This window comes from Rhopalosiphum padi, chromosome 1 (genome assembly GCF_020882245.1).
Source record: "Rhopalosiphum padi isolate XX-2018 chromosome 1, ASM2088224v1, whole genome shotgun sequence".
In the NCBI taxonomy this organism is placed as follows: Eukaryota; Metazoa; Arthropoda; class Insecta; order Hemiptera; family Aphididae; genus Rhopalosiphum; species Rhopalosiphum padi.
In genome coordinates this window covers 64637055-64781233 of record NC_083597.1, presented here as the reverse complement: position 1 = coordinate 64781233, position 144179 = coordinate 64637055, and the positions used below count along the sequence as shown (strand labels likewise).

Sequence of the window (144179 nt, the reverse complement as noted above, 5' to 3'; positions counted from 1 at the left end):
AATGTTTAGTTGAAATTTTGTGTGAAGTTATTTTATTTAAATATATATATATATTTATTATAATATCATACATAAATTGCCAGAATATCGATTGTACGATTGTATGGGCAATAAAAGCCCGAAACCATTTTAAGAAACGGAATGTGTAAAATTTCATAAATAACAGATGTACAGTTGATGTGCTTGTCAAGAATTGAAGTTTTCACTTTATGCAATCTAATTTCGGATATCTATGTGACACGGTCTAAGTAAAATAAGACCATAAAAAATAATAGATCATAATCAAAGACTGTGGTTAAGAGATTTAAATTAATATGAATAAAGTAAAAATTACCGGCAAAATGTCTGCTAAAACTTCGTATTCTATGTTCTAATAAAGTTAGTTGAAAAAAGGTAGGCGTGTGAGTACCACTTTGCTTTACATTAAACTTCGAGTGAGTCACTATTATAATCAGAATGTACAACTAAAATTAGTCATTTATATTAAATAATCGGTTTGTGTTCTAAGTTTTTAACGGTATGTTCTTATTTAATCAAAAGTATAATCAATAACTAATAAGTATCTTTTATTTATTTGTCTGTAATGTTTCTGTATTTTAAATTATTACAGTTAGTTTTTATTTGTTTATCATCCGAAATCTATAACGTTGTACGGTAATGTTAAATAATAAAATATCGTTGAATATATTATTATAATATACGTTGCTATGTATAATAATATGTATCTATTCTGTAGGTCACATAATAATAATATACCTATCGATTAATACAAATAGTTTTCACTTCGTGTATAATATTTATAAGTAGGCGAGTATCCAAGTGTCTTTAAACAATATTCTATTTTATACAATAAAATATAATATATATATCACCATATGATGGCATATCTATAGTTTTTATTTAAGGTACAGGAATTTAAAATATATTTTAAGTTAAGTCTAGACGTCTATACGATTCGCGACGTAATAATGATACTCTTGCACTAAGTATGTCAAATTTTATAAAGGATGTTAACGATATTTAAAATATCAAATTTCGTAATTTTACGAAATAACTATTGTACCACTATTATTTATTTTACGTATGAAAACAAAATTTTAATTTGCAAAATGCTGTTTGAGTTTTTTTTTTTTTAATAAATTTCTTTGCTGTAATTTGAAATTATTTTTACGCAGATTGTATGATTCTACTAGATCACTAGAACCTATTACTAAATGCAATAATCATAATTTGAATACAAATACAACGTACTGTGTTAACGTACTTATAATTTTCTTTTTTATTACTTTATAATTTTTTTAATTATTTAATCTCATGTCTGAATTGTTAATACATTTTATCTATATATATATATATACAGGAATACTATAGCTTAAGTCGTGAAAAAATATACTATGAACCATTTAAAAAGGATTTGCAGCCTAGCATATTGCATATATAATACTATTTAATAAATATATATTATTCATGCGAAAAAATATAATAACTAATAAGCATACGTATGTGTCGATAAATAGATGAAAATTTCCCTATAAGCATAATTCTTGTGGTGGGGACGAAAAGTTTTTGAATTCATTTCAACCAAATTACGTATATCTAATTTAATTATATTATATTAAAACTATATAAAAACTTTATTTTAGTTTTACGTTTTAATTCTCTACACAGTTCAGAAAATGCGAGTAATTTTATTATTATTAAAAACGTTATGTTGTGAAAAAAAGTTACCGGTAGCGAGTTATTAATTGTAAATATCATCGTAACCATCTGAAATGCTGACATTTTTCTACGTACTATATATTCTATTTTATAGAGGTACCTACTTTATAGTTAATAAAATCGATGTTTGACTTTAATTAAAACGCAACCGATTCCAAGAATTTGTATAAGGTAATAGACAAATAATAATAATTAACGTAGTATAACAACATAATATAATATGTTGTGAAGCGATGATACGATAAGTTCTTAAAACGGGTACGTGCGCTGAATTCTCACATAAGTGTTACGTATGAGACGCTAAGTAGAGCTGTTGAAATATATAAAAAATACAAAATAATATATAATTCACTTCGATCTGGAAATATGTTATCGCTTAATTTTTATGAAGAAAATATATTAATGGTTGCTCGTAATAATAGTCATAGTGTATTAGTGAATAATATTATACACATTGTAAGATTGCGCGTATAGCGTTCAACGGCTATTATACACGAAACAGAGTTTATAACAAGGAACCGCCAATAAGTTTTATTCTCCTTTGTAAACACCACATTTTTACTTCATATTTTTTCTTTAACGTTTACACCATTATATTACGAAATTATTCGAGTAACTTGTAGATGTGACAATATTGAATAAAAATGTTTGATAATGTATTGACAAAAATACGAGAATATTATATTTTATATTTATTAATATTTCTGGTTTTTATTTCATATAAAAAGTGGATCAAAATTAGATGATATTGAAACATTGTGACTAAGCATAGGTGATTTGTGAAATTACCAATTGAAATTTATTTTATGTTTTATTGTTTCTATAGACAACAATAATATTATACTTATAATAATTCCCACGGTGAATCACAGTGTTATATTGTTATAATAATATGTAAAGTGATTCACCAAGGACGCCCACCCACTTTTTAAATTGATAATGGAGTTATTTAAAAATCTAATTTTTGGATCTTTTAAATACACTTTAAAGATATGTTTTCGAATACTTGAGATTTGTTGTACCACTCAAGAATGGCCCTGCGATACAAACTTCTATTTTTTAAATTGATTTTTTTTTAAATTGTTGGGCAGGTATTTTTTTTTTTAATAATTATGTGTTTCTAAATCAAATGCTTTAGGTATATCAGAATTATTAAAAAATAATAGCTCTTGCCTATAGTCTGAGTCTTAACAATCAGGATATTATTTATATTTACAAAATAGGTTAGATGACAGATTCGGTGCCCGGCTCATTTGAAAATTTTAATAATTAATATTATTTATTAATTTATCAATATTTCAATGTTTATGATTAAAAAAAATAGTCCAAGTTTTATAATAAATATTAAATTTATTATTATAACTATTTGTTGGACTCTTGTAAAACTATTTTTAAAGACTGTGATATTTCTTATACATACTACTAACTCGGAAACCAATTGTTTGAATTTTCATTTAGATTTTAGATACATCAAAACTTAAAAAATGTATATATTATATCTACCAAACAGTTTATAGTTTGTATTGTCACAGGAACATTCTTATTTAGTACGAAATTCTCAAATATTTGAAAATAATATAGTCTTCAAGTATATTTTAAAATTCTAAAAATCAGATTTTAAATTACTATTATTAAAAAAAAAAAAAAAAAAATAAACGTCCTTGGTTAATAACTCTGTACATATATATCTCGAATATTTACACAACTTCAAAATTGAAATACGGTAAACATTAATTGATAATAAAGACGGTGCTGCGATTAAACTAATAATATAATATTAATAATAATAATAAATTAATGGCTACACGAGTAAATTATTTGATTGTACGCGAAATAATAATTTAAGCCACCTACTACGGTAGGTAGCGCGTGATTTACTAGTCTTGTCTGAGATAAGTTTATAAATTATAATAATATGTAATAATTACTTATTGATTGTAACATAATTAGCTTAAAATGTTTTTTATTTATATAAATCATTTTTCAGACTATTCTAAAAATATCCCGATTTTTTATTTTTTTTACTTTAACAATCACAGACATTTGTATAGTATAGTTTTAATAGGTGCTTACTAATGAGTTATATGTTTAATATATTTTTTTCATACATATAATATTATTCAAAACTACAAATATATTCTTAGTAGTATTAAATTATTGATGGGTATAATAAATAGCAGTATCTGTTATCAAAATTTAGATTAATAATCATAATATTGTTTAAAAAGCAAAATATCGCAATGGTAAATTACTATAAATTATAGTAAATATCGTTTATATTATAATATTCTGGCTGAAAAACAAATGCTGAAGTAGATAAACAAGTAGAAAAATTAGAATATTCTCATTTAACTAATATAACTTAAAAATAAAATAATAAGTTTATTTTAAATTTTTAAAACAAAATCATTTCACATATTTTTGTAAAAAAAAGTATTTTAATAATTTTGATATTGAAATTTAACGCATTTAATATAATATTAGTTGTACATTGCATATTACGTAATTTTCTCTGACAGTACATTTTTAAGAATTAATATATACAGATAATTTTTATAATTATGGTGGCACGTTGGAATACAAACTGACATCGAAACCAAATTGAATACGTATTTTAATTTATAATTTTGATTTATTTAATTACATTCATGCTAACGTATTACTTCACTACTGGATAATTAAATTGAAAACTTGGCAATCAAACACTAATTTTCAAATGATGTGCCATGAGTATTTTTCAGGAAATACTTGGAATGTCCTACGGTGTTTTAATTTTTAAGTATTGGAATTGAGAAAACTTGTTTTATATAAAATACATAAATCTACACAGCAAAAATTATTTAAACATTTATAAAACAATTGTTGGACCGTTTTATGGAACGAAATCATTTATAATTTACATTGTTGTGAAATATTTTTTTTTTTTTTATGTATAATAGAAATACCGTAAAAAGCCACCTCATGTTTACATTTAAAAGCAGTTTTTATTTTTTGTACTAAAAAAATGAACATAATATTATATTATTATAATAGATATATTTTAAAAAACTATCTCATATAAATCTATTGTGACAATATTATATGATATTGTCATAATAGATTTATATTGATGTATTTTTATTCATACACGATTTTTTTTAAAAACGGTCATGCTATTAAAAAACGTAAATATAACCTACATAGTTACAAAAAGTCGTATTTTACGAACATAATATAAATAATGAGACTGTGGTAAAATGGTAACAATCAGATTTATTATAAAAAAAACACTGAAATTATTAGAAAATACGTATTTTAAAGTTGATTAAATATAATAATATGAAAAAATATAAATATGAAATCTATAAACTGTTAACACGAATAAATGATTTGCTTGTGAATCCGATATGTATTATTTGATAAGTAAAAAATCTAAAATATTAAACTTTTAAATACATTTTGCTTATTATATGTTTTGGCAACAAAATACGAAACAAATAATAATATTATATTAACAACACTTTATGCCAGTTGCACTACTAACCGATATTTCTGCAACCATTGTCGAACTGGAAAATGATTCTGGACTGTCGTACCCCCTTTTCCATACATTTTTGACCACAGTGGGAGTGACTTTAGCTCACGGGCGTCGGCTTTTCATCCCCTATTGCCTTTTACATGATACTTAATGTGCATATATGGAAGGGTTAGTGTATATTATGTTGGTAGGTAAACATATTATCAATTATGTAAATTTTGTTTTATATTCATTTTAACGTTTGCACATTGCACATACTTTATTATTTTACTTATATGCATATTTTAATAGGTCTTGTTTCTTGATTATATTATATACTAGAATCTTAAGCAATTACAATCGATCATTAATCAATTAATAGTTTATACTTAAATATTTTATACTAATATTGTATGTTTTAATATTTGTGCTACATTTAATTTACGTTTCAGCCATCTCTATTATTCTACGCTATATTAATATTTTATTAACTTTATGTTGATTTTTAAACATGTCGAAAGTAGGTGCATGCTCAGAGTGACACACATTAATTTTGTGTACGGTTATAACTACATATTCACCACCTATTAAATTAAATAATAAAAAAAGAAAAAGGTACTATCTAAAGTGACTATCGCTCTACTGTACATTAGGTTTCGAATAGGAAATTATATATTATTGTATACGAAAAATGATACTGAGCAGAAGCGGTTCATCATCTTATATCAAAAAGTGATAATGTTGTTCATATAAAACAATTAGTTTTTAAATTTTCTATTAGTTATACTATATTTAGTTGATAATTTTTTTCTGGAAATATTGAATTTATTATATTATTAATATTTTATTTAATATAATATATATTTATATGATATTATATCAACTTATATAACTCAAAATGTAATAATATGTTTCTGTAAATATCGTAAAACAGCAAAAGTATGTTCATAGTATAAATGGATAATATCTCAAAATAAATAAATATTTCATTACGTATATATAGTAAAATTCATAATAATATAATATACGTAAATGTTTTAAGTTTCCACGAATATTTTTAAACTATAAAAAAAAATCATTAACACCATTATTTACGTTTACATAAGTATAATTTTATCCGAATTTGAGCTTAAAATATGTTATAAAAAATAATTGTCTTTATATGTTTTTTAGATTTTATATTTTCAGAAGGACACTGAAAATTGACAGAGGAAACTGCCGCTAAAACAAAAAATGAATTACACCCATTGGATTTCCTGGATATATAGATATTGACGCCAGCACCTTTCTCGAAACATGCGATGACGGATGTCATCAGCTACGTTTAAATCGATTCCTGTGCGCCTGCCGAATTTCCAACAACAGATATCACGGCCAACATTCGTGACTCTGGTGGTATATCTGCAAAAACGATGGCACCTGAGCCCACAACAGTGGACGACGAGGAGGAGATGTCTATTATTTTCGTGGGCACCGACACAACGAAGCCATATTTTTCCGTACACATATAACTATAATTCAAGTGCAGTAGAACAGACTTCGGTTCCTGTCAGTCCTTCGAAGTGATCTCCGGAAGGTCTTCAGGGCCATATGTTATGTTATGGTTATGAGACGCGGAGCTACCGAGATCGGGGTTAGAGGAGAAACCAAAGAGAAGTTTAGTTTGGCGGATGTTCGGATACTTACGAATAACAACGATACCGCGACAGCAGTGGCGCAGATTCGGGAGGAACGGATTTAGATAACAACGCGTAGCACAGTTCGCTGCGGCTGTTTGCAAGACATGCTTGCGCACGGCCGTACCGTTTTCGGGCGTATTGGTGTGCAGCATCGGTGGCTGGCAATTTGGACTCAACCGGAGGGACATTGAGTTGAAAACGATGAAACAGATTCGAATCACTGCACTGGTTCACCGAATTTTCACCTAGGCAATCCATCGGCCGAATCCAACGACCAGCCGTTGTACTCTATTGCCCGAATTTCCGTCAGCGTCCGTCGCCGCCAAGTGGTAGATGGCCAAATGGTAGCCATCCAAGTGCATGACATTGAGCTCAGAATTAAAAAAAAATGTTTTAATTAATTAGTTTTAATAGAGTAATAACTAATGACATTCTTAATAGTTATTTAATAATTCATCTTGTATACTGAAATAATACACCGATAAATCTATCACTTTTGGTTGTGGTGCCAACGAACGGACACCCTTACCAATTTGTGTGTGGTTCTGTCTATTCACTATTTTATATTATAATATTAAAAAGAAAACAATAAAATTACATTACACGGCGTTTTTGCATAGGCAATTTAGGTACATATTTGTCGAGGGTTTGTTTTTCGATATTAAATCAGCATAATAATACATATTATATTATGCTGTTTGTAAAACATAAAATACTTTTAAGTACGATATTAATAAGCAAATATAATTAAGGTTAAATTATTATGTATACATACATATAGGTACATATATATGTGTGTGTATATGCGTGTGTGTGCGTTCGCGTGCGTTCGTGCGTGTGTGTTTATAACGACTGAAAGTAGGTTTTGGCTACTGAGAATGAATTAATTAGCATTAGTTAGTATTTATTTTTTTTCTTATGTCAAACTTATAATTTAATTTAAAATGTATAGATGAATATTTATGTACAATTAGTTATAAATAATTGCTTTAATTTATGTGCCATGTTTAAAAACTTTAGATGTAACGATTTGAGAAGTTTATGTTTTTGTATGTAAAATAATATAAAAAAAGGGATTGTGTTCTTCACTTTTAATCATCGGCCACTACATTTATTATTTCAGTTTTATTTAAGACTAAAATTTAATTTTTATATGTACACAAAAAATGACTACTTATTCTTTTTTCGGTTGTTGAATTATTCATCTTAGTATTTTGCATATTTTTTTATTGTTAAAATTATATTGTAAATGTTCTATTTACATTATAGATTTATTATGATCGCTACAATGTATTATATTTATTATAAACAATATAAACACATATAAGTAGAAAAATATTTACCCTACATAATATTTAAAAGGTATTATAATTGTTTCGTAAAATATTTCATTAATCGTTTTAAATGTGACACATGAATTTCAACTATGAATAATTTATTCATAATTGGTTTTGCACTTGATTATACATTAAATATTAATAATTATTATTTATTTAAAGCAACAAATTTATAATACACAATTGACACATTTTAATATGATAACAATGGAATACAATATTTGGGCTAACTATAGTGAGACGGATTCATAATTAGGTTTAGAAAAAATAAGCTGCAGAAATCGACTTAGTTCAAAAATAATAATATTATACTGATGATATTATTATTAATAGATGACATTGATTAAAATCATTTATTTTATTCTTTACCGATTTTAACTATCTCATAAAAAACTAATAAGAAACTTGAAAAAATCGTTGATGAACTTTAATAAAACTATAGACAAAACAATAATATGCATTATGTTAATATTATACTGTAAAAGTGAAATTAGGATAATATTAAAATATACTATATTAGTATATCAAACAATATTTTTAATATTAATAGTTAAATGTTTTAATTTATGGGCACACGTAGAGCCACCGGCGACACCCACTGGATTTAATACTGTAGATATAGAATCATTAGAAACTCTGTTGCACGAGTTATATTATAATATAATATATCGTATAGTATAAATACACATTGATTCCAAATACTGATTCTTTGTATTCATTATTCGATTTCAGACATGAAATACATATATGCATTACGGTAACGCACACGTCGATTATAGCGATCGGAAATATCGATTTCCCCTGTACAGCTGCGGGTAGGATGTCCGTAGGTTTGTGTAATCTCGATCGTGTTTGAAGTACCCAAAACCACATAAAATTATAAACCGCTATTGACGATAATATCGATACGTGTAATTTTCATTTCCAAATCGTCCGAAAACAATAGACGCTGACGCGCAGTACAACATAATATAACAATAATGTGTGCCTACACCATACGATACTGTGAATATTTGTCGGACAAAGTGTATTATTTTATAATGTATAATTAACCGTCCGATGAAAACCATATGTTATTATGACGGCACGCCGTGTACAATGAAGTAAAATAGTAGGGAAAAACTTACACAGAGTGGTGGCGGTGCGTCGACGACGTCCGTTTGTCGGATCGAATTATGAATATTATGTAAAGTAGGTACAGTATTTTTATGTCTGCCTAAATAACGACCTCGATGCAAGATAATGCATCTATCTGCCATTATATTGTTTAAATAACAATGTCTGTTATTGTCTGCTTGTGCTTAGTGTTTGAAAAAAACAAAAAACGAAAGAAGAAAAAGCGTAATTTTGTAATTTTCTCGTACACTCGGCAATGATATGATACGAATATGTTTGTTCGCCACTCGTCGTATTTAATGTTATTATATTGTACATTATACATATAACTATTTTCTTTTTTTTTTATAGGAAATTCGCCAACTCGTAATCTTAACACAATACTGTTATCTATAAAGCCGTTTGCAAAGTCACGGGGCAAAGGTCCGATGCGCAAATCTCATAGCGAATACGCGTGTTCGCAGAGATTATTCGGTCGTTTGAGACTTTGTCTGGGGCGGAAAATCCACGATACAACCCGTACCGAGACAACGTGTCGCAGAACATCGCGGTATATGCGGTATAAACAAAAAGCTCCCCGCACGACGGCCGTGGCGTTGATGAAACTCAGCACGTACACGCATTGTATACCTATATATATGTATACATATCCTCTCGTCGGGTAAAGACAAATTAAGTCGAAAAGACGGAGTAACAAAAAAGGTCGAGCGCGCACACACACACACACACACACACACACGCATAGACTTGAAATTGCCACAGGGCACGTGGCTCCGGTCCAACGTCGCGGTCGACTACACGCGCGGGGTGAGTATTCGCTCTAATTAAACATGCCCTCGCCGGTCTTACGCGAACATATACCACCACCGCCGTCGACGACACGTACGTACGCGCTTATATATATATATAGAAATGTGTTACATACCGATATAATAATACGTATACGTGAGTTTATGTATATATATATATATACGTGCCGGTGTATAGGCACACCGAATATTATTATCATTGTGTTTTGTGGCCGTCGACGAACGGCGCACGCGCCAGACTCGCACTGGCGCTGATATGCGCTTTCGGGTTTACCCGCACACGAAAAACGCATAATATAATATGATATTTTGTCGCTTGTAATGCACAATACGCGCTAATGTACAATACAACAGCGGCCGTAGTGCATAACGGGTGATCGTAGCGAAAGGGGAATAAATCATAATCGTTACTGTGTATATATAATGTATATAACATTATTGTCGTCGTCGTCGCCTTCGTCACGCGATATCGGGCCCGGTCCCGCCGTCCGCGGAGGGGCGCGCGAGCGTTACCCGAAAACCGGTAGCACCCTCTGCACCCCATACCGCGTGTACCCCTCCGCGTATTACTATATTATATTATTTTAATACATTACATATTATTATTGTAATAGACCGGTGGTGTGTGCGGGCGCGCGCGCGCTCCAACTCTCGGTAAAGGTTTTGCTCGGGTCTTAACCACCCCTCGGGCCTTTTAGAGTACCAGGGCCGCAGACGGCTGCACGCGGTGCAACGGCATTGTATATAATAATAATAATAATATAAAATAAAATGATGGCTTATCAACCCACTACCCTTATCGCCGAGCCGAGCCCGGTGGCACGCACCCTTTGCACAAAAGCCCCGATGACGCCGCGCACACCTTTATCTCGCATTATGTGCAGGTATTATGCGCGCAACATTGTACGCGACGCACGTTTTTTTTTTGTCTACTCGTGTGTCGCATAAACTTTTTTCACCCTTTGGCCCGATATTCAAAGGCCCGTCAAACAAGCTGCAGCGGCGGTGGCGTGTACGGCGAGTGTATATATTATACCTGTTTTTTTTCCCCCGTACGTGTACGTCAATTGCGCGCAGCTGAAATTCAATTTATTATTATAATTTTTTTTCGCCCCATTCCCGTCCCTACCGGTGTTCAAGAGCGCCGCAAATGCCGTCGCGGATTTGTTCGTTCTCCGCAAAGTGTTTTCACCGCGCCAAACATATCGTCAACCCGCCGCATATACTCATAATTTCGCTCTCAGATAAGCCGCTCGCGTTGATTATATATAATTTATATAGATATTTATTTACGTAAAATGTTGTACGGAATAATATTGTATTATTATTACCCGTCAACCGACCACGCGGCGTGACGAAAATTTAAACCGCAAGCTGATGGATCCGCAACGTTAATAACGATAAGAGATATTTAAAGCCGATAAGGCTTCGCGGTTTGTGTTTTATTATAAATCCAATTATTATATGTGAGCTTTTTCGTTGGTATTTATATTATATTTCACTTGTCCCAACGTCGTGGCTGCCAGTTTTTCTTCGGCTAAAATTGGTTTGCTTATGAAAAACGTCGGGTTTAAAGCTGAATCGTTTCTAATTATTATACTCGAAATAAAATCAAACTTATGGCGGCTTAATCTGAAAGATTCCCCAAACTTGATTTCGTTTTCTTTCAAACGATCATTGATTAGTATCTCGTGGTAACCTTCTGAAACTCTGGTTTTATATTTATATAGATAATGTATATATTTTTCTTTTTTCCTCCGACGAATACCAGTGTAATAATACAATCTCGTCATCGTCCGCTTCTTCTAATAAACATGAATTCATTGATTTTGAATTATCCTTTGTGGGAAACTATACTCGCATGTCTACACTGTATAATATATATATATATATATATATAAAACATCAAAATAATTAAAAATAAACGCACAGTACATTATGCTTCAAACTATTGTTAGTACATGTACCATCACTAAATTTTGAAAATTAATGTTGATATAATTTCATTATGCTGCGTAGAATCCCCCATAATACGTAGACCTGCAGACAATGCGTACGCGCCATCTTTTACTCGGCATTTTGGTCCGGAATTGCGCAAGCGAAACCGTACCGGCTTAACGCAACCACCACCACGAAAAGCATCGCCTTAAGTATAACTTTAAACGTACAGCAGTTCGAGTATTGTAAGTGTTTCATTTTCGCACATTCCTTCGATTACTACAGTTATAATAACAATACTATTATTATTAATATAATGTACATCAAATAAGTTTACAGACGTTTCACGCCGTATGATTATATGCATATAATATATCATATTATACAGCCGTTTCTCGATTGTAATAATAGATTTTTTATGAAAATGATATTCACTTGAAGAAATCGTAATAATAGGTATATATATTATTTCGTTCCAACGCGTTTGCCTATGTAGCGTAAAATTCAACAAAGATTGTTACTACACTGTACGTTTGAGAAATGTTAGTGTAGTTTTGAAACGTCTGCAGAAAACACCGAAACGGCATTAACGTTAAGCCCCAAAAAATAATAAGCTATTACAAAAGTTCCTGTATTGACGGATTATGTTTTGTTTTCTTATTATTTGTCCTAGAGACGTGATTAATATTCAAAGTATAAACCTTACCGACGGCCTTAGTCTTTATAATATATCAAATTTTATTTTATTAGGAGTCTAAACGAAAACGAAAAATGTAATTTCAAATGCCTTGTTGTTTTACTCAACTATTTAGTTCGATGATTTAGAAAGTTGTGTTCGAAACGTTTTGTCGTTTTGATTTATTATTGTTTAGTATGAAAACTACATAGAATTGAAGAAGTGTATTGATTTCACGAGGTTTTTGTTATTATTTTTAATTACATCATTCATATTTTTCTTTAGATCAAACGAGTCATTTTATGTTTTATACTAAAAACGTAATGCAAATATTTACAACAATTAACGTCATATTTTATAATGTAAGTCTAAAGTGTCTCAACATTCCTCGAGCGCAGTAACTTTTGTGAAAGTTTGCCGAAAGTTTATTGTATAAAATTAACGCACAGCCGTCGAGTTGTTACAATGTTCGCTCGTAATCGTTTTTTGAGACATCACGTCGCGGTAAAATTAAAATTAATACTAGACCATTATCCTGCTGCGTCGAGACATGTTATAAAGTTAGGTATAGCATCACTCGGTCTGTACTTAATCAGTTCCGTACTATTATTATTATTATTATTATTACGGTTGTTTGCACACCGTCGAAATATTTATTTGCTACAAAATCAATTACTATTTTTTTTTCTTTGACGTACCTTTAAAATAGCAAACTCCGCAGTAATATTATATTACTCTAATGATAGAAAAAAAAACGGTAAGATAAACAAAATATTTCGATATAATTAATATTTTAATTAAACGGATCACGAGCGTAAAAATTCAAATCGGGCTTTCCAGCTGCAGTGCCGTCTGAATATTATTATAATATAATTAAACAGATGTTTAACAGTCAAAACGTATATTATAACGTACGCGGTATTTTAAATACACCACATTATTATTATTACGCAGCTATATTATTGTCACACCCGATGACTTTAAATTTACCCGTTTTCGGAAATCGATTCGTACTGTAAATTGTAGAAAAGTTTTTTTCTTTAACCAAATAAATATTGAGTAAAATCGAGCATCGACTATCCGACGTAGTATATATTATATTATGTGTATACTCCTCGAATTCGGCAAAACGTATTTCGTTTAATGGATTCACTGGGTATATATATATATATATACAATATAATACCGCAGTTTGCAGTTTACAAGACATTATTATACGAAATAAAGTCTCAAAACCCATTTGTTGATAGTTTGTTGGATTTTTAAGTGTACTGTCTACAGAACATCTCTTGCGCGAAATCATTTGATGATACATTTTTTCGGTTTGAGTAGAAAAATATTAAGGTCATTTAAAGATTTAAAATATATGTACAGAGTTATTTACCAAATGTGATCACTGATCATCTAATCTCCTTTTTTACTGGATGATATAAAAAAAAGGTATTTATCAAATTCAAAATTTTAATGACTAATTTATCAGATTTTAAAACGTTTATATTAAGGATAATAGTACTTATAATGGTCTTACAAAAATATAAAATATCGAATCTTGTATTTATTATAAATTATAGATATTAATAAATTAATATTCATTATACTATTATAGATACTAAAATATTCGAATAACTATACTTCTATATCTTTCAAATTCATTATCATGAATCTATTATCCTTACTAACTACTATTTACGTAAAGTTGAATAACTCAAATACCACTAACTAGTTTAAATTTAAATTTTGATATGTTAAATTTAAAAAAAAAGTTTATTCAACATTTGTTGTATACAAAGGAAGATCTTATTTGGAGAATATAAATCTGTATCTCCGCTGGACATTCCTTCAGTATCATAAAATAATCTCCAAAATTTGAAAATATTGTATATTTAAAAACTCCAAAAATTAGATTTTTAATAGCTGTATCGTTGTATGCTTGGTGAATCATCCTGTAAAGTGTATTTTTTTTACTAATAAAGTAATAAATGCTTCCAATCAAATTGTACGAACTCGTAAAATATGATTTCTGTAATGCACGTACACTTAATATATATTTTTGACAATACTTGAACGTGAATTAACGTCAATTTTGCGTTTTTTTAAATTATTATAATTTAATGTATACTCACTGTACACAAAATTACATATGAATTTCTAACACTTATTAGTTACGAGTATTACTAAATGCTTATTATTATATTGAATTTCAGCATTATGTGTGACCGAAGGTATTTCCTGCCAGCGTGGGCAATGCAAAAGCATTATTCATTACCAGAACGCTCTACGTACACTCCAATCAGTTTCCGCTATCGCTCTATAATTCAATAACAATATTATTTTAGTCGAAGAAATTTGTGTTGATAACAAAGCTATTCGTACAAAATATTATTTACCCTGGAAACTTGTATACAATATAAACGGGCTGTATCACGAAGTTTATAAGTGGCTATATAATAATGTTTATACAATAAATTACGGTATCGGAACATTTCTTGCCATTGAGTTCTGTTGTTTATTATATAGCGCGGGATGGTATTATGTAGGTACCTCCTACAACGAACAATTTGTCGTTTTCGTAAGATCGTAGAAATAGATTTCATAGAAAGTCGATGTTTGTTGCCTTATGCGAGAACGCGCTATAACGATTTTCTGCGGGATTTATTGCGTATATACCTATTGTACCTATAATGCATTAACACAATACATTATGCGCGTATAATAGTTTCCTCTGAAATAAATTAGTTGATAATAATAATTAGAATTAAAAAAAAAACAAACAATACGCGTTATTCAAATTAGAACCCATAAAATGTATTCACGTTTTTCTTGCGGCTACCATTATAACACGGTATAATTATTAGACGCGGGTATTATAAAACGTAGATATATATAAATAGAAACAAATATATTTATGTTATTAAAAAAAAAAAAAAATGATTATTGCTTCTGTTTACAATAAAAGCTGCACTTTGTCGTATAAAATACAAATAGCTAAACGTGTTAAACTTACGTGTTGTTTTTGTCAATGGTATATAAAATAATGCATAGACTTCAATATATATATATATATACAGTATACACTCTTATAAATGCATTAAGTCTAATAGAATTCTTACAGCGAACAATAATAATAATAACTGTTAAAATACGCACTGCGCCGCTGTACCTATATACAACCGATATTAAAAATATTTGAGTTTTAAAGTATTATATTGAGGTATAAGCATTAAGCACAGTATGCATAATATTATATATAAATATATTATATTTTATATCTGTTTGTGTGTGTGCGTATAGTAATTATATACAAAAATGTGTTTTCAAAAAATGTATTTTAATTTATTTGGATATTACTTCGTGTTTGTTTGTTTATAATTCAGGTTGAAAACGAAAAGAATATTTTTTACCAGAGTAGGTACTGTAAAGAAAAAAATACCTCGATTAAATATTTATATTAAGAACTTTTAGCGAGATTAAAATAAAAAAAAATAAAAATGTTTTAAAAAGTATTACTGGCGGGCTGTATAAGTTTATTTAACAGAATTATTCGACCCGTGCCGATTATTTATATCTAAAATTGGTTGTATCGTTGTGCGTAATGAAAAATGTATCGTTATGTACATAGGTTTAGTATAAGTGCTTCGTAAAAATCCTCTAAATTTATACTCACGAGAACATTGAAGACCTATTCAGTATTTATTTTATACATATTATTATATATAATATATTAAATAGGTAGGTACCCATAAACAATTATATATACATGCTTCAACGACTATAAACGTATCTCGAAAATTAAATACATCAACATGATGCTTACTAATAGGCATTCTATTATAGGTTCAGGCCGTTCACGGTGATATTAATATTTTTGATTCGAAATAAAATATTTTTGCAGCTGCTGAACCAACGTTACCGTACGATAATGATATTAATAATTTGTTCGGTCTTGAACGGCGTATTATATTGCATTGTGTTCCTCAACGCTGATTAATTATAATATTATTTATTATCATCGTTTGCGATATCCGTCGTCTCCCGGCCATTTCGTGAATTCGTCCCCTCGTCGAATTTCACAGTCGTCCGTATGGATACAATTTTCGAAGTTTTTTTTTCCCCCGATCATTATTTTACGCAATTTGTACAAAAATATTATACAGTATATATACAGGCGCCGTTAAACACGAGGGTTGAAAAGAGGTCGTCGTAGTTTAAAAAAATAAAAACCGAATTAACGCACGCCAACCTGCAAGTGCTTAATATTATATAGTTTATTATAAACGACGTGGCGGTCAAGAATATTACAATATTTAATTTATAATAACGAACCGAAATGGCCCCAGACATCATTGTCCGAGTAGTATATATATAACATACTGTAATACTGTATAAGCACAGTCTAATTGTTCACGATATAATAATAATATATAATACTAAACAATACAGTCGAACACGCGTATATGTGTGTCGTATTATATTATAATAATATCATATTGTAATAATATTATGTGTTTGTATGTGCGTATACGTAAGCCCTGCGATGTTTGTTAATATGTAACGGTTATAAGAATATCCGGTAATTAAGTCTGACATTATCGTTATTGTTCGGATGTGGTATTGTTGCCGACAGAACGAGCTCTCGGCCACTTAACCCGATCGCTGCGGGCAGCCGCCACCGCCGCCGCCGCCACTGGTCGGCCCCGACGCCACTGACGCTGCCACTGCCACCGCCGGTGTTGGCAGTACCTATAGTGAATGGACGGTAAATTTTCAGCCGCAGAGACAAAATAATATTATGTAAACGCACCACCTGGCCTCCAGTACAGCTGCTGCTGTCGCTATTGCTGTTGCTGCTGCTGCTGCTGCTGCCGTCGCCGATGGTTTTTTATAATATGTGCCGATGAAAGGGGAGAAACGAGTGTAATGTATGTGTGTATGTGTGTGTGCATGATTGTGGAATAGAAAAAAAATTACACATTATAACAATGGTCATCGATAGTGGCGGAATAGTGGGGGGTAAAAAACGTTTGTTTTACGACATTTTTAACGGTTTCGGATTGACCTTCGGGCGAGTGGCCCTCCCGCCGCCGAAATAAAAAAAAAATACAATATTCCGTGTCAAACTGTAACTCTAGAGTAACACTAATAACACAATGATATAATAATATTTATAAATATATACTATTTCATATAAGCGTGTGTAAAATCTCACTTAGATTGTGTGTGATGATTTATTATAATTATACTGATGATGTGTAGGGAACGGATAGTATTATAATAATTACTTACATGTTTTTATCTAATTTTTAATATTATAATATTTGTAATTCTGAGTAAATCTATGATAAATTAACTTTTTCACTATAACGTTGATCTTATTTTTATTAATATGTAAGTACCTCAAATGTATGTGGTTATATCAAAATTAGTGTCGTTTTTAGATACCTATTAAATTGGTTAGAAAACCCAAAGTTTAAAATTCAACTAATAGGTTCCCGAATACTTAAATCGATTTCTGAATGAAACATTTTGAAGTGTTGAAATAATTAAAGTTGCAACTGTTGTGAAAAATCAGTATTATTATAGGTCAACATAATAAAAATGTGGATAGTAGAAAGATAATATTATGTACTAGATATTTGGGTAACCGGTTACATTATTGATGGTAAATTTAGTTTTGAGCAATTTTTAAATTGTGGGCATTTACAATCATAAAACCAGCTAAATTGTTCAATGATGTTATATATTTATATTATGGGTCGAGAATATAATAAATGAAAATTATTTTTTATTTTTTTCTTAATTTAATGAATAACAGAAATTTACGTACGTACCATCATTTTTTTTATTACAATAAAATTTGTTCTCTATTTAAGATTATTGAGTTATTTTATTATATTTATATTGAAATTTGCAGGAGTAGGTAACGGCCAAAAATATCAAACATGATTATTATCGTGTAATTTTATTGTTTTTTTACGGTGGCGGTGTTACTTTCAAATTCTTTACAGAATAATAATAAATTATTTATTATTATTATTATTATTATTATTTATCATTTCGTAAATTATTTTATGTTCTAGCAAAAATCTAGTATTTTAATGTATTTTTAGTAACTTTGGGTTATCAATGATTTTAGATGTTCTATATATGAATGTAATATAAATAATAATATCATTATATGGATAGACGGATAGTGTAAATACTAGCCAATTATTCGTCGGTAATTGATGGAAATATAATGCATAGCACACTTCATTCAAACTGACAAAAACGTGATTAGGATATTGATTAGGTATGCTGCAAGTTAAGAAATTTATTATTATTTGAAAAAACAGAGATAAAACTTTAAAAAAGAACTAATTAATAACAGTGCACATGGTTACAATTTTACAATTATTATAAAATGCAAATATTTCAAATATATGTATAATTTCAGTATAGAAACCTAATCCCACGGTGCTAACAAATAATAACAATATCATTACCTTTTTGGTACCTAATTAAAAGTTCTATAATTAATAAAAAAAAAAATTAATTCACTACTACATTAACTATTATTGATTTAACGAAACGAAATTATTGAAAAACTATACATTTTAAGTAGGTAAAAAAATTGAATCAAATAAATTGCATCATAGGTAATAGTATATATTTAAAAAATGTTTTTTTATAATCATAAAAATAATACATTTAAAAAATGTTCTTTGGTATAAATGTATATATATATATATATTCATACTTATTATTTTCCATAAGTTGTATTCTTTTTTTTTTATCAAAGCTACACAATTTGTTTTTATTATTTAAATAAACTGTGTTTAAATATATCTAAGCTTTGAAAATTGTTTTCTACGATCGTTCTTAATTTGAATTGTGGCAGAATATATTATGTTTACGAGGGATTGATAAGAAAAATATAATTTGTAAACTTGGCGTTTTGCGGAATTATATTTTAAAAGCGATGATTTATCATTGCCTTTAAATTCAAACTTACACTACATCCCCCTAAATATATATGTATATAATACTAGTAATAATACCTACGTGCCGAGAATATTTATAATATTTTATTTTATCACTTTTACGTTTCAGTAAAATTATGTAGTATACGTACCTATAAATTATTATTCTTACTTTTTTATTTTTTTATCTCATCAATATGATGTACACTTTTACAGAATTAAAACCTTTCAAAATAATTGAATGTTTAATTAGTGTATAGTACGCATACAAAACCATAAATGCATTTAGTTTCTTAGAATATACTACAAATATTGTGCACGGCGCGGCATGCTCACATATGGCTTAAATTAAAATATAATAATATTTCTTCTGATTTGAATTGAATTAATTTTTTTTTTTTTTTTTATGTGATTATAATTTATAATATTTCAATATAATTGAAAAAATAAAATAAAACTAATATTATACAATGACGTCTAATAAACACGTATACCTACGTTATATTTATATATGTATTATACTAGACATTATGGTACACATATGGCGTCATAACATACTTGTTGAGTTAATATGTTTGTATCATATTTATATACTACACCACATGGAAAAACAAAATTAGAATATTAAGACAGTGAGAGATTATCCCCCTCGTGCGCTATATATGTACTCACGTATAGTTAGGAGTTAGGACATAAGTGGGTAATACAATTTATATATATATAACTATAATATACATGTGTATGTATTTTTTAATGTGAATTTAAACAAATTAGATGCAAGCGAGTTGGGTGCGCTACTGGGGCGTGTAGTGTCTTTAAATTTAAAAGCGATAATAAATCATCATCGCTTTCGAAACCATTGTATCTAGCAGATAAAAATATCTAACCTATCCGAAATTGATGAAGATTTTTTAGTAATTTACATAATTATTTGAAAAAATGGCTGCTCCGGCATATAGTAATTTTCTTGGTAATAATAGCTGGGAAATTCGTAAAACAACCGGTTTAAAATACCATCCGTGTTCAATTCCCATTCCGCAAAGGTGCTGTACTCGGAAATAAATAAGTTTTTTGAATACCATAGAAAGAGAACATATTATAAGCTATGATTGTGTGGTATACGTATATTATGTATTATATTCAAAAAACTTGACATTATTAAATATTATATCTTAAACGCTTTTAAATTAATTTGTTGTTTCGATATTTTATTGAAAAACAACGTGATAGACCTTAATATAATTTATAGGTATACAATGTATACCATGTATATTGTATACTATACATAAAAGTGGATGAGTTAATTTCCGAGACTTATTTTATGTATTAATTGATTTTTAAGTTCATTTGGGTGATTTTAGAATTGAATTCCAGTAAACTATAAAAATATAATAAACGTATATTCAAACGTTTAAAAAAAAAACATTGTTGCAGTAGTCGAATTGTAATGTAATTGGTATGAAATAAGAAACATTAATGTTATTAAAATTTACTAGATCGAGAAGGAAAATATCCACATATCTTATAGTTTTCTTATTTATATTACATCTATTCGGTTTTTTTATTATTATTTTCTTTTTTTTACGAAATAGCGAAACTTTTGTGAATCCCGAAATACGCGAGGGTTAAACAATAAGAAAAAGGCAAAAGAAATAAAAAAGATGTAAAGCAAAACTTTTTAAATAAAAACCGTATTGTATATACAAACAAAATGTAAATATACCAAAATTCAAGTCTGATAAAATAGTCCCGAGAGTCTTCTCAAAGAACACATTTCTTGCATACATACGTATTTTTGTTGACCTTATATAATATAACAAGAACGATACACTTATTCGATTTCATTAAATGTTGTTAACTTAACCTACATGTGTTTTTATTTATTTGATCAATAAATTATTCTGAAAAGAAATACTTGAAAATAAAATTACTCTAAAACTTTAAGTATAATGATAACGACGTAATATAAAATATAACAAATGATAAGTACAATGCTACTTATAAATACTACAAAGGTATAGGTTTGTGATGGTTTGATTTCGTTTTACAATAATATGTTATTTTATATGAAATATAAAAACTATAACTAAATAATAGACGAAGATATATTTTTATAAAAATACACATAAATTATAATCTTTTTAATTTTTTTGTTTTATTATGAAAACTGAATCAGAGGTCATTATAGTTTACACAGAAAAAAATCAACCATAAAAAAGAAATGTTTGTTGCGTAATTGTTTTTAAACAGATAGTTAGTAATTAAAATAAACACAACCCCTTAATTTAAAAAAATTGTTTCTCGGCAGTAGTGTAAGAAATGAATACAACTAAGATAAAGAAAAAGAATTTCTTTTTGTTCTGATAATAATAACAATAACAGTTAATTGTATTATAATTTATTGTAATTTACGAGTACATAATTATACGTATTATAATTTACAATATTATGTAGGTACTTTGTTAACATGCAATACAATAAATAAAGCAAAAAAATATTTTTATAAAAATTAAGTTAATCAAAAAATAGTTAATCAGCTATTAAAAAATTATTCATACAAAAACTCCGAATTGAATTTAAAAAGTACAAAATATTTAAATCCAGTAACTAGGTCATTATAAAGTTCGTACTATTATGTATTATAAATGTAATTTAGTGGGTGTATTTATGCAAATTCCTAAATTTTAATAATAATTGACCTCATTCTATTATTCTTTAAAATTAAATTCACCAAACGTTTATTTTAATTAGAAACTATTACATATTATTATAATATGTTGTTCTAGATCAGTTTTTTAGAAAATCATCGACTTCAATATTTAGTAGATTCTAACACTTCTATTATTTCTAACGGTAACGCCACTATAATATATTGCAAACATATATTTTTATTTTGTGTAAGAAAACATATATTTAATAAATATTATAATGAATGGGATTATACGATAAAAATCAATGTTTTTGAATTATTTTTATAACTTTTGCTTTAATTTGATTTATTATATAACAATATAGAATTTTTAATTATACATACTCATATTTTATAGGCGGACGCGTAGATCTTAATTTTCTTATATCATTTGAAAATCGTTAGATCATTTTCTGGAGTTCGTACCTAGCTATAGTTGGACTAAAACGAACTTCCATATTACGTGCCGTCAATTATAATAACGGAATACAAAAAAGTGAGAAAGTAAGTGACCGATCTGCTGTATAATTGAAGTCGAGTGTAATACTTAGTTATCGTGGAAGCACTAAATGGTTAATGTGTTAAATTTAAATTTAACGATAAGTCATTGAATTTACGATGCAAAACAATTCGGATCTAACTTTCAGTTGAAGCTTAGAATACTTTTTTGTACTATAAAAAGTGCCTTAAGATATAAATAAAAATGTAATGTTAAGTGCGAATTTTTTAGATTTTAAGTGTAATAATAATAATTTATTAATTTTACAATGATTTTTGATTTTTTTTAAATTTTTAGGCACTTTTTTGTACTAAAAAAAGTGTTCTGATCATCAATTGAAAGTTAGACTGTCTTCACTCAGAATTGTTTTTATCGTAAGTACAATGATGTGTACAATTAAATTTAACACATCAACCATTACAGTGCCTCCACTTTGTCTAGGTATTATACACTCGACTCCTACTATACAGCGAAGCGGTTACTAACTTCCCCACTTTTTTTGTATTCTATTATACTTGAAATCTAAGCGTATAAATTTAATTTATTATTAAATACAATGTTGAATGTAGAGATAATATAATATACCTAGTGAAATCTGAATAAATGTTCATTCTTTCTTTGTATAAAAGTCCTTCATAATAAACGCAAAAAACATAAAAAGTATACGATTAATAAGAAACAGAATAATAAAGCAAATTATTAAACTAAAGCTTGCACATAAATAACAACATCATTATTATAATACTAGTTCGTTAAAATCCTTCTGTTTTAAATGGTTAATATTTTTTTTTTTTTATAAATTTTATTTTATTTCGTGTAATTAACTATTATACAATGGTAGATACCTAGCTATAAATTATATGAACAATTTATATTTTACACAAAATTTTTTTATAAGCATAGTTATGACATATAGTCTGTATAGAAAATCAGGTTAATTGGATATTACCATATATGTATTGTAGACTAATGGATAAAATATCATGGACATTTTTGATCTAACTTTTTAATAGGATTTTGTTCCTAAATGTCATTTACAGTTGTTTAGTTTAGTTGGCAACGGAAAAATACCAGAAAAGTGCAGCTTATGAGTAAAACCTTAAACCATATTATTATAAACCTAATGCATTAGTCTGTTTTAGACGCGATATGTAGTTTATTATTTTTAAATTTATTTATTTTCCACCAATCACTGTTATCTGTATTAATAATAATCGTAATATAATGTCATATTATTAAATACGTAGATGAATTATAATATTAAAAACGTATTGACACACATTACACTAATACGATATTGCAGTCTAATAATTAATATATTGTGTATTATAATAGTGTTATTATGTATTTAAGGATACGTTTGAAATAATCAAGTCTAATGACTAGCAAATCGATGATTCTGGTCATTATTTGTCCGTTTATGTTATAACAGCAATTTACGAGCTGCACATTATCCTACATGGCGTTGACCGTCATAAATTCATCAGTATCCATGGATTTACCCCGTTTTTTAGCTCATATAAGATACACAATTTTTTTATTACAGTAATTTTGGTGGTTTTGAACAAATAGAAAAAAGCATGCCTATTGAATTTTAAAAATTATTTTATTTTCCCTAATCAATGGAAACCATCATGTATATAAACAAAAATACCTTATTTATTCGTAAAATAAAAACTCCCTGTGTGAGTGAGTCCACTCGAATTTCGGGAAATCCTTTATTCTTGGTGTATTCCCACATGGCGTTACAATAAAGGTACTTCGAAGGTTTCAAGTCTAGCTATCTTAGTTTTACCTAATGAATTAGTCAGTCAAGACATTGTCTTATATAAATAAGATGATTGCTACCTATATATTATGTAATTAATAATTAATAATTTAGCATTATTAATATTATTATGTACACTGAGATAATGACGTGATAGTATTTAATTGTTAAAACGTCTGCATGTATAATGATAATAGTATCCTATTTTTATGTTTCACCCGCTATGAATTAATATAACGAATCTATTAATCGATTTCAATACGATAGTCGATAATGATAACATTAGTTCGTTTAAATAATAACATAATAACAGACAACAATATAATACTTATACCTATCTATTTAAAATCAAAACGCTATAGCATATGGAAATAAGAATACGACGACAGTGGCGCTCTGTACTGCAGAAATTACTTATCGGGAAAGCGGATGAGATGCTTTTATTATAAAATCTTTTAACTATATTACTTTTGGTCTGAAGTACATAAAAACGTGTCACTGGTAAATGCATTTCGAGTAAATGCCAAATGGTATTAAAGTTAACAATACAATTATTTTGTCCTTCGCTGAACACTTTGAACCGTGCCGGGAAAACACTGATAAGATGTTATTTTCTTCGATACCTTTTGAACAAATAAATACGTATTGTACCTATCTACAAAAGTAAAAAAAAAAAAAAGCTTAATACAATAACGTTCATTGTTTGTACACTATTTCCACCGGCGAATCATATTACTATAGATTTGTGAGATGTGCAAATTCATAAACGCTTATTCGATAGTAAATTATTGTTTACGGTACGAAACATATTAGGTATTAGGTATATATAACATTACGCTGTTGCAAATGTTTGATACACTTGGTGTTCGATAGAAAAATGAAATTTATCGCTCTAACCAAACAGGTTTGCATGTTTTTAAGATTTTTTTTTCGTGCTGTACTAAAACAATTGTTTTTAATTGTGAGATGAAAAAAAATATAAAATTGTCGACGATAATGGCGTACCGCCTGTTTGTAAACGAATATGTATTTTTTTCATTTACGTTCGTAGATACGAAATATTAATCCTTCGAAATAAAAAACTGATTTTATAGGCACCTCTGTACCGAGGTTTTGTGTCGGGATTTTTATTTCACAGGACGATAATAATTTAACGCCGAAATCTGTCCGGATAACGTTCACCCGACACTTGTGCCAGCTCGATATTTTTAAATGCGCTCCGCAGTGTCTGACATCTGCTGTGCAATAATATGGCTCCAGGTGGAGGAAGTCTTTAAACCAGTGGGAATGAATATAAAAATTTCTCCTTTTCGCTGTGTTCGCTGCAAGGAAATGGGCGGGGACAGCTGGTGGCTGCAATTTTCGATACTTTTACCGCACAGTTCGATAAATAATTCCGGAATTTTATTGCCTAATAAATTCGAAGGCTTATTTAGTAATGGCACACTGTGTACACGGGGAGGAGGACGAGAGAAATGAAAAACAGTCGCCGGAGAAAAGGTATGTACGCGCGGGCTTTTGTGATGCCCCGCGCGACTGTATAATAGTCGTCGGTTGCCAGCCCCGCGCCGCGCGTTCTATATAATAATGGATATAATAACACGTACGGATGGAATTAAACAAAAAATAATAATAATAATAAAGAAGAAAAAAAGAGACACTCGTAAAATTTAACGTTAAGTGATAAATATTGTGATTTTTGTAATACCGGTGACGTTTATTGGGCTACGACAAAACCCGACATCCCATGGTCTCCAAACATTGTCGTTACGTGGCCGCGCGACGCGCTGGAGGTCAGCGGCACATGTTTCACCGTCGTCATCCCTCCGATGACGATTATGACGACGACGACGACGACGACGACGATGATGGGCCGGGTTGATGGTTTTCCGATGTTTTATGTGACAGCGGTCTTTATTCTCGACGCACAATCGAACTGGCGATAAATATTTTGGCTTTTGAACTCGACCTTATATAACGGACTTGTTGCAGACGAGTATAATATCAATACACGGCCATATAAACCATCATAACCATAATAATACTCGTGTACATATTATTATACGTACGCCCGAATTTTAACTACCTGCCTATATTTATTTATTTTATTTCACTGTTTTCCTTCTTTTTTTTTTTTTTACGACTCGTCCGGAATCACAAAAGAGTCATATTATTATTGTACGACGTCTAAACGTATATCCGCGCGCAGAGTATGTGTGTATATATATATACGACTTACAGCGTAATAATAATATACAATACACGCCTATTATACCCATATACCTATATTATAATACACACATAATAAACAATATATCTAACAGAGGTCATCTGGTTTCGAACGTACCTATACCTATACGTTTCGGACGCGCAATCTCGTCTGCTCGACCGCGTTATACGTATACCGAAAATATTATTGCCGACCGTGCCTGTCCGTGCACGACGAGGGATTGGGTGCCGCCCGCAGCCTGGAAATTGATACCGACGCGAAATCCGAAACATCCGCGAATACCATAACCCTTATTAAAAGTGTGCGCGGTACATACTAATGTATGATAATATTGTACGCTATAACAATAAACAGTGCTGTGGTTCGCGGCGATATATAAGGGAGTGTTCATAATTTCACTGTCGAGAAACTACAACAAATAAAGGTCATGTTTCCATAACTCCGTAAGGGTGTAAATTATTACATTATATTAATATATTGTTTAAAATTGATCGATGTGAGAACGATCAATCATATTTTACTTCTATTCGGCCGATAATATGATGCGCGTCTGTGGTGCGCTGCAGTTTAAATAAAAGGACGCGTATAATACGGTACACGCCCGTATGTATGTATACATATACCTGTCTATAAAATTGTTTTATGTGCGTTGATTTATTTCGATGGTGAGTGTGAGAAAGGAGAGAAAAGTCGTCTAATACGTTTAATTTATTTCTTCACGTCAAAACATGCTTATTGACAGTGTCGTGTATTGAGGAATCCGCGTGGCCGCGTAGGTATACCTCATACGTACTTGCACGTGCGTCGAAATAAAATAATAATTGATGGCACAATACTAAATAAGCTATAAATAGACGATATCACACTCGTTTAATAATAAAGCGTACCGACAATTTTATTTATCGCGTTCAAATTATTGCAAAATAATGAGATAATTATCGTGATATATAATCCCACTAAATCGTGATTAGTTTTGTTTTTAATTGGGCAAGACAATATTAATTTATCGTGGAAGATTTCTCGCGAGTGCGCGTCCGGTTACAAATGCCGTGATAGTCGTTCATTATCACTCTGTATTTTTTTTCGTTGTTCCACATCGTTATGTCCTTTCATTGGGTTAAAAAAATCACCTTGTCGTTAACTAATAATTATTTTCAGAAAACATGGTGAGGATACAATGTAATAGGTAGAAGAAAAATAAATAATAAATATTTTAAACAGCGTTCAATAAAAAAATTCATTTCAATGAACGGAATGCGTTTTTAAATTATAATAATAAGAAACTTTATTTTATTATTTCAATTTTCTATTGATAATATTTAATATAATATTATAAGAACTCGTTGTGTAAAATTGAAAGGACTAACTTCATTTGAGTTTACTCCATTGTCAATGTGTTCTATATATATTCCACTTATTTATATACCTACGTAATCGGTTATTGTATTATCAATTATTAAAAGGCGTATAAAAAATCAAATTCTAAAGATGCCATTTGAATATAATTGTATTTATTATATTATACAAATAAATAAATTTAAATATTTTTCATAAAGTAAAACAGCATGACCAACTAAATGTATATAATAGCAATAACTATAAAAAAAAGATCATTAATCGATAAATGGGGTATATAATTTAAGGTTTTTTGATATAAATTATTAAGTGGAAAAATGTCAGACAATTTATATTTTAGCGGCATGGTGGCTAACCTTATTGTTTTACCGTTCGCCAAAAATAAAATCTAAACATTTTAACAATCAAAAATGACAAGGCCTCGTAGATTAGTTATGATTATTATACATGAATATATATTTTTATTTGAAAAAGGAAAACTATGGACAACTTTATTTAGTAGCATTGGACTCTGATATTTGATTTAACTTTAAATAATACTCAAACATTTATGATTTATGAAGAAGTTTTTTACAACTTCCAAATATAGAGTTTTTAAAATCGGTGTTTTATCATATCGCCATAAAGTCTTGATATTTCAAATAAAAATAAAAATAAATGATCAAAATTTGAATATCTCACGAGGTGAAAAGTTTTCCTTTGAGGTTAAGTTTTGGTACTAAAAACGTATCGGCTTCGACACTCTTAAGATAAGCCACAACAACTACTATAATCAGCTGAAATGTTAATTTTCTGAAGTACCTAAACCATAATTGATTTGTTGTATTATAATATCAATTTGTGATATGCGATGCATAGTAGTGAAAGCATCTTGAAAAAAAACACAATCTAGGGACAAAATCGGTATAGTTGGACTCAAACCTCAATAGTTTTCGGGTTAAGTGCTCCAAGGCTACTGGGTATATTATTCGATAGACGTTAGCTTTAGTTAAACTTTGCACTCAACTTAATTAAAGACACACACGAATAATAATGGCATTGCAGATATAATCGTATTATATCGTAAGATATTTGCAAATGATTTCTACTTTACAGATAACTATAATACATACAAGAATAATAAATTAATAAATGAACAAAATATCATTAAACTTTTTAATACCTACTGTTAACGTTTTCTAAAAAAAAAAAAAAATAAAGTCAATTTTATTATTTATTACAAGATGCATTGTTTACAAAAATAAAATCGAGGAATTTAACGGATTGTGTACAGCAGTTTTTAATAATAAAACTACCATGTACATTGTTCTATTAAAAATATGAAGAAATTACTTTACTACGTTAGAATAATAGAAACATTTTTCTTTATAAAAACATTATTTCCACATAAAAAAATAACATGAAATTTCAAAATGCTCGTTAAAATAATGGATGCATAAAATATGAAAGAGCACTGGAAGGAATAAAGGATACAGAAATAGAAATAGAAATATAATATTGTATAATATAATTTCTATAAATGTTCAACACAAAAGAGAAAAAAGGTTCGAATAAGTAAGATATAAAAACAAACATTGTACCTACAGAATTTTCCGAAACGGTACCCTAATAAAATTACTATAATAATATTATGTATACATGTTGCGTTACTTTACAAAGTCTACCTTACAATTCATTACGTTATGTTTAGTTTCAATAATCAATCTCAATTAGTCCTTACCGATAAATAACGGTTATGATTTATGATAACAGTTTGAATTTACAATACATACACAGTATAATAATATGTACAGTCTACAGAACACATTTTATATTATATACCTAAAGGTATACTAAAGATAGTTATTACAATCATTATTTCAAACGAAAGTTTCTAGACGACTTCAGTCAGTCATCGCGTCATAATATAATAATAGCAGTCCAAAAGATATCTTAACAATAATATATTTTATATTTGTATGATGAGTACCTGTTTTGTATGTAATATAATTATTATATATTTATATTATTTAAGAGCATTTCGTCTCCGTCTTACTAACAAATACCATACCAAAATATTTGTTCAGCAGTTCCAATTTTGTGCGTTAAGCTCTATTAATATTAAAATTAAATGGTTTATTATTAAACTTAAAAGTAAGAAAAGTATCGTTCTGCCGTCGGATTACTACGATATTTTAATATTTTAATATTGTAAAATTGTAAAATATTAATATTTAAAAATACTCATAATTCACTTAAAAATTAAAGCACAGTCGTAAAAAAACAACGCGAGAACACTGATATTATTCTACCTTTAAGCTTGATACATTTTACTCTAATATTTAAGAAGCTTAACACACGAAATTGGAACTGCTGACCGTATATTTTGGTATGGTACGCGTTAGTAAGACGGAGACAACACATGCGTGTAAGACGTCCTCTAAGTAGGCATAGGCATATAAGTATAAATGTACAATAGTGATAAAGTATTTTATTCACAAAATTAGTCATGTATAAAAATGTCTAATGGTATACGATAGTAAATTTGTAATGAATTATTATAAAAAATATATTTTATTATATAATACGTATGATGTATCTGTCCTTTTTGTGTATATGAGCGCGATGGCCAAATTCTGTCATCGGTGGCGCTGCACCAATATTATGATTTACGATGGTATTACTTAATGTGTAAGGCAGAACCCAATATATTCCAGCGGCTTGATTGATTGAACGTGCCTTAATTTTGACTTGACTTACAGCCGTTTGTATTTGTTACGTATCATGATATTTTACAAGCAGGCGCAAACGCAGGAAAAAATTTCGAGGAGTGTTTTTGAAAAAATGTACATAAATATCATATTATTCATTTGTAGGTCAGATAATTTATTTTTTGTTCCTGATATTTCGGAGGAGGTTTAAACACCCAACCTCCCTCCTTCGTTCACGCCTGTTTACAAGGCAAATTAGTTTTAAAAAACGCCCCATACATGTCGTAAAAGTTGTGGTTTAGCGAAGACGTAAGGCGACCGGTGTGTTGCATAAGACGTAATAAATACGATTTGAAAACTACAATAACGCATATATCATAGAAATTTAGAATCCGTTTTATGAATAGTATGGAGAATAATAAACAGTAATGCACTATTATAATATAGGTAGTACATAGTATAAGTAATACGAAAATATTAAACATAAGTACGATATAGTAATAGTATATTATATATATATATACATATACATATACATATTATATACACCGTCAGTTAAATCAAATTTAGCGAGATATTTTAATAACGACCCTTATTGATACTAATACATGTAATTAAAATATGGTATCGTTTAACCGGAATGTCCTTTTGCCTCGTAACACATCCTGTCAGCGCGGAATGCTCTCAAAATTTTAATCAATATTATTGTTTGCGGTCTATGACCTACACAATTTCATACCTTTATTAAACAACTATACGTCGATAAATTGGCATTCGGTGGCAGATAAACGCATATTTTATGAACTTATATATACCAATATAACCTATATATTGCTGTGTTGAAATAACATCGAGTCTATTGTATAATAAGGACGCGTATTCCACAGGGCGTACTGCTGAAATATACCACCCGTTTTACCTACTATATATTTGTAATTTCTAATCTAAATTTAAAACGTATTTGATCGGAAAAAAATTGAATTTCGGTTCGGAGAATATACAATAATTAATAATATATAGGCACCTGTATTATATAGTAATTTTTGAAGAAATAATAAATCACACAATTATGTCAAACAGCTTATTTAGTCGCTTCCGACGACCAGCGCGGTGGAATTCAAAATCAACCACCTTCCTCGGAAAATGTCTTCCCTCCCACGCCTGCAGTCGTCGCTCCAACGCTGCGACCTGCCATCGACGCAAACACGGCGCGCACGGTGTCTGTGTGCGCGGGCCGCGGCCGGTTATTTTTCGATCCTTTATTTTATTTATTATTTCCTCCTTCTTATTCAATCTTTCCATAAAAAGTCAGCCCGTTTGCCCGTAAGTATATTACATTATATTCCCCTACTATCCATTAAGAACGGTTTTAATAATTGAATAATAAAAACCGTCTGGTATCCCTGGTAACCGACCGCGGGGTCGCAGGGTCGTATTACGGATAATGTTATGTTGTTTTATACGAAATCCGTTAGTCGCGTCGCATACGCTCCACACAGTCATATACTATACTTTTACCTATATATATATAATAATAATAACTTACTGTCCGCATACAGCAGAGACGTCTGTCAAAACGAAATACACACACGCACACATCACATACACGGGACACCGACGCGCGAGCATCGCGAATATGAAATGCAAAGTTAATTGGATATTAGTTATGTAAACTCTTGTGTGCACCACCGCTACAGCGTATGTATTCATCTCTCTTTTGCTCTACGCGCACGCCCTCCGTTCGCGTTGGTACATAACGAAACACAATAATATTATACCGTGATAATAATCGCATTGACAACGGCGTGATAGCTAAAATAATATTCGGCGTAAATATTATACTGTAATACATCGAATAGGTCGATGACTGTCACAAGAACACGTCATACAAAGAGACACGGTAAATGTATTGAAAAAATCACATCTCAATCTCAATCTCAATAAAAAAAAAATCATGATGAATATATTCGATGGTTTAAAACGGCGCGTGCTCGAGGTGGTTTGAAACGATTGCAGCGTTTGCGATATGTTTGATTTTTGGGACTGTATTTATATTTAAATCGCATTTTTAATTGCGATGAAAATTATATTGTTTGAAAAATATTTCAACAATAGAAGAAACTAATTTAATTCCACCATCAAATATATAATTACTAATTTGAAGATCTATTTTATTACCAAACATATTACATTACAACAATATCATATTTAAAAAAAAAACTATTATATTTATTGTATTAAATCCTACTTTTTTTTTTTTTTTTATGTCGCATAATTCCAATAATAATAAATAATATAAAGTTTAGAGATTTTCATTCAGTTATATCTTATAATATAATATTATAGTTATACACAACGAGGTTCAAACAATCGTTGAATTTTTTTTAAATTCATTAAATAAAAACTGAAACATTTTTATTTAAATCATCATATTTCTAGCAATAGTAAATCAATCTCCACAGAGGAAATAAATCAATGTTCGATTTGATGTATCCACCGAGTAATTACCTTTCCGAGAGATTCTGTTTTTTTCTACTCTTGTTTGGTGCCTCACACATCGTAGATATTTGTAGGTATTTTTTTTTAACCCTGTGTGGACTTGTTTATAGGTAAAATACTGGTTTTTTATCAATTCAAAAAAACGTTAAGGATTACGTTGAAAATATAAACGACACAATATATCAATTCATTGTACATTTTGTTTTTATGTAACTACACTTATAGCTGTTGTATATTATTATCATATCAAAAAAACATACGTAAACTTGTTAAAATTTCTTTCAAATTTTATCCCAAGTTTGCAATAGTAAAAATATTCTAGGTCATGTTTATCCTGTGGAGAGGGCGTAAATAAATTTGAATAATATGTGTAACTATACATATACCTATACCTACTTCATGCTCAAACCTAATCATTTTATCTATATAATAAAATAAATAATAAACTTTCGTCGATTGACAAGATTTATTTTAAATTTTTTGAGGATGATTTTTTTTTATTTTCTAAATTATAATATAAAGGTTGTATAAGTATTGAAAATCATTAAATTTTGGGTGTGAAATTGCGTAACAAAATGTTATTCGTGGCCTGTGGCGTGTAGCGGTATACATTCGTATACATTTCTAAGGAATCAAACCGTTTCCATAAATATAAAAAACGTATACGTTTGTGCATATATAATACGCTGAGTGTTCTCACTAACAATAATTTTTTTATAATTAATATTTTTTTATTTACTGGTGTTAAGAAACCTAATTTTTTTAACGACTGATTATTATAAATACATATTTTCTGACTCACTAAAATATTCGAAATATATTAAAACCGAAGATTGTTTTTAAGGTTATATATTGCTGTAATTGGTATACATATAACTAACTTAATTCATTTACATGCATGATAATACGCATGTCTAAACATCATTTTGTATGTGTATTATATATTTGATCATTTTGTCGCGACTCCATAATATCGAATTTAATTTTGCGGGAGCGTAGCTTTTCGGACAGCACCGGAAACAATCTGTAATTGAAAATTTATTTTCAATTTGTTGTGAGTAATATTATTTCCGAATGCATATTAAAATCAAAATAATGCGTGAACAAGCACTACTTAGATGCCGAAAATCCTCAATATTGTGAAGTGCTGAGGGCGGAATAAACTTTGAAATTAAAATTGTTAAAATTACGATTAGTACAAAATGTATCAAATAATTACAGAAGACGTTTGTTCCAAAATACTATTATTGAAAAGTAATGAAAAAAAAAATTAATTTAAATCAAATAATAGTACAAATAAGATTTTTGTCACAAGCGTTTAAAATTTCAAATGAAAAAATTGAAAATTGAATAATCTTGCTTTTTGTAACAACATTTATTAATAATCATTTTTATGTTTAATTTTGAATTTCTAAAAGACGACTTTCTATCTAGCTATATCTAAAATAAATTAACTGGCAATTTGTATTTTATGATTTTTTACATAATATTTATAAAACGACGTACGTCACTGGCTCACTGCAGAGAATTCAATATACTTTGAAAAAATATTAAATTGTAATTTCTATTTATGAGTGGTTTAAAGTTACAAAAAAGCATGTTTACAGCAAACACTAAACCAATACTATGTCTATACCAATGTGTACGTTATAATATGCATATATCTATAATATAGCTTTTCAATTAATACTTCACGATAGTTTATCGTTGCATTTGAACGTAAAATAATAATAATTACATAAAACTTTAAGCGCATGATCTGAAGAAAATATGGAATATTAAAACGATTGATCCACGATCAATAGCAGGAATATCTGCCGCAGTGACAAGAATATTTTTATAATTGTGTCCATAGAAAATATTTTCCATCCTCGAGTATACTTTTTTCTAATTTTCGGACATTGTTTAGAAATAAAAATTACAAAAGTATAGACGTGTATATATATACAAAGCGACTGTAGCAAGTGGTCGCTTATATAGGTTTCTAAATCGTTCGAAATGTAAATGAAATCTCGTGAATAAAAACAAACAGAGCTGTATGGTTTATTTTGGTAACCGATAATCTGTCACTGCAAACGTTCACGAATAATTGCCACACGTGAATAAAAAAAATATAAACGACTTAAAATGTGATGAAAAATCGTAATAAATATAAAATATTTATTGACAATTGATTGGTTTACATCGATATGTACTTTGTGCAGGCGAAAATCATATTTGAAATGGTACCGTTGCTAAATAACAATATAAACCGTATAGCGTAACAGAATATATAATAGTGTGTGTGTATTATACGTGCTATATGTAACTAAAGAACAAACAGCGCGACACATTTCCATAACAATTTGCGAATTGTATTTCCATTTGTAAAAATGTATTACAAAATATAATTTAATAACAATAATATGCAAATCTGCAGAACTTCATGAGTTCATATAACGATAGAGCATAATATTCGAAAAGTTGGCCAACTATATGGCTGTATATATATATTTATATGTATAATATACGCGTTCCAGTGAAAGTACAAAGCACAACCACTGGTTTACAAACGTGCATTTTTTTCTTCAGTATAAAAATTTACTATTAAGAAATATTTTTAAATTTGACCTGATTTCAGTACAACACAATACCATTTAAATAAGAAATTCGCTTTCATGACGCACCATTTTCATAAGCATTTATTAAAATATACATAATATTTACATTACGGTATAGGTGAGCTATATTTTTCCACACCACGCAATTTATTTATTAAACGTATATAGTACACGAATATAATTTTATTAAAAATTAAACCTTATCATATAATACTATGATTTAAACTCAATTATTTTCCTAACTACAATGTTATAATGGCCTTATAAACATGACATTGTTTTTAACACATGATTTTATTTTTTTTAGATATTACGTCGTATAATAGCAACAAATAAAACATAATACTATTAGCTCATAGACATATAGATTAAGACAGAAATTGGCAGTATCGAAAATACGCAATGTACCTACCTTATTTCATTGTATTATATACAAGTATGTATTTTATAATCTATTGTACAAAAATACTCTACTGAAATGTATTGAGTATTTAAGTGTTTTAAACTTATAGAGTAGAAAACATATAGAGGGATTATAATATAAGTCATTAAAACTATATTAACTTTTATATTTATTATTAATTAGACACGATACAATAAAAAAAATACTCAAGACATACGTTTTTGTTTTTTATAACAATGTTTTTTCATAATATTTAAAATTATTAATTTTTTAATCACTTTTTAATGTATCGAGTAACAATAATATTATATTTTGTAGGTACAATTTTAAGATCGATTATTTAATACTGCAATACTTATTGTTAATTAATCTCGCTCATTCGCAGATAAGAATAGTACAATCAAATTAAGAAAGATAGTAAATATGATTTTAAGCAAAGTTAAATTGTTTATTAAAATGTTGAAATTTTCTTTATTTTTTATTACTTAGAAAATGTATAATTCATGTATTGAATATCATTTTTATAAAAGGTATACATAAATAATAATATATGGTTAATCAATCATATTAAAATGATCTATAATATCGAATGAATAAATTCAATATTGTATGTGACTATTTTTTTCTAGCGTACAAATTATAAATATAATGTTAGAATTGTATATTATGTATACGGGTGAACATATTACAATAAGGGTCAATTAAAATATCAAATAAAGTTACTACTATTAATAACAACCAATATTATTTATTTAAAAATGATTCTGTGTCCATAATGTAGTATGTAATTATATTATGAGAGATTAAACTTCATAAAATGTATGCATCTGAACTTTTAATAATTCAATAATTTCTTTAGATGAAGATAATATATTTTAAATTGCTACTTAAATCAGTTTTCTATCTGCAGAGCTATGTTTTCATTTCCGCAACATAATTAGTTTTTGGCTTGTTTGGTATTTTTTTTTTTTTATACCTAATAACAGTTTGTTTCAGAAATCTTAAACTTAAATTTATTCCATTCCTGACGGCGAGTTAAATATGTTATAAAATTCCATAGGTACTTACTATTTGGTAGTTTATTTTTAAAAACATTTTCAACTCGCAGACTATACAACAATACAGCTTAAGAGCATTGAGTAAATATCACACAATAGATGTTTTACAATTTGTAAGGGTTTTTTTAAAAAATATTTAATACGAATTAAATATTAAAAGGGTGCGATTATACACAGGTATATAAAAAAATACTAAGTTTAAACAATAATAAACTAAATAATTTAGAATAACCATTAAGTTTATGTAGTAGGTACAAGAAATCAACTGCAGATATTTCAGAACAAATTTAATTTGCGTTACTTATTATCCATAGCTTCAGCGATAATATTTCTTTAACGTTCTCTACAACTTGAATATAATAATTCATAAATGCTTCAATTATCGCATATGGCTATATGTATATATACCTAATAATAATATTGTTAAAAATTAAAAAAATATATTATGTACTCGTAAAAATAACAATGGTTTTATACAAGAACGTATAAATAAAAAATAACTCGCAGTTTATTTTATTGATATTTATTATTTTGATAATAATTTCTTTAAAAACATATATTATGTACTGAATATTTATGATTTATAATAGATACATAACAATATGTTGAGCATTAAATAATATGTTTTAAAGTGTATCAATAACACGACTGTAACAGTCGGCAAAATTATAAATGACTAAAAATCGAATATATTGTGTTTAACATAATTAATAACATACATGACATGATAGATACGCAACAATATGTACAACGTTTAAAAGAAATACAAACTTATGAAAAATGTAAATTCCATAAATGTGTTTATTTTTTATTCGACATAATATTATGTAATAATATATTTCATTATTATTAATTAGCAATCGCCTAGCTATTATACAATTTATACTTTAAAGCCAATATCACATAATATAATATGTTTACCATACAAACGAAACGTCTATTTATCATATTGTATTACTTATCGCGGTAATGGAGTTATTGAAATATACTATTTATTATATACCTTATAAAGAATCATAGAGGGCCTTGCGACTTTGTGTTACGAAAATATTCGATACTATATTAGTACTTACTCCCTAGGTATATACACAAGACCATAAGAACCTAATGCAATTCCCATTACGATATCAAACAATTTGAATGACCCTGAGCCAAACAGTTTAAGTATAATAATAACGTATTATAGATAATACATTATGCTACCTATGTATTCGCATATTTAATAACGTTTCGATGGTTCAATCGAATTGTGTAGGAACGCCTTTTCCTATGCATAAAAACCTACGTTGTACTTATAAACTCGTTAGACGGTCTTTTTGTTCGTAAACTTTTGACAAAAAAAAAACTTATAAAAAATATGTTTAAAAATACATTTTTAAATTAAACATGTAAAATTTAATGTTTGACACTTGTATTAGTAAGAATCGTTGTAAAACTATTAGTCATCTCTGTATTATGGACATTTAATAAAGTATTATAAAACCAGCTGCAGTTCTGCTTACTTTGCAGTTTGCACTAGTCAATTGTCACGAATACATATGGATGAAGTTGAGATACTATATTATTATATAACATTGTACATATATTCTGATGACCTATATATTATAAAAATAACCCACGTTATGTCATAAGCTTTTTTTAACAATTTGATTTTTAAGAAAATATAACAGTTATAAAAATGCTGTGCCAGCTTTCATAAAAAATGTATTTATTATTTATTTATTTATTCATTTCATTTATTGGTTCACTAAATTTAATGAACCGATCATGGGCCACAAAATATTATTTAAGGGATCATTATATTAGCTCGCTATTGAATGTTTAATGATTGTTTGTGCAACCCAGCAACTGTGTGTTAGAAAATCAAACAGTACAGCAACAAAGAAGTTTTTGGCAAAAAAAAGACAAAACGTATTTAACCTATATTATCTATACTGTATGATTATCCTAACAGCGAACACTTCAAAAGTAATAAAGCTTTTGTGCATTTATTTTAACATAATATTAAGCTTTTAATTTTTTGAATCACAAAATATAATTTCATATTTCGAAGCAGAATATTTTTCGAGGCATTTTAATACTTAAAATAGAGTTTTTAACGAGTTTTTTATTATTAGAATTATAAGTATTAATAAAGTTCAAAGTGGTGTGAAACTACACTGTTCACCTAAGCATTAAATTATTTTATCTAATTAGCTACTTGTTTAAATTAAGATTCTTATTATGTATTGAATTCTCACAATAATAGGTGTTTTGCTTTGAAAATATTAAATTGAAAATGGAAATTTCCTTTAAAAAATAAAAAAATAATGCATAACGAAAAAATATAAACTTTTTAAAGTTATTTAATAATGATTTTGAATCATATGTTAAAAAAAAAAATCAAAAGACATACTTTATTAATTTTTGTAATGAGCGTTTACTGTTTATGAATCGCACTGTATACACAGTTATCGTTAAGATTTGTAACAGGTCATCGCGGTGTGAAGTAAGTACGGATTATTTACAACATAATGTTATAACTTATAACACGCGTATTCCAGACAGAGACGACCGATTTCACTGTCGCGCCCTCTCGATGAAAAGCTAAAACTATTATTATATCATCGTGCGCCAATATATGTTCCATATTTTAATACCAATAGCGCTAGAAATAATAATGTGCACTGTGACACGGCAAAGTTATTCGCTTTGTATACACTTTGACCTTTAATAGTCTCCATGTGTGCGAAAATTATTAAAATAAATTGAGTGGAATCTTGGCATTTGTCCAGTATTTAAAGTTGATGAATCATCGTGATACACAATATGAGAAAGTATATGAACGCAATACAAGCAAGTTCGAAATAAACTATTACAGTTAAAGTCATTTGCACGTAACCGATATCAAATAACTTATTAAATATTGCTATTACCCGTTGGTTATTATTATTATTGCTTCTTTTGTATTAAAAAGCGATCGCGTTTAAAGCATTAGAACGACTTTAAACGACTCAATAACGACTTTAAACTTATATTCATAGTAATTATTGTTATGATTATTATCGTTTAAGGATTAATATTTTATATTGATTTTGTTTTTTATTATACTTTGCAATGATAAAATTTAACGGGAATCGAGATAACAAGACTACAGACATTCGATATGTTTGTTTGCCAAATAATAATTAAAATAATATGATTACTAATTTGAACCAAATATCTCGTTATATTTAACGAGTAAGATACAACAGTTATTAAATTATTGATATGTACTCGTATTACGTATATTATTATATTATATACGTCTATATGTATAAACTGCCGGTAACTGGAAGCAAAAGAAAATATTTAATGTTATTATTTCGTTATACACACAACACTATCGGATATCCACTCTTTGGTCAAATCAAATCGAAACCAAAATGTATTTAATCTTCACTTGTTTGGTGGTTATTATTTGTATTTGTACAATAATATATCGAATTTCACATCAATATTAGCGTATCATATAAGTTCAATATTATAGATACGTGCCATTAAAAATTGACGAACTATGGAACTTCAAGATTACATCTGTTTCGAAACAACAATTGAACAACCCAGTGATATGCATAAAGATATTCACACAATTTTATTTCATTAAATTTTGTATAGTTGTGCTGTAACGCGAACAGATTTGATTGCGTTATTAATTTGAAATTCTATAACAACAATGCTGTAGAAAACTAACACATAAATTCACTCAATATCATCGCGTTGGTCAGACATAAAAGTAACGACCCCGTTATACAGGGTCATTGAGATTTCGTGTTACGCATTTTTGGCGGAGAATTCATTAAACTGTTGCACAATCGCTATAATTTGTACAACATGACATTTGAATGACCCTGTATATTATGTGAATGTTTAAGGAAAAAAAATGTATTATGCATTCTAAAATTGAAATTTTTTTTCTGTTTTAAGCAATTTAACGTTTCTATTGATATTTGTACGTTTGTTTAAACAGTATGCGAAACTATGGTGCAACTAAAACTTTAGTTTTTGGAGGGGTATAGACGTAATAATTATATAGGTCACACTACCCTTTCGCTAATTATTAAACAGCATATAAAAACGGAGACTAAAATATTAAATACTTCTTACAGCGTTTATTATTGTAAGAACGATATTTTAAATTCTTGCCAACGGAATATTTTTAATTCTATGAAAAAATGTTGAGCTATATTCTTTATTGGCTAATTTTTTACACGTGTTATTGATGAAAAGAACGTTTGAAAGTAGGTATAGTGAAACTAAAAGGAATAGTCCATAACTTATAAATTATAATGGATCTTTTTCAAATTCATATTTAACAACCAATAAATTACTTTTTCTCATTTCAATCAATGCTTTCGATGCGTTATCAAAATTGGTTTTTTAAACATATTAAACAATGGAATTTTATATTTTAACAGCAATATTGAAAAAAAGTCCCACAAATCAACTTATAAATTATAAATTATATATCATAGGTTCTGTTGAATCTAACCCAAACGTAGGTACATCCATTTTGCGGGTATACGTGTAAAATGACTAAATATTAATAATTTCGACTATGTGCAGTGCAAACATACTCCTCATGAATTGTTTAAATAAATATTACCTAATAGGTAGTATCGGTTAATATTAGCAGAATTTTTATTTCGTTAATGGTTTTTTTTTTATTATTCTATGAACATTATTTATTTATTTATTTCATAATATGTCTCTATTTGTACCATCAACTATGGACTATGAGTCATATTACTCGTATCGTGTACTTACAGCGTTCGTTAATACGTAAAATTGTATTATTATATTATATAGGTACAAAGAAAAAAATGGTGTAGGGAACAAAGTTATTCATAAGCAGCTTAAGCTTAGGTATAAATGTACCTACATAAAATCTCAGCGCCCCTATAACTCGTATCAGATTTCTATCTATACATGGTTCGGCCACTCTAACCCCTCTTTTTACCTTCCTAAACTGCGCCCATAATTATATTGTTAAAATTCAGAATATAAATATTACGATATCGGTCTGATCGCAAACAGCTGTTACAGTGTTACCCTATTAAATATTATAATATCATTATGGAAAACATCATAGCTATTAGTCAATTAATCATTGTTTGTTTCGATATGGGAACAAAAGAAATTGGTAATGTCGGTAATTTTTTTCAGAATAATTAATGAAACAAAATAGTAATAACGTTGAACACCATTTGGCAGATCAAGTTATATAACAAAACGAATGTGCAGACACGGAACAATTGTTGTTGTGAAGTCCCGTTTTCTAAAACGAGCTTATGTGACATTGTGTAATAAATTAATTGATTTGCGAGTAGTCGTTGTGGGTATATATTTACATTTTCTAAATACTACGATGAGTCGATTATGATTGTCCTTGGTATTATAATAATAATATTACAGTTTTCATACACATATCGTATAGTTATGTTAAAATTATTTTTATATTCTGGCATCAATCGGGCCGCGGATCATGATCCGTCGACAGAGTTCTAGACAAATACATTTAAAGAGTGAGCAAAGAAAAGAAAGTGTCCATTTATATAAAATGCGTATAATTTTTCGGCCGATGTTCAAAAATAACCACCGTCGCACTAAAGGTTAGTAATGTTGAATTTGTTTAGAGAGGAATATTGTATGTATATAATTTTATGTGCAAATTATATAATATACATATATATGTATATATTTACACACATTTGAACATATAGCTTTTTGGGTCATTAAAATGTAAAGGTAGACTTAGGATAATATATAGTTCTAAAAAAGTAAAAAATATGGATCTAAAAAATGATTGAATAAATTTAATACAAGATACTTAGATCTAATATTTTTAAAAATAAAATAAATAAAATTTCCAAAAGTCATCGGATTATTAATAATTCTTGAGAAACAAAGGCAATAAAATTCGTCTGATAAAAAACAAAATTTATATCACCACAAGACACTCTAAGTATTCATACTTGAAAATGTGGTCTTTATGTATACTTAGAAATTCAAAAAACCAGAATTAAATAAATATTTGTTATTAAAAGAAAAAATGGGGGTGAACAATGAACATATGCTTATGGTTCGAATGTCGAATGACCATGTATATATACACGACATATCGTACACGTGAGTGAACGCGCCGAATATTTATATTGTATTTTGACCTAACCGGCCAATCTTATTATATATTATTATAAATGATTAATACATAGGTATATTCATATATATATATATATGCATGAGAACCAGACTCGCGCATCCGGTCGCGACACGATAAATATCGCGATCCTCCCCCCTACCCTAACCAGATTTCTTTTTCTTCCCTTATTACAGCAGGACGAGAGGGGGTTATTGCTGGCGTTAAGAATTGGTTGTGTTTTTTTCCTCTTCTTTCCCTTGACTCGCTGCGATTTCGAACACACCTCTATTATATAATATATAATATATTATACGCGTATAACGCACACGGTATGTATAGGTACTAAATGCTAATATAGTGGTAGGTACCTAAACTGCTGCAGTGTGCAGGAATGCACCGTGTACACGGGGATGGAAAAAAAAAGGCGAGAGGAAAAAAAACGTAAATTTTCGAGCAGCTGATCCGTCGTTGACTTAATAGTTGTACCTTTTTATTTTTTTTCATAAGGTAAAATTTTGGTTTGTTTTCCACTTCATAAAATACTGTTTTTACGACCCTCTTCTCCGCGTTACACTCAATTTCACCCATTATTCCGACGAAAACATATTATATACTCGCACGCTGCTGTGTTATCGCGTCGTGTATACATATACTATGTTATTAATATTATATAGGTAGGTACGATCAACGCACGACAACGTTATCTCGCCGTGCGATGTGTATCATATTCATATATAATACCATCACATACAGAGCGCCCGATAATATCCATTGGATTCCTCCTGTATGCAATATATAAGTATACAGCGCGTAGTATAGCCTGCACAGCTGCTCCGGCCGAAAAAAAGCGCGTCGACGTTTATATGATTTTATAAATATATAGGCTGTTTTATATACATATATTATAGCTATAGCCCGGTTATCATATTATACAAAAATTGTTACACCATCCAAATGTGTACATATTATAATATATTATGTGCGAACGCACTCCTATCACATAGTTATATTATATTTGCAATGCGCTCATACAAATGTATATACATATTATATTAATATATTATGATACCGGAAGACGAACCCCTTTTTTTCTAGGTACCGCCGAATCGCACTGGCTCGACATGAAACGCGATAACTTATTATAATTACATACGCGTATAAGTATAAAGTATAAATAATATACAGAGTGATTCACCGAGCACGCTCATCCCTAATTTATTTTCACTTGTAAATTCATACTAATTCTAAATCTTTGAATTTTTAAGTATACTTCAAGACCATATTTTCAAATTCTTGAGAAATTTAGTACTACTTAAGAAGTATCTTGTGGAGATACAAACTTCCAATTTTCAAATGAACACCCCTCCTCCGTATTTTTACTGTAAATAATAATTGTTAAAATATTTTTTACAAAGAGAATAATTTTTTTTTTTTTTAATTTTGATATGTCTAATGCAAAATTCAAACGAGTCATTTTTCAGTTATCAAAATGATATAAAAGTCCCTAGAAATGGTTTTACAAAAATATAAAATAGATGTTATTTCGGATCTAATATTTATAACGTCCCAAGTACACAAAGTTAAATAACTTAAAAACTACTCGCTCAAATTTTGATAAGTAAACATTTTCAACAAAATTATTCACTAAATAATTTACTGCTGAAAAGGAGGTTATAACATTTTGAAAAACAGAAGTTTGTATTTACACAAGAAACACCTCTTGTACTAAACAAGAAATCTCAATAGTTTGAAAACATGGATTTTAAATATATATTTAAAAATTCTAAAAATCAGTTTACGAATAGTTGAGTTATTGGAAAAGAAAGAGGAGGTGAGCATAGTCGGTGAACCATGCTGTATATATCATACTTATATAATAATATTTAATATTAGCGTGGTGGTGGTGCGGTGCGCGATTTAATTACATCGTCTCGGAAGAATAACCCGCTGAATCGTATAACGATAATGCCGCGTGTGCGCGTAAAAGGCTATATGTAAAAGTCGGAAGTGGATTGCACAAAAGATATGAGCTACGGTAGTGGGAAGAGAGAATAACGGAAGTGGTTTTCCCGAAAGGGGCGCGCAGACGTAACTTATGCGCAATCGAAACCACAGTTCTATATAATTTTATATATATATATTACATATTATATTATATACGTAGTGTATACATTTCAGGTATAAAGCATATGTATATATAAATATATCGCCGTCGTGCACTCTCTGCCGTCAACTTTCTTGACTCTCTGCCGTCACGAAAGGCGTCCGTCAAAAGTCACTTAATTCCGACACCACGACGAGGGTAGTGGTGACGGCGTTAGTGGTGGGTTTTCATATTATATATATATATATTCTAACTAATTTAACACGAAACGGCTTGCGCGGCCTTTGAATTCATCGCGCGTTTATGTATAATAGTGCCGTACGCGTCTTCTCCTCCCAAGGTTTTGCATTCAACGGTTGATTTCCATAAATATATTGCAACTCACAGACTCATACAGTCACACGTATTCTTCTTGCCAATAATAATAGTTGGTATATAAATATATAATTTACATTAAAGGTGTACGATCGTTTCCGCGACGACGATCGCAACACATCCAAGGGCCCGTCGAGTTGATGTGTATAGCACCGATCGTCGTCATCGACATCATCGTCATGATATAATATAATATATATGATTATGATAATATTATAATATTATGTACGTTCAAACCAAATAATTACTGAAGTTTATCGAGAATCGGTTGATATATATTATTTTCTATTATATATATAATATATATATATTGTATATTATAATATATGTATATGTATATGTATTAATATTTTGCGGTCGCGATGTGGAGTAGGTACGTAATATATTACATTGAAATTTTGAATATTGTGGTACACATATAATATATTATGTATAAATCGTATTATTAATAGGCACTATATATACACCATTAGTGATTACACGCTATAGGTTTGCAGACGACCGAGTTACTCGTATTACTATGGCATAATATATTATAATATATTATACGACAAAAAAATTATACAAAAAATAACTAATAGGTAACTTATAGTAAAATCCAATTATTTTAATGACATTTCTGCGAAACTAGGAAATTTTAAATCCAACCATCAAACGCTACAATTTTTTTTTATATTTTTCAGATTACTTTTGATATTAATAACAATAATAACATTCCAACAGCCAACGAGTAACGGTACAATAATAATTAAACTAAGAGTTATAGAGCATATTTTTTTTTCTATTGAAAATCGTATAAATTATTATTTAAAATATCGTTATACTATAGTGAAATCTTATACAACAAATATCAGAATATTTGTTGGGAACAAACTACGATATTTCTATAAACATAATCCTCTGAAAAGCGGGCAAAATTTCGGCGATCAAGCAGAAGGTTGTGACACCAAGAAGTTTTACACTACATAAACACATATACTAAATTCATTTAAAGTGTGTTAATGTATTAACTATATGGTTATTTTTAATTATTTATCGAATTAAAAATCAAAACAACTAGGTACTTGCTATAATAAAATTATTTGAAGGTTTTATAACAATAGAATAATGTTTAAAAATTCAATATTTCAGCGTCGTTTCGATTAAAATTTACGCATTACTGCATATAATGAAGTTTTTCATTCTAAATTCACGAATCACTGGTGTCGATAAAACTTTAATAATACTCCAATTCCCTTGTTGGTACTGCCGATAATGTTATATTAAAAATTAACATAAATCGATATTATTTTTGTACATACATAGGTATACGCACTATACTGAAACTTAAAAGAGTATGTACATTTTCAAACTTCGTTAAATTCATCGTCCGTCATTACTATAATTATAGACTAGTACTTAACCTAACCTAACCTGCTAACTATTAATACGTTTACTGTCATATGTTCACCGGTGACCAAATTTGACATACAATTAAATGAAACTAATTCACCACGGCTTGTAGAAAACAATATTTAAAATTTATCATGTCGTAGACAAAAATAATTTGATCAAAAAAATAACTAATTAAATCTTTTAACTTTATGTGACCATACACACTTGGATTACCGGCGGGCATGTGGCAGACAGTTTGTTAAAGTATAATATACAAGACGTATCATTCGTATCAAATAGTATATTGTGTTAATATTAATGATTAAAATAAATACAAAATCCAAGAGAATTGTATTATCAAATGTCAAAAATCCATCATCTATGGGCTTTACACAGCATCCACTTTTGTAAATAACATTGGCGATCGGATGTCATATTATGTAATTTTATACAATAGACCATTATCAAGATAGTCAAAGTTCATAAATCACATTTTGTAGATAAAACAAGTAAATAATGAATTTCAATTACATCAGATAAGTAAACCTATACTCAAAAATATTATATACCTATACAATGCGCAGTAAGTATATCGTATACACTTATACATGTACTATAATAAAAAATTACTATACACACATTTTGTTATTATTCATATAACGGATAGTTTTAACATTTTTATCTATTTTTATTATAATTATTATTACCCTTTGTTTATACCCCATTATACTGTGATAGTATAACCTCTTAGCTATATAAGCATCAACAATCAAAAGTATCTCAACTTCAGAGTTATTTTTACTATTAAATTATATTATATAATAAGAATAAATTAAAAAATATTTTTAATAACGAAAAATAATGAATATTATGGCAACGTAGAATTTAAATTCTTGTGAAATTGTGTACCTATGTATATAAATGGTTATTAAAATCTACACGATTCAGTAACTTTTGCTGAATCACTCGTTCGCTTCGGCGATAATAATAATATGATTGTAGGTGCGAATGTAATCGCATTGTCCTAATCGAATGCTTCCCTCGAATAATTTTAAATGTTGATAAAGTTTAGGTACGGTTACGTATTACGGTAATACGTTAGATGAATTCAAGTCGTACATCGTTATAATTCTGTATACCTACGTTTTCGTAGTTTTCAAGGATTTCTTATCTTGCAGACAAAAGCTAATCTTCGGCAGATAATTTACTTTTAAATTATTTTCTTTTGTATAAAAAGTCTCAGAAACGTTGTTTGTTAAGCAAGTTCTATTCTTATATAGTTATATGACTATAAATAAGTTAAAAAAAATCTTCTTAACAAAATTTAAAAAAAAAAAAAACTAAAGTAGGTACCTAGTTATATTAATTTAACGAACTTATTCGGAATATAACAATATCCGAAACAATATCATTATTTATTAATATAAAAATAAGACTAACGTATGTGCACTAACAACAATATAGAGATACTACTATAAAGAAAAAACACTTTTGTATTTCATATAAGTTGTTTTCAGACAGTTTTTACTACTAAATCGTTATTAAGTGTCATACTCGTATTATTAGTGTCAGATGTTTTTATTTTATTTATATCAAACAAACATCGGGGAAGTCGAATTTTCGAGTGTATCTCGTCATTAAGTAGGAAATTGTAACGGATGTGTTAAATTTTAATTTAATGATAAATCATTGCATACGAAAAATGATTTTTAGTGGTGATGATGGTGTGTCAAACCCCATTTCTAAGGATATTCCATTATATATTTAACAATAAGATAATATAAAATATTCAATTAAAAATTAGAATTAAAATGTCCCTATAATAATTAATAAATAAAAAAAGTCAAAATGCATTTTATCTCATGTTTTAAACAAAGTAAAAAATTTTTAAATTATTTTATATCTACTTTTTTCATATAATAGCCACATCTTAATATAATATACAAATCTAATTTCAAATGAGTACCTAGTTAATTAGTTTTAACTTTTAAGTTTGTAAGTTAAGGGAGTGTAGGAATGGATCGTCATTTTACGGGCTGCACCTGTGCCACTCTAAACCACCCGTCTAAACTTTAAGTACATAGGTATTTATAAGTTATAAGTTATAACTAATTAACTTCTCGTTCAAAATTAGATTTTAAATATTGAATTTATCAGAAAGATAGTTACTTTGAAGTGTGGAATCATATATGTATCATGTGATTCAAAAAAGTTAAAAACATTGAAAGATTAAAAAATTATATTTATATCAGAAATATTGATTTTAAAATACGCTGAAAACAATTTTCAATGTTAAGACTATTAAGAGAAGATTTTTGCCTTCTCATTAAACAATCACCTTGTATATACGCGTAATAAGTGCTTATATAACACATAGCGTAGACTTGTCCTCTTTAACAGTTCTTATCGAACGGTAATATTATTATATTATAACATTTATAACAATTATAATTTTGACTACGAATGTAATAATGATAATGTGAAATATTGTTTGTAATTACACAATGATTAAATAGTCGTCTGGACTTGAAGTGTTTTTTTTAGCGATAACCACTGCATTTAATGGATAGACGGTACGTTCATAGTCAATCGATCATAATGTTATAATTCCGTATCACGTTGATTTGATTAAAAAAATTTAAATTATACATTAGTTGAATATACCACTGGCACTGGTATTACGCATATTATGATAAATGTATACGTAATATTATTTTAATGTCGATTTCTCTTATTTATTTTGTAGACACTAGACAAAAATAAATTCCGAGTTGCTTATAAAACGCAGTAGAATTTGTAATAAAATAATAAATAAGTGAAATTATTATTTTTTTATTACTTAAACAATATACACAATATTATATAATTTAACACGTGTATTATATTTATAAGTAAAAAATGTTCGTATTAAAAATATACGAACCAGTTTTTTTCTTTCTAGATTTATTTTCAAATAGTTGAAAAACGACAGTACACATCTTTAAAAGAAATAGAGTAAAATAAAATCTCGTTACACATTTTGATGTTAAGTGACAGAATAATATTGTGTATGCATTATCGTCGTTGTTCTTGCTGCAGTTAATAATATTGTTATTGCTAGTTAATTTCGACAAACTTCACAGCACGACAGGGAAGTAGTGAACAGCACAAGCATCAAAACCGTCAGCAAGGTGAAACGCACTGACCTCTTTGGTCGCATATGGTTTACATTTGCAAGACTACGCAACATGACACGAGGATGTCGGCTGTCTAATGATCGAACGTCGTATATATATAAACGCAAGCATAATAGATCGGGACGTTTCATAATAATAATGATAATAATATATAGCAGTAAAACACACGTGGGATGGTTTTCGACAGAAATACACCGAAATAAATGTGCGGAGACAGATGTTCAAGAGTATCAAGGTCACGAAACGTTTTTTCTCGAATTTGAACACTATTATTTACAGATACCAATGAATATTATGCGAGTGCTACTTATTATATTACCTATATCGTACCTGTATACAGTGCACAGCATATTAAACATTACATATATTTATTTCGTTCGGGTATATCAATAAGACATTGGGATTGTGTTTAATAATATAGCCAGCTGTATAGCGTCAAATGGAACGTGCATATTACATACAAATAATGAAAATGTAGAATAAAGGGTGACCATTGTCGACTGGTGAGCAGAAAGCAATTTATCTCCGAAACAATTAATTTCAAGCACATCTCCGATGTACCTATCCTTTTACTCCGCGATGTCCTGGATAGTTCTATCCATGTATATATAATCTATTGTATCACTATTATAAATCTCAAATTTTGAACGAATATAAGACAAAATAATTTTTTTGAAAACGATAAATGTAAATTGGTTTTACAATGTAGATTTATGTCCAAAACTTCAAAGTATACATATACACGCAGAGAAACGTTTTAAAATTCTTGATTTTTTTTTTTTGTTCTCGTACAACTTTAAGAGTATTCTATGATGATACAATTTTTTTTTTTTAATCGACAATACCCTTACTTCATTGGATAATTAAAAAAATATATAAAATTAATTAGTTTAAAGTTCAAACAAGTAATTCATAAATTATTAAAATGTTTATACTAATAAGGATAAGCTTCTTTAAAAACGATTTTACAAAGTTATAAAGTAGACGTAATATTAAATCTAATTTTTATTATACTTTGAAAATTCTTATAAATCAATAGACAGATTGATCACTAAAACCACTAATAATGAATAAATGTGTAAATATTAAATGTATTATTAAATTAAAAAGAGGGCTGATGCTGCTTAGTAAATTCCCCGTATATTGTGATACAGTGTTTTTTGAGTCTCGAAAATGTCGTCTTTCAATGTTATCTACCACACGTGTAGAGTGTAATTAAATAACTACTACAGAAAAGCGCCTAAGAAAAACCATGATTTTCACGTCAAATCTATTATTATGATGTAATAATACATAATTTTGTATCGTTTCGAGACTCCAAAATTCTAGTGTTCAAGGAACTCGACGTCTAAGATTTATGGTGTATAATATATTATCACAAATTTATGATACGCATATTATATTATACTACTACGACATTTAGTGATAGACTGCAGTCTGTACCTGCTGTCAGTAAAATATTGAATAAAATCAAAGATTAAAGTTCCCAAAGCCTACTCATAGGAAAAAATAACACGGCTACGCGTGTATTGTATTTTGCATATAAAATGTCTACTGTGCATAATATACTCTTATTATAGTATCATGATAAGCCACAAAACTGTTTTGAAATCAAATAACGAAAGCTACTAACTGCGTGTTTTACGTTCAGATAATGAAAATTTGGAACATTTTCTATTGTTTGTAATAATATACAATATGTAAGCGAAAACCGGTAAAACAATAAAGATCAGTTTTGCAGGTATTTAACAGCATGCGGTATTATCGCCGTTGCTCTCGCTGAACACGATTCGCATTTCCATCATCGTTTTATATCATAAATATTACTAATAATATATATATATGTATACATATACATCGTACTTTTCCGGCTTTTGTTACTGTATAACATAACATAAAATAAATATTTTACGTATCATGATGTAAGAGCGAGCCTATAAATCGCATCGGTACTTACACGCCGAACAAGCCGCAAAATACGCGTAGAAACACCGATTTTACATTAAATCACCATGCGATTTACGCTTTTATATTGGTATACACAGCCGCAGTCGTTCGTTCTTAATAGATCGTGTTACGTACCGCGATAGAATAATAAATCGCTAATGCCTATTATTACTATTATTATAATTATAATTATTATTATTGTTATTGTGATGTGAATACAAGAAAGATTTTCGACTCGATTCGTTTTTTTTTTTATTTTTTTTTCCTGCAGATTTTCATTGACTTGGCTAATGCCAATAGATGATATATCATATACCATATACGGTGTGCAAATCGATTTCAATTTTGAAATTTTGAAAAATTTGAATGGATAACTTTTACCAATTTAATATGTTGGAACCCAAATCGTAGCCCAGAAGTCTTACTGCGGCTGTCCGCTATATGGATTGAAATCACATGTAAAATATAAAAGTATACGTTATAAATTATAACAATATTAACAGTCGATTTATTTCAAACATTTAATGATATATAAACTCGACCCGACCACGATTTCATACATAATTCATTATTCGTCAACTTTGCCACATAATATACGTATTATTATTAGATTACAAAAAAACGCTAAACGGTCAAAATCTTTTCGTAGTTTAGCTCTTATCGTAGTTGCAGCTGTTGTAGTGTATAATAGTCGGAGAGGATTACAATAATGGCGTGTATCTATATATATATTACCAGCTGATTTATTTAACCTAAGACACTCATTAATCATTACTTTAAAAACTATTAACGCTTTTTAAAATATGGTTTTTAAATAGCTTTAAGTCGTTAAAAAATAATATTTTTTAACTATTTTTAAAAGTAATTATTTTTAAATGTTTTGCTATTTTTATAATATTTATTATTTTTAATATTTTTACTTTTTACGAGTTATAAGTACCAATTTAAAGTTTTGATGAATTGAGTGAGGTGGTACAGGATCATCATCCCACAAAATGTTGACTTACTCCTCGCAACTAGGTCAAATTTTAGATATTTATACAAATTATAAACTACTTGTAGAAAATTTGATTTTGATTTCGTGATACTCCGAATAATATTTTGTTTCAAAATATGAAATTAAAGATGTATTAGTCATTTCAAAATATAAAACTTATTATAATTAAAATTATAACGATAAAAAATAGTAAAAAAAATTTAATTTTCTCCAAAAATGATGTTTTTAATGTCTTAAAATGATGTTTTTAATTTTGTTTGTAATTTTTTTTTTTATTCTGTTATATTATATAGTGATTCCGACACATAACTAGAAATTGTCCGATATTTTACATCTACAGAAGAAGTAATAGACATGCATATTGCATACATTACATATATTATAGGTACGTCTAGTTCTGCCGTAACGCATCACACAAAATTCGATTATGATATATTTTATTGATCTATTTCACTTATATTACTTCTCAGCGCCAATCGTGTTGTTCCATTACAGCTGCCGGATGAACGAAAAAAAATGTTTGAACAGTATAAGCCATTATTATTTTCGTTAAATAAAACGGAAAACAAACAAAAGCGTACAGTTTGCGAGAGCCCAGAGGTTGGGCCTCAGCTACGATTTAATACGGCGTTTCGAGACTCTCTATTTGAAAATGAAAATATAATATTGTATTAAAAAGCCAGAAATAATAACTTTCTAAAAGTCTATAAAAAATCACGTGTGTAGGTATGTAATTGTTATCAATTTTTTATCATATAACACTGTCGTTTTTATATATTGTACGTTTTTCCTCGGAAATCACTTCTTCGTAAGCTTGTGAACGGCACTCTAAAAGTTTTGACCTGCTCTTTCGTCGGTTGACGATTATTATTATAGTTGACAGTTTATATATAGGTACGTATATATAATAATATATATATATACACTGCGAAGAGATAAAAAATGCAAATTCCCATTAGTTTTCAAGACAAACTTTAACAATACAATGAAATGTTTAACGAAAACCTTTTAAACGTTCAGATACAACACTTCTTGATCTTTGGTATACACCAATACATTGTCGTATTGGACGATATGAGAGTTATTGTGATAAAAGTTTTCTGATATTTACGTACAAACCTCTCTCTAAATAAATAAATATATATATATGTATTATATATGTGTATGTATTTATTATTTGTTCAGAAAACGTATACTAAGCACACATAATAGAACATTATATATACGTGAATATTTGTTACCGAAGTATGTTATACTAGAGTGTCTTCCACTAATAGCAAGTCCACTATATTCATCCCTATTTCATCGAAGCACGTCCACTAGGCATAGACTGAATGTGATATAATGTTACATTATATGCCAGCGTGGCGGTACTTATATATATATATTATATTGTATTTACTCATGAGTTGTCGCCATGAAAACATTTTCACTCTCTCTCTTTCTCGACAACAGTATAGTGTGCGAAATATATACACATTTACGTTGAAAATATAGAATTTTACCAATAAATGCTAAAAAAAATGTATACGATCAATAGACCGTAATGGTTTTATCAATTACGTTAGACCTTTTATACTAGGAATAAAGGTATTTTAATTCCGTCGGTACAGCTAGTCTAAAACAAAACTATCGATTTCCGCCATCTAACCGAACAAAAAAATTGAAGTTTGATTTAACTTACATAGCTATATTATAAATTATATTATACCGTATAGATGTTTAGTTTTATTTGAAATATCCGATTAAAATTATTGTTTTATAGAATTTTGTTTCTGATAAATTGACTTTTTATCGCTAATTGATGATAATATAACCTAACGAGTGGTTCTTTACATTAGAATAAAGAACCACTTGTAAGACAACTAATATTTGTCATACACTGATTATATTAGTAGTTATAATATGTATATCATGTGTTTTGTAGGTACAGTTATATAATTGAGTTATTATATCTAAAAATATCAGTTATGTAATTAATTCAAATGTAAATATTATGCTTATTACAATGCAAATTTAATTTTATCTAGCCATCTAATTTTAATTGGTATTGCTCAAATTCATACTAATTGTGTACATTTGTAATAATGATGTTTCATCAAAATACTGATACATTATTACAGAATTTTGGCTGCAAATACGCTATTGATGTTTTAAGTACAAAAATATTGTTTTGTTTTCGAAAAAATAATATATTTAACCTGTCAGTCAGTACAATCAATTGATCATCAAATACGTTTTTAGTTTTCAATTATTCTAATAAATAATATTAGGTAGGTAGATATTTAGTTTGAGTATTTTAATTAAATGCTGGTAGAATTAATGAACAAGAACAGTTTTGCCTTTACAGAGTTGCCTGTAGAAGAAAAATCAAAAAGACAAGTGCAATTTGACTGTATTCAGACTTAAAACATAAATAGTGCAACAAACTGGTGCACTAATGCTAAGATAAAAATTTCGTTTTAGGCTTACTGGTCCATGGTCGAATGATACACAGGCTGCACGGAGGAGTATTTTCGTCGGACCTTTTGACGCGCGGGGGATGAACCGGTCGTCGTATATACACGATAAGCTATAACCGCTGCAGGTAGCTAGGGAAAAATGCACACGCACCCACACCCACTCCTCTAGGTTAAGTAAGGCTGGAACACATATATATATATATACATGTATTATTATCGAAACGTTCGGCGTTTATATGTACACACGACGACCGTCTGCGTGGCCGCGAGACAACCGAAAATAGAACCCCTAAAGACGGCGACGCGTATTTTTGAACCCGAAACACATACGTTTAATATTATTTACGGCCTCCAAAGACGAAACGGTTCGAGACGAATGACTGCAGCTACACACACACACACACAAATGTATACACACATTGTGTACGGTCGGGAACTCCTAATAATCGTATATAACAAAATATGGGCGTCCCGAAGACGCACGCTGAACCGCACATACCGCACATACCAGACGTCTATAATAACGTACAACTGGTTTTTGAGGGGTCGTCGTCGTCACTCGTTGCCGCAGCATTATAACAACCCAATAGACGCACATCGATTGTACACACACACTCATAACACCTGTATATATACATCCACACGTTAAACGCGGTTTATACCTAATTGTATTTTATGCCCGAGATAGGCCTGGACCGCGATCCTCGATTACACTCACGCGTTTATAGACGAATCACACACGGCTCGCACATATTTCTGTTTTTAAAAACATGGCATATACTGCGGGTACAGGGCAGAGTGTTATGCATATTATCAGACGACAATAACGAGCCTCTAGCAGAGTACTTATATTTTGAATTGGTAAGTCATAAAATCGAAACGGATACTATTAAACGACCAATGTTGTCGCATACGACGCATACGTATAATTAACACTGCTGAAACCATCGTTTTCTCAACCGACAATGACTTTACTACGTTTCTATATCATATGCTGCCTATGATACGCCTGCTGTTGCAACACTCCCAATTTCATAATATTTCTCTTGTCATCGTGAAGAAGAACGTCACTCCAAGAGCTCTTTGTGCGTATAAAGCATAATATTATAGTTTTATTTTCTTACAAATAATATTTTTAATTATAGGTAGGTACACCTGTAACAAAATATTGATCATTGTTTTTTATAGTTTAAGAATGTAATTTTACCCAAATTTAAACTTCAAATGTATATGAAAAAAACATGATAACATATTATTTTTTATATTTTTTTTGGTTTCAGTATGAACTATTGGTACTTATGAGGAACTTTGCATTTTTCAACCATAAAAGAATTTGCAAATTGATATGATTTTGATAAATTTCATCAACATTTGAACATCAAATGCATATAAAAATAAATTGTATTTTATATATCTTAATATATACTTATAAGAACAACATTATTTTATTAAATTATTAAGTTTTTTGTCACAGAAATATTTTTTTAATCAAAAACGGTTATACCCCACTCCAAAATTGTGTTACTCTCGGAAAAGTGAAATGTTTAAGAAAATATTATTATTATTTGAATCAGACAAATACGCTTGCCATTAAAGACTCTTTCCAAATATTATTATACATTATAGATTTTATACGTATTAGCTATATAGTTGCAAGTACCTCACAAATAACCCGAAATAAGTCTCTCTCAAATATTTCATCGCTGCATTGTAGTATAATAATATAATATAATTGTTTTTAAACCATCGCCACCACCGTATTTTAACCTCACCTCCCCGTTAAGTCCTTTGCACGCTCCACGAGCATCTCTCCTGGTAATTATTATTCCAACCCACGGGCCACGTCGGGGTGCGACACTCACGCCGTGCGATAAAATATGACTTTGCCGTATCGTTCCGGCTGCTAAAGTATACGCACGAATTTAATATACGTAATATGTACAGCGTATAATATGTTGCTGACGCTCGTAACGATGATAATTGCAGCTTTTATGCAGTCATAAAGTCTACAAAAAAGGCCCAAGTCGTCGGTGATTATTTTTTTCCCCATTATTTCCACTCGTCAGAAACGGTCCACGGGCTACCGTTCTTCCGGCCTTTACTGTTTTGAAATTAAGTGTGGGTTTTTTCATTATGTAAAAATTAAATAATTTAAAAGTTAGTTCTGTCATTAAATTTTGTTCTGTTTTCTTAAAAACGCATTTTTTTTTCTTATTTTCGATCAGAAAGAAATTAATGATTCAATAATAGTTTCAGTTACACGTTAAAATTAAAATTTGCGTTAAATTAAACGTATATGACAACGAAATGTATTCTAATACGTATTACACCATCATACGACTATCCATAGCCATATATAATATATTTTATCGTAGACGTAGAACAGACACCATTGTAAAAGTTGTTTACAAGTTGTGACTATTTAAAGCATAGGTAGTTGATTAAAACTTTTTTAATTCATCGATTGGAATTTTTTTTCTTTTATCTATTTTATCGAGTTTTTACGCTGTAGTTTATATTAACACCCTTATACGATTATTTGGATTGTATTTATATCACCGTTATAAGAAAACCATTTGCGAAAAACAAAACTTAACTCAAGTCCGGTCTCGTACGGTCGAGATATTGATAAAACGGCTGCGCGTACGTATACTATAATAGCTGGTATTACACTATTCACATTTCCTCACACTAGTTTTGCCGTTTTTTCTCGGAAAGTTCTAAAAAAAATCACCCCTCTTCAATACACATGGGTTTAGGCACCACATGTTCCCGATTTCCAATCTATAAAGAGGTGCAATCATGAAACTACTCCGAGCTTTTTATAACCACGCCATAAAAAGCGTATTCCAAAGAAAAAACCACATAACCGTAAAACCGGCAACACATTCCATGCCGTTCGGAATAAAATAGGTAAAACATATTATATAGATATATACGTACTTATGAAAGGGCGAAGGTTGATTTGAAATATAATATTATGTATAATATATGAGTTCTTAGCCGATTTGAGATATAAAACAAAAAAATCGTGTCCTGGCCGGTAGGTATACCTACACGCGATGTGACTCGTATGAAATCATTGACACGACAAAGCATATCATAATATAATATGCACATGTTATACAACCTGTATTAAGCAATAATAGGTAACCGTGTTCTACCTTGTTTTAAATTTAAAACATCGTAATAATGAAAATTAAATCTAAACGAGCTACATTATGTATACCGACCATCGTCACAGTTTCAGGCGTTTCAGCTGTTAAAAACCTCCAAGCTTTTCCTACAAAAAATGTAATGCGTATATTATTATATTATATTATGTGTGGTATTAAAAAAAAATACGTGTGCAATATTGTGCATGTAAATTATACGTTCATAAATTTGGCCTCCAACAATAATTTTTAACTCACGGGCAACGGGGATATTTACAAATTTAGAATTACCTACTTTTAACCTGCGTTGTACAATTTTATTTTACGCAAATATTTTGAAAATTTAATCTCTATCTGTACTAAGTTAATGGAAATTCTAAATTTATATGGTCAATTTCAGAAGTGAAATAAATACTTACACAATAAAATAGAAATAAACTAAAACAAATGTGTATATTGCACTACATTACGTTTTATAAGGTATATCAGAAGAGATCGTCAATCTTATAAATTTGCTACTATCATAATTTACACTACAATAATCAAAATCAAATGTATGAACAGTAAAAATAATAATCACTACAACATTCAACAAGTAATTAATTTTAGCCTTAAATCGGAAAAGCAAATCCGTACCATTTCAATTAGTTATAGTTTTAACTTAAATTGCAAAAATAAAATTGGTCAAAAAACGATAATGGAGGAGTTATAATTTACACATATCAAGTAAAATTCACGGAATTTACAAACGCATAAAAAATGATTTAGGTATTCGTATTTTAAGTATGAATTTTCGGTGTACACGATACATCATAGTAATTTACGTGTATCTAATATTATTTGTTGGATTATATTCATGCTATTATGAACGCGAAAATAATTTTAGCATTTAGTATTTAGCTGCAATAATTGTGATGTCTGTTGATTTTTTATTTGAAAATTTATATCTATTATACGACAAAAATATAATATATTATAAACTTTAATAACGATTTATGTTTTTCGTTGGAGTTCGCTGCATCACGTTGTATTGAATAGCAATGTAAATAGTTATAGAAATATATTATATATATGTATAATGAGATTCATATTTTATTTAGACGGTCGAATATTCGTTGTTTTTGATTTATTGCAAGCGATGTAACATAAAATATTGTTTTAAAAGATATTATATTATAATATATACAATATACATAAACAGTGTTTTTGTTTATAGTGTAGGTAGGTGTGCAATTTCTCAGAAGTGGAAAACGGTGGGATATCTATTACCTATATATTGTATAATATATTATAGAAAATATAGGTAAACAACGATTTCATATTATGTAACACAATATTATATTTTGTTTTCTCGTTTTATTATGCGCTTCCCTTGTTATATATGCCAGTAAATTATTAATAAAACATTATATTATTATTATTATTATTTAATCATTGAATATTTATAGCAAACAGAAGTAAGGTAAAATTGCGTTTATTTTTGTCGAATTTCATTCGGGGGCAGTTAAAGGTAATATTCGAATTGCACTCGTTCAGATAATTCCATAAAATGAATAATAGGCGAATATCAGACGACAGTCGAAAAAATAATTTATCATTTGAATATCTAAAGTTGATTATATAAAATATTATAATGATTGCAAATATTGCTATAATTTAAAAATGATAATATAAAAATATGTTCATTTTATTCGAAATTATTAAATAATGTAATATAAAAACAAGTTATTAACTTTATCTAGCCTTGCAATTGACTTATTATCGGCAAGTCGTATGGTAAAATCGATAACGGCTTAATCACTACATTATAGTGATGTCACCCGACGGATTTCAGTGACCTCGGAAAGGCGTTACAATGTGTACGAATATTGTCCACAGTAGCGTTCTCGCAGCCTCGGACACACTTACAGCATAATAATAAGGACGATCACTTTCCCGCATGACGTAGATAGGAGTTTGTAGTATTAGCGGAAACCCCAATGGATTTCCATATTAATATTATTGTTTACGGTACCATTTTCTACTGCGATGACGAAGCCACTGCCTCGCGTCCCGGTGATAATACTAAGGTATTATTATATGGTTGTGATTTCCCAGCAGGTTTCCGTCGAGATCGCACACTTCCTACACGATGTGTATTTAATGCCATTAGCGTCGATACTTGAGTACCATTAATAACAATCACTCGTCTAGACGAATAATTTATGTTTCTACTAAATATAGTTATAAAATAAATATTATTGTCTTATTAGCTGTACATAGTTATAGATTTACTCAATACTCGTGATAAAATAGGTTTTACATTAATATAAAAAATATAATATAATTGTGAGGATAACAGAACATAGCTAGTAACATAGAAATAAATAAAAGGGTAGACTGTCCAGGAAAAAAAGCAACCAATAATGAGCAAATAGAAATAAGCGTTAAACCCTGTACTTGTGACGACATTCTAAGATGTATTAAAATACTGCGATTTGAGAAAAATGGTCACTCAAATTGAGAAGAAAGGAAACCAAACTCAGCGAAATAAAACGTACAACAGAACGTTGGAAAAACACAGCTAATCTTAATAGAAAAGAAGAAGTATTATTAACACGTCTGAGGATAGGACATACACGCTTCACACATGTCTATCTAATGAACAAAAAAGAACAAAACAAATGCGTAACATTTGAAGTCCATCGAACTATTAAGCATATTATTCTTGTCGAATGGTGATAAACAGAAGCTGCTAGAAACAAATACTACAATCAATAGTCCGAACGAATCAACCATTAAACTGATTAAACAGACACTAAACTTCATCAAAGCAACATAAATTGGAAATTTATTGCAAACAACCAATACACATAAAATAATTTTTTGCAATAACTAATTTTATGTAAAATAAAAATTATATTAATGTTAATAATGTCAGTCAATGGCCAACGCTGTCAATTCTTATTTCTATAATAAATAATAAAAAAAGAACTATACACTAAAGAATGATTTTAGATAGGTACATTTTCTAAATTTTTTTTTCGAACTAAAATCTGTGTCTTACAATTAAATCTAAACTATGTGTTTTGGTAGGGGAATACAACGGCCATCAAAAAAATGTAATAATTATATATCGCATTTAATGACATTGGTAAATTATTTATCGATTACTTTTAGTCTGTATTACAGCTTGGTTATCTTTTATCCTTACCTAGATTGTTAATAGGTACTAACATTTTGGTTGTTGTATAAAGCTCACTCGAATGAAAAAACGAATACCATTCAATGAACTGAATTTCAGGGACCATGAGCCGAAAGTCAATAAATCGCGAAAGTCTGACACGAGACGAAGCAACTGCCAAGTGTTATACGATATTAATTAATAGGGAATATAACTGTGTGTAAAATATAAACGTTAAACAGTTTATAAGCCCAGTGTCGAGAGTATGGCTTATATTAAAGTAAATAGTTGTAGTAAAAAAAAATATACCTACCTGCAGTAGTTAATATGGTTTCGTGATCGAAAATGTTGATCACATCTGCGTAGAGACTTTAATTATTAAGTAAGTATCAAGACTATTTATTTTAATAGTTTTTAGTAATTTATAAGAATAGCGGCTTATTTGAACTAATTTTAAAAACTTAATAAAATAGAGTGATTTTTAAATTAATAATTAGTAAAAAAAACAATATTATATTATTTTTGGACATTAGGCCCTACCGAATAAGGGTAAACATTATGTAAGCTACCAAATAATTAACCTATTACTATTAGTTATTAAACGCGTACTATTACGTTCCAAACGTTTTTTATTTTTATTTTTGTTTGGTAGCTCAATTATATTTATTTTTTAGTGATTGCATTCTATAACGCTGGCTGCTTCAACATAAATTTTACAGCTTATAACTTATACATACTAAATAGTTTATTATTGTATAATATTATGTATATCAATGCAAATTTGAAACGGTAAGTCATTATTACTTGTTTTTTCTTACATCGTTCTTAGTTGGAATACACAATAATAATTTCGTAATGTAATTAAATTACATTAATTAATAACATTTGTGTAGTAATTGAAAACTTTATAAGATGTATAGGTAAACCTCAAAACATATAATATTTTCTGAAGGTATTTCAACTTAATTATGGAATCATAAATTTAATTAAAGCAACTACAGCACTTTCATAACAATTTCATTTGTTACCAAAGTTAAGTCTAAGAACAATTATCTCGATCACAAAAGTCCCTGACGACTTGTGTTCTCTTTCTTTACCTGTATAGGTACTTTATTTGCGTCGAATTCTATCAAAACTCAGCCGGTGTGGTATTTCAGTGAAAACAAAACTTTGGAAATAACTTACTTTCATCAAACAATATGTTCATTTTTGAGTAAATATAATAATATTACCAAGATAATTAACTAAATAACTATAAATTATTATACCTTGTATAAAAGTATATACTTATGTAGGATTAAACGTATTCAATGAAACGAAAAAAAATAACGACCAATTTAACTAATTTAACACATTGATTATTATGGTTATATTGCAATGCGCAAGATTAATTTGTTAGTTTGAATTATTTTTAATAAATGCTAATTCATTCTGATGTGTTAATCCCCAGAGACAAAGTAATATTTAAAAATATCGTGCGTATTTAAAACATAGACATTAAATTGTAAATATTAAGTGTGTATAATAAAATAGTAGGTACACGGCAATAATAGTGGTCTCCAATTGGCGACAGTGCATTTTATCTAACTATATAATATAGTCCTACAAGCAATATCGCAAAATGATTCATCAACAATGCTCACTCCATCTTCTTCTCTAATAATAAGGTTATTCAAAATACGATTTTTAAAATTTTTAAATATACTTTTAGACCATATTTTCAACTTCTTGAATTTTCATAATTTCTGTAGAAATATAAGCTTCTATTTTTTCAAATGACAACCCTAATTTTAAACAGAGAATTTATAAGTAAATCATTTTTCTAAAAATATTGACATATCAAAATCAATATTACAATATTTGAACAGACGTTTTTGAGATATTTAACTTTGTGTGCTAAGCATAATAGCTAGACTTATGCTAATAGGTTCAGAAGATATAGAGATTAAGAGGCTATAGAATTTACTAACGTCTATAATTTGAAAAATGTCTCAAGTGACAAGTATAATAAATTCAAAATCCAATATTACATTTATTTTGTATTTATCTATAACAACTTTTAAAGACTTTTATCATTAACATAAACATTTTAATAACTAAAAAACTACTAGTTTGAATTTTAAATAATTTTTAAAAAAATTATCAACTCAAATAATTTAAAATAAAAAAATTGGGGGATCACATTTTAGAAACAGGAGTTTGCTATAAGAGTAAAGTAGTACAAGAAATGCTCATTAATTCGAAAACATAATCTTTATAATCTTTGTATTTAAAAATCAGAATTTGAATAAATTCGCTATCGAATGGATAATCGGAGATGAGAAATTTCGATGAATCACCCTATAGATAAACGCGTCGACTATATTTACTTAGTGCTAACGTATATTTTTACTATACATATAGCATATTATATAGTATATTGTATAGAAAATATAAATATATTGTCTCGATGTCAAAAATAGAAGGGTATAATCGCATTGTTTTCGGGGTTCATGCGCTGAGTGCACTGACTCAAAGGATGACGTGAAAGTTGGCGATAATAACCTACACGTAAATACCATATATATATATATAAATATACTAAGATACTAGATATAATGAGAGAGAATGAATATAGGACGAAAGAGGTCCACGAGGAGCAAACGTTAGTCAAAAAGTGTACCCTCTCTCCCACTATCACTCAGCGCTCTAACTGTCTCTCTATTATCTTCATCTCGAAACTATAAACCTTTACGACACGGCTCTTGTACACACGTTAGTACCTATATATATATATACAATAATACAATATATATAATACACATTGCCCACGCATCTTCAGTTGGGCAACGATGCGATTATTTCTGCGAGACTTAACGATGCAGTCGTCGTGGTCGAGACTTCGAATCGGGCTGAGCAAGTGATTGCACACGAAAAACTATAATATATCATATAAAAATATAAAAGGAATTATCTTAAATGTTTTGTATTTTTACACATTTTTTCGTAATCCGTAAAATTAAATTTTTTTTTAAAAACGTATTTTTCGATTTTTATTGTTATTATTTTTTTTTTTTACCTATATTGAAACGAGATTACATCACAACAGCTGCGTAATGCGGCCGTAGTTGACCGTTATGAGCCCGTCGAGGCAAATAACAATTTGTTTCAGTGTCCTCCCGTACATGGGTGTAAATATCAGACGGTTGGTAGAACCTGGAAATTTATGATAATATTTAAAACGAGGCATAACAAATAAGTATTAAACGGTATTATTAAGTACCACCTACATAATATAAATTGGATTAAATGTGGTGCCTAATATTGCTGACTGACCATGTACAACGACACATTTCATATTAAATATTATAGGTAATTAATAATTATGATAATTTAAATGATTATCCGCGGTATAACAAATTATATTGAATGGAAATGTCTACATCCTCTTATCCTACCATTACGAAATTAAATAAAAAATCGCACTACGACCCCATATATTATAATATTGAATTTTACACCCGATTTGTATTATTGTTTCAATAATAATATGATATTTTATAACATAACCATATCGATTATAATCTAATTTTATAATTAGCGTTTATACATGCTATGTATATATAATATATTATTATTTTAATATTATGTATTAAGGATTTATGCACCTACGTTAAATCAGGTTGTTATATTTTTATGTTTATGGATTTAAAAACTATTTAGACGCGCGTACCACACACACACACATATAGTGTATCAGCTAAATATAATTAGAATAATAGTATAGGTAGTATAGTATACGTCGTGCGTCTGTTCATCGCACCCGAATAAGTCCATTATTGTACGGGTTACAGTGTGATGACTGATAATAATATTATGCGAACGGACGTTTATCAGTCAGCTGACTCTATCAACCGCCGTTTTACCTATATGAATTGTACGCGGTGACCAGTATATTATAATGATATGATACACTGCAAACACACACGCACGCATAATGTATAATTTATAACATGTCATAATATAACGACGACTACCAGGAGCCGCCCAGAACATGATAACGCTTTCGTTGTAAATACGTATCGTTTGTGGTATTTTGTGGTACAATTTTATGCCGCACACGAACAGTTTGAAATAAAAATATTCATCATAATATTCTCTGTGCAGGTACTCTATGGTATAATGTAATATTATATTATAATGTAATATGATTGTACACTTTATTTGCAGGCATTTGGTCACGACGAGAACAGGAGCGCAGTTATTGTTTTCTTCCGAGTGGACTCGGTTCCGAGCTCTGACGAAGGAGACACTATAATAGAATGTCATACATCATCATTTATATCACAGCAGGTACGCGCCCTTTGTGTTTCCGATCTAAAATGTCTACGTCCGTTTTGCGATAATATCCCGTTTAGATCGCTAGTTTGTACTGGCATGGAATAATTGCGCCTGAAACAAAGTTTTTGATTAAGGTCAATAATATATCAATTGCACTCTTTATATTTTAAGGCCAGCTTACCACTTGCACTTGTATTCAAATTCGCTTACTTTCAGATACATGAAAATATTGTCGTTCGATATAATTCTATCAACATCATCAACATAAACAATATGTATACTAAATACTAAAATGCTTGAATATTAAATACGTATTTATTGATCAATTGATTACAAGTTAAAGTGACTGGTAATAATATATTTTATAATAATATCGGAAATGTTATGAAACGTTATTATTATTACGCACATTTGATCACGCAAGTAAAGTAACTTGTTAAATGTGAAGAAAAAAAATATTTATTTAATTATATCATATTATGTATTAATGCTAGCAACAAACATCGTTTAGTGTATTAATTTATTAAATAATTATAAATTTATGACTAATTAATAAGTTTTCCTGAAGTATTGTAAAATAAAAACTACCATTTGTGCTTGTCGTTGCAAAGCATATAAACCCATTCGGATCAATGTATCATTGATTTAAACAGAATTTTCAACAGGCTTAGGAGTTAGGTCTAACAAATGGTGTTGACATGGTTTAAAATGCTATATACGTTTTAAAAACTATTTCCTATTTTCGAATACTGCGTGTTCCAGAGGAAGTGCATTTCTTTGGATTTTTCTGTAAACATTTTGTTCTGTCATAATTATATTATCATATAAATGCGTGTCTTAGCTACTATTCATACCTATACCTAGATACGATTACAATACAGAGCTATATCGACAGATGCTCGAATAATGTTAACAGCTGTGTTTAACTGAACAGCCCGTTTCTAGGCGCTTATAATTTGGTCCAAACGAGTAATTATATGTTTTCAATCTGACGATATAATTTATCGATTGTCCCAAACGTGTTGTAGCTTTCTCCAATACTGTGCAGACCTCGAGTAGAAACCATCTCGGTATATTTATCGGCGAACAGTGTTTTCGCAAAACACTGGTGTTTATTATCTACTATATTATTTGCGTATAAAAACATATTGTTAATACAGTAGCGTGAGTGTTTTGAATTTTAATACTGAACGTCATCAATGGAGGACGTACAATTATTATGTGATATTGTGCCGTGTGATGTGCCTATTTACACTACTGTAAACGCCGTGATAATGTTAATTGCGACGGTTTTCGTTTTTTAACGCAGATTGCATGAAGCACAGAAACAATTTTGATCAAAATTAGACTAGTAGATTTTAAGATTACCCTTCACAAAAAAAACGTATCATATAGCTTTATACAATACAAAATGTAATATTATGACTTTTTTTTATTTTTAATTGAACAATATTACTATAAAAAATTAGTGACGAATGATGACTGTCGATGAATCAGATGTCATTCTTATAGAAAGTATTTCGAATATGTATTTCAATCTGTATTTAAAAATATTTCCCAGTTAGTATTTAAATGCAAACATAAATATTAAATACTACAAAAATTATTTTATGTTATAGTTATATAAAAATAAAAAGTAAGTATAAAATTAATTAATAAAAAAAAAATCTAATAAAATATCGAGTACATATTTTAGTAGGGACTCAAAAAAAAAAGTATAATAAATACTTGTTTCCGAAAGTATTTGAAATGCAAAAAAGGTGTTTAAATAGGTACCTACTTAACGAGTTATATCAAACGGTTAAACGAACATTAACCATTATGTATTATGTTGAAATTAAGCCCTATATTATACTGTGAAATACTTTCGTAACAAGATACGGTTTTCCGGAAAAAATAAATTATTTATATTTTTTATAAGGGTAGACGAGTGATACAAATTGTTTGTATTTTTCATTACAGTGATGCGTCTTAGAGTTGGCCCCCAGTGCACAGATGTTAAGGGTATACGAATGGCTTGATTCGGCTCCGTGAGTGCGCGTAGCATATATAGGAACGACACTTTTATCCGGAACGACAGACAGAAAGAGAGAAATAAAAACAAAAAGAAACTCCGGTCCGCATGTTATAAGATCGTGGAGTCTGCTTTCCGTGATATAATAATATATGGTTTACGCTCACACTGCGCGTCTCATTTTGACGCGTGCAATTTGTCCGACCGAATTGTTTTCGCTACTTTTCCGAGACTTCCGGAGGGGAAGTCGACAAGGATGGGTGGTACGGTTTAGACCCGCAGTGGTATTTCATTGCGTAAGTACGATGCGATCGTTAAGGTGAGATTTTGGGTCGTTATTATCGCGCGGAGACTCGTGGAGAAAACGACAAACGCTATGAATGTCAGACCGATAGTGGTCTATTAATAACGATTACGAAATGTATAGGTACAATATGTTTCCATGTATACATTATAGTATTATACATATTTCACCTATATTGGCAATATTAATCATTTGTGATGATAGATTTGTATACATTTCACACGACGTGTAAGCAATGATTATTATATTGTTATTATGACGTTTTTAGAACAGTCGAGGGCTCTTGTACGATTTTCGCAACCACTAAAATAAAGACGTTACTCGTATCTATTAAAAATTAGAAAAAATGGTTAAACATGGTTATAACTTGTACCTATATTGTGTTAAATTAATTGAACCCGTTTATAAATTGTAAAATCCTATTTTTTTTTTAAACAATATTTATTGGAACATTACGTCATATGGATACATAATAATAAATAACAACAATAATATAAGCAATAAAAACCTTTTGGTAATTTTTAATTATAATTATTTTTGTTTGCTTGCTTAATGGCCAAACAGTTGTCATAATAATATTTTACTGATTTAAAATAATAAAAAACCGTTTTTTAAGGAATTCAATATAGATAGTTTTATAAGTGCGTGCGGGTCAGGCAAATGTGTGCGTGGCAACAGATCATTATAGGAAGTGTGTGAAAGAAATATCGGAGTGCTCCTCCCGCACGCCACACGTCGTGCTTCTTCAAGTCGCCAGTGCGGCGTCTAGAGCGCGAATGGTAAAATAATGTATAATAAATAATAATATACTTACGTATTTGTATGTAGTTACAAAATTTTATATTTTGACTCAATAATGCAATACTGCAACTTTTGAAAACCAATTAAAATTCTTTAATATGTTTATTCTATATAGATATATCTACTCGAGTTCGAGCAGACCACATTTCAATATTTTTAATTTCAATTCCGATAACACACCGGCAAAGTCACTGCTATAATTGCACGAATTTATATATATTTATAACATAATTCGATACTAATCATTTTTAACTTACAACTCATTTAAAAAAAAAAGAAGATAATGTCAGCAGTTTCTGCAGCGAAACGTCGGCTAAATTAATTCCTATCATCATAATAATATAATATAATGTTCGTCGATGACGCTTGATATAGATTATAGAGAGCACACGCGTACATCATCATTGTCGCAGTAAATTATCACAGAGACAAAGTTGTTGTGACTATGATAATATAATTATTGAAGAATCAGCGGTGTTATATATTGTGTATTTTCAATAAGACGTAGTTTTTTTATTTTTTTTTATTTTTTGCGTCGACTAGTACAAATAAATAAAACTTTATAATTACACCCAAATAGCATCTAGTATCTACTAGATCTAATAAAATCTTTTCAAAGTGATACATTTTATATTGATAACTGGTAAGTATCGACAATTTTGTCATCGTCAGAATATTGTCGAACGTATTTTCTTGGGTGATTACTGATTGTACTGCTACTGCATTACTATCGAAACGCACTTAAACGTTAAAATGAAATACCATCATACCTATACGTTATGTATAATATCATATAGTTAGCGATCGGTCGTTTGGAACGAGAAAAATCAACCAAATGTGTGCTTGGAAAGGAACGATCGTGTAGGTATAAAAATACGACGACGTTTTAAACCGTAAAAAAGGAACGATTTTCGTGGTAATACAATATATATGTATATTTCGAATACTCCTTCGCGGGGTCGGGGCCCGTATTATGTGTGTGCTTCGTCGTTTTTTAATAGATTTACACGTAAACAAAAAAAAAAAAAACGGAAAAGATCGAGACGATAAAAAAATATTTAAAAAAAAAAACAAAAATGTAAAACTATTATTGAACACATGTGGATTTAAAAGAAAAAAAAATTATGTTGCCTGTCTGGCTGGTGTGTATAGAAGACCAACTCGTCAACGACCGTATTATACAAGCTATTATGCTCATCAACGTACACGTGTCTGGAAATCAGTGTATAATGACGTACTATATACGCGTTGACGAGCGTTTTGGTCGGAATTCGAATGAATAAGAGAACTAACGGACGAGACTTGTCTCCGCGCCCACGACTTTTATTGTATCGTTATTATATATCTATTATTATATCATTCAAATATTTCCGCGTCTACCACGTAAAAAATCTTCTTTCTCGCGTACGCCTTATAGTCTTTTTCGCTCTCAACATATTATATTATAATATGATATACATAAATATATTATATTATTGCTATTATTAATAAGAACACGAAACTGCGACAAGCATAATATAGGTATAATGTAGGTATAGTAATAATAATGATTTTGATGATATTGTTGTATTATTTTGTGACGTAGTTACATTACGCGATTTGGTTGATTTGTATTTGTATGTTACGACGAGACGAATTTTATACGTATTACAATGATAATATACAAAATAATTCACAAAGCATGACCAACCCCTTTTTTTCTTCAACATCACATTAATTTAATTTAAAATTTGTTTTTTTTTAATTTTTGAATATTTTAAATTTTTGTGATTTTTTATACTAGATAAGAATTATTATTCCGTGTATATGATACACATTTTTGATAACTCGTTTTTTATACAGTTAGATATTTAACGGATAATTTTTCGAAAATGTTAACGTATCAAAATTTAAGTGAATAGTTTTTAACTTTATTAATTTTGTGTATTACGGCTAATATTATTTTATCTATATTCTATAATTTATAAAAATGGTCCAAGTTAAATAAATATAGATCCAATATTACAATATCTGTTCTATATATTTTTTTTTTATCCTTAATAACTTGTATTTTTCGTAAACATTTATAACTGAAAAACTACTCGCTAAAATTTTAAAGAAGTTACATAAACATTTTTAAAAAAAAATCTCTAATTTACAGTAAAAAAGTAGGGAGAGGTGTTCTCATTCGAAAAATCAAAAATTTGTATCCATGTGCATATGCTCGGTGGAACACTCTTGTACATTCCAGTTAGGGCACGTATCTAACGCGAAAATGATACTAACTATAGGTAATATAATATCATTGCGGCCGATGCCGTAAAATTGGGTTGCTCGGTGGACGAGCGACGGTTATATACATATACGCGCGGCACAATACACACTGTAACTACGCGTTTAGTATAATAAAAATAATGATATTGTATAGTGGGTCGTTCGGGACTAAAATAATATAATATATAAAAGGGTTGAATAATGGGCCACCCACGAGGAGGCTGTACGAAATATATATATATATCTGTGTGTTATATGACTATATAAGATATATAGGTACCTACCGACAGTGCTGCACAATGATTGTGCTCGACCGGAGGGAGAAATTAGTTAACCAACAGTCGCCGCCGCCACCACCGCCTAGGGTAAACACACTCGGAAAACGAGAGAGGAACGAGCATCGATTATATATATATATATATATACTGTATATAAGTATACTCGTTATATGCACGTCAGTGTGTGTGTTGTGTGTGTGTGGGTGCCCGTCGAGTATATATATAGTGATAATAATATTAAAGTAATATATTATTATTATACACGCGGCCGACCACGGCGGCGACTATACGAAATATTATATACAAAACATGCATTCGGGTTCGTCACGTGTGTCTTTGTTACGCGACCTGGCACGATTCGAGAAGAGAAAAAAAATTCTGTGGTGTCGTCGTAAACCGTCGTGTTAGTAATATCTAATAATATTGTGGTATACTATCGTATTTAATGCATTCTACACCTTACGGTATAATATTTTTTAATAGTATATATAGATAAATATAAATAGGAAATACGAATCGTGATAGAGAAAAATGCCCAAAATTTTAGATAAGGACTTGATTTCTCCATAATATTAATTTTAAAAACGTGGGCCATAACTTCCCCTCTACACACACATACACACACACGCGCGCGCGCGCAACTATAGTTTTATCGATGTACGAATTCAGATAATTATATTGTTATTTACATAGATTACATATGATTTACATCCAATATCTATTTGATAAATACACAATACGTCAATACAGCACGAATATTGTGGTATATTATAGGTACATTACAGTCATATTTTATTCTCTTGCAACATTTTCAGATTATTTTGATGAAAATGTATATGTAGCTAAATCAAAATTCGAACGAGTTATTTCTGAGTTATTAACACATACATCATTTATTATACTATAGGGATAATAGTCCTCGGAAATGATTTTAGATAAATATAAAATAATAAAATGTATATACATTTATATTGAACTAGGTATTGATCATAATACACACGGATGATATTTACTAATTATAAAATTGTAATAAATTAATATTAATTATTAATGATTGCAATAGTTTTAAATTATCATAGACACTAATCAATATTATTATTAATATTAAATAAAGTTGATTTTAATTTAAAAAAAAATTGTTATTACCACAGTTTATCCCTTAACATTTAAGGTTTAAATGGTATGTAAACCTACTAATTTCAAAATAGTTTAAAGTGAGAATATTTAAAAATTCCAACACTCTGAATATGAAACGAATTCACTATTAAAAAAAAAATAGTTTTAAATATGCTCGGTGAATCATCTTGTACACGCATATATATATATATTATATATATTGTAAACAAAGGGAAATTACATTACATCTGCAGACACGAATAGACGTTTTCACTTCCAGCGCGTATAATATTATATTATAATATGACTTTCTGTAGGCTTTACAGCAGTCATCAGTTTCATTAAAAAAAATTAAAAAATAAAAAATAATAAAAAAATTAATAGTATGATAATATTGTAATGATGATAATTATTATAATTTGGTTCAATAAAACTTTGCACAAAGAAAATGGCAATCGTTGTGTGGAAAATGTTTCGCGCCTCTTCTACATTAATTAAAAATTTAAAACCAGTAATTAAGAGCTATTATTATGGTGCTTCAACGTAGCGAGGGACTGATGCGTGACTGATATTTGCCCAACTGAAAAGTAAAAACTACATTATTTTAATTATACCCTTACTTTCGATTTTTTTTATTGTCCGGAATTTTGTGGGTAATCGTCTAATAATTATAATGACTAATGAACTGTACTGGAGTTTTGACGTTCATGTTTATGTTATTGGTTGGATTGCACAATTACACAACAACTATTACCATCAAAATTATGTGTGGTACAATAATATTATTGAATAGAGACGCAGATAGAAATTTAATTTCATGTTTATGACCTAATCATCCTCACCACTAGGATATTAACAAAAATAAAATTTTGATATCATTCAAAACCATTTTACCTATGTTATAATCTAATATAAATATGAGAAGTTATATATACAATTATGTTAAGCCTTTTTTTTCGGTTTTATATATTTAAGTACACAAAGTTATAGCACCAATCTCCCGTGTTAAATTATGGTAATGAATAAAACAACTATTTGTTCTGATCGTTACATTAAAAACGAAACTTCCATATAGACGTGTGTAGGTATTATACAGGCGATACAGTTTCCGACAGTATAATACATTTTTGCATAGAACGTAGACGATTTGTTCACCTCTTTTATTCAGATTCAAGCGCGCTGAACGTTTCATCCGCAAGAAGTTCATTCTAAAGTTTTGATTAATATTGTTAAGTTTTTGAGTTTTCAAATCCTACACACTTCCGGTTAAGTACTTACGTAGAATATAACGGTATAATCTTAATATATATATAGCTTATATAAAATATATAATATGTAATATGATGTTATATGCATGTTTTTAAGTATATATTTAATAAAAAAAAAAAACTTTATAATATTATACAGTTTTATATATGAAACGGTTAGTAAGTTTTTGGACCATACAACTCTGTGTAATATCATATATATCATCACATTTTATATAATATTATATTAATATCATATACCTTTATTATTACAGCTAAAGTTAGAATTTTGTGACGTTTTAATTTTAATTTTTTGAGTATAAAAACAAAACGTAATAGTCATAATATAGTATATAGGTCCGTATATTTTGTTTTCGAATAACTTGCGATGTTCGAAAACGCGTTCTACTGGCCGGCAGGTGTTGTTATTCGCTATACGCGTAAACGAAGGCAAGCAGCTTAAAATAAGCTGGTGTGTGTATTATTATAACCAATAAATATATTTTAATATTATTATTTTAAGTATACGTTTGTAACGACGAACCATACGACGGACGTACACAGCATATAATAAGTATATATATACACACACGATGTATATTGTATATATGTGTGTGTGTGTGTGTGTGTGTGATATAGGTACATATTGTTTATGTAGATATGTAAACGTACTTAATTTAGTAACTGTGTATAGAAAAATATAATGGTTACACGTGGATACATTATATAGGTACACGCGATTATAATTTGCTCTGGAGAACCAGTACCAAGGTAACTCGATGACACACCCGGTGGCTGTGGCGTAGTTTATCGACACGTCTATATAATAATATAGTATATTCATGCGAACCACACATGCGGTGTATCAAATACTCGTTCCATCCGGTAGGCCTGGTCTCCTCTTCCGGTCTTGCGCGACAGAAAACATTATACAAATACATATATTATTTTACCATTTATACTGTATACAATATTATATAACAATAACATATAATAATAATATCACAACAATAATATACGTATGCGTACGATAAAGTGTTACCTATGGACTCGTGATGGTGTCGTATATCCACATGGTATGGATACCGGTAGTACTTGGCGTTTTTTAATTTCGAATTTGGCAATTGACGCTAAAACTTTATACGAACGAAAAATATAAATTGTATTATGTACCTATACCTACATGTGTTTATGTCGCACATACAATCATTACAATATGCAGTATTTAGTATAATAATAAAATATATATTGTAATGTATATTCACGATAGTATGTGAAAATGAATTGTTGAATGATGATACCTAAAATATTATGTTTACAAGGCGGGTCATCGGTCCTGCACTGTGTTATACAGCGTTAGTTAGCTATATGTATAGAATACCCTGCAAGTATAAAAAAATTAGGTCTACACTGCAAATATGTTAAACGACAAAAAAATAAAAGGGGGTGAACTATAGGGCGGACAGATATTTTGCTGAGTTCAGATACAATGGGGTAAACGGATAATATGTTAAGAGCTGAACAAAAAAGATTTTCGTGATTTGAAAAATGTATTCACATAATATAATATTATTATATATTAGAGTATTAAGTATTCTGATATTAAATCACCCCTTGACCAAACCCTATTAAACGCCATCGTAAGAGAGCCTCTGCGGCAAAATAAATAATAATACGCACACTGTATACACAAGGGTTTGTGTTCGTTGCATTTTTTAATAATTATTATTTTCATCTGATCCGAATCCACGAACGACATTGATGCTCTGCAGACTATTATAAACTGCGGCATGTAGTGTTTATCGGCGTAAAATTCCGAGTGCAAAAAAAAGTAATTATGTAAAATGCATAGGTACTGTATATTATTATGAATAATAACACGCTATACGCATATAGCCGCATGTGACAGGTATAGTATGATATCATTGCAGTAGTGTTGTTTTTGTGGGGTCATATTTGTATTTACGTAATAGTACGGCGGCGTAGATATTCGAGTAGGCATTTCCTTTTTATTTAAAATTGATTTTATTATTATTATTCCCACAGTCGATAGAGTCACAGTAACGAGCGCGTATAATATATAGGTATGATATACATGCTAAAATCGATATTTCCCATAAAATTCTATGTATATATATATATATAATTACATAATATATAGTATAATAATGTATATACTATTCTCTTTATAAGCGTTTCATTATTAATATTTTTCCACGCAATACATATACCATGTATCGTGCAACGATATTATGAAATAAACGGCGAAAAGCCGTAAGTTTACTTCTCTATATATGAGTATAAAGCAATAATATGATTATCGATAGAAAGTATTTTACTTCTCTTCGTCCTACGTGTTCGCGTAATACACATTTATGCACAGTTATTATTATATTATATTATTAAACTACTATTATTGCTATACTATTATTTCATGGGTATTATTATCATACCGTTTTATTTTCGTATAGATTTCGCGTTTAATGAAGTCCACACGTGTGGGTTAATGTGTACTTTAATATTGTTCATACATATTTATATACTATATTGGCTGTATATTATCCGACTTCGCTCGGAATAAATTTATTAAAACATAACACGCGGTGCTATATCGGTATATCTCGACGGATTTAATGTACTTTTAAATTCATTGGCAAATCAGCATCGGTGTACATCATCGCTTAGTGAACCGATTCAACCGAAGCGGGCCATTCGCCCGTGGCCAATTGGATAAAACACTTGGCATATTTTCGGCAAGGTTCGAACTACATTCAAAACTTTTCTGATATCTCTAAGAACAATTTCTAAAACTTTCGTGAAAATTGTTCAAGCGTAGTCTATATAAGCTACAAACAGACGGATATTGTTGAATGTTTGAATAACAAACAATTAAATATCATTTTCTTTTGTTTTAAAAAAAATCCCATATCAACAAGTGGCGGGTCGGCTAGTCCATAACATTTTTTCTTTTAAATTTTATTTCTGTAACCAACGGCAACCCTATATAAACAAAAAAAAATGTACGATTTTCGTTAGCCTAAATGAAATCAATTTATGAGCCATATTATATACATATAGTAACCTATAGGGGTTGGGTTCTAATATATTATACTTTGTTATTATATGATATATTTTTTCTTTGTTTATTCTTTTTTCTTGTCTTTCTATTAGTTTTATTTATGTATTGTTATCGCTATATCTGTAATAGCTTCCATGTATCTATAAGTATGTAATATGTTGTTAAAGGGCTTATGCCCGTTGATTAATATAAATAAATAAATATATATAATCGTGGCCCCGATTTTAGAATCAAATAGTGATGCAATCGACGTGAAATGTTAACAAAATACGCGAAAGCGTATAGTGCACAACGATACCGTTAAAATCGCGTAGCGCAGTGTTCCCCTAAGTGGGAGATAGAACTATCAAGGGGAGGAATGATATTACAATCTCGATTGGGGGTCATTGTATTATAAAAGTGGGCGGTGGCTGTTTCTATGTGAATTTTTCAATCTGAATTTTCCTTAAGTAGTTTCATTTATAGGAATATCATTATATGACTTATTGTACGTTTTACGTAGTTATATTATATTTTTATAATAATTATGCAGATAAGGTACTATCCACGCACATAATCATATTGAATGTGAATTTTGGAGAGACATCACGTACATTCATCTCATTAGGATAATATCAATTTTATTTATAATTTATAAACTAATATTACATATAATATAGGTACATTAACTTATTCGAAATTGCACACTTAAAATCTGTGTATTTTTTTAGGGCAAATTTTTAAGAGCCACTACAACTAAAATAACGTTGTCATGCAGACCAAAAAAGGCCATTTAAAAAAATTAATCATGAAGGTGGTGTAAGATTTTTGAATATCAAAAGGAGTGTCAAGTACAATTTTTGGTAAATACTGGTGTGACTTAGACATCTCTAAACTAACTATATAATAACTATTCCAATCGTAACTTTAATAAATAAAACTAAAATAACATTTTCACGTTTCTGTGATCTCCGTATATTATATCGTACATTACAATGGCAACATGTCTATGTCTACATATATATTATGTAAAATATGTCACCTTCTGTTCAAATACAAAATTCTGCGTAGATAATAATGGATTATATATTCTGATGACATTATTTAACTATATGATCTGAAGCAAATGTTATTTAGGTAAAATAATATTATAATGCGTTTTGTCGCGTCATAGATGCGTCAAAATAAAAACAAAGATAATAATACCTGCAATAACCTATTATTTTAAGTGCTGCACACACGAATTTTATATCTATATGATATTAAATTGGAACGTAGCATTATTTATTGTATTATTATATATTTATTTGCGTAGTATAAATTCAATTAACAAAATACGTTCACTGCACGTTGTAAGTATCAGACGTATCAGTGTGAATATCGTATGCTTACAAAGTTACAATAGTTGTAAAATATTATTTCAAAAATCGAGATTAATGTGTGCTTTTCGTGATCGTTTTTAATAAAAGTAATGGTGTGTTATAACATTATCACAAACCGTGACGAACGTCTCGTTGAACACGTTTTAATAAAATGTTGACGAATATTATACACCGTGTAATTTCGAAGGTACCGACTGCGCCACACAGAAGATAACGTCGTTATATTCATCACTCGTATGCCAACTTGCGAATGAGATATTATTATGGCCACGCGTATATAATATTTTAGAGCCCCGATGGTATTATATTAAAATAACAACAACGCGAAAGCTTAATCGAATATTTAGTCGGAATTAGAAATCAATGACTATAAGTAGCGGAAATGTATAATATAATTAATGCATATTGTACGCAATAATATGGCTGTCGAAGGTATCAAAACATAATATGGTTTTCAATTATCAATATTGCGAGTATTAATATGATTGTATATGAGACCAAAATATAGCCATTAGTACTCGCATATTGTATACAGAGTGATTTATTAAGCATCCAGGCCTATTCTTTTTTTTTCAATAACGCAGTTATTCAAATTCTAGTTCTTAGAAATTTTAAACGTCTACCAAATTGTGAACTAAAACTAAAAATAATAAAAACACAAAGGTTATATTTTCTAATTCTTAAGAGAGTTAAGATATTTTGTATTATTTATAAGGACTGTCATGTGGAAATACAAACTTCTATTTTTTAAACGAAAACAATCTTTTTTACTCAGTACATCAACATTTAAAAAATAGAAATATAATATTATATCCACTAAAAAATTAACAGTATAAGGGAGGTTTTCATTTTAAAAACAGAAGTTTATATTGTTACAAGACACTTCTTATCCAATACAAACAATTTTGAAAATTTTGAAAATATGGTATTTAAATATATATTTAACCAATAATAAAAATTTGAATAAATGTATTATTAAATGAAAAAATGGGAGTGACCATGCTTGGTAAATAACATTGTTATTATGTATACACTATACATATATATTACGATCAGTATATTATTCAAATCTAAATTATTGATAATATTATTATCGTGTGAGAAAATAGTAACTTGTACTTGGTCGGGATTCGTTTACCTAATTTATCAAATAGGTACGTCGAGTTATGCGTTGCGTGTTTTCGACCACCTATAATATAATATTATAAACGCTTATATTATATTATTATTATATCGTACTGAATACTGATGATGCCTTCTAAATGGTTTACTGTGAGAATTACGTATTTAATTTTCTTAATGTAAAACGAAAACGGAATAAATCGTATCTCGCGCTACTCTTGTAACTGAATATTGGTATCTATACATAATACTACCTATATTATTATAGAACATCTCAACACTTTAATAATATAATTTGTATGAACCTTATATTACATATATTATGCGGCTTGATGGATGCCAACTTTCCTCTTTTATTTTAATTAATATTATTATATCAGGTATGATATTTTACTCGAATAGAATCTTTTCATTAAAATATTATAATTACAGCAACAGCACATCATATCGATTATCCATTCAACCTTTACTTATTCAATATAAAAACTGGTCAGTTTCGATTCCCATGTACAACGCACATTCGTCTACAGGCGTTCGAAAGTATATACCTATAATGCAAAATAATGTTAGAATACAATACGGACGATCGATATAATATAATATTATATCGTATTGTATATTTGTTTGCAGATTTTTGAAAGGTCATAAAGCATGTTGTTATAATAGTTGCTATATTGGTTTATGGTTATACGCCGACTGCAGTTGATTAGCGTGAAATTCCGATCGTATCTTTTGACCACGACGATATTCGTGAATAAAAACACACGAAGAAAAAAAACAACTCAGGCCGAGTAAAAAAATAACATTTCCGATATCGTATACAAATGATCGTAAGTACGTATATAAGTATATGCTGCGACGAATATTAATTTATTCACCTGCTTATAATATCGTTAAACGTATCGTATACGATATAAATACATAATATACATATGTATATATATATATATTATAAATAATTTAATACACACCGCATACAAGGTGACATTTTTTTCCGTAGAATACTACGCACTCTTCAGATAATGTCAATAATTTAATAATAATACGCTTAGCCGACACATCCCTATTATGGTCACTGCTATTATACTAAGGCACTATAATATCGTTGTTTAAACATAATATTCGTTTTAAATACCGTATCAATGATAAACTATATTTGTGTTATGGTAACCAACTTAAATATTGAAATAGTTCTGCTTGAAAATACGCAATAAAAAATAATGGGCGTGGCTTATATAATTATATTTACATATTATAGGCAAAACGATCATATCTGTAGTTAAAAAAAAACACTAAATACCTCCCTCACGTATACTGCTGTTGTATAGTTTTGTCGTGAAATTTAATATATACTTACAATAATATGCAATTCATCTGCCATTAAAATGTTCATCTTCATCGGTTTTGATAATAATAACGTGATGTTTGATTATGATGGTACTTCGATGGATAATGGATAACGATAAACACGAAATCGTAGACTATAGCCGTGAGATGCCGTCGCTGTATTTATTTCGTTTTTCCCAAAATGCAAACCTATATAATAAACATTCTATGGTATTGAAATTTAAAAGACCACATTATAAAAGTCTTTTGAATTTTAAATTTTCTGAAAATACGGTTTTCGGCGGAATAATAGTATAGGTGAATATTTAAAAAAATATATATTATAATAAAAAATAAACTGATACATTACAATATGTGTATAATAATATGATTAGATGTGTATTCGTCCAACTAAAAACGTGTATTTGCATAGCTTAATCAATAGAAATTCAAATTTTATGTAGCTATAAAATGACTACCTATATAATATAACCCTAAAAACTTTTAAACCGCATTGGCTTCGCATCTCATTAATATTATTGTTAAATTCGAAATATTACCACTACCTAATAAATATATATATAGTATACTATTATTATTTAGAATATTGGATATGACGATACTAAACTAAAATACCAATATCTACATATTTTTTCACCTTATAAAAACAGTTATGATATGTTAATGTTTTGACAGAAATCCAATATTACAATAAACCGTTTTGGTGTTGGATCGATTCGAAACTCATCGGATTATCGATTGGTTTGCATTATGGTGCAATAATCTAATATATTTATTTTAATTAAAAATTCATCGATCATTTATGTACAATTATATAATACTATCATATAGCATTTTATGTTCGATTCATCTCGAGTTACTTTCCTGAGGTTTGTCACGCCACAATTATTATTAGTGATCAAAACAAAATGTAATAAATGATAATATTATAATATAATGTCGAGTGATATTCGTCATTTAATACGGTGCCTGTTCGTACGACGCAGTTTTTTGTTGTACAAGTATAATACAGTAGAAATACGAGAAAAATCGCATTTTTTAATTTTCGCTTTCAAAATGTTATAGTGTAGCCTGTTATGGTATAATATGGACTATTAAAAGTCAAAACGTATAATATTATATAGCTGAACTGAAACCTGTTGTCGTCCGAGTGGTTTCGAAAGGAAAACAAATTATTATAATGTTACGGATTTTTATTTGTTAATTACACATCCTACGTACGTACGTAGTACGTATTTTTGCTGGCGACGTGATTACACGTTTTACCTTGGGATAGGTCGGGGCAAGACGCCGGGAGTACCCGAGAGGCCGAGACGTTTACGAGCGCGGGTTCTTTGGAAACGCACGATCCGGAACAAAAAAAAACTTTGTTCACATAAAAACACGGAGCCTGAGGTGTTTTAATAATGTTTGTGGGTGTCTTAAACTTTTGTTCCGCCGTGCGATTGTGTATAATTATATTTCCGACGAGTCAGATTTCATTTACTCACCATAAAAACAAAATGTTCAATAATCGTTATAAGTTGAATTTCAGTCTTACAGAAAAAAATATTTTTACTTAGTATGTAACTTAACAAGGTTTTGATTTGAGAAGACTTGACGTTGTTTACATTTTTATAAAAACCGTAAAAAGCGCGACAATAAGTTTTTTTTACAGATTTAAATAGGTTTAAGCATAAGTATATCTCACGCTTTTAGTTGTTTGATTTTATTTAGTATAATATTTTACGCATATAGTTTAGCACTATTTTCAGACATAAAATTTTATGACAGAATGATATTATTTACTCGCACGATTTATTATATGTAATGTTATTAAATATTAGCTAATAGCCACGCAATTATATAATTATACCAAAATCGTAAGTTAACACTGGTGATTATTTACTCGACGGAGTTTAGGTAAATGGATCTATACATTTTATTGTTTAATTTATATTTTATGATTTGAAAATAGTATGCATTAAATAGTTTATTTTTATTATACATTTTGATCGAGAATCAGAAATAATTGCATTAAACGTGTAACATATAATATGTAGATACATAATGTATGTTTATTATAGAGTAAATATTACATAACCACTTCAGACATACATAAATACTTAAGATAAATACTAATAACACATTATAATTCTATAAGATGAATTCATTTTATGCAGTGACAATTAACGGTATTCGAGTATATTAAATATTAATACCTGTATAATATAATTTTATACCTTGAAAGTAATAGAATTAATAAGTATGAATTATTTAATAATAATATTCATAAATAGTTAGTTGTTCCCACTATTTTACAATTTGAAATTATTTTTGATTAAAATTAATGATTAATATGAAAATATATTTTAAAAATATTATTAATTTTCTTTTGGCAAAGTTTGAAACATTTTAAAAAGTAGTTTCCTTACTTTTTTAATGCGAAAGAATAAGAAAGAATAAGAAACAAAAGTTTTGTCAAAAGTTAAATTAAAAATTGTCTTAACAATTATATCTATTTGTTCAGCACCGATTACACAGGACTAAAAAGATAAAAAATGTTATATTAATATTTTTCATCAATCATAATAAAATATAATAGTATGCACATATCGCATAAATTATTTTATATGTACGTAAATCATGTAATATGATACGAGTATAATATGATTAACTATGATTATTGATTATGAATTTTTAAATAATATTAAGTTATTCTAAAATATAAAAATGTACATTCTGATTTTCAGGAAAAAATCAATTTTTAAAAGTTATGTGATATTACAATCGTAAGTGTAAGGTTTCTTGCCTAATCGTTTAACTTTTTTTATCTGATTGCTAGCACGTGTTGTAATAGAGTTTAACTTGTATTTGATCAATAACATATTTTAAGTACAAGAAAACATTTCATTGTTAATCACATTACTCACATTTAATTTAATATTAACTTAAACGATTCATGGATTTAATTAAACGAACTAAAATGAAAATATTGAAAATAATATTACAATACAACATAATGTTCATAAAAATTACGAATGAGGGTAAATTCTCAACTGTAGAGTGGAAATACATACTTTGATAAAAGTACAATACGTTATGTATCTACTGACTACAGTTACACATACCATATTATTTTTGTGAAACAATTAAGTTATATTATGTTATTTCAATTATTTATTGCTACAATTTAATGCGATATATATATTATGTGGTCACAAGTTACTACCATTGTAAGATGTATTTTTTGTATTTTTAAACGCTCATATTATTTTAAGAGCGAATTTTTGTTTTTCGATAATTGAGATTTTTAACTATGTAATATTAGTAATACATAATATTACCAAATATATTATACATTTATATATTAATATTATTATGTATTATCATTAATTATGTATTTATAAAAACAAATGCTTTAACTTTGCTAAAGAAAATTGTCAAAATATTGTTGATAGTTGTATTAGATTTAGGTGAAAATATCTGTGGACGTTTTGAATGCTAGATTCGCTAAAATCGATATACAACTGTTGTTTTAAATAAAATAATATATTGCAATGACATAATTTAACGGACTTGATTATATGGATCTCTATTTAGTTGACATAAATTCACCTGTCGGCAACTTCTCGCTCAACGTCGTCTCCAATATAATATATAACTATAACCTATACACAATAATTTTACGTCGAAGTTTCAAACAAGTTTTCGTATTAAACGCATTTGTAGATCGTAAATTGTATGATCGATTGCCTTTACCCGTCGTACTTTGCAGATGATATATCTGTGCTGATACTCACTTGCGTTCTTAATAATACATTTTACAGTATGAAAAAGTAAATAAGTTTTGACTTTTCGAATAACAGACAACAGTCGACGTAAAGTATTATATTATGGTACGTTTAGAGCGGAAGCTTGGGAACAACGCAGTTATTTTATTATAGTACACGTTATGCTTTCGAGTTTATTCAACGAGATAACGTTTCTGAAACTCAAAATGGATGTTTATTCTTTCAGGAATTCTATTTGTTGCGCCTTTGTTTCTGAAAAACGAAAAGAAATTAGTACACGCTTGTTACAAGAATGTCAAACTTATTATTAGTATCATTAATAAATATCATAATATAATATTGTTCGTTGAATTCGCAAATAATTTTAAACAGCTTTTTTTTGTATCAAAATATGTTCGGCGTACAAGAAACAAGCGGTAAGATGAACAATATTGTAATATATAATATCTAATTATTATGTCGAAGGTATGACGTAACGCTTTCTCGGATGATGTAAAAATGCAATTACATTCAATTTTCAATTGTTAATGATATTGGGTGGGTATTGAAGCCGTTAAAAATATCGCAGTTGGCACCTTTTACGTAATGCGCGCGTTCAATATTATTCGCTATTTATTAAAATATTGCAATTATTATATACTACAAGTACGCGCAACGGAATTGTAGAAAACTTTTGGTGCGATACATTTATTGTACGACTTAGCACGTTTTTAGTTAGAGACGATATCGGTTGCATAAGCATGTTGACGGCGGCGGCAGGGTGGGTAGCAGTGAGATCTATGATCTGCGGCCTATTATATTTTACTAATTCACATGACTAAATTCTGAAAATTATCTTTGAGTATTAGTTTAATATCTATATACTTTTATATAATCAATTATAAAATATTTTTGTTACCTATAACTTATATTAAAACATACACAATATGATGAACATTCAACACCTCATTGATAAGAACCAATCGACCATCTTGTAGTTTTATATATTATAATATATGAATCATTGTTATAAGCTTAACTAAACTAAAGTTAAGTTTCATTAAAATTAATATTTAAAGCATAATAAGACAAGACTGATTATAGTGCTCAGATGAGAATATTCACAAACATATGCAACTTATAATATCGATATTAACGATGACGTTATCGAAACTTTTAAAATTATAATAGGTACAATGCAATCAACGATTTACATTGTAAACTACAACTTCTATTTTTTACATTGTCTACCATTTGTTGTAGATAAATTTCGAATGTATTAATTTAAAATTAATAAATTATAACATTCAATTTAAAAACATTATTAATCAGAGTGTTTTAGTCGAGTTAAATTATTTACTTATCACAAGATTATACATGTACCTTACTATTGTGTAACTTTGTCAGTTTCTAAATCTATAACAAGTTCGGACCATGATTTTTATGAAAAAGAAAAATTTTTTTAGATTAATATATTAATAATAATTATTATTATCAAGAGAATAGGAGAATTTATACAATTATAAATTTACATTTTGTCTCCCTAACTAGTAACTTTGAAGGTCTATAATCTATATAACATGTCTATATGATCGATTGTGTTTGGCACACACCGACAATTACTGTTTTTAATCGTCTATAAAAACATACATTATTTTCGTATAGTCGTTTCGATTAAAAACTATTCATTATTGAGGATTGTATTTAAAAAAATATCGCCAATGGAGTTTGACTTTTTTCATTGCCCTGTGAATGATGCGTGTCCAAGGACATGTAATAATATTATGTTGAAATATATCATATATATTATTATAATATTATACTATTTGTGTTGTATATAATGAAGTCATTTCATTCGCATTCACGTGATTATATCTGGTAATATATTTATCGGTATCATATTTTTACTATTTTTTATTTAAAGTTCGCTAAAAATTTAAATTTTAAAGTTATCATTTTTTAGAAATCTGAAAATCAAGATTATATACTTAAATTTAAAATTTTAGACTTTATTGGTCTTACAATCATGTTTGTTATGTGTTTTATAGTATTTTTATGTTATATATTATGAGGATTTTAAGTCTCTTATTTTGTCTTATAATTTGCAATTTTCACTTTTATTTTTATTAAATCCAAAAATTTGGTCCAGTTGCCGAGTGGGTCCACATATTATTATAGGTCGACCCTTTAGCCATTGTTCGTAATACAACATATCTGCAAATAAATATGAGACGAAAATGATCCATCAGTAAGACGAGTAAAACGCATGATTTAAGATAAACGGGTTACAAATCGACACGTTGAATAAAATAAAGCCGTAAAATTCGAACCAAAATTTTTCAATTTTAAACAGCTGATTATTAGTGTAAGAATGGTAGTTAATGTTCTTGCGGTGGAAAATAAAATAATTATTGTCATCTAATTGTCATAATTTAATTAATTGCTCACCACAATTCTGAAAAATCGCCCACTGATATGCTAAAATTAATAAATTCACATAATATGCTATTACTATAGTTGCTTCTTTAAATTACCCAAAATATTATGCATTTATAAAATTTCATTTTTTGTTTTAGATTAAAATTTACAACGATATTATTATTATAAAGAATAAAGAGAAATATTTTTAAGCATAATTTTATTTTTAATATGCTATTATAGCTTAAAATTCCTTATTTGTATTACGCGTACCTATGCGTTTCAAAATGTCTATTCCATGTTTTAATTTCTTTATTATTATTTACTCAACAATTAAATTAAAAATATGAAAAAAGGATTTTTCTAAATTTTTAAAGTTAGATGTTTTGTCCTTGAATCGTGGGTAATGTACCCTTGAATGAGACTACGTGTGCGTTCTACAGACGACGGACCCACCGTCGCGACAGCTCCGACCTTCGAACGAATTTTGGCAATGCATATTATATATGTATCCGCGGGCGGCTATACATTTAGAAATAGGTCCCACCTACGACAGAGATCCGACTACCGATGTGTGTGTGTGTATGCTATATACTATATATGTATATATATAGTGTTCCGGATCCGTCTGCGTACACTAAAACGCGGTGTGCTCAGACTTAGGGGTCTGGGAAAAAAATCTAATTAGTGGTTTCTCTCTTCCCTCTCACGTCTCTCGCTCACCACATCCCCGAGTCCCGTCGCGACGGCGGCGGCAGACATATGGCGTGTTCGAAAGGGAACCGCCGCCGCCGGTCGTTTCGATTTCTACCGTTAATGGATTTCTCCTTTGAAGTGCTTGCCGATCGATATTATATACACGTAGTTATGTGTATAGTATATATAAGCGTTCACAGAAAACAATATAAAATATATATTATATATATATATATATATATTAAGTGCGTTTCGCGCTCGTGTACATTTATAATATAAATTATCGGACGTGTGCGTTATCTAAACACGTGTCCCTCCGTCGCCGTGTGACGTTCGGAGGGCTTTTAATTCGACTGCAGCTAACTGCTGCTGTGCGCCTGCGACCTTTTGTGTTTCGAGAAATAATCGCCTACACACATTATATATATATATATATAATAGACGAGGACGGATATAATATTATACAATATATAACGTAAACGCGCGTATAAGCCCTCGCCCGACCGGAACAACGGTGCGAGCACGCACACTCGCGCATTCATATATAGGTACGCCTGAAACAACGGCTAGGCGAAGTCGTCGGGCGGGCGCGCGCGTCAACACCGGAACCAGTTTTATTGGTGCGTATTTCGGGTTTTTTTTATCATTATTTATTATTATTATACCACCGTGTTTCGGTGTAGGGTGGGGTGGGGGGAGTCGATGGCGAAGTTTTACACACAAGTTTTCGGGGCGGCGGGGGGTGGGCCGACAGCTGCAAACGCGGTAATCGGAACTCGGGCACGCGACAGCAGCTGGTTATCAGCTGTCCGTCCCGCGTGTATATTATATTATTATTATACGTGCGCGCCCGGCATCTGCCGCTCGGAAGAGTCCTATACGCGCCGACTGTACACAATATTATTATACGTATTATGCGTTCCCCGGCACCGCGAGGCTTTCCGGTTTTCGGCAAAGGTCCTCATCTCGCCGCACATCCACCGTTATCGGGTCTCTGCGCGCCCACTGGGTCACCGACACGCATGCGGCAATAATTTAACATTATTATATGTACTCGACGATGAAGGAATATGACGTACACGGTTTTATTTTTTTAGACATTTTTTACCGACCGTTTTGGTCCGCTCGTCGATTCCGCTGTCGTATATATTATAATATTATGTAAACGCGTACGCGCGCGTTGTATTCGATCACACGTGTAAAAAGATCGGCGAGTCCCCCATTTTTTTTTTCCATACATAAATACATTTCGGATGACAGAAACCCTCTCGCTTTATCGCGCGCAGATGCGCGTGCGTTTGCGCCCCTCGTCTGCGAAACACAATGTATATATACAAAATTATACACGAAAGCTGCACACGACGGCCGCGGCCGTGCACGTACAGTCGCCAGCGATTCGTGCATGTGTATGTGTGCAGCTCGCGCGAATAATACATGCCGAATAGAGAGAGTGACTAGCGGAGAGAAAAATATTATGTCCGTACTTAAACGTATATTCTACAATCACGTATACTCGTGTTTATATATATATATAATATAATATATATACAATATACATATTATACATTATAATATGTATATACAATATACATATTATACATTATAACATTAATGGCGATTTGCTGTCGTTTAAAATGTGTTCGCCTGAAAATATATTAATATGCGACACAATACTATATAATACGTATTATCGTCTACGAAATATACCTAATGATAATAATATATAAATACTACCGTGAAACGCAACAATTTTTATATTTCATTATTTTCCCGCATAGTAAAAATTTAAAAATGAGAATTTTTAATATGATAAAAAACAACCTTGTTTATCGGGTTTATCCATACATTGACATTGCATTGAGAAAAGTATTATGTACCCAACAACAAATATTGTTCAAATGAACGGTCTTCCTCTATATATTCGAGAGAGTAATAAGAGCTATTCGAGATCAACAATGAATGAAGAGATTAAATTAATTGACTGTTCTAAGTATAGAAACGGATATCATAAATAAATTGAATTACAAATAAGATGTCGAGAATAATATTACAAACATTGTATTGTATTAATTTTTGTAATTTTTTGTTTAGCATATAATTTATGCTTATTAATATTATATGATCTGTGAGATTAACAAATTATACATCCGAAATATAAATAAATCATTGAAACACTATACATTTATTAAAATTATTCGATTAAAGTAGCTTAATTTTTTTAATTTTTTGGTGGGAGGGGAGGACAAGCGAAGGTGTACAAATATGGTCGATTCGGGACACAATAACATATGCAAATACGGCGCTGATAATATGCGTACACATAGTACGTGTAGTGAAGCGCCGATGGACCACCTAGACATGATACATTTAATATCTTCTTCGTGTACTGGTATTTTCATATTATTATACAAGGCATAATGTAACATACTTTTATATTATGTTATTATATAATATACATTCAAAATTTCAAATTTTCAACGGATATCGAATTTTATTCGATATTTAATATATTGTGCCTTAAAGTCGTATATCGTGCATATTATTTATATACACTTTAGTACTATACTACATAATAATATATAGATAAAATACGATTTTGCTGCACGAGTGAAGCATCCGTATCGCAACAAAAATCACGATTTCAATCCGTTTGAAGTCAGATACAACGTTTTTTTAACCACCGTTATATGACATTTAATATACGATTTTTATTACATCACATAATACATGTTAAGGTTTTCGCAGAACGTACGTATTATAATATCATGTACCCGATACCAGCTACTCTGTAATACCTACGTTTGTTTTTATTATATTTAATGCAGTCAAGTCTGCCTTTTTTTTTTTATTCGACTATAATATTATAATACAGTGAACCTCTGTACATAAATAATATGATAAGTGTACACACGGTTGCTTTGAACAAAAAATTATTATTTTTAATTTGTCGAGCTTTTTATACATAATCATATTCTTAGTCATGTTTCAAACTCTATTCATGTTTACCCGACCATACTGAGCGCAGAATACAATAATTATATCGCATTCACCATTCACAACGCGTATGATAGGTGTATACACATATTATGATATGTACCTATTATAAATTCTGAGCTTTGACGAATAAAGGGTCAGGTATGCTTTTATTTAAATACATTATAACCACAATTATATATTTTTTAATTACTTGACTTTAATACTCGTGTGCGCATTACGCAAAGTTTGTGTATTTAAAATACAATAATTACAATACTTGACTTGACCGTCTGTAATTATACACTTAGCTATGATGCAAGTTCTTTGAATTTATTAAATAATTTATTTCAACGAGTAAACTATAATATAAAATAATATGATTTGTGGAGATCCAAATGATTTGATGGAATCCAAATTTTACGAACATTTGAACAAAGTTATCGAAACGAAAAAGACTAACAGTACTTTTATTAGTAAATCTAAATATTATGAAATAATTAATTTATATAAATCAACTGAAGCTAGAGAAGAAAACCAATTCAAAATTAATGAAAAAATAGTTCCAAAGAAACAATTGGTTTAACTACCAATCCTTTTTTCACTGTATTTCATTTTCTCTCACATGATTCGCAAAAATTTAAATATGACATTATTGTTTCTCTAGTTATATTTTTAAATTTTATATTTATTTCATATTCCATACGATTTCTACCACCGTGCCCAATTGATAAATGTATTTCATGTAAAATTTTAAATAACTCTTCATTATAAGCATATAATTTTACACAATTACCTTCTGCAGTTACTGGCATAATTAATTTTTCGTCTCCTAGTACTGTCATTACGTCATATTTTTTCATTCATTTTGAATTGGTTTTCTTCTCTAGCTTCAGTTGTTTTAAATAATTAATTATTTCATAATAATTAGATTTACTAATAAAAGTACTGTTAGTCTTTTTCGTTTCGATAACTTTGTTCAAATGTTCGTAAAATTTGAATTCCATTTTTAAAACATGTACAAAGTAACGAAGTATATAGTTTCGTTTATAAAAATAAAATGATGATACATACTTATTAATTTGTTTTGTTATTCCATCAAAATATTTGTAATATTATGGTACAAGAATAAAATTAATAATCATTGTTTATAATAAAAAAATAAATAATATTAGTTGGTTAAAAACAAATTCGTGATTTACATTGCCCGGTATTCCACAATATTGCCCGTAAAATATATATTATATATTATATAAATTATATAAAGGTTACTTACGATGACCTGATAAAAATGGTAAATTAACTAAACTCTTGATAAAGATGTTAAGTCATTATTTAATATTTATAGGTGCCAATAATACGTATCCGTTTTAATTATTTTACTCAATCTGGCTACTCAACAATTTACATTTTTACGAATAAAAGTATGTATTAATTGTGCTTAAGTATTATTATTTATTAATATTACTAATCTCATTGTTAACACCAATTATATCCTATGACATATTTAGCCTACCAATATCTTATATTAGACTTTTCTCAAATAACTATATGATATAATTTTGTGTTTAAGTTTAATGACCGTTAAAAAAAAAGCTAAAAAAATCGAAAATTTCAATTTTCTATGTTCGCTTTTGAATAATAACAAAATAAAGAAATCAATTTATTAAAAACTGGTATAAGGTAAATATTTTCGTTTTTCCCAATAATTAAGAAAATTGTTTGGAATTTTTAATTTTGTTCCTTCAAAATACTAACTTTTATGTTTAAAAAAAATGAATCTTACATTTTTACAAACTCAAAAGAGTTGACGACAGACACAGAAATAATAAAAATACATAATTGTACCTATAATCAATACATTTGATACATTTATATATATTGCACTAATTTAATAAATTAAATATTATATTATAAAAATAAATATAATTTTTAAAAATTATCGATGCATTTTCTGGATGATTTTTGGATAACGCAAAGTAGCTCTTATTAACAAAAAAAAAAGTATATATAACTATATAGCTTGTGATGGAAACGAATAGTTCCCATTTATATACCTTCCAAACCGCATTAACCTGTCTTTTTCGTTTACCAAATATGTACTTCTAATTGTGTACTCACTATCTATCTGCATTCTCCGGTGTCGCGTATAATTTAACTACGTTATAAGTTATAACCCGTACATCGTCTAACGTCTTCAACAGCCGTGTGCAGAGCGCACATATATATTATTCTATCGGGTATCCCGTGTAATTTTCTCTTTTCCCAGTCACTTCGTGTAATGAATTTATGGGTGGGCTTAAATTATTGCCCGAATAGTGTACATTTTTCTGCGTTCTCAAATGTCTAAGTACCTCGTTCTAAATGGGACTGCCCCCAATATAATATAATACAGCATAATGTCTGCTAGTATTATTTGATATTCCGTATAAAAACAGAACTTGCGTTAGCGATATTACAAATACTTCAAAGTTTTTCAGCGGACGTGTTTTATACGTACCTATGTATTATGAATGTTTTCTTGAGCAAGCAAAGAGCTTATATAATGTATACAATGTATACATACAGGGTAGTTCACCAAGCATTCACTCCCACTGTTTTTTCAATACTTAACGTAGTTATTCAAATTCTGATCTTTAGAACTTTTAAATATATGTATTTCAATAAGCCCATATTTTAAATTTCTTGAGATTTTTTCAAATACTATTTACATATTACAATACACAAAATTAAATAACTTAAAAACTATAATCGTTTGAATGTTGATATTAATTTGAAAATATTTTCAGAAAAATCATTTTTCCGATAATTGTTATTACTTATTTCATAAACAATGTATAGTAGAAAAGGAAGAGGGTGTTCATCTGAAAAATAGAAACTTGTATTGCTACAGTACCTACACTCTTTAAGTAATACAAAATTCTAAAAAATCTGATTTTGAATAACTGCAAAAAGGGAAGGGGTGAACTTGCTTGTTGAATCGTTCTGTATATACTCGCTCGCACGCGTCATTAGTTTATATTCGATTTTCATAACACGCGGATGACGAGTAAGGTAGCCATATAGGTAGGTACCTACTACCTATTATACATTTTATTTTGTCAACATATTTTTCTTTTTCGACACTGAACTAACAACGCTGTACGTAGTTATAAATGTATATTATTATATAATACACATACTATAAATATGTATTTAATCATAAAAATGTGTTTCGTCTACAACCAGAGAAGAAATAAATGCTTTTATCACACGAAACGCTTATCTCAGCATATTCCACAGCGTGTACGGCATATTTTGTCCGCACGACGTCAAAATAAAGAAATAACTAATCTCACACATTATGCATTATTTGAATATTATTATTATTATTTTGTAGGTGCCGGGTGAGTATAGCGTAACTATATAAGTTTGCGATGTCAAAAAATCTGTGTTCGATGATATACGCCTGTTGTTACTATTACTAAATAGGATTGGTTTTTGGACTTCGGTGCAAATGTATTCCGCTTTTATTTCAGTGTTTGGAATGAAAGCGTTCACTTCACGTTTTGTACACGTCATTTACTATTTAATGGACAAAAAAAATTGAACTTGAACAAAATGCATATTTTTAATGAAAAACAATTTTTAGATCGTTCAAATGAAATTCGTTTTTACTCTTTATACATTATTGTAATATTATGATTTTATGACCATGTATTACATCGACCAATTCATATTTATTTTACATGTTGAACCTTTTTTTATACAATCATAAAAATACGCGGTACGGGCTACTATTTTATGCATTGAACGTAAACGAATTCAATTTCATGCGAACTTCCCGGACACTGTATTATTGTTATACGAAATCGACAAGCACGACACAAGAAGCGCATCGAACATTTTAATAATTAAGTGCGACTCGATTAATATGTGTCGTGGTACATATCATATACGTATGTATAATTACAACTTTCATAATTATTTTATTTAGTTTATTTTTGATTCAAACAATTTTAGGTCGATATTATACTATATCAATGACCTGACCTGAGACGCAACTATATAGGTGTAATACTACATCTCGGCCATTGCCAGTTACCCTTCGTCCGGTGACGGTCGATAATAATATTGTACAAAGAGACAGAGATGCGTTATTAACGAGTATATTATTAAAACCATTGATCAAATATACTTAGGTTAGTATATTTAATCAATGTTATAACTAATACACGTTACAAACACGGACGGGGTGCTGAGACATAATATATATATATATATATATATAGCGCGGTGACAGTGGTGACACAATATATACATACATACACATATTATAATAACGCGTATCTTTTATATACGTCTGTAAAATGCACGACGTATGTATTCATGCGACCTCCAAAAACCTATAATATATGGCGTGCATAGAAACGGTTATTGCAGCGACAAAAATATAAGAGAAGAGAAAAAAATTACGTGTGCACAATGAGGCGACCGAAGGACTCGTTTCAAGACCCGTCAGAGTCTGTTCAGACGCGTTCGTTTTTTTCACCTTCTTCTCCTTTAGGTTTTCTTAACAACAACAAAAAAATAATAACAGGTGTTAAATGTTTGTTTGGACAGCACGTTTTCATAATACTCGAGTGTATTTTATTATATGCTTATTATTATTATTATATTATGTTTTATACGAGCGAATATACTGAATGGCTTGCGATGAATGTCTCTGCTTGCCTTACGCGTATAATATTATACTTACGTGAAAATCCCCAACGTGCAAAGGCAAGAGAAACAAATTATGCGCGATTAACGGAAGTTTTGGCAAATGCTCGTACGGCTGTTGGAAATGCGTTATAACAGAGGTGTGTAATGCGTATTATCCTGCACCCCAAGGTCAACATTTTGACTTGAAAATTGATTGATTTTATATTATGTTAATATTGGTGTATAACCATTTGTGAACACGAAAACCAATTTTGGAATCACACTGGGTACGCCTATTGATTTATGTTAATTAATTAACATATTGATGCGTATAGGTACGTCTATTTAATTTTTAAAAATTCCTTATAGTTTTTTTCATTATTTTAAAATTTTGATGTAGTTGTCGATCGACAAATCATTTAATTTTTAAATAACCCGTTGGTTGAAAATAAAATGGACCAGAAATATTTTAACCTAATTATTATCATTTTTCCTCAATTTTATTAAAAAAATAAAGTATTCAGGTCATAGATAACTTACTATAGGTTTTTTATTATTACTTATGTTGGTATACCTATGGTTCTTTTATCGAATCACATTTATTATTTCAAACCCTACTAACGTTTTTGAAAATATTTTTCTTACCGTCACAATTGCGATCTGCGCCTAAATACAAATAGTCGTGTAAGCTTTGATTTAGGTATATTGATATGCGCCGAAACAGCGTGATTTACCTCAAATGCTTAATTTATAAGAGTGCTCTCCAGTGGTCTGATTTGCGTCTACAAGTCTTAAAACCCAAAAGATTATAGATAATTTCTAAATGATGGTAATCTAAAATGTCGAGAATAAAAATAAACGAGTTTATTTTAGCGAAAAAGATAATTTAAGTTATAAACAGTAGTAGATTAAATATTTATAGAAAACGATATTATTCTCATTTTTGAGAAATCTTACTCAATTGTCAGTTTTTGCAATCGCCAATTGATATTCGGTTTTACCATTTAAAATTCGAAATGATGTATGTGCGGTTTTGGGGCACGAGCAAGTGCTAAATTAATTAAAATTATCATATAAGTACTCTCAAAAATAAAACTATACGAATCTCGATTCAGTTCGTATTTTTCTTTATGTCAGCAGCAGTATCAATTTGACAACTACGTGATCTATATTAATAAACTTTTATGCGCCTAAGGATAAATAAGTTAGTTTACAAGCAGACGAGGCAGCCGTTGCTGCCGTACAGTTAGTACGAACTATTCGAAATGTCACTTTTATTATATAAATTATACACTCATATGTTTGTATTAAACTTAAATATATACGGCTTGTTGACTGTTATTCATTCGTTGTAAAATAAAACTTTTTCTCTGTGACGACATCGTCTTGAATACACGTTATACCAGAATGGTCCTTTTATATATCGTGAACCATCTCCGGAAATGAATGGAATTTTTAAAATATTTTGATTTATAATTTCTATAGACAGCTGTAAAGAAAGGACATGATTTAATTTTTGTTTTAACGGGATTAAATACAAAAAGCGTTTAATTAGTACAAATCGATATATTATATTATATTTTTAGTGTCTGAATTAATTAAATAAATCTCAGAGGAACAACAATTTATATTCACCAATAGTTTTTTAAATAAATGCGTATCGAATAATCTGTAAAAATGGCTATACTCCATCAATACGTATGGTATTTTAATCGTACGACGCAAAGGCGGGTGCTATACAATATGTATTGTACTTATGATAAAATGAGTCAAAATTCTATAGTCTAGGATAATATTACATTCAAATATTCTGTACCTAATTTCTTACAATACTGCAGTACTATAATACTGCTGCATATTTGCGCTGTTTATTGATCGATCGCCCGCGAAAAACGGCGTCCAGGAAACGTACAATAATATTATGGTACGGTGAAGCGAAGGATTTCGCCGCTTTCGTGTCAGACTTGACCACCCCTGTAGCCGAAAACGCTTTCCCTGTGTATATACAATCCATTATACGGTGCCGAGGGGACCGGCCGCGAAGATTACATTGCAAATAAATACGCGTGCGCGGTGACCATGGTAGCGGTACATGCTGCTGCTGCTGCCGTTGTTGCACCGGGGTTCGGGAATAATTTCGAAAATCGTTGGAAAAGATAGCGACCCCTCGGGAATGACGACGGCGACGGTCGTATAGAAGAATTCAAATTTCCCAAAACGTAAATAAACGACTTTGGCCCCGCAGGAACTATCTCACGTGTACGTCATGAGATTTTTTCGCAAAACGTGTCGAAAGCGCGATATGTAAAAAATATAATATGTATGTAAACATATAAAACGCAGACAAACGGAAGCGATTCGTTTTGAAACGTTTTTTTTTTTTCAACGGAACGTAAAAGAAAAAACAGCGTTTGTGTTTCCTTCCCGCTTTTTTTTTTTTTTTTTTAATGATCTGTCGTCGTGTTCACAGCGACGGAGACTTTAACAATACATCAAGCCCCATCATTACTGTCGTTGTGTTTACGATAATAATAGTTGTATATTATATACATACGCGCGGGCACTCGAAAACCCTGAGAAAATATCGGCACCCACAGTGAGAAAGAGACAGAGAAACAGAGAGCCAGCGAAAGAGAGATGGAGAACTATTACACAATATACCTGCAGCACACGTTAACAGTGTGTATATATATATATATATGTATGCCTACATGTGTACGACAAGAAAACGACTAATAAAATAAATATCGCGGCGAGTCGGTTATTATTTCTATTGGGTATTATATTGTTACTATATATTTATTTTATTTTTTTTATTTTTTCGTAACATTGCGAAAGGTTATAATGTTTGTCAAGTCAATATTATACATATAATAATATAATGCGGCGGCGGCGATTTATGGTAAAGGGGTGAGACGCGTTCATTTTTACGATAATGGGACAAGCGGCGGCGGTTGCACTACTGAACACAACGGGAAACATTAATCTGGGAGAGTCAATATAACACAGGCGATATAGCGCGGTGGATGAACGAAATGGATTATTACAGCTGTCGTCGTCGTCGTCGTCGTCCCATATTATTGTGTATGTATATTATATTATATTATTGTACGACCGGTCGCGCCAGACGGTTTTTTTTTTGGATTTGTGCAAAATCGGCTCAGGCGATGGCGGCGGTGGCGGTCCGTCGACGACCGTATCGTAATAATCGACGTAACCTAGCCATTGTCCTGGCTGAGAGAACCCTCCTATAGCGGGGCTCGGCCAGCAAAACTTTTCGGACATCAATCATTTTCCGCTACACACCCCTGTCACCCTTCGACTAGGGTCGCGTCTTCCGAAAAGTTTTCCTCGCAAACTTATTGCACTGAGATACCATATTACTTATACCATAACAATAATTGTTGCAGCTCGTGGCCACCCCAAATCTATATATAATACCAAACGTCCCTTAAATATATATATATATATATTTACATTTGTGTGCTGTGAATAAGTAGGTATACGTTTTTCTTCCGAAATGGAAAAATATGGACAGCTAATAATAATTTTAAATCCACGTCTTATACATAGATATATCTATTATCAATCATAAAGTTAAAACATGGTCTTTGAAATTTCCCGAAGTTTCATGCTTTAAGCGAGTAATGTTATGGTAAAATATCATGACACAGAAAATGTTTACAACTTACTTAAAATATTTAACCATCATAAAAACCAATGCACAGACACGGAATAGAATATAAAATATATCCTACTTACGCAAAATTGATATTATTTATACATATATAAATATGTATACATATATAAATATGTATATATATATATATATATATATATGTGTGTGTGTGTGTGTTAAATGCTGTGCGTTTGTAAAAGACGAAGGCAAGACACGCGGATGTGACGCTTTCTTAATGGGTTTTTATTTATTTATTAACATAGATTATATAAAAACCATTATAATAGTTATGATTATGATTATAAATTTTTTTAAATCCAGGCCGAAATAGATTGTCTAATTTGAATTACAATTATTTTTTATCTATACGATATCATGCATTTCAACTAGGTTGGATTTCGTTGTTGAAAATTTACTTCTTTTTTACATATATAAACTGTTGAGATTTGAGTTTTGCACAGCGTCCAAATAGTCAAGTTTGAATAGAGTTCGTTGGTGTATTAGTGACATTACGTTATTATGTTGTGTTTATAACTGTAAAGTATCGTTCCATAAGTTGTTGATTCGTACTGATTGAATCGTACCAATATAATACGAAGTGTGTAACAATTGTTCTCTTGATTATTCACAACACGTTTTGTGTCAAAATTACGGATGAATATTTTGAGGTATATATATGTACGTATATATGAACATTTTGTTTATTGTTTGATTAGTCGGTGTAAAAAAAATTATACGCGCCATGTACTTTCTTCTAATTGTGTGGCGGTCATGCATTCTGAGTTATAATGTAGTTTGACGAAAACAATTAACTTTTCGGTGGATATATCATACACCTACGCAATAATAACACTATACTGATGAATAATTCACGCGCGTAAAACGTAATATAAAAAAAACCATCTCATTATGAATTCATATAGTTAATGCTTAATTTACATGTTATTTCCGACCGTGATAAACTAAATATGTAGGAAGATTAGAGCTAGTTAACTACCCTTTACATGCGTGTTTTCTGAAGATTATAATTATAAATAAATTTCTTTATATTCGTATTTACAATAATTAATATGTGACAAAAAATATATAAAATAATAATATGTTCTCTGGCAGGATTTTCATTTGATCGATCGCTAAATTATCGATAAGTTAGTTATTACAGCACAATGTAGTTTCATAACACAAAATAGCATTGTTGTTCAATCCAAAATAAATAGTTAATACGATATTTTATTACCTCATGCCATAATTACATTTCTATTGACAATTTTACCACCATAACACTAAACACATTCCAAAACTATGATAGTTCTTTAAACATTATTTCAAATTTAGACTTTAGATTTTAAAATTTGTCTGATTTTTTTTTTATAATTGCTCACGAATTTGTTCAGTAAGGCCAATTATCTTCATAAATATGTATATATACAATATATGTATTAAATAACTATGATATCAGTTCGTTATACACAATTTTCATACAGCCAAAAATATCTCAATAAATACTTCAGGTAAAACGAATGTTTAAAAAAAAATCCTAACCGGAATCGACAAATATATTATATATATTCGTACTTTTTATGTATTATTTATACTATATTATTATAAAAATCAAGGTCAGAAATATTGTACGTTTAACTGGATATTATATTATTCAGTTTTTCTATTAATATATAGTCTATAGTAATACGATCATACATATAACATATTACATAATATATTTATATATTATATATTATTATATATATATAAAAAAAAAAAAGGCAAACAACGAAAACGTAAATTCTTTTTAAATAAAAAATACGGTATTTATGTCTATTGCGAGGCCACAACGGTCATTTTGGTTTTCTTATGGTTTTTTTTTTTGGTTCTACCACAATAACAATTAATAATAAAATTATAACACAATAGTATTAGCATCTCAACGTAATATAAGTGATTTCATAGTCTCTGCACATTATTTCATTATATAAAAGTATCAACATTTTTATTATTATATAAATTATGCCGTATTATCTATACATTAATATTTGTTATTTATTAAGGTAGTAAGGTACCTACCATGTGTAAGCTTTATGTAACTATGTACAATAAATTGCCATTGAATAGGTACCTAATAGACACTACATAATTGTAAACCTAAATTAATTTTCGTTAATAAAGACAATGTTATATTGTACATTATTATTTTTTAAACGTATAACATTCATTTTTTTCCCAGACCAACATTATATACGTTTATGAAAAAAATATAATATATATTTTTAAGTATTTTTAATATTCATAATATTTTTTAAAGTTTTTTCAATTAAATGTCCTCAGTTAAATTACAAAAACTGAAGGGGACCAAGGTAGACACATTTTATAATCCAGCAGTAACACTTTTTTGCTTGATATTAATTAAGGATTAATTTAAATTTATGAGGTCTCTACAGCACTGGTGGTGAAGTAATCGTCTAGGTGGATTTTTACAGATGATATTATTTGAATTGACATTTGCTATGAGAAGGTAGGGTATGGTTGACTAAGCAATATTGTAATCGTTACTGTAGTATAAATATAATATAAACAATAATCTTTAAGGTTATTTATAAATTTACAATAATTATAACATAGATATACAAATAACAAGTACTTATTCATTGTTCATTTAATTCCATTCCAACTAATTTCCAAGGGTGCCTATTGCCTATACATAAAATGTTAATATATTTTAATTTATAATTGGAATATTTATTTTTTCAAATCAAACGTTAACGGTTGATTTAGTAAATAACATTATATTATGTAGGACTTAGTTAGACGTATTACCATGGATCATAAATATAAAATATATAATATAAAGTATTCGTAATCAATAGTATTACACTAATGCTACACTTATTATACATATTAACGGTTAAAATATCAATTACCCATCGTATTATAATTGTTTAAACATAAAAAAAGAAAGTTCACAACGAAGACTACCCTGACTACCTTGTGGCTCGTATGCACGCCTATGATGTCCATAATAGGTACGTATTTTTTATTTCACCGAAATCGCTTCTCTCTCGCTCTACAGTATAATATAATATGGTATCGCATGTGATGTGATAAATATAATATATATAGTTTTTCGACTCTACCAACAAAAATATAGGTAACGTACGACGCGTGTTGTGGCCTCCGAAACACGCCGCGTGCAAACGAGTTCGTTTCGAATTCTATAGTGTGGAAAAATAAACGTTCGCATTGGTAAAAATCAAAAGCTATTACCGCTCATGCGTGCCCGTAGGGGAGTCGTAAAACGAGCTGGCGTGCGCGCGCCCGCTCGCACACACACAATACACACACACACATTCGCAGACGTCTTGTTTAACTAGCCGCGCGCACTAAAATATTCATATATTTTATTATATTGCATTACATCCAGTCGACTTGTACGTATAAACGCGTATATACACACACTGGCTACATAGGTATAAAATAGTGGTGAGTGGTGCGCGCACAATAGCCCCGAAAAAATAAAAAAACCCCGATATTTTAATCACTCGGTTTTCGGCTTTGTTCGAATGATGGAACGGGGGAGTGAGGGGGTCTCGTGAAATAATAATATACAATATGATAATTCCCGAAGAGACCGAAAATAAAAAAAAATTAACAACAACAATAATAATTGTCATGCCGAATTTTTACGTACACGAGCTGCTCCGGTCGTATGCATAATCATATTATTATACGACTGAAAAAGTGTTATAATTTATTATCACGCATCGCGTTATAACTTATTGTGTTATTTGTATCATCATATGCATAATATCGCAGTGCATAATAATATATTATTATAATAGAATACCTATATTATTACGGTCGCGTGCTGCTGCAGCGATGTGCACAATGGCACGACGTTATACGAGCAACGCCGCGAGCAATAATTATTATACAATTATTCGGACAGATTTTTAATACGTCAAAATATATTGTAATTCAGTGGCTAAACGGACGAAATATTTGAAAAACCAATGTCATAGATTTATTTTTAAAGAATTTGAGGCGGCTGCGTCTACCTAATAGTCAAAAACAATAACTAATAAAATATTAGAACTTGTGAATCGTAAAAATTAAAAAAATGTTTACCTATCTGGAAAATAATCGTTATTCAATATTAGATTGGTAGGTAGGCAGCTCGATTTTAAGTTGCTTACGAAATATTTCTATTTCGATTTGCAATAATTGCAGTGTATTTAAACTGTTTTAAATCAACTGTCGTGGGGACGCGACGCTCACAAATATCCATCTAAAGTGAATTCGGTGCAAAATAACAAAGCTGTTAAGCTTATGCACAATGCACGATATCTGACACCCCCCCTCCTCCTCAGCATGGTATGTGTAAAATTACATACGATTCACTGATCCGATCGACTAACATCTATTCGAGAATCAATAATAAAACTCCCGATCTAACCTCGTCGAACACATCCACGTAACCTCGATCGCCGTACAAAAAATCACACGACTAATAAGAAAACACTATTTAAAACTTAACATACGATGACTGGTCCAAAAGGCAGAGTTTAGTTAATCGATTTTAACAACTCGTTATTTTTTAGGCAAACACCTAAAACGATTTTACGAGCCGTTCATCATCAGCAATGTAACGTAAAGAAAAAAAATGCCGCTTATTTATATAGTTGTGCCACGCGTATGCGGTCCGTTGCGGCACACTGCACACCAGCGGTCCACGCGCCTAATGTTTCACTGAAAGTCGTTAATGCCGCGTCGGCTTTTGAATAACAATTATTATTATAATCATTAAAACGCTGATAAAACACAGTGGCCTTAGCCCTTAACGAGCGCATAAAATTTGTGTATATATATATATAATATTATTATGTTATACGGGAAAACAACACGTTGAAACGCCGAAGTCGGCTGTGGATTATGCGTAACACAGGCAGCCGACGAATGGTTCAACATAAAGGGTTTCTCTACCATAATACATATTCTCCGTATAGGCTTTGGACCAAAGTTTGCTGATTAATGTTCGGTAAGTACTCTTCAGTATGAATTTACTAGAGTTGATAATATTATATATTATTACAAAATATCTCGTCGCCGTCGTCGCCGTTGTTGTTGTTGTTGTTGTTGTTATTATTGTACGTACTGCAGTTTCTCGCTAGCGAAAAATAAATAAATCGTATACATAGCATAGAGTGAATATAATAATATATAATATTATAAATGTAGATAATTATTTGAAGGGGTGGAAGGCCAGACTTTTGTTTTCGATGGTGACCTATACGTCATAATACGTGTTGGACCGCTCACGTCGAATTTGTATACTTATACATATACGATTAGCGATTTCAACTTTTAAGCCTGAAGCATTTAACCCAAGGTCAGCTTATAATAAATAGATATTTGAACTATTATTATTGTGGTAGTTTTTTTTTATATATATAGAATCTCAACTACTACTGTACAGCTTCAAAAATATTAAAAATAGCTATTCGTCATTGACTTAAAAAATCTCAAAAATATTCCTGAAAGATGGAATAAATAATTATTCTGACAGTATTTTTTTATTTCATCACATTTATCTCTTTCATCTTGATTTGGAAAAACTTAAAAATTACGTATATAAAGTTTATTTTACTTCATTATAACTGTTTTTTTTTCGACATCTGAAAAATCTTTTTATTTTAATATGAATTAATGAATGTATATAATATATATTATACATCTTATTGAGTATTACCCATACAAGAACTGGGTAAATAATGATAAGTGGTTTTCGAATGGCTCCTTCGTGTTGGAAATACGCCCTTGTATTATAATATGTAACTAATATTTATGTATCGAGTACAAAGGATGTAGACGTCGCAAGATTGAGACGTTGAAAGTAAAAGTTTTTCAAAAATAAAATTAAACGTCAACCACATCATTAAGTATATATTATATATAAGTGTATATATATATGCTTACCAATACAGCTGACAATAATACCGTAACGGTAATTGAAAAAAAAATGTGAAACGCAATATGTATACCTATACCTATATACACTAGAATAAGGATGAGAAAAGAACTGCTCGGTGAAGAGATCAGCATTGAAAGTATAAAATGAATCGGGAGGGGGGGGACAAAAGGCCTTTACTGCAGGCATATACGTATATATATTTATATATTACGCCTCTTGATGGCTATAAGTTGTATCGAATATAAAATGCGTTTGATGTTAGGGACTGAAAATCAAAATGGCCGTCTGCGTTGCCACAGGAGGGAGAAAAGCACCAGTGGAAAAAAAAGAATAGCGTCTTTCAATTTTCTCGTAATATTTGGATGCTGCACGTAAAGATGTATAATAATATTCTGCGGTGCCTACGTTTTTAGACTTTATTTAAACATAACAATAATAATTGCACTGGAACGGTATTCTAATTAATCTTAAATAAAAATATTGAAGCTCTCGTAAATTATTTCATAATATTTTTGATGAATTGAACTTTTGTAATATATATTTTTTTTAACTTTAATTTGTTAGATTGAATTGAATTATGTATGTAGGTTTAGAAACACGAGACATTTCGCATACGCCATTTAAGTTTAAGTGAACTTTTAACCAGTTTTTTCGCCAAATTATGTTCGATAAAGAATTATTATCTGTTTAAATTATTAAAAAAATTATTAAAATTATTAAAAAAACCGTACATATATCTTTATGTATTTTCATTGTGATATTTGATCAATGATTTCGGTTCGCAGTCATCAAATTGAATGGATTGTAAATTTCGGCGGCAACAGAAAAAAAGATTTGATAAATAGCTTATCCCAATAAATTACAGTTTATCGTGAATAATAAAAGAAAAAAAGCCATCAAAATCGCTAAATGTTATCAGCTTCTAGTAATTCACTGAGAACGGATAAAAATCATCTCGTTAAATTGTTTGTTGTCGGCAACGCATAACAAACCGATTAGAAAAAAAAATTATACGAATATAAACGGTGTAACCCGTATTTTCCACAAGTCGTTGCGTTAAAAATGTTCAAAATGCACTTACAAAAAACGTAATATTGTTATCAGCCAGGTTTGAGCCACGACGTTGAGTCGTCTATCCATCTCTAGTCCCATCTATTACACGTGCATTGTGTACACCGATTTTCTATTGTAGCGAACAGGAAATTCATTTCGCATTTTGTCGGAAGCTTTTTAGTTTTTGCGCGTGTTCACTATTCAATTTCTCGGCAACTATTATGATATTATGATGTGTTTATATTGAAATTTGCACCATAATTCTGTTCAAACCCCCAATGATGGTAGAATATATTTTTCGTAATGCCGTAAAACAAGTAATTTTAATAACAAAATAAGTGCTGTGACAATATATACTTATGAACTACGACGAAGACGAGCGGGATATTAATATTTTTATAAGGTAGTAATATCATGTTCACACACAATGCGGATATTTTTTATATTTCAGTAATATGTGATAAATTATAAGTACTGCAATGAACAGTAATCGTTGAATGAAACGAGAATGAAATACACCCGATATTTGAGGTTGTGGATTTGAAAAATGTCAGTTGTTATCGGTAAACGGGAAACAATGACGGTAGGTACTCGTAGTTAAAACCTGGATTTACGTTGTTGTTATTACTTTGTCCGAGACAGGTTGGCTGTTGTGTAAAATTAACGATTTCTTATGCCTTGACATCGTCTAGTTTTCGAAACTTAGTTTATTCTTCACATCTTTCTTACAGCCGTCTTGTATACTTGTAAACATTACATTATTACATAATATATAACACATCGATTTTAATTAATATTATCGAAAACATTGTTTACCTACTTACATTTCATATAATATACAAATGTTAACTTTACTAAAAGTCTAATATTAACATTATTAACCCAATAAGTAATGATGAAGAAGAATTTTCTTTTACAAAAGACGAACATCAAAACTATGCTTAATAAAAAACAACGCATTCTTAAACAAAAAAAATATGTATATCAAAAATAAAAACAAACTTTTAGATATTTCAAAAACACTTAAAACTTATAAGAAAATAATTAAACGAACACATTTTTGTTTTTCAACATTTAAGCGAACTTAAATAATTTCATCATTATTATTCATAAAAGTTTTAGTAAACTTTATAGAGCATTAAGGTAAATTTTGTAACTTGGCGTTAAAGAGTTTTGTATTTAATATGAGTTGGCCAGTACCTGACCTGATTTTCAATAATATGATGTTTTAATATTAGTATGACATGGTAATTTATTATTTTCAGTTTGTGAGGTAACATTAATGGTTATAGTGCTGACGCGTTGAGCGCCTTTGATAAACTTGAGTACATACAGTAGACGTCTATAAGCGAGTAAAACGTGTACACATTCATCACATACCCACATAGGCAACCTAAGCTAGGATTTCTATATGCATTTACATGTTTGTTTCTTTAGTCAAAATTGATTGGTAGTCAGCCATGTTTACGATGTGACTCATTCTCAATCTAAATAAATTGTTTCCAATATAATTCAATACGCATATAATTGCATACTTAAAGTTCTCGAAAAGGTTATTGGAAAAAATTGATTTAAAATCGTTTTTATTTAATCAATGTCTGTAATTTTTGTTTTTTAATTCGATTTGTCGTAATTCAACTATTTATAAACTAACATGGTTGGTTATCTATTTAGTAATTATTGGTTTGTAATTAATTTATGATTTCCAAGTACACATGTATACACATTTATATTTGCAGATACATAAAAATAATTGTTTTCATACTTTACCATTTTTTATTGCACATAAATCCTTCTAGCCCTATAAATAACATTCAACATTAAATAGGTACAATAATGAAAAATATTATGCGTATACGAAGATAACCCGTACTTTATACAATACTACACTGCATCGCTTACAAAATATGTTCATCGCGATTTCCCTACAGATCACACGCTCCATCCCGCGACTGCCGCCGGTACAGTTTTAAAGCTGTGAAGTGGTTAATATGTTACATCACATCAGTCCGTTAAAATTTATTTAGTGCGCATATGAGGTGGAAACAATTTTCATAGGTACCTACTTGTATATAAGGCATACGGGTGCACGTGGTACATATATGAATTGTAGTTTTTTTACTTTTGAAGTAGCGAAAAGTAGGTGTACATAGTACATACCTATATATATATATATATATATATATTTGTTAAGCTAACTATAACGTACATTATTACGTCTTGTCTTTTACTCTTTTCGTTAAAAATATTTTCGAAATAATGTTACACGTGTAGACGTCATATAGCGATTGGCATTATAGTAGCGAAAACAATTGAAACGTTTATTTCGGTTACGTTTTTTGAAAGGCTTAGAACCCACGAATTGAAAGTATAACATAATAACGTCATCTCTCACATCGTTACCTATACGTCGCCTGCAGCCGGAACAGAATCAAGCAGCTGGGTTTCGACAAGGAAAAACTATTCGTTGCATTCGTATCGAGTGCCGGTAGTTTAACAGTCCAAGTGCCGACATTTTTAATCTGTTACCAAGTTGATTTCAAACTGTTATAATTTAATGTTACGATGTGACTTTGACGACAAAACGAAATCAAATTCGAAACTCTCATATTGAGCGCGGTAAAAGATTTTTCAAAATGAATATTTCGTATAAGACAATATTATACAAAGCTGTAATAACGCATGTTCAAAATCACACGGTATTCCTACAAATAGTATATTATTATTAAATGGCTAAATGTTCTCGCCGTCTGCCAAAAACGAGCGCACCCCTGATCGCCGTCTCGCTGTGTTTTAGTTTAGGATTAGTTCTGGGAAATTTTTCCTCCCACGCGAGCACGACAGCCGCAACATCCCTCTGGACCGCCCTCTATATCTCCGGGGAAACCGAAATGCGCACAAAAGACTTGACAATTCGTTTTATGTATTACTACTATTATTATTATTATTATTATTATATTGCATAGACAACTGCGTGGCCGGCCCGCGATTAGTCACATCGTAGAGTGTGGCAGCGGCGGCAGCAGGGGCGAGAGAATCTAACGTCAAGGGGGTGGAAGAAGAGGGGCGGGCGAGCACGACTCGCTGCAACCCCACGACGACCATTGTTGTAGCGCATATATAGGTCTGGATGACTCATCGACTCGGCGCGGCGCGGTGACGCATCTGTCGCGTCTAATCATACACTATATTATTGTATATTAACCGCCGCTGCCGTCCTAGACAACGAACAATATTATTATTATTTTTATTATAACGTTTTGTCTGTAGGTACGTTATTTATTGTGATCCTTATTGTAAAGCAACCTTTATGTTAGGGCATAAACGACGGCACCACCCAATTGGGAAAGTACAACAAATCGCAATTTATTTTAACTTTTTAACACTGATGATAATTAATAAGTGCGTACTTGTTTGATAATCAAAACAGCCGTCAGATCAACAAAATTTTAACTTACTCATATCCAGTCATATGCAATATTTTCAAACGAAGACTTACTGGGAATCAAAGCGTAGATACAGTCTCTGTTTTAATACAATGCACTTGCCTTATACGCGTTTCTTTTAAAACGTATAAGAAGTCTTGAAATAAGTTATAATAGTTTTATTATTAAATTAAATAATGTGACGAACCAGTTAAACTTTTGTGCACTATCTGTGGACTTTGCAGAATTGATCCTCTGATCCTCTGATGTTACCGTAGTTACTGTTGATAAGAATCCCCCTTTTTTATTATAAATTATTAAGTGGATAATATTTTTCAAAGTTGTGAAATACCTTATTCAAAATCGAACGAGAAGTTTTTCAATTACTAAAATGTTTATACTAAGGATTAATAATCCTCAAAAAGGGTTTTACTAAAAGATAAAATAAATTTAATATTAGATCTAAAATTTATTATACTCGGAACATGTTGGTAGTTAATCATTAAAATTTTCAAATTGCACTATAGTCACTTATTTTTCAAACCCATTATAATATGAACCGATTAATTATTTTTCTTAGTACAAAAATTTCAAAAAGTCAAAAACTACTAGTTTGAATTTTGATTTAAACGTGTCATCGTTTTCAGAAAATTGCACTGTTAGATAATTTACAGTAAAACCTAGGAAGTTTGTTTGACAAAAGTTTATATCTCTATACTCTATAGTCCACGGGACACTATTTAAGTAGTAAAAAACATCTCAAAAATTCTAAAATATGGTCTTTAAATAGGTTTCATTAAAAACTTCAAAATTTCGAATTTATATGAATTAATTATTAAATGAAAAAAATGAGAGTAACCATATCATACTTGGTGAACCACTACCACGTATATAATATGCATATATTAATTACGTATTTATTATGGTGCAAACGGTATAGGACTATAAATATAATTATTATCTTACTTGACTCTGTGTATAAATCGAACATATATGATGTATGTCATAATATCCGTTTACCCAAGAACTTGACCGAGTGGAGACCTATTTATTGCGGTACACTCGTGTACATTCAACTAAGACTTTATATAGTATATGTATAGGCAATATCACGACTGCAGTGCCGCGCTACATATTAATATTATATGCATATAGGTGCGTATAATAGTTGTGCATACACATGCGGAATTGAAAGCTAATTTATCGTCGTCCGAAACTGCTTAAATCGTATATTAAACGCGCACACGCACCAAACGTGTCATGTAATAATATTTATTAAACACGTGAAAAGCGGCGGCGTTAGCGCTACTGTAATCATTAATATAAAAAATATCATATTAAATGTGCAATGCGCGTGTATATTACACGTATGTAATATATTATACATACAGTGCACCGCAGTAAACGACAACAATCTTTATACATAAATGTCGGATAATAACTGTTCTGCGGCGGCGTCTTGTCGTTATAATAATATGATAATATTTTATATAAAATATAAGTACAGCCGACCGCACGCGAATCTCGTACGGTAAATAATTTATTGTATTGTTATTCGATTGACACACACAGGTCACGTCCGCACTTATAATAATTGTAGTAGCTGTAAAACGATTTGAAAAAATTAATATTTATTTTAAACATTTTCTTAGGCAATCTATACCAAATAATCCGGGTTAAAGATCCATTATTGGGCGTCGAAACACAAATTACAAAACCCTTATTGAATTAGTGGGCTATACTCTTGACATTCAAACTTAAGCCCCTCCTTACTATATGATTTTGACTTATGCATAATTATTAATTTTAAACAATTTAATAATAAAATAATTAATAAAACTAACAAAAATAAGTTAGTAATTTCAATATTACTAATATTAGCAGAAAAATGTATGTATAATATTGAAAAACCAATAACAACAAACATCTCATCATAGTATAAAACTTCATTCACAACTACTATTTCAATTAATTTAAAAACTTCATCATATTCTTTACAAAATCTTATCAATATTCAATACGAATTTATCAGTTTATAATAATTTCGTGTTATATAAAAATAATATCTATAATACATTATTATATCCTCGTGAGAAATCTAAAAATGCCTATAAATTTTTACACAACCTTCAAGATACCAATTTAATATCCTTCGGCGAGTGGAGTTTCTATTTCTCTAGGTAATATTTCACCGCCGATGCCATTAATGTTAGCCAAATTATGTTATAAGGTTTTCAAAACGTTTTAACAATATAATACACATAGGACATAGATGTAATTTATTATATTATATATATATAATGTTTAGGATTATCACATGCGCAAACATACCACAGCTAGCTTCGATTAGTGGTGGGTTACTCTAAGAATAGTCTCAGCAGAAACGTAGTTGCGCGTTATACAAAAATATCACAAAACCAACAAAGTTTCGAGGTATACTGAGGGGGTTGAAATCAATCTGCAATTAATAAATAATAACGTTATTACTCAAACTTTATATATATATATATATATATTTGCGTAGTAGTACAATACGTGAACTATAGGGTTAAATATAAATGTTACATTGTATATATGGTACGTTATATAGGTTCACGATTACGCTGATCGCCATTCGACTATAATATACGAACGTGTGTGTACGTGTAGAATAAAAGCAATCTTCTTACTATTATATTATATTATATTATATGACACATCAATAAACGATTGATGTGCATTCCGTGTGGCATAATAATGATTTACAGCCGTGACTTGATCGCGATGAGATATCCGTTCATCGAGCAATCGCCTTCTGTAATTAATTAGTAAACGAATCGAAAATAGGCGGTAGGAACACATCATAAAAAATTATTCATTATCACGTATGTGGATCATTTTCTATTTTAACGAAAACGTCTCGGATTCCGAACAAGGGCGTCATATTTAGTGAGAAGGAACAAACGACCAAAGTTGTAAATTTGTAAAAAAAAAAAAAAAACTGCGAACCAAAACTACTTCAGGGGCTGTAATTTTATTCGTCGCTCTTCAATAGTATGATATGTATATATATTTTTTTTTTCAATATTTAAAAATATTTCACGAGCGGTTCGTTAAAACGCAGATCTTTTCATCCGATCGCGTACATGACTTACGACTCTATACATATATTATAATAATCTGTGATGGCATCGAATTCATAAAAAAAAAAAACAAATTGAGGAACAAAAATTTATTATATTCTATTGACTTGCGGAGAACCAAAATTATAATAACGAAGCAACGATGCTTCAGTTCGCACGTATATTTTTTTTGCCGTACCTACACAATGTTCACTATACAAACTTTAATATCTACATCACGATTTATTGTTGTGTTTTTTTTTTTTTAAACAGTTATGATAAAAAAAATATGTACTTACTTTCCCAAATCACATCAGATGTCGCGCTATTCGTTCATGATGTAGAACGACACGATATTATCGCTGTATATCGACCCGCGTCAAGTCTGCAGCAGGTATCGTATTTACGCAGAATAATAATTGCGCTCCGCTGACGAATTTCTGTTGAACTTCTGTAAAGATGAATAATTATGAATAAAACGTCAAGTGCATAATTAATTGAATTGAACCATTAATGTGACTATATTCCATTACTTACACTGTTGTAATATGCCGTATAGTGATGAGGTGCTGGTAAAATGGAAAAACTAAGGACAATTAAATTATATCCTGTAAAATATTGATCTAAATTGATCTTGTTGTTGAAAGAATCATTCTTATACGCGTGAAGCCAACTTCCTATGTGTTTTTAATTTTCATAAATCAATAACTATTTTATTGTTGTTTTTATAAATATTTCACTTTGCTCATTTTTAACCATAAGTATTAGTTTTAAAAAAAAAAGAGTGACTGACTATAATTACGAGGGTGCAATGCAACGACGTGTCAATTAGCAGCCCACGAAAACGCACAGTCAATGCAACACACTCGTTGACACAATAAGACGCGGACGAATTATGAAACATAATTAACTACTGGTGTTCGTTTGATTCCGTCGATAGAATCACGTGTTGATGGAGACGATTCAGTCACCTGATTGTGGTGGTGAATGATGTGGTGACGGATCACGCACACACTCAATGACGGGCGCCGGAGCGACGAATATGAATGCTGAGTAAAACGACACGCACAATAGTTCAAAAAAGGCCGACGGCAAAAGAAATATATACGTGTCGTAAAAAGAGTGTTCACTCTCGGGCCGTTGCGCATCGGTACCAACGAGCAGAAAAACACTGTCGACCGGACACGGAACAAAAGCCCAGCTTGTCAATTTTATCGGCATAAGGAAGAGGGGATCGAACGTTCTCGATCATCCACGTTATCGCAAAACCTATTTGGGAAGTTCCTAAGGAAGGCTGCAGTTTGAACAATATTATATTATTATATAATACTTAGTAATGCAAATAAATAAATTGCACCTTTATAACTATTATAAGACTTTTTTTATTATTATTTAAAATCCTACAAAACAGACAATATTAAATTTAAAAATTCGATTAACCTCTCTCCTTTAAGCTTGAAAGCTTGTGTAGGAGAGAGGGAGTTATTGTAATTAAGAAAAAAAAAACAAAAATAAATATTTAATATGCATAACATAGCATAAAATATTAATATAACATGATAAAATAATTAGATAAAGAGATAATCAAATTGAATAATGTAATTATAAAAATTACAATTGTATAAGCATAAATGCAAAGTATAAAAAAAATACAAAAAATATATAATACAATATGAACGTTGTACCTATAACATTACAAATAAAATAAACAACGAATAACCAAAAGACTTGATATACTACAAACAAAGCGTTCTTCGCCAATTTCAAAATAATATAATATTTAGGTACGTATATCAAAAATATATGTGTTATTTATATAATTTATATTTGTATTGATATATTATTATTAAATATAATTAATTTAAGTAAGTACAGGAAAAATACAGAAAATAATAAAATAAAATATAATGAAATACTATGCAAGTAATATTTCTTAAATTATAAGTTAACTCAGCTAACATTATTTTTCCGTGTATTGATCGACAGTTAACAAAAACTCGTATGCGTGAATTTATACTATCTCAAAATATTTTAGAGTGTTAAACGATTTTTTTATAACAATATGTCGTGACAGAGACGCACGAAAACGATATAATATTATAATATGATTTACGGTTTTAAACGATCATTGATCACATTCAATAGCATTAAATATATAATGTAATAATGTATATTGTACTTATATAATGTAATATATACAAGGATGATGTATTTATATATACTTTAGGGCGCGTGAATGCGATTATTACTAACAATAATAGTATGATGCAGTGCCATAAAATTATATATATATAATAAGATAGGTAGATGTGCTACTATTTTATCTGTAAGAATTTGCAATTTTTCTACACTGTCAGGTAAAAATGTCATAAATAAAAGAATTCGATACAGCAAGTAGCAACGCATCCGAATTGCGTGCGGCAGATAAAGATTAAAAACCATAACAGTCGCATTGCATGCAAGATTTATTTTTGGCACGTCCTAGTTGCGTGCGGCATTAATGATAAGTGATAACTAACATAGTATCATGGATATTTACTTAATTGCATATCTTGATGAAATTGAATAGTACGAATATATATATACATGAAAAAAATGACTAGAAGCAATGGACAATGAAAATTGCATAAAAGAGAGGCATAATCGATAAATAATAAATTAGCCAAAAACACAACTTGAATTCGATGACAAAAAATGTGTTAATTATTATAACAAACACATTTTTAACAAAAATGTAATTCATAAAATTAATAGTAAGTTATAAAATATAATACCTATATTATATTGTTCTGAAAATCTGCAAGCAAGAAATTCAGTTGCAACCAACAAGGAAATTAGTAACAATTTGCCTCAAATTTTAGTTTTGGTACGCAATTCAGATACAGCCAGCCATTGAGGTTAAAATTGGGTGGTACTCACTTTTATTCATCTCTCAAGATATAATCCATTTGAACCAAAGTTGACTTATCGAATAAAACATCTTTATATGTAAAAATGTATATTTAATTATTAAATGGAAAAGTCTAGATAATATTTAAATTAATTCACAGTTTTATAAGAATAATTATCTATTTGAATAACGCACCTGTTTTATGTTTAATAATAAAATGTGTTTTCCTTGTTTGCCAAACATAACGCTACGTCATGGCGAAAATAATATATAACAATAACTCGTTGTTAATAATATTTTTAAATATAATATAATATCACTCGCGTTTCGATTCGTTTATTTATGATAATCCATGATAAAATAGACATATTGTTATCAAAAGGTTACTGCAGAAGTGTATCCAGTTGTTGGCCGTATTTCGATTCACCAGACTATCTCACCTCTTCCGTTTATTTTATCTTTTCACACAACTACTCGAACAGTATGTTAGGTATTATGTATTAAAATGTACTTTATTATTACAAAAAAATATATATATATTTTTTTGATCTGATACGATGAAAACCCATTCTGCCTTCAATTTATTCGTCTTGGCTTTCATTTCAGCTTATTATAATAAATATATTACTATTACACATACATAACGCTAATTAATAGTTATTAATTTATTATTTTTTTTTTTCATTGCAAACTTCATCGAACAGATACTACAAAAAATCCCTATAACATAAATAATTTCGTTGATTTTATTTGAGTAAAATAGAATGACACGATATTTTATGCATTCGTTAAAATATCATTATTACATTTTATATGTATATTATAACAGGGTCTTAAGTGTAAATAAGGTCATTTTCTTAGCTCGTTTTAAAGATTGAAAATTGATATTGAATTTAAAAAACAAATCATAATAATAAATAACTTTGCTTTTAATAAATCAATTAAATTTTAATAATTATCTGCAATGTTTTTTACGTATTCAATTTTAAATCATATATAATCATAATTACGAGTATATGTATTTAATTTTTCTGTACGTGTATATGTCATTGAACGCCACCAAAAAGGCTGGACCGATTTTTAGAAAATTGTTTGTCTGTTTGTGAGTGGGCACATGGATGGTTTAGATTCATAATTTAAGTGGGTAGGTTGCAGTGCAATCGGGTTCTAGGAAATATTGTCATGAATCTGTCGGTAAGCGAACACCTATGTAAAGTTGATACGTCGGAAATATTATCTATTCATCCAATCAGAGAACCAAAAATATTATTTATTCACACGCGTTACGCTAAATGTTAGTAATGTAAAGCATCCAAATTTAGCATGGATGAATTTTGTACGGGCAACGAAGTTCACGGGGACAGCTAGAGTGATATTATTATTAAATTTATAATAGAATGAACTTTGTATATTCGAATATGATATTCAAGAGTAGGGTAGTTTTCATAAAAATCTTAGTACTGACCAGGACATTTATCGATAGTTGAATAACGAATGGCTTGTGCATATTAAATTGTGTACCTACATTTTTTTTTTAAGAAAAACAATCTTTTATAACTTGTTAGTTTGTTTATATAAAATTACTTTTATCAAAGTAGAATCTATAATATAGGTTGATAGTGTGTTGTCGGTACCTACCTATATTTTACAAAGTTACTAATAATTTAATATGTTTTATAATTTTGTTATAATTTTCTGACTTTTTGACATTTAATAGTTCTAGTTTTCCATTAATGTACTCATGAAATTCCAAACAAGTAATTTCAAAATTGAATTTGCAATTAATGATAATTTATATTGTTTTTGCTTAAAGATTAAAATGTTGAACACCAGTTTTGCGTATTTTTCCCCTCTCACCGATCACTACCTATATGATGAAGATTCGTTGCCTGGTGTATTCCCTTTTGGAAAGGAGTATTGCTGTGTGTATGATCCCAATAAACAAAAAAAAAAATCCAAATAGTAATACGTATACGTATTAATCTAAACGACTGCGACAGTATAGTGTCGCTTGGATGTGCACTTAATGTATTTAATGTATATAATCACTAGAATGCCTATATTTATGCGGTAACTAAATAATGATAATAATGATGATATAAAAATAATAATAATAATACTTTAGATTTATACATGTGTTTGTGGTCTGTATAAATCATTAATTTTTGGGTTAACCCATAGTACATATGTGTCGGGAACAATATTTGAAAGGGTAGTAAAAGTTCGCCACGGTATTCATACCACGATTTCAAATGACAGAACGATGATGACAATAGCAATAATTTAATATGGACGATGTTCACATAAAAATTGGTTCCAGCGTTCCTAAACAATTACTATAAATTATAATATACAATATACATTAATTTCATTAGTTATCACTTATCATTTAGTACTTATCATTCCTTTACACATTGATTAAATAACAATAATTATAGTCCAATCAAAAGCTTTGCCGGTTAGTTGGGTACTTATTAAATTAATTAAATTTATCATTTGTTTTTTTCTACACTGATTTCTGTTTAATCACCTCGAACATAATTCACTTAAGCAATGTAGAATGTATCGATTTGATTTTTAAGCTCATCAGCCATAATAGTTTCCTTTAAACGACGTACTTAATAATATTTTTTTCTAATAATCTTAATATATGCAAAAATAGAAAACATGTTTACAAGTGAAAATATATATGATAAATAATTATAAACGAAAAAGCCAAAGTTGACGCTCTCCAATATTGTCTAAATTACAATAAGTCACCAATTTTAATCTTACTGAAATATAATTATCAGTCACGGCTTCCAATAAAACCGCTAATTGTATTGTCTGACATGACTAAATATATAACTGTAATGATGTATTCGAGATCAAATAATTTTGCTAAAATTGAAAAAGAACCTCGAATCCTTGTTGAAAAATCACCAAACTGACACCTGTACCTGCAAAGTCTCGATCTCTTCGAAAAACATGCACTTTGGATAACAATGCTAATAACATGCTATATAAATTATTATTCTTATCTTATATTCCAGTCATTTCATATTTAGCCAAAATTATTGATAAAATATTACTAAACGAAATTAAAATACCAACTAATATTAGTAAGCTTTCATTTATCAAATAGCTTTAGTTATATTAACACACCAAACAGGCCATCCGAAGGATCTGCTCAATAAAAATAAAATAAAATAAATAACATAATATATTATACTTATACATTGTAGGTATCTTCAATAGAATGTGCTGCTAATTAGTGATTCATTCCTATCTTGTATAAAATTTACCTACATTTTATAGTTTTTGTATACCTATATTATACATACAGTTTTAATTAATAAAAATAATAAAAATTTAATTTCCTAAGCCGATCTCCGAAGTTGAATTATGTACATTTATATTGACTTAAAAGCGTTTCATGTATCAATAGTTTAGTTTTTAGAGTAGTCAATTTGTTCTTAGAGAGTAATGAGCGGAAACGAGCGTTGAGAATTAATCGTCTTGTCTTACTATGATTTTGCCAAGTTAATCTTTTATTGAAGTTGAGACCTAAATTATTAACAGTTTCTAGAGATGGAATAGGTTGGTTATTTAGAGTAATGTTAGGGCAATATCAAATGTCTTTAAGTAAAGGTCCTATGAAGTATGAACTATATTAACTATAGTATGAACGGATTTAATTTAATTTGACATTTTGCATACCAATCAGAAGGTAAATTTAAATGGGATTGTACATTGGCGGAGGCAATCAATGGATTATTGTGTATTGATAATATGACTGGTCATCGGCAGAGTCAGCGATAATAGTATTTTGAGTTGATTGAAACATCCATAATTAAAACTATTTAATTATTGAGGTGTTAAATATATAGGGTGTAAACTTGTAAAGTTTTACGCTCGTCCGAACTTTCTGACAATAAAATACAAATCTCTTTCAAATTTAAGTTTACTATTTTAATATTCTAAGTAAAAACAACACAAAATCCAATATAATATTCCGTTTCGAAGGGACCTCGGTATACACGATTGACATTCCGTGCTAAATGTTTGGTCGTTTCGTGTATAGCTAGGTAACGTTCGGTTTGGACCAGGCGTTACCGGGATCATAATATGGTATATATAATGATGAAATGAAAATTATATAAATATACAACGTATTCACGTGGATAACACGGCAACAGTCGACAAATAAATGACAGCGAAAATGTCACAACCATCAACAATCATTAATCTGTTAACGATAACAATGATCTATAGTAATCGTCCTGTGCGTTTCGTTTTACCCGATGGTATTAAATGCTTTGAGAATGAAGCAAAAATAAGTACATCATCACATCTGCAGTAAATACAAATTGATCGGATGTTTGTTTACGGGTTCTGTACACGAAACGGTGACTAGCTTTGATAGTTTGGTTGCAGGACTGTGTTTGCTGTACGAATTTATGTGAAAAATAAATAATACAATGACGTGACTCGCGTATACCACGTAATCTATACGTCACGTGATCGGGACCTACCGATGTTGAAAAGTAAAACAAAATTAAACTGTTTGCACCAAACTTATCGACTGCCGCGAAGTATAATATATTTTTATAATTGCGTTCAAAAGATACAACCAGAATCAGAAAAACACGGTGTAGGTACGTATGCATACGTTTTGTCATCAAATCGCCTAACTTAGCGTGTTAAAACCTAACTATGCAACATTTTAATATTTATACATGTATAGTATGTAGGTACATATTATAATATTTTCCAAAAGCGATAGTATGCGATTTTGAACACTTACAAAAACACGACACATCCATTACGACTGTACGACTTATGACACCGTTAAAAATAATAATGTACAATAAATAAGCAATAACAGAATGATAAACTAATGTTATACACATATGTATTGAGATCTTACTGAGTGATTATTGGTGGCTGTGGTTCCCGGATATATTTTCAATCGATACGGATACGAATATCAGACGAATATATTAATATAATAATATATGTATGATGTTATACAGGTATTAATTTTTTTTTAACCACGGTTATGCATTGATAACTTGTGCAAAAATATAATTCAATAATTATACCTAATGATAAATATATACGTTGTTATTATTTCAGCTAAATGTATATTATCCGACACGTAAAGTAAAAATATATTCGATACCATAACTATTGGCAATATTTCGTTATTCTCGAGGAAAAGAGGGGTTTTGGAGAGCGGAGTGTTAATAGGTAAATATAGTTTTACACCCACTGGACCGGTTATTAACAAAGCTCATCGATCTGCAATACGCAACTAAAGAAATACGTAAAAATTAAAAGTTTTGGTTATTGTTACTATAATGTTATTATTTTTATGTACGTCCCGATAAATCCATAACATTTACGCATCAATAACCAAAATAAATATTATAAATCGTCACATACGCGATTCATAGTCGAGAGATTATACGTTAACAACAAAAATGTACGGTTTAAACTTATAAACCAAACTTAACGCTCAAAAACTAAAACTATGGTATAGTCGCAGTGTTCAATACGAGTGTTGCATCGTATCGCAATAATATGTACACTGCAGTGATGTTACGAAGGACGTCTGGCCGGGACGGACGTGTGCGTTTCCACGAACAATAAAGGAGTAAACACGGAAAATATATTTTCTTTTAAACCCATACGAGTATGTTTGACGAGTGTTTCGAAAAACGATCTCAACAACTATGGCGGGTCTCGTTGTAGTAATACCGTGTATTATATATTATTATACTGTTTATACCTATGTATATCGTGTCACATTTTATACCACAGCGTGTTATTATTATACTGCCGACGGTTCAATTATTATTTATTTACGGGTAACACAATCATTTGGTTTTAATCGCCTCCGACAATATTTTATACAGTACGCGTTGCTAGGTTACTGTTATTATGTGGGTTATACCGGAGAACATACTATTCCATGTAGTTAACTAAAAATACAATAATGGTTTTTGACCATAAAACGCACACATGCGTACGCGCGTGTAGTGACTCGTAAGTTGTCTGCGTGTGTATATGTGTGTGTGTTTACGTTGAACCCAGTAAGGGGTATATGATAATGTCGGTCTTGAAATCCCTTACAGCGCCACCCTTTGTCCGCATCACATCGGAACACAAAATAAATGTTATTATGTACGTTCGTTCGATACTGTATTATTATAAATATGAGTGCTAGTAAATATAATATTTTGATAGTTTTCACCGTATGACAAAAAATTATTAACTATCGGTCGGTGTCACGAACAGCAGCAAAAAAGTTCTCCGTGTCTCAAAGTCTACATACACACACACACACACCCACGCACATCTATGCGGGGAGATTCGCCAAGCATACTCCTTCTCTTTCTTTTCTATTAACGCAATTATTCAAAACCTGACTCTTGGAATTTTTAATTATACTTAAAAACCATATTTTTAGATTCTTAAAATCTCTTATAAAACTTTTCTGTTCTATGTAAAGATATAAATATACAGACTTCTGTTTAATAAACTAATATTTTTTTTACATATTTAACTTTTTGTGCTAAAAATAATAATATGTTTGTGATAATATGATTGGAGGATACTACGACATTTTATAGTTCTTTGGATATTTTAGTAATTAATAGATAAATATATTATTGTATAATATTATATATTAATCCACCAACATTTATAATTTGTAATGTAAAATAAATATTATAGATCCACTGTTACATGCATTTTACATTTTTGTAAAATCATTTTTAAGGAAAAAGTTTAGACATTTTAAGAACTGCGGAGAAACTATTTGTTTGAATTTTGAATTAAGTACATCAACAGTTTATATATATATATATATATATATATATATATATATATATACTAAATAATTTACAGAAAAAACGGTGTTCTCATTTGAATAACAAAAGTTTGTATCCACATAGGACACTCCTTAAATAATATAAAAAAAATCTTAACAATTTTAAAATATAATCTTTATAAGTTTTTATAAGTTTATTTAAAATTTACTTGAATCAGAATTCAGAATTTGAATTAATTTATTATTAAAGGAAAAATATTGGCAGTACGCATACTTGGTGTATATACGAAGTCTGACAATTAAATAATGAGACTGATTAAAAAGAAAACGTGTATTTATAAATCAAGGTACAACAATATGATCCCCTTCAAAATACTCCCCTTAGACAGCTATACACTGAGTCCAGCGTTTTTTCCAGTCTTCATAGCACTTCTGGAATACTTCTACTGGAAGTCCATCATGGAGCACCCTCGTTACGGACTTTGAATGTCAGTTATACATTATCGTATGTCTCTGAGAAGATTTCTTCGTACACGCACACATTAATACATACACGTATTATATATATATATCGTTACACTTAACTATACGTACATAAATGACGCGTATTATGGACTGCGGCTTTAGTGCCGATTTGCGCGCAATTTGTTCATGTGCTTAAATTATGTTACATAAATCATAAAATATACATGTGCGCGGGCTTGAGTAAAATTGCCGATATATCATATAATATTAGAATGTTTGAAATATGACATTTTTGCAAAATATTGAATTTTTTTTTTTGTTGCTTTACTGATGAAAAGCTAAGTATTTATAGTTTTTTTTTTTTTTTAATACTTTATAAATTTATAAGTAAATCATTTTTAGGGCTCTCGTATAAAATAATTGTTAAAACAATATTGTAAGACAGTTAGAATTTATTGAGCCTACTGCAGTTCTGCTGACTATAATAATATAAAACATAAAAGTAATACGTCAATAAAGTTTGTTATTTAATTATGTTTAATTTATTTTATACATCTTAATTTTTAGAAAGTCGGTGTGCAGCTTTTGTTATCAAATACAGCAGGAACCCTTGTACTGTACCATTATATACACGAGCCTGACTATGTCTAAAAACTGACAACTTCACGACAGTCTCACATCAGCCGCTTCACACAACAAAGGTATAATATTATAATAACATATGAATATGTATCTACATAATAATATTACCTATACTCGACTATACATTGTGTGTAAACTATTTCGGGCGCATATTATTATATATTAATATTATCATATTATATATGCTCTCATAACCCGCAGCGATATTTAACTTATCGTCTTCCTATTTTACATTAATCGCACGTATATAAACACAATATTATATACATTATGTACATTTTATATGTAATATTATTATATATAATGCAAAGTACATGGGATATTACTTTTGTTAAGTTTAAAATTGTGCATAGGTATAAACGTTGTTAGTATTGTAATAAATAAAAATTGTAGTTTTAAAATTCAAGTTACATATATATGACGTAAAAATATAAAAGACTTAAAAAAGTAATAATACTCAGTCGGATAACTAATAACGGTATGATAATAAAATAAAACAGACATAGATATAAATTATATGCACACGCGACAATCTTTGGTCAGTGATAAGAGCAAGCTCAATTACTATGGGTCATTAGGCCAACTAACCCAACCTAACCTAACTTTTGAACTTCATAATCTCGATGGTTTTTAAATATTGTCAGTCCGTCAATGTATATATTATATACCAATAAAAACATATTACATGTAATTACTAGTTATTATATAGTTGTTTATTAAGATTATACTGTTTTTTGAACTTTTTAATTATTAATAATAATAAATTAATAGTAAGTAGATACTTGAGTAAAGTATAATATATCAATGTGATCGAGCTAGGTTTTCATATTTCCAAAAACGTTTGAATCGTAATATTATATTCGAGCACTATAATATAATCATTACAATATACAACAATACCACAAACTAAATTTATTATTTCATTCAATTATTTTGAAGAAATTGAAATTTTCAAGTGACATCGTCTCATATATCAAACACACTAATTATAATAGTCGTTTTCAATGCATATATTGAAACTAGCTAAATGATCGCGAGCTGTGTTAATTGAACTTGGATATTGCACATTTCAACATTATTAACTGAAATTCAATAAAAAGAAAACATAAATAAAATAATAATTAAATAATGTTGAACGTTTAGTTATACATATATTTACAATTAATTTTATTTTTGATCAATAAAATACCTATTAGAATCGTACCCACGTGTAGTTTAAATTTGCATATATTGTTATATTCATCACATGTAAATATATTATTAACATTCATCATAAAAGCAATTATTATTATATACTGAATTATTCACCGAGCGTGCTTATCCCCATTTTTCCATTAATAACGATGCTTTAAAATCTGATTTACAGAATTTTAAAATAAACCCTATTTTTAAATACTTTGACTTTCTATGAAATGTAAAGAGTAGCTTTTAGTAATGTGAAAAAGCAGTTATTCTTTGTTGAATTTTTTAACAAATGCCATTTTTGCAGATTCCGATGATGTATACATTTACTGAAATCTATATGTCTGTCACGTAGATTCCAAGGCATTAAACTTTAAGTAAATTATAAGGATAATAGTATACTATAATATATATGAAACTTAATAAGATATAAATGAATACTAATATTAAGATATAAGGATTTTGATGGTTTAAAAGTTTTAGTAACTGATATTAATTTATTAAAATATTAGACATTTTCTGACTTTGATAAGTACCAGGTCACTTAGTACTCAATAGATTATAATAGATTTCCAATTATATTTAACCCTAGGGTGTTTGTCGTAAGAGTGTATTTAAAAAAAAATTATATTGCCACAAGAATACCTATACATTATCAAAGGTTTAACAATTTGTGTAGGTATACGAATAAATTATGGTTTTAAAGTATGGTCTTAATGTCTTATGTAGTTATGTACATGAAGATTTCAAAAATCAGAGTTTGAGTAAATGATGACAGAGTTATTGTGTGCGTTTTTTGTGGATCATCAATAACCGTATATATGTATAACTGTAAGTCGCAAGAGACAATTGTAATATAATAATACGTAATATTTATAAAGAGGTTTAAATTTTTTTTTCAAACGAAAACGGAAGATGTTCATTCTGCTGTAGTCGATTATTGTCTTCAAGAAAACCGATTCAAAAATAATAATAATAAAATCTTTTTCGGTAGCCGAAATCAAGTGCTCATTCCTAAATCCCGTATATACCGAGTAATAATAATACACACATATACGTAAACCCGTGCGTATGACTCGGCGGTGGAGTACCGAATCGGAATAACGATGATATCACTATTCACAGTATATTCATAATCATATTATAGGTAGGTATAATGCGTAGGCGCAAGAATAACCGTCAGATTAGCGATATGGTTGTCCATATTACCTATGTACCCATAATCTATATATTATTTTGTTATTTACAATTTACCGACGTCGATAATTAAAAAGCATGACGCGTTTTTTATTCCCGACACAAACACATCACACGCACGCGCGCGTTACGTTATTATAATATTATATTATTATCCTCCCGGGCCAGACGCCATTTATCAAAAGTAATAATAATAATAATAAAAAAAGTATAATAATAATAATAATACGTGCGTATATTATACTATAGTGTAGAAAATCTACGATGTGGTCGGCCGGTGCGGCGTTCGATTCCCAAGTCCGTCTCCGGTTGGATTGTGACAGACCATTTACAACCGTTGTAATAATAATTGGAAAACGAAGGATGGAAAGAAAAAAAACCAACCAACATAAATCATACGATCCGACGTGACGCGGTTCCTTTGGCTCGGGGGAAAAGAAAAAAAGTCGAAACGTATAATCTCGCATAGGTATACATATAATGCATATAATAATATTAAATACACACACACACACACATATTTATAAGAGACCGCGACACGGACAGTCTTCGGTGTACAACTGCTGCTGCGGTACAATGATATTATATTATGTGCTGCAGTATCCGATCCGTCACGATCGACTCGCTGCAACACTACGGCTACATAATCACACAGAATAATATTCGTGTGTGTTACGAACATAATGTGTGTGTGTGTGTGTAGGCAGCAGGTAAAGGTGGGTTATTGTGTGTGCGTATAGCGCGGTGAAAACGGTCGTCGCGAGACGTCTTTTGAGAGAAGCTAAACGGCGGCGAAATGACGAGTGTGTGTGTGTGTGTGTGCGTGTGTGTGCGTGTATAGACGTTTGAAAAAAATAAACGTTACTTATCTTATTTGCACGCTCACAACATTATAGGGTGAAACATGCGTACGGCTGCAATTAGCCGTCGATTCACTGCCGCGACGCATATTATTATTGTTATTATTATTATCATAGTCGTCCAGTCATCGTCGTCGTCGCCGCATCCGACGATGATCGATTATAATTATTGTCATCGTTTCGTATATCATACAATATATAATATTATATTAACATTGTTGTCGTGCGCCTACGGCACGTCTCGAAGGTATACCACGCCGGGTATACGGTCGGGTAATAATAATGTATTATAATGGTCGCGGATCCGTTTTTATTATCGTCGCCCGTCGTATAGATCCGTCGCGGCCCACATCGATTAGTCATTCCGGCCAGATGAACACAGTACGTTCGTGCGCTTTTGCCGCGTGTTTTGACAACGTCGATTTTAACGCGTTATCATAAAATAGTAATAATAATAATAAAACATCACGGTATTTATCAGGGAAAATAAATGAGTCTATAGGGATGTCCCTGAGAAATCTATAATTGACGATTTTCCACTTCACACGAGTCACACAATCAGAATTATTATGTGGTTTGGGTGTTGGGTGTTTTGGGGTTGGGGGTGGTGTGGGTGTTTTGTTGTGGTTTTGATGGGGTTGAGGGGTTTTGGGTGGGGTTTTGGAGGGGGGCGTTTTCTGGCGTTTGGTAGTTGCTGGGTTGGTTTGTTGGGTGGGTTGTTCCTTCTTGGTGGGTCGTGGGTGGTTGGGAGGGGGTGGGGGTGGGGGGGGGTGGTGGGGGTGTCTTTGCCTACGTTAACGTAATGACAAAACTTTTTTAACACTGATCAATCGCCAAACTAAAATGTCGTATACGCGATAAGCCAAGGCTCTCAACTGAGAGATCCGAAGGTCTGACTTTGATTGCGATGCAGTAGTTTAGTATAATACATACCTTTGGGCTTCGAGTACCCAATCGTCGGACGAAACTACTGGTAGGTTAAAACTGACAGTAAACAAAAGTCGTTCTAAAGCGCAGACTAACATAACTGTATATAACATTATACAACAGTAGGTAATAATAGGTATACACAAGTATATCGAAAACACTTTTATGAGCCATTGGTTCTCGCTCATCTAAAATTACGTATAATAACAGTATAAATTGTTATATACCGAGCTTACCAGGTTATAATATACTATTATAGCCTGTCGGTTGCTATAAGTACATAGGTATATTACTATATGATGTGTGTAACCGCACACGCACACGACCCTACGACCGGCTAAACCGTTGTCGTTGTACATAAACACAGAGCACAATAATATAATATACGCCTACAATAAGAAAATCTATATGTCGCCGGCGGACGGACAATCCGAAATGTCCGTGTTTGCATAATAAAAAATAATACCCATGATCGATGTTACCAGAAAAAGACAATGCAAATACTGCAAAAGTATTATTATATTTATTATTTGAACGGAATGTAAGTACACTGCAAGACAATATACGAATTAAATATTTTAATATTATAAATAGTAAAACTACATTATGAATAATGAATATCACTCGTATATAATATGATATACCTCTAATCCAACGTTATCCTACTTAATATATTATATATATTATAGTCTTTAACACTTATTATCGACTATCGTATGATATATATTCCACGTAAATAATATACGAGTGATATTCATTATTCGTTCTTTTCTACTTGATTTTCGTCGTACGATTTTGACCAATCTAAACATTAAAGAAAAATATTAGTTGTTCTTCTTTAATTTTTAAACAATCGAATTTTAACCAGACACTTCAGTGCACTCGAAAGTCAAATGAATGTAAATCTATGTGTTCATGTGTTCGTGCATATTATTATAACGTTAATGTTCAGCTGCAGTAAAATACAACGTCACATATTTTGTTCAACGGTCCTACAAATTTCGAATTAATATCACATAATAATAATGTATAGAGTTCACCGAAATCCATATTTCCCGGCGAGATAGTGTTCCTGACACATAATTATGTATATCATCGTATTCTATAGAAACAGTAGTAAAACAAGACCGAAATACAAATATTCACGGGTCAAGTGTATTAGTAAAAGTGTGAGCTGAATATTAAACGTCCAAAGGATACGACGACGAGTGCACTTGAACGCGTTATTATACTTCTATTTAAAGTTATGACCTTTCGAGAGTATATACTATATACGTATTATAATACGTACACATTCTCTGCAATTTTCAGATTATAAGTTATAACATTGTACTTTATCTTTTATGTGCAAAACGCAAACAAGACATTATGATTTGTCGGTATATAAAATATTAAGTACGTTATACTGCGATTTTAATATATCTCTGATACGAGCATAACAGTATTCAATAATATAATAATATCAATGGCAACGACGGTATGGGCAATAAAAACGACAGATCGTAGGTATATAATAATAATATATAATATAATAGGATTCGATTGTCTTACATTCGATTATTTTAATGTATCGTGCACACTTTGATGTTTTCTCGTATATAATAATAACTATAATAAGTATGTATATATATACTATAATATGATTACACTATGTGTGCACGATTAAAACAATACAATTATTTATTGATCTTTATAGTACTTTCTGCAATGCAATTGTTGGATAAAAATAAAACCGATCACGACGACAGCCATACGATAGTGTTTTGTGTTCACTATCTATCCCTAATAATTGGTGATGTTTATATATTTATATAATATATGTATGTATATATGTATATATGTGTTTTGTGTGTATGACTCCTTCAGGCAAACGTGATATATTATATTATAATATAGTGTTTAGTCCGTAATGAATGTACCTAGGTACACCGAATCGATTTCACGGCTAATTTTAATTTATACTTTGGGCACTTTTTTATCGGATATAATAATGATATAATCTGACTGACCCGTATGCAATACAACACTTCCGTCTTGATCAAATCTCTTTGTAACATTTACTTGTGCGCGTGCTTCAACGTAACGATAACACAACTGTATAATAAATAGATAAGTAAGTAAGTCTATTTTATGCTCACCATGAAATTAAATTGCATCGCATTAGAAATGGGGTCTGATTTACTAATTTTCAAGCTATTGTGGTATTATACGTATATACACTGTATATATATATATATATATATAGGGATATATTGTACTAATGCACAAGCCACAGCAAGGTGATTTGCAAAGCTTGCTAGCCCTACTTTTTCCTAACACATTATCGTAGATCTATTATCATTTATCCTTGGTGTATAAAGTTAAATAATTCGAAAACTTCTGTTTCTAATTTTTATTTTGATACGTCAAGAATATCAACTAAGCAATTAACAGTAAAAAAGGGGGTTGTTCATTTGAAAAATAAAAGTTTGTTTCTCCAAAAGACATTCCCAGTAATATGAAAAATCTATTAGAAATATAACCTGTAAGTATATTATTTAAAAATTCCTAAACACTGATTTTGAATAACTGTATTGTTAAAATTAAAATAATGGGATGAGTATAGTTAGTGAATCACACTATACAATACTCCCTCCTAACATTATATTTGTTAAATTTTAAATTTAAAGTATAGTATATTATCAAAATAAATTCAAGAATATCACCTATGTATAACATAAGTCTTACATATGCTATTAGAGAGTAAACATCTATTGTACCGTTATTTACCGCTGTATCTAATATTTATAAATATGCGATTTCGACGAATAATTGATAAAAACTGTTATTAAATATTATATTAATAAAGTGAGTGTGATCGTCATTTAAAGTTGCGTAATCATGATGTTTTCATAAAAATAAAATAATATTTCTTCAACGATTATAACTTTCAAGGTTATTTTCAAAATATATTGACTTTTTTTATATGGCTGTCGTTGTCACAATGAACCTCAAACCACAGTTATTTTATTTTTACTCGAAATATTGTATAGGTAACATTATATTATGCAGTGCAATAGCCGCGTGACTTTTTTTACTACACAAACATAAAATCTAACTAACAAATTACTACAATCACGTCAACTATATGAAAAGATAAGTACGATAGTAACAATTAAGATAGAAAGTGAACAACCAATAATTAATAACTCTAAAAACTACGAATAATAATAAAATATATTATATTTTACAGGTAAAATTCTCTTTGATATTGAACATAAGGTTTTCTTATAACAGATGAGTGATAAATCCTACGTAACAATTATTTTTTTTCTAGAAAAATGGTTTATTTATACACATAAAATCACGATACATTGTAATATTATACTTTTATAATTATATATTTGTATATATACCTATTTTTCATTTTCTTTTACGTACTTTGCATGAATGATTTGTTGCGATAAAAGTAAATAACACAATGAAATTCGTTAGTCGTTACGTATTTTGATGTATTCATAAAATGCAATAATAACAAATGAATTCAATAACTAGAGGATTCAATATTTTAAAGTTTCGGCACGCGTTGTGTAAATATATTTTTCGTCAGTCTTTTATATACGAGTATACAACGTTTCATCGTTTATATTCTAATCCCAGGCCACGGTTGTAATCCTCCAGCTAGCGCCATATAATAAATATAATAATACTCTTTGCAAACTGAAATTTATTATATAATCACATTTATGATTTTTTAGTTTTATATAGTAGAAATGCAATAAATATAACAAATACGTGCGCACGTTTTCAGTGGTTGTCATATTTTATACAATACGCCATGGTTTAATTAAAATAATGTAAAGATTAATAATTAATGATTAATTTAGTGTAGTATTTATTTAATTGTACATCATAATATTCATAATAATAATAAAAAAACGAATAATCAAAGAATACATGAATAATTTATTTTTGAATATTATCTTCCTGCAGCCTTTATTTATATAGTAATATAGTTGACCACAGTAAAAACTTGTCTGTGAACCATAATCTGAAGACTTTAGGGTTTCACCTTACGAGGGAGAGAGAGAGTGATAGAAAAACTAAAATTTAATGATGTACTATACGAATAAAAAATTATAACCAAAGACTAGCTAAGTAGGTGGTATATACCTCTATAAAGCACCGCCGACTGAAGTACAATACGGTACACGATAAGGCACTATAGAGAGTGCATCAGCCCCCGTGATAGATATGATATTTATTTATTTTTATCACACCTGCACCGAGAGTTGAGTTTTCGATGCCAATTGAAGCGTAGAAAAACCACCCTTTTCCGTCCAGTGGTCAGTAAGTACTTTTTCCTGCCCAGCAGCGAAAAAGTTATACAGTCCAAATCAGATTAATGTACTCGAACGTATAGATTATATTTTGACAAATATTATATTAAATACTAACTATTAGGTGCGTTTCTAACGTGCTGTTCTATAAAACTTCAGTTTGAAATGTTGAGAACGATAAGAACAGTTCACTATACGGATTAAGGTGGTATCACAATTCACTGATACGTCGTCGTAGTGTCATGTCCAAAATTAGAGCTTTGCCCAATTTTGTAAATTTTCGGGTTGATCATAAATAATTATTTTTAGTAGGTATATAAAGAATAATAACTCAGAAACTATAATTGTTCGATTATAAAATTTCGATTTAGATGATAAAATAAAATAAGATTTGTCTTACAATAATTCTCAGAAATGCATTTTATGGTTCGAATTGGTATATAAATATATAAATATATGGAGAACTGCTTTTTTTTTACTATTGTTAAAAAAGGATAAAAAAAATGATCATGGTTGATGAATAATTGTCCTATACATCTCTTCAAATCGTTTATAAACAAATGGGAATTGACTTAAGAAATCGGTGTTGTCGACTATCGGTCAAATGGATCACATTCGGTGTATAGTGTATACTGTATAGTATTAAATCGAATATTTCAGCACGAAAAAACATAATAGATAAAACACTGACGTCGTTATTAAATATCGGAGTAATGTGTACGTCAAGTCATCGTGATAACGATCCGTGTGATCATATTATGACGGCCAAGTTAGAATTGAAACGTCTACGAGTAAAAATGTATGTATGTATACACATACCTATAGAACACGCGCATATACCGATAGTTATGCGTATCACGGCGAAGTGTTTGAAATTCACGACGAGTGTGAATATCGTTATAATTTTGTCATGTATACATATATAGTAACTTCTGACAGCTATGTTTCGACTTTTCAAGTCACGAGCGAAAACTATAAACGAACATCGACCGTTTCGACAAAGGTCGTGAATTTAGTAGTTCGTCTGGGAGACACATTTTCAACCTAATAGACGCAAATATTCGTACAAGTTGTCTTTTACTTTCATAATATAATAGAGACGTCTACGAAAGTCGAGTGAAGAAGGTGTAATAGTTCTACCTATGTATTACTTGTTTTTTCCATACCGATAAAATTCGATAGACCTGAAAACGTGAATGGATTCTTATTAATTGTTACTATACCCAGTATACCCACTGGCCACTATTATTGATACATATTATGGTATTAAACATTTTTATACATTGCAATAAGATGCATAAGTGTACGGTATTATTGTAATATTATGTATTTCTTTAATCATTTCCGTAAAATATATGATAACTTTCGTTGCTTGTTCGCTTAATCTTCAGATTAAGTCTCGCCTGCCCCCCTCCACCATAGACAATAAATTCAAGTTATACACAACAAAATAACTATTCAAAAACGTAGTGTGCGTGTACGCCATTGTATGCATATATTACATGCAAAAAAATGCATACCTACTAACCGTTTTCTAAAGTTTTGCATTATCGCGCTCCAAAATCGTGTTTTACCCGTCTCTACATAATATACCTAAACTAATGCTATACATCACATGCGGTTTTAAGTACACGAATTCACTCTTATCGTCAAGGCTCTAAACTTTATGGACAAGACGTATACTACGTTGCGATTATACTACCTACAACGATCAGTATTTAAAGTCGGACTTAATATATTTTAATAATCTCAATTAATTAAGAAATAAAAACTTAAAAATGGTAATCTTCGTCTCGTCAAAAAATAAAAACGGATGAACTAAAACCATAAAATATTATTGACGCAATAGACAGATAAAAAAAAAACCATAATATATATGACGTAAATTGTGTTAACAACGCAGTAGACTTAGCAAGTATACGGAAGTCTCGATGTACGCGTGTACCCGATATAAACATACTATAATATTATGAATACCTATTGTAATATATAGTATTTTATATCGTATTTGGGATGCTATATAAACGCAGAGACGAAAATAACGCCCGCACACACTGCACTGCATATCGGTACTTCGCTGTAAAATAATCTGGATGATAAATAGCCATGTCAGATTTTGAAATTCATCGCAGGGAGTCTCCTGAATCCTATATCCTGCGCGCGGTCTCTCGTCGGGCCGTATAGCTTAAGTGGAATACCCAGTTGCAATCGTATTACGTATGCAAGCTGAATCGCCAAGCATGCTCACCTTCATTTTTCCTTTAGTAATGAATTTATTCAAATTTTGTATTTTGTAATTTTTAAGTATGTAAAGTGACGTTATTTGAGCTTTTTCAATAGGGGTGCCAACATTTCAGCAGGTCAATTTTATTTTATTGTCAGGCTACTTTTTCATCATCATAATAAATACATGTATTTTAAGTATTGCGGATGTATGGAACTGAAATATTATAGGTAAGTATATTTAATATTTTAATTAATTCAAAAAATTTAAAAGACGGAAATCGCTTTTGTTGTGCATACAATATATCAATAATATCTATACCTATAGTGTATAGATAGATCTATACACAATAAATATACATTACTTCTATTATATTTATATTTTTGTAATATGTATATTGCATTGTACCTATAGTCTATACATTATGGTAATAATATATTTTGGCTTTTATGTATCGACGTATCGTGAGTCGTGACTATTATGTGTTTGTAAATTTTTTGTTAGATTAATAAGATGCGAAAAATATGGATGTCAAAGTACATCGTGCCATCACCTTAAATGGCTTATTTAATGTAAATAACTATTAAAATATTAGTAGCTATATATATTATAAAGTGATAAAAAATGCATTTAAAGTCTATTGTCTATTGGATAATAACTTCGGAATTCGAATCACTACAAAATTATCGGATTTAATCCTCAAATTTTCTGAATCGAACTAGTAGTTTCTATTGATTAAAATATGTATAGGTACTATTGTACTAAGAATAATAAGCCATATAAATGGTTTTAAAATACTATAAAACGGATTTAATATTGATAGATTTATATTATAATTACTACTATAATTTTTAAATCATCGTAGCCACCTATTATGGAACTATAATTATCCTACACAAAAATAAATAACTTAAAAACTGTTCGTTTGAATCTTGGTTTATAAGTTAGGTTAAGTTAAGTTATTTAAAGAGTTTTTCCCAAAATATTATTTAGTTGGTAAGTATATAATATAATGACTTTATAATGACTTTATTTGTGTAAAAATAATAAATATTTTCAAAACTACAATACTTGACTAGATAATGAATATTTTCTGTTGAAAAAAATCTTCTTGACATATAGTCTTTAAATAATATAAAATATCGTAGAACGCGATAAGATTTAAACGCATAACTTGTTTTAAATGATAAAATGGTAGGGCGTTGCAGCTTAAGCATTTTTTATTTTAAAGTGTTGAAAATTCCATTTGCACAGCGATAGCCGTCTTCACTATTAAAAATGCGTAGTTTCTAACTTTTGAATGACAGTTACGATATATGTGCAATAGACAGATATATTTTACTCCGTTAACCGATAAATTGTTTACTCTAACAATGCATTTTGAAAGTCGAGTGTACTATATATTTTCATTAGGCACATCATTCATTACCATATATTATTATTTGGATCGCACTCGCTTTCTGTGCATATACATCATCGTCTTGCTGACAAGAAACTCAATACAATATTTTTATATAATATAATATAATATGATATATGTAGGTATAACGAAAGCGTGGTATATGATTTATATCGCATTTATATATAATGTACCTATGTATATATGCATAATTTATTATCTTGAAAAACAAACTGAGTGTAAATAATAATGTTTTTTCTTATTATTGTTGTTGTTATTAGGTAGAATATATAATAATATAAACTTTAACTAACGATTATTTATCAATTTTTTTCGTTTACAAGCTCCCAGTGAAAAAATATGACGAGTACTTAACCTAAAATGTATCTAGAAAATAATCGTAACTCGTAAGCCTATATATTATATTATATATAAATGTGCGTTCGAATTAATCGTCCATAGTGCGTATATTATGTATGTGTATATATACTTTATTATATATAATCTACCTACATACGACACTGAAATTCATTTGATACAGCATCCATGCGTATAATGATATATTTCGGAATACATATTAACGTATATATATATATATATTAAGTATTTGGGATATAAAATGTGCGTGTGTACATGCACACTGTGTCTAAAGTTCGTGCCGAAATACCGAAATAATATATTTCCCGATCGTCTCCAAAGGGAACGCCACACAAAGTTTAAATGACTATTATATCTTGTAAACTAAATATTTAGAATTGGATTTTGTCACTCGCAGTTGATCAGAACACTAATCTGAAAATAGATTTTGTTTTAAATCATGTATAGTAGAATAGGTAATACGCACGGTATACCTATACCCAGTATAACATAGGCATACGATTTTAAATACGCCTCAGATAGGTCAAAACAACGAATTATTTAGTTTTAGAATTAGAATCAAGTATAGATAAAGAAAAATTATATCATTTGTGAATAATTATGAAAAAAATTTAAAAATTATTTTGTTATGTTTTTTCGTTATTGAGTTTTAGTAGTATATATAAACCTAACCACTCAAAATACTTAGTATAGTGAAATATAAAAATATTATACTGTAGATAAAAATCAAATCATATTAAAAACTGATTTTGGTTTTTAATATCAGACAAAAATAATTAAATTTCCACAAGTCCATTATAAGACAGAAACGAAAAAAAGTTCTGTTTCGACTCCCCTTGGGTGTCTTTAATACTTACACAGGGATTCCAAGGCAATTAAAAATAATGAGTTGCTGACGACTCTCATTCGGATTTTCTGTGGAATAATATTGCTATGATATTAGTATAATAACCTCATAACGTTATTAAACTGTAATAGTATTAAGTATTCGTTTCGCACGAGGTGGTAATTCGATTTAATTTTTCAAAAGTTTGTTTTACATTAAATGCACAGACTCGTTTCTATTTCTGATAAGTGAATATACACAATATACATGTATGATTGACTCGTATCTCACACAGGAATAAATACTCTTCTGCGTGTGCGAATAAATAAGCTTTCTGATAATTATAATATATTATGAATCTGTATTTTGTTAATTGATATACGAATGCATTTATAAACGAGCATTATACGCGCCACAAATATATTACATTATGAGTGTTTCGCTCACGAGTTGAAACATAAGTGATTGTTCGCCGCATAAGCTACAAGTTCTCATGGTAAAAATATTACATATTATACCACGAGTATATATACGTATATATTATTATACTTATCACTTGTACATAACTTTACATGGCGAATGGCGATATATTATTATAATACTCGTTTTATACTATTATTGTAATAATGTGGTGGTAAAATTAAAATTGAAAAAAAAAAAGTAAACGCGTTCAAATGACGTTTATCTTAATAAATATACGACGTCAGTTCATTGCGGTAAGCTCTGTTGTAGTAAAGATAAAGAAGTCAATTAACCGTGTACGCGGGCTGCGGCAGTTGTGGTGGCGCTGCAAGATATTAAGTACCACCTTCCGTTTTGTTTTAATATCACTATATTATTATGGTTACAGTGGCGTTTCTACTGTTTCTATTCTATCTATACAGTATAGTATACGTATAATAATTTTATAACCGTTTTAAAAACGACCATCGACCGACCGTGCGCGTACGACCTACGCGTTTTGATGATATCAATTTAAAAATAGAAACCCCTTTATGCAACCCTGTCGGTCGTCGTTTATACTACCAATTACCGGCGTGTGTGTATAAGTGCGATACCGAAAAAAAAACTGGCAGTGGTGGACGCGTATATAACGAGCGAAAGAAAAAAATTGTTCCTTATAATATGCCGATTATATTATATTATAATAATATACGATTTGTACGTTTTTTTCTCTGACCACAACGTTAACGAGATGACGTTTCGACCGTGCACATAATATTATCATTGTTATAGGTATTGCGAATCATCGACAAAACGCGGCCGACCTACATGAAAAAAATCAAACTTTGTAGTTTTTATGTACACTGACATCGCTGTGGCAAGTACCTGCCTATACGCACATACCTACGCGCGTAATTCTCGTACGGCGGCAATTTTTCTAAAAGCTTCTGGCCGCGGCACGAAACGCTTGAAATAATATATATATATATACCTACGCTTTGAAGAAGACGGCGAAACTGATGTGTTTGTTTCGTTCGTTTTACTAAAGAATATTTCATACACGCACACACACGCATGTAAATTGACACGTACATGTGTCTATATATAGGCTTTTTTATCCTCTTTTTGGCGTTCCGCGGCTTTGACGGGTTTTTGTTCTTCTAAAAAAGTTTTGATTTGATTTAGACACGAAGCGTTCGATGTGAAACTAATTTGCTCTGCGGCGCGTGCCTGAGTCGGGTACCTAATATTTGATTTGCAATTTTATTAAATCATATAAGAATTTACTGCGAAATAACAATCGAAAATATGTCTTGGGCACGACGGCAATGCCGAACAAAGTAATTTCTGTTTAGTCCAAGTTCCTAGGAATTTGATTTAGGTGTGTATTCTATATAAATTAATGATATTACGTTATATTATATCAGTCCCTATTCCATTTTGGCAAAATTAGTTTTATGAACTATATTATTAATTTAATGTTTAAAAATTGTATATCCTATATGTGCTGGTCTGAGATATTAAACTGGCGCGTACTATATTTTTCGTATAGTGTTAAAAGTTGCAAAAGTTGAAAATTCAATCAATTGATTTAGAAAATCATAAATAAAATAATATTGATTAACTGTTTAGAAAACATCGTAAAAATATAATATTATATTGTGTAACCATGTAGGCGCTTAACGTACATCATATTATGATAAGATACGTTTGTAATGAGTGTGGAATATATTATATTGTAATGTAAAATAGAAGATGACGTTTATTATAAAAATCAAATTTATTTTATAAATCACATATACCTACGTATTTTTAAGCTTTATAAATATTTTTCAGACTTTATAAAGAGCTTTTCCAGGAACAACATATTTAGTTAAGTAACATAACAAGAAAAACATTTTGTATCGAGCAGACATTTTTCTTATGAAAATGGTTTGAAAATTTACCAATAAAAATCGAAATGTTACCTATGGATACATAATATACGATGTACTTGTAATCCTTCAAATAGAATACATTTTAATACTCAATGAATAAAAATCGTTTTTACTTCACTAATAAGTTTTTGTTATGTCGTTTAATTCAGAGAAATTAATTCATGAGATACAGTTATAAACAGACTGCACAGTGTGAGAGCACACGCTGCATGTATTATGCAATAGCGTATTATTTTAAAATTGGATTAAAAACATAAAAATATAAGAATATGAAATTCGAAATATAAACGCAAAAAATAAAAACAGGCGTGCTTAAAATCTTGCCACTATAATGAGACTATATACATCATAATCACGGAGACACAGGAACTAAGTAATATTTCAAGCGAAGTTTTAGTTCTTATTATTATCGTTTTAATTCTTGCTGATGTATATAGAAATATAATGCACTCGTGCAAGAACCTGTAAAATATATGTTGATCCATTTAAATAATAGACGAATAAGAAAATTCAGAGAAATAATAATTATTTATACTATCAAATTACAAAAACCAAAAAAAAAAATAAAACTAACCATTGTGTAATTTTTATGTAAATATTATGTGCGTAATATTTTATGTCTTTTAGCTAGCAATACGAAAGTGACTCTGGAACGTTTGTTTTTTATATATATATTATGATATCGGCGTATTACAACATTCCTTTTAATGCGAAATTTACGTAAAAAGATAAACAATCGTCAGTAGGCGTCGAATGTTATGCATATTGTACCTACACCTAGTACCAATATACACGTGAGTATAAAACGAATCCGCTTGGAATACAATATTATATCAATGGCATATTTAATAGTGACGAGAAAGGAAATCAAATATTATAAACGCATCGTAAGACGCACGTGAAAATCAACATTATATAACCGTTTAACGTAACGAGCTGCGACGTATATATATATATTATATTGTGATATATTAAAATAATTGTTTAGAGCGTAATTATAAGCAATCGCCCACGACCCACCTCAGAATGTGTATAGAATCGACGATGAATTAATTATTGTCAATATAACTAATATATTGTAAGAAGTGGCAGCGGCTCGTTTCTCGTCTGATTCCTGTTGGGTTTGAAGTAGATCACTTGCGTTCTATACCATAACTACGGTCGACGTACATAGTCTTGAGACTGGAGTAGTCGCAATAGGTTAAGAGTATGAGACGTATCCAATAATAATAACCAATACAAAGGTAGTATAGAAAGTCAGTAGCGCGCTGATTGGCTGTACGATGCGAAAACATACAGAACGCCATGCCCAGCGTTGTTGTTTTAAATAATTATAATGATCATTATTGTTATTCATTTAATGATTAAATGTATATTTATTTACCTGAGTGTAACAATAATAATATTAATGTGGGAAAAATATTGTTTTTATTATGCATGTTATATAAGTATATTTATTTATAAAATTTAAAATTACCTTAAATTACTATTATTTTGCGTAGGTACATATTATACTTAGCATTTTATGACCAAAATAACTGTAGGACCCGTGTTTGATACTTTCTGAAATACCTATGTCGAAAAACTTTATGGGATATCTCGTTGACGTCATCGTAATAATAATATAGACGCCATATTTTTTACGTTCGTAAACGTCCTGCGTGTACTCGTACTTGCACTATTATGTAGCTGCTTTTAACTTTCATATTCCGGGTAACGGATATTATTATATTAATATAATAACTATTTTACACGACTCGGCGAATAATGTCCGACGTTTTGGACTAATTTAAATACATAAGTTTCACTGTTTAATATAATATATACTCGTATAAACTCACGTTAAACAATAAAATCGCAAAAGTTTCGCAGAATTTGAATGATAAAGTTCAATTACCCGACGATGTTTTGATTAAATTATACAGCAGTCATTTTAAATTAGTCTAAAAATTGGCTGTATATTATATAAATATTGTAAAAGCGACATATACGCGTGGGTAGTAGGTACACACGCAGACATGTTATATTATACTCTAAATAGTTATTATTTATTCGGTCCGATAACTTTCGCAATATATGTAATATAATTTGAATTGAGAGCTTAACTCCCCCGCATAATATAATTTACTTAATAATAATTTTGTGTAGGCATCAGCTAATGAAATTACTATATTAGTTACATTGCATTGCATACCTAACATACATCAATCCAACAAAATTTCAAAATACACTATTTACTCGTATTATCTATTTGGGTACTGACAAACAATATACAATGTATACATACCAATAGTTGAAAACCCGACTTCACCCGGATTAAAACTAAAATATCTCATCTCTCTATTGTTTTCTATTTTGCTTCAGTTGAAATATTTAATATAAACACTGCAATTTATTATAATGAATCATTTTATAAATTTCCATTTGTTGATTCTGGACACATTTTCTCGATGTAAACGCATAAAGATAGAGATAGATTCCATCATTAATTAATGAAATATATTAATATTATATTAGTATTCATAATCAACGATTCAATAAATATGTACCTAAAAGTCGACGTAAATCGACAGGATTGATAATCATCTTTGTATTTATATCGGAAATTTTATTCCGTAGAGTTAAGAAAGCAAGTCATAATGGCAATTCATTGAAACAATCATTTTTTATTTTAATATATATTTTTAAACATCTGTATAAACCATATTTCCATTAATTTTATAATAGTAATATAATGATATGTAACCAATAACAATCATTTAAATAAATAAAAAATATTCGATTTTCGTAAATCAACTAATCAATTTTAGCCAATTTTATTGAATTATAAACACCCTCCCTATCGGCTGTCACGAATAATCTGTTGATATAATTTTTATTCAAAACGGTCAAATAGTAAATTACACGACCAAAATATAGACGCAAATAAGAATTATTTATATAAAAATATGTGTTACACAAACACGCAATGGATCTATGTAGGTATTCTATAAGGTTCACAGACGCATATATTTTGATAAAAGTTTTTTTTATGACATTTGTTTGTTTCTCTCCATAAATACCATACTATTGTGCAGAGATAGAGTACGTATATTATACAGTTTGTCTAATGAAACCGTGTTTTCGCCATTTTTATTTTTTCCTGTCTTACAATATGAAATAATAATATTCTATCAACGCGTTCGAATTGGTGAGTTATAAACAACCCAGTGCCTTGGATCTTGTCCAAAGAAAACGAAAACGCCCTCAGTTGTTATCGTCTGTGGTATGCATCGTGTATAAGACTTACGAATTTCCACAACTTGATTAACGAGCCAAACTAATATGCTTATTATAGTGCGCAACCCGATGACCAATCGTCATTTTCCCGTCAAATCGTATGCGATTTCGGATTCCTGCCACAGTCAGACGTATACAATATAAAATATACTTAACAACTACGATGTTTGATATCATTATCGACTTCACAATCAAACATTTTTGACGCGTTTCGCGTTACGATTACATGACAGTGAACCGTATACATATTATATTAATATGTAATATATATTATAATAAATGGACTGCGCGCCCATCACCTCTTCGATATTAAACATATGGACGTGGCCATTATCATCCAGCACACAACTGGTACAATATTGTTAATCTCAACGTTGTTACATCTCTAGTCTTTTTGAATTAAATATTATTTGTTCTATGGCTTAGAAGCGAGTGAGAACAGTATAGTCGTTTCTTTCTCCGTTAGGTATAATAATGGTCTCAAGCTGTATCGTATATTTTTTAATGAACATATTCTCTCATACCCTATGCCTGTAGTGCCAACATTGTTAGAAAGATATATCCGGCTTTTCTATATGTTGATAGTTCCTATGTGTATATTATGTTTTTCTAAAAATGTTGTTATCTTTGTTATTAAACTTCTCTCACACACATACCCACACACACAAACTATAGGTGGACCAAGTTGTGAGCTGTCATGTCTAACAATGTTGTCGCCAAACTAAACTTTTCTTTCTAGGCTCGGCCCATATACGTCTAATGTCTATACAACATGAAACACGAAATAAACCTTTCCTCACCTATCCTGTTAAGAAAACTAGTCGCTATTACTACAGTTAAAATTGATTAAAGGGAATTATATTTATAATTAAAAAATAAAACAAGGCACCGGTCTTATGATATCTACAAAAATTAAATCATTTTTTAATAACAGTCGTTATTTAAAAATAAAAATAAAAAACGTTTCTACGTAAA

The 144179-nt window shown here is 29.5% G+C and overlaps 1 long non-coding RNA gene across 1 annotated transcript; it reads right to left on the bottom strand.

The window, feature by feature from the left end:
- Positions 1-66603: 66603 nt before the first annotated feature.
- On the bottom strand, positions 66604-114589 carry LOC132917673 (uncharacterized). Its single transcript, XR_009660319.1, has 4 exons — positions 113956-114589; positions 113718-113869; positions 81687-81865; positions 66604-66865 (listed from the first exon to the last, which is right to left on the bottom strand). It is a non-coding gene; the product is annotated as an uncharacterized LOC132917673 (long non-coding RNA).
- Between the last annotated feature and the right edge of the window lie 29590 nt (positions 114590-144179).